A 144,179-nucleotide genomic window follows, 5' to 3' on the forward strand; every position below is an offset into this window, starting at 1 on the left:
CGTTAAGGCTCGAACTTCAGTTTGAGCCTTTGCTCCTTTGCTCTCCATGCTAGTGCACCCCGGGGCCTTAAGGCTCGAACTTCAGATTGAGCCTTCGTTCTCCATGCTAGTGCACCCCGGCCTTAAGGCTCGAACTTGAGTTTTGAGCCTTTGCTCTCTATGCTAGTGCACCCCGGCCTTAAGGCTCGAACTTGAGTTTGAGTCTTTGCTCTCCATGCTAGTGCACTCCGGTCTTAAGGCTCAAAATTGACTTTGAGCCTTTGCTCTCCATGCTAGTGCACCCCAGTCTTAAGGCTCGAACTTTAGACTGGCCCTTCGTTCTCCATGCTAGTGTACCCCGGGGGGGTCACTCACAGAAAAATGTGAATATCACGTGCGTTCAATAGAAGCATAATTTTAATTTATGAAACTTACAAAAATATATTTACATAAGGGTATGATTTAAAATTTTTTCAAAAAAATTTACAGATTCATAAAGAAAAGGGGATATTATATAGATTAAAAAAATCACAAATAAGGGATTTAAAATATAGGCCTTGAACGCACGCGATAGGGATATTTTACATATAGTGACCCCCCGAGGTCTTAAGGCTCGACCTAGATTGAGTCTTTGTTCTCCATGTTAGTGCACCCCGGCCTTAAGGCTCAAACTTGAGTTTGAGCCTTTGCTCTCCATGCTAGTGCTAGTGCACCCCGGCCTTAAGGCTCGAACTTCAGATTGAGACTTCGTTCTCCATGCTAGTGTACCTCGGCCTTAAGGCTCGACCTAGATTGAGTTTTTGTTCTCCATGTTAGTGCACCTCGGCCTTAAGGCTCGAACTTGAGTTTGAAACTTTGCTCTCCATGTTAGTGCACCCCGACCTTAAGGCTCGAACTTGAGTTTGAGCCTTTGCTCTCCCATGCTAGTGCACCCCGGCGTTAAGGCTCGAACTTGAGTTTGAGCCTTTGCTTCTTTGCTCTCCATGCTAGTGCACCCCAGTCTTAAGGCTTGAAGTTCAGATTGAGCCTTCATTTCTCCATGCTCGTGTACCCCGACCTTAAGGCTTGACCTAGATTGAGTTTTTGTTGTCATGTTGGTGCACCCCGGCGGCCTTAAGGCTCGAACTTGAGTTTGAGCCTTTGCTCTCCATGCTAGTGCACCCCGGCCTTAAGGCTCGAACTTCAGTTTGAGCCTTTGCTTCTTTGCTCTCCATACTAGTGCACCCCGGCCTGAACGCTCGAACTTCAGATTGAGCCTTCGTTCTCCATGCTAGTGCACCCTGGCCTTAAGGTTTGAACTTGAGTTTGAGCCTTTTCTCTCCATGCTAGTGCACCCTGGCCTTAAGGCTCGAACTTCAGATTGAGCCTTCATTCTCCATGCTAGTGTACCCTGGGGCCTTAAGGCTTGACCTAGATTGAGTCTTTGTTCTCCATGTTAGTGCACCCCGGCCTTAAGGCTCGAACTTGAGTTGAGCCTTTGCTCTCCATGCCTAGTGCAGCCCGGCCTTAAGACTCGAACTTGAGTTTGAGCCTTTGCTCCTTTGCTCTCCATGCTAGTGCACCCGGCCTTAATGCTCAAACTATAGATTGAGCCTTCGTTCTCCATGCTAGTGCGACCTTAAGGCTCGATCTTGAGTTTGAACCTTAGCTCTCCATGCTATTGCACCCCGGCCTTAAGGCTCGAACTTGAGTTTGAGCCTTTGCTCTCCATGCTAGTGCACCCCGGTCTTAAGGCTCGAAATTGAGTTTGAGCCTTTGCTGTCCATGCTAGTGTACCCCGGCCTTAAGGCTCAAACTTCAGATTGAGCCTTCGTTCTCCATGCTAGTGTACCTCGACCTTAAGGCTCGAATTTGAGTTAGAGCCTTTGCTCTCGCGATGCTTGTGTTAAGGCTCATTCTCCATGCTTAACTTTACATGGAACTTGGCCTTAAGGCTCCAACTTGAGTTGGGAGCCTTCCCTATCTTTGCTAGCGTATCCCTAGCATATGAGTGCACAACTTGGATCTAGGCTCCAGCTTAAGTTCGAGCCTCTCCTACATAAAACTTGGCCTAAAGGCTCGAACTTGAGCTTGAGCCTTGTCTCTATATGCTGGTGTATCCCTGTCATATGAGTGCACAACTTGGATCTAGGCTCTAGCTTAAGTTCGGATTTTCCCTATATGGAACTTGGCCTTAAGGCTCCAATATACTAGTGTACCCCTGGCATATGAGTGCACAACTTGTATCTAGACTTCCCAGCTTAATTTAAGCCTCCCATACATGGAACTTCGCCTTAAGGCTAAAACTTGAGTTTGAGCTTTGCCTCTCTATGCTAGCGTACCCCTAGCATATGAGTACACAACTTAGATCTAGGCTCCACGAGCTTCTATATGGATTAAGTAAATGCAAGTGAGGCCCCCGCTATTCAAGAAAACTAAGTGAAGCATCAATCGCCATGCCAGCCTCCCTCTCGCAAACCGCCCCCCTTCCTCTCGTCATCACCAGCGTCCCGCCCCCCCATTTGAAATTTGAATTTCAAATTTCCCCCCTCTCCATTTGTTCCACCAAATTCAAATTTGAATTTCAAATTTTCCCTTACTCGGCGCTCGTGCCACAATTTTGACCCTCTCCATTTGAAATTTGAACTTCAAATTTTCACCAAATTCAAATTTGGATTTCAAATTCTCTCCCGCTCGGCGCTCGCGTAATCATCTATGTTTCCTATCTGTGAAGTACTCGCTCAGCCCTGCGTTGGTTTCGACCTCTATTTCTTACAAAACCATCACGCCCACATGCCATCGGAGACTTCAAGCATCCGTCACGTCGACATCGGCGGAGACTTTCAAGCGCCTATCTACATTTCGTGTGTTCCCTTATCTAATTGAATACTTTACGCAACAAGTAAGTCCTTCTTTAATTGATTGTCTATATCAATATAAACGCTTACTTGATTACACGCTAAGTGTGCCATTTATCAATCGTTGCTCGTCATAGATTGTTTGCACTCCATGCTAGTGTACCCCGGCCTTAAGGCTCGAACTTGAGTTTGAGCCTTTGCTCTCCATGCTAGTGCACCCCGGCCTTAAGGCTCGAACTTGAGTTTGAGCCTTTGCTCTCCATGTTAGTGCACCCCGGCCTTAAGGCTCGAACTTGAGTTTGAGCCTTTGCTCTCCATGCTAGTGCACCCCGGCGTTAAGGCTCGAACTTGAGTTTGAGCCTTTGCTCCTTTGCTCTCCATGCTATTGCACCCTGGCCTTAAGGCTCAAACTTCAGATTAAGCCTTTGTTCTCCATGCTAGTGCACCCCGTGCACCCCAGCCTTAAGGCTCGAACTTGAGTTTAAGCATTTGCTCTCCATGCTAGTGCACCCCGGCCTTAAGGCTCGAACTTGAGTTTGAGCCTTTGCTCTCCATGCTAGTGCACCCCGGCATTAAGGCTCGAACTTGAGTTTGAGCCTTTGCTCCTTTGCTCTCCATGCTAGTGCACCCTGACCTTAAGGCTCGAACTTGAGTTTGAGCCTTTGCTCTCCATGCTAGTGCACCCCAGCGTTAAGGCTCGAACTTGAGTTTGAGCCTTTGCTCCTTTGCTCTCCATGCTAGTGCACCCTGACCTTAAGGCTCGAACTTGAGTTTGAGCCTTTGCTCTCCATGCTAGTGCACCCTGGCCTTAAGGCTCGAACTTGAGTTTGAGCCTTTGCTCTCCATGTTAGTACACCCCGGCTCGAACTTGAGTTTGAGCCTTTGCTCTCCATGCTAGTGCACCCCGGGCGGCCTTAAGGCTCGAACTTGAGTTTGAGCCTTTGCTCTCCATGCACCCCGGCCTTAAGGCTCGAACTTGAGTTTGAGCCTTTGCTCTCCATGTTAGTGCACCCCGGCGGCCTCAAGGCTCGAACTTGAGTTTGAGCCTTTGCTCTCCATGCTAGTGCACCCCGGCGTTAAGGCTCGAACTTGAGTTTCAGCCTTTGCTCCTTTGCTCTCCATGCTAGTGCACTCCGGCCTTAAGGCTCGAACTTGAGTTTGAGCCTTTGCTCTCCATGCTAGTGCACCCCGGCCTTAAGGCTCGAACATCAAATTGAGCCTTGGTTCTCCATGCTAGTGTACCCGGCCTTAAGACTCGAACTTGAGTTTGAGCCTTTGCTCTCCATGCTAGTGCACCCCGGCCTTAAGGCTCGAACTTTGAGTTTGAGCCTTTGCTCCTTTGCTCTCCATGCTAGTGCACCCTGACCTTAAGGCTCGAACTTGAGTTTGAGCCTTTGCTCTCCATGCTAGTGCACCTCGGCGTTAAGGCTGGAACTTGAGTTTGAGCCTTTGCTCCTTTGCTCTCATTGCTAGTGCACCCTGACCTTAAGGCTCGAACTTGACTTTGAGCCTTTGCTCTCCATGCTACCCCGGCCTTAAGGCTCGAACTTGAGTTTGAGCCTTTGCTCTCCATGCTAGTGCACCCCGGCCCTAAGGCTCGAACTTGAGTTTGAGCCTTTGCTCTCCATGCTAGTGCACCCCGGCGTTAAGGCTCGAACTTGAGTTTGAGCCTTTTCTCCTTTGCTCTCCATGCTAGTGCACCCCGGCCTTAAGGCTCGAACTTGAGTTTGAGCCTTTGCTCTCTAAGCTAGTGCACCCCGGCCTTAAGGCTCGAACTTCAGATTGAGCCTTCGTTCTCCATGCTAGTGTACCCCGGCCTTAAGGCTCAAACTTGAGTTTGAGCCTTTGCTCTCCATGCTAGCCTTAAGGCTCGAACTTGAGTTTGAGCCTTTGCTCTCCATGTTTAGTGCACCCCGGCCTTAAGGCTCGAACTTGAGCTTGAGCCTTTGCTCTCCATGCTAGTGCACCCCGGGCCCTAAGGCTCGAACTTGAGTTTGAACTTGAGTTTGAGCCTTTGCTCCTTTGCTCTCCATGCTAGTGCACCCTGACCTTAAGGCTCGAACTTGAGTTTGAGCCTTTGCTCTCCATGCTAGTGCACCCCGGTCTTAAGGCTCGAACTTGAGCTTGAGCCTTTGCTCTCCATGCTAGTGCACCCCGGCCTTAAGGCTCGAACTTGAGTTTGAGCCTTTGCTCTCCATGCTAGTGCACCCCGGTCTTAAGGCTCGAACTTGAGTTTGAGGCTTTGCTCTCCATGCTAGTGCACCCCCTCTCCCTCTCGTCTCCCATGCCAACCCCCCTCCCTTGCAGATCGCCATGCCAGCCTCCCTCTCGCAAACCGCCCCCTGCCCCCCCATTTGAAATTTGAATTTCAAATTTCCCCCCTCTCCATTTGTTCCACCAAATTCAAATTTGAATTTCAAATTTTCCCTTGCTCGGCGCTCGTGCCACAATTTCGACCCTCTCCATTCGAAATTTGAACTTCAAATTTTCACCAAATTCAAATTTGGATTTCAAATTCTCTCTCGCTCGGCGCTCGCGTAATCATCTATGTTTCCTGTCTGTAAAGTACTCGCTCAGCCCTGCGTTGGTTTCGACCTCTGTTTCTTACAAAACCATCACGCCCACACGCCATCGGAGACTTCAAGCATCCGTCACGTCTGTGCGACATCGGAGACTTTCGTGCGCCTATCTACATTTCGTGTGTTCCCTTATCTAATTGAATACTTTACGCAACAAGTAAGTCCTTCTTTAATTGATTGTCTATATCAATATAAACGCTTACTTGATTGCACGCTAAGTGTGCCATTTATCAATCCTTGCTCGTCGTAGATTGTTTGCACTCCATGCTAGTGTACCCCGGTCTTAAGGCTCGAACTTGAGTTTGAGCCTTTGCTCTCCATGCTAGTGCACCCCGGCCTTAAGGCTCGAACTTGAGTTTGAGCCTTTGCTCTCCATGTTAGTGCACCCCGGCCTTAAGGCTCGAACTTGAGTTTGAGCCTTTGCTCTCCATGCTAGTGCACCCCGGCGGCCTTAAGGCTCGAACTTGAGTTTAAGCCTTTGCTCTCCATGCTAGTGCACCCCGGCGGCGTTAAGGCTCGAACTTGAGTTTGAGCCTTTGCTCCTTTGCTCTCCATGCTAGTGCACCCCGGCCTTAAGGCTCGAACTTCAGATTGAGCCTTCGTTCTCCATGCTAGTGCATCCCGGCCTTAAGGCTCGAGCCTTTGCTCTCCATGCTAGTGCACCCGGGCCTTAAGGCTCGAACTTGAGTTTGAGCCTTTGCTCTCCATGCTAGTGCACCCCGGCGTTAAGGCTCGAACTTGAGTTTGAGCCTTTGCTCCTTTGCTCTCCATGCTAGTGCACCCTGACCTTAAAGCTCGAACTTGAGTTTGAGCCTTTGCTCTCCATGCTAGTGCACCCCGGCGTTAAGGCTCGAACTTGAGTTTGAGCCTTTGCTCCTTTGCTCTCCATGCTAGTGCACCCTGACCTTAAGGCTCGAACTTGAGTTTGAGCCTTTGCTCTCCATGCTAGTGCACCCCGGGCGGCCTTAAGGCTCGAACTTGAGTTTGAGCCTTTGCTCTCCATGTTCGGCCTTAAGGCTTGAACTTGAGTTTGAGCCTTTGCTCTCCATGCTAGTGCACCCTGACCTTAAGGCTCGAACTTGAGTTTGAGCCTTTGCTCTCCATGCTAGTGCACGGCCTTAAGGCTCGAACTTGAGTTTGAGCCTTTGCTCTCCATGCTAGTGCACCCCGGCCTTAAGGTGCGAACTTGAGTTTGAGCTTTTGCTCTCCATGCTAGTGCACCCTGGCGTTAAGGCTCGAACTTGAGTTTGAGCCTTTACTCCTTTGCTCTCCATGCTAGTGCACACCGGCCTTAAGGCTCGAACTTGAGTTTGAGCCTTTGCTCTCCATGCTAGTGCACCCCGGCCTTAAGGCTCGAACTTCAGATTGAGCCTTCGTTCTCCATGCTAGTGTACCCCGGCCTTAAGCCTCCAACTTGAGTTTGAGCCTTTGCTCTCCATGCTAGTGCACCCCGGCCTTAAGGCTCGAACTTGAGTTGGAGCCTTTGCTCTCCATGCTAGTGCACCCCGGCCTTAAGGCTCGAACTTGAATTTGAGCCTTTGCTCTCCATGCCTAGTGCACCCCGGCCTTAAGGCTCGAACTTCAGATTCAGCCTTCGTTCTCCATGCTAGTGTACCCCGGCCTTAGGGTTCAACTTGAGTTTGAGCCTTTGCTCTCCATGCTAGTGCACCCCGGCCTTAAGGCTCGAACTTGAGATTGAGCCTTTGCTTTCCATGTTAGTGCACCCCGGCCTTAAGGCTCGAACTTGAGTTTGAGCCTTTGCTCTTCATGCTAGTGCACCCCGGCGTTAAGGCTCGAACTTGAGTTTGAGCCTTTGCTCCTTTGCTCTCCATGCTAGTGCACCCCGGTCTTAAGGCTCGAACTTGAGCTTGAGCCTTTGCTCTCCATGCTAGTGCACCCCGGCCTTAAGGCTCGAACTTGAGTTTGAGCCTGTAACGTCCCTCCCAAGCCATGTATGTATGTGTCTCTTTTAATATAGATTTCAATAAGAAAAGAGAGTGTAATTAGAAAGAGTGAGTCAATAAGGCTAGAAACATTAGAAAAGTGTTAGAATAAAAATATTAGCTCCAAAAATCCTAAAAGAAATAAGAAGATAAGAAAGTTTTATTAAGAGATAAGTATTCTCAAAAGTAGAATTTCGAGTTTAGGTGATAAGAGGTCATATTTAGAGTACTTTTACACATTTAGAGTCCATGCATACTAAAAATGTGGAAAAATAACGCGTTTCTAAAGATGGTGCGTTTGTGGCTATATGTAGACGTTTTTGCCTATTCTGCCCGCGTTGGCTTGTAGACCAGATGCCTTCCCGTTCTTTTGACTGGTTATATGACCATATTCTGAGTTTTTATCAGAGAGTTATGGCCAAAACAATTTGCTGTTTCTGTCAGGGTCTTTATATAGAGAAAACTGTGAGAAGACAGCAAGTAGCCTCAAGGTAATCCTAGAGTTTGAGATGCATATATCCCTTCATTCTTATCTAATATCTCAGAAAAGAAGCTTAGATTGCTATAGTCTTTGGGAGGAAGAGACCAAAACTCCATAGCATTTCTTTTAGAGAAAGAATAGTATGCCGTAGCCCTGTAAGAAAAGGCTATTTTGCCATAGATCTTAGTATGCCGTAGCCCTGTAAGAGAAGGCTATTTTGCCATAGATCTTAGAAAGAGAGAAGAGTCACAGTATAAGTAAGAGGAGATAAAGCTTGGAGATGATTGGATGATTTCAATCATAAGAGAAGGTATTAGAAGACTCTATTTTCTAAAGCTCTTGTTAATACGAGCAAAGACAACGATAGACGACAAATTTCTATAAGGTATATACATATTTTGTTTTTCATTTACATATCATTCTTAGGGGTTGAGGTATGGCCCCGGCTTCTCTATTGATTGTTACAGTGATCTATTTGATTGATTTACCATTTAAAGTTTGTATTCTTTTAAGCAATAGCATATACCTTAATAAAGAATGACTTATCGCAATCTCAAGTTGAAATGCTAAAATTTGTGTGAGAAAAGGATTGTTTTATTAAGAAAGTAACATGGATTGTAGTCCTATGGTTTAGTGAGTAAATGGATTGTTATCTTGGTTAAATTAAGGTACAGGTACAACTTCTCCCTGCCTTGACGCTGCCCCGTTCTTGTGCTTGTATAGCCGGACGGTGGAGACGTTAGTAAGGCCCGGAGTTGGCCCATGGTATCCCTCATACCATTGGGAGAATGAGGTTTGCCGATTGAGGCAAGTGATTGTGATGATGCTGCCTAGTTCTGAGGGCCCAGGCTAGTGCGGTGAATTAGCCCACCCTAGTGTGCAGACATCCCTCTGAGGGGCGGGAGGATCGAGCGATGGAGCCTGAGAGGGCGACAGGCCGGCTTGAGTCCTCGCCAGCGGCCGACGATGAGGTGTATGGTCCCGTAGGGTTTTGCCCAGCATGTGGAGGCTGGAAGGCCGAATTCTAGATCATCGGCGGTATAAAGGAAAAGAATAAGAGAGCCAGTTTGGCTTATATGAAATTGATTCATGTTTAAACTTTGTTTTTATAAATCTTATCTTTGGCATTATTGTATTGTGGAAAAAGGCAAAGGCTGTTTTAATAAACCTTGTGAAAGGGCCTTAATTAAGGAACATGTTTGTTTATGTCAAACAGTGTGGTAGGATTAATTAGAAAACAAATTGATGCGTGAGTAGGGTGGAAAGTGGGAGGATGGAATGCCCTGACGGCACCATCCTATGGACGGGTGGACCCGATTAGTCGGGTAGCTTTCCAACAGATTAAGTGAAAGCCCTACGCTAGATAAATAGGTTCTCGGGCAACTCTATTCTAGAAGACTAGGCCAACGGCTGTGCCTTGCATGGATGAGGAAAAAAGCGTTGCCTCTAGAAATCAAGTCTTGTAGTTGCCCAATTTATGTGATCAATTGCCCTATGGGTGATTTGATGTTGAGGAAATCACGCTCCCCCTGCGGGATAGAGCTAGGTCATACCTATGAATCGTATCCTTGAATCTCTACAGGGTCAAGGTGTCGATGAATAGGAAATTTTTTCCAAAATAAGACTAAGTGGACTATCTTAAGCGTTTTCCCCCATTGTGGAAGGGGGGGAACCTTACAGAGCCTTTGCTCTCCATGCTAGTGCACCCCAGTCTTAAGGCTCGAAACTGAGTTTGAGCCTTTGCTCTCCATGCTAGTGCACCCCAGTCTTAAGGCTCGAACTTTAGATTGAGCCTTTGTTCTCCATGCTAGTGTACCCCGGCCTTAAGGCTCGACCTAGATTGAGTCTTTGTTCTCCATGTTAGTGCACCCTGGCCTTAAGGCTCGAACTTGAGTTTGAGCCTTTGCTCTCCATGTTAGTGCACCCCTGCCTTAAGGCTCGGACTTGACTTTGAGCCTTTGCTCTCCATGCTAGTGTACCCCGGCGTTAAGGCTCGAACTTAAGTTTGAGACTTTGCTCCTTTGCTCTCCATACTAGTGCACCCCGGCCTTAAGGCTCGAACTTGAGTTTGAGCCTTTGCTCTCCATGCTAGTGCACCCCGGCCTTAAGGCTCGAACTTGAGTTTGAGCCTTTGCTGTCCATGCTAGTGCACCACGGCCTTAAGGCTCAAACTTGAGTTTGAGCCTTTGCTCTCCATGCTAGTGCACCCCGATCTTAAGGCTCGAAATTGAGTTTGAGCCTTTGCTCTCCATGCTAGTGCACCCCGGCCTTAAGGCTCGAACTTCAGTTTGAGCCTTTGCTTCTTTGCTCTCCATACTAGTGCACCCCGGCCTGAACGCTCGAACTTCAGATTGAGCCTTCGTTCTCCATGCTAGTGCACCCTGGCCTTAAGGTTTGAACTTGAGTTTGAGCCTTTTCTCTCCATGCTAGTGCACCCTGGCCTTAAGGCTCGAACTTCAGATTGAGCCTTCATTCTCCATGCTAGTGTACCCTGGGGCCTTAAGGCTTGACCTAGATTGAGTCTTTGTTCTCCATGTTAGTGCACCCTGGCCTTAAGGCTCGAACTTGAGTTTGAGCCTTTGCTCTCCATGCTAGTGCAGCCCGGCCTTAAGACTCGAACTTGAGTTTGAGCCTTTGCTCCTTTGCTCTCCATGCTAGTGCACCCGGCCTTAATGCTCAAACTATAGATTGAGCCTTCGTTCTCCATGCTAGTGCGACCTTAAGGCTCGATCTTGAGTTTGAACCTTAGCTCTCCATGCTATTGCACCCCGGCCTTAAGGCTCGAACTTGAGTTTGAGCCTTTGCTCTCCATGCTAGTGCACCCCGGTCTTAAGGCTCGAAATTGAGTTTGAGCCTTTGCTGTCCATGCTAGTGTACCCCGGCCTTAAGGCTCAAACTTCAGATTGAGCCTTCGTTCTCCATGCTAGTGTACCTCGACCTTAAGGCTCGAATTTGAGTTAGAGCCTTTGCTCTCGCGATGCTTGTGTTAAGGCTCATTCTCCATGCTTAACTTTACATGGAACTTGGCCTTAAGGCTCCAACTTGAGTTGGGAGCCTTCCCTATCTTTGCTAGCGTATCCCTAGCATATGAGTGCACAACTTGGATCTAGGCTCCAGCTTAAGTTCGAGCCTCTCCTACATAAAACTTGGCCTAAAGGCTCGAACTTGAGCTTGAGCCTTGTCTCTATATGCTGGTGTATCCCTGTCATATGAGTGCACAACTTGGATCTAGGCTCTAGCTTAAGTTCGGATTTTCCCTATATGGAACTTGGCCTTAAGGCTCCAATATACTAGTGTACCCCTGGCATATGAGTGCACAACTTGTATCTAGACTTCCCAGCTTAATTTAAGCCTCCCATACATGGAACTTCGCCTTAAGGCTAAAACTTGAGTTTGAGCTTTGCCTCTCTATGCTAGCGTACCCCTAGCATATGAGTACACAACTTAGATCTAGGCTCCACGAGCTTCTATATGGATTAAGTAAATGCAAGTGAGGCCCCCGCTATTCAAGAAAACTAAGTGAAGCATCAATCGCCATGCCAGCCTCCCTCTCGCAAACCGCCCCCCTTCCTCTCGTCATCACCAGCGTCCCGCCCCCCCATTTGAAATTTGAATTTCAAATTTCCCCCCTCTCCATTTGTTCCACCAAATTCAAATTTGAATTTCAAATTTTCCCTTACTCGGCGCTCGTGCCACAATTTTGACCCTCTCCATTTGAAATTTGAACTTCAAATTTTCACCAAATTCAAATTTGGATTTCAAATTCTCTCCCGCTCGGCGCTCGCGTAATCATCTATGTTTCCTATCTGTGAAGTACTCGCTCAGCCCTGCGTTGGTTTCGACCTCTATTTCTTACAAAACCATCACGCCCACATGCCATCGGAGACTTCAAGCATCCGTCACGTCGACATCGGCGGAGACTTTCAAGCGCCTATCTACATTTCGTGTGTTCCCTTATCTAATTGAATACTTTACGCAACAAGTAAGTCCTTCTTTAATTGATTGTCTATATCAATATAAACGCTTACTTGATTGCACGCTAAGTGTGCCATTTATCAATCGTTGCTCGTCATAGATTGTTTGCACTCCATGCTAGTGTACCCCGGCCTTAAGGCTCGAACTTGAGTTTGAGCCTTTGCTCTCCATGCTAGTGCACCCCGGCCTTAAGGCTCGAACTTGAGTTTGAGCCTTTGCTCTCCATGTTAGTGCACCCCGGCCTTAAGGCTCGAACTTGAGTTTGAGCCTTTGCTCTCCATGCTAGTGCACCCCGGCGTTAAGGCTCGAACTTGAGTTTGAGCCTTTGCTCCTTTGCTCTCCATGCTATTGCACCCTGGCCTTAAGGCTCAAACTTCAGATTAAGCCTTTGTTCTCCATGCTAGTGCACCCCGTGCACCCCAGCCTTAAGGCTCGAACTTGAGTTTAAGCATTTGCTCTCCATGCTAGTGCACCCCGGCCTTAAGGCTCGAACTTGAGTTTGAGCCTTTGCTCTCCATGCTAGTGCACCCCGGCATTAAGGCTCGAACTTGAGTTTGAGCCTTTGCTCCTTTGCTCTCCATGCTAGTGCACCCTGACCTTAAGGCTCGAACTTGAGTTTGAGCCTTTGCTCTCCATGCTAGTGCACCCCAGCGTTAAGGCTCGAACTTGAGTTTGAGCCTTTGCTCCTTTGCTCTCCATGCTAGTGCACCCTGACCTTAAGGCTCGAACTTGAGTTTGAGCCTTTGCTCTCCATGCTAGTGCACCCTGGCCTTAAGGCTCGAACTTGAGTTTGAGCCTTTGCTCTCCATGTTAGTACACCCCGGCTCGAACTTGAGTTTGAGCCTTTGCTCTCCATGCTAGTGCACCCCGGGCGGCCTTAAGGCTCGAACTTGAGTTTGAGCCTTTGCTCTCCATGCACCCCGGCCTTAAGGCTCGAACTTGAGTTTGAGCCTTTGCTCTCCATGTTAGTGCACCCCGGCGGCCTCAAGGCTCAAACTTGAGTTTGAGCCTTTGCTCTCCATGCTAGTGCACCCCGGCGTTAAGGCTCGAACTTGAGTTTCAGCCTTTGCTCCTTTGCTCTCCATGCTAGTGCACTCCGGCCTTAAGGCTCGAACTTGAGTTTGAGCCTTTGCTCTCCATGCTAGTGCACCCCGGCCTTAAGGCTCGAACATCAAATTGAGCCTTGGTTCTCCATGCTAGTGTACCCGGCCTTAAGACTCGAACTTGAGTTTGAGCCTTTGCTCTCCATGCTAGTGCACCCCGGCCTTAAGGCTCGAACTTTGAGTTTGAGCCTTTGCTCCTTTGCTCTCCATGCTAGTGCACCCTGACCTTAAGGCTCGAACTTGAGTTTGAGCCTTTGCTCTCCATGCTAGTGCACCTCGGCGTTAAGGCTGGAACTTGAGTTTGAGCCTTTGCTCCTTTGCTCTCATTGCTAGTGCACCCTGACCTTAAGGCTCGAACTTGACTTTGAGCCTTTGCTCTCCATGCTACCCCGGCCTTAAGGCTCGAACTTGAGTTTGAGCCTTTGCTCTCCATGCTAGTGCACCCCGGCCCTAAGGCTCGAACTTGAGTTTGAGCCTTTGCTCTCCATGCTAGTGCACCCCGGCGTTAAGGCTCGAACTTGAGTTTGAGCCTTTTCTCCTTTGCTCTCCATGCTAGTGCACCCCGGCCTTAAGGCTCGAACTTGAGTTTGAGCCTTTGCTCTCTAAGCTAGTGCACCCCGGCCTTAAGGCTCGAACTTCAGATTGAGCCTTCGTTCTCCATGCTAGTGTACCCCGGCCTTAAGGCTCAAACTTGAGTTTGAGCCTTTGCTCTCCATGCTAGCCTTAAGGCTCGAACTTGAGTTTGAGCCTTTGCTCTCCATGTTTAGTGCACCCCGGCCTTAAGGCTCGAACTTGAGCTTGAGCCTTTGCTCTCCATGCTAGTGCACCCCGGGCCCTAAGGCTCGAACTTGAGTTTGAACTTGAGTTTGAGCCTTTGCTCCTTTGCTCTCCATGCTAGTGCACCCTGACCTTAAGGCTCGAACTTGAGTTTGAGCCTTTGCTCTCCATGCTAGTGCACCCCGGTCTTAAGGCTCGAACTTGAGCTTGAGCCTTTGCTCTCCATGCTAGTGCACCCCGGCCTTAAGGCTCGAACTTGAGTTTGAGCCTTTGCTCTCCATGCTAGTGCACCCCGGTCTTAAGGCTCGAACTTGAGTTTGAGGCTTTGCTCTCCATGCTAGTGCACCCCCTCTCCCTCTCGTCTCCCATGCCAACCCCCCTCCCTTGCAGATCGCCATGCCAGCCTCCCTCTCGCAAACCGCCCCCTGCCCCCCCATTTGAAATTTGAATTTCAAATTTCCCCCCTCTCCATTTGTTCCACCAAATTCAAATTTGAATTTCAAATTTTCCCTTGCTCGGCGCTCGTGCCACAATTTCGACCCTCTCCATTCGAAATTTGAACTTCAAATTTTCACCAAATTCAAATTTGGATTTCAAATTCTCTCTCGCTCGGCGCTCGCGTAATCATCTATGTTTCCTGTCTGTAAAGTACTCGCTCAGCCCTGCGTTGGTTTCGACCTCTGTTTCTTACAAAACCATCACGCCCACACGCCATCGGAGACTTCAAGCATCCGTCACGTCTGTGCGACATCGGAGACTTTCGTGCGCCTATCTACATTTCGTGTGTTCCCTTATCTAATTGAATACTTTACGCAACAAGTAAGTCCTTCTTTAATTGATTGTCTATATCAATATAAACGCTTACTTGATTGCACGCTAAGTGTGCCATTTATCAATCCTTGCTCGTCGTAGATTGTTTGCACTCCATGCTAGTGTACCCCGGTCTTAAGGCTCGAACTTGAGTTTGAGCCTTTGCTCTCCATGCTAGTGCACCCCGGCCTTAAGGCTCGAACTTGAGTTTGAGCCTTTGCTCTCCATGCTAGTGCACCCCGGCATTAAGGCTCGAACTTGAGTTTGAGCCTTTGCTCCTTTGCTCTCCATGCTAGTGCACCCTGACCTTAAGGCTCGAACTTGAGTTTGAGCCTTTGCTCTCCATGCTAGTGCACCCCAGCGTTAAGGCTCGAACTTGAGTTTGAGCCTTTGCTCCTTTGCTCTCCATGCTAGTGCACCCTGACCTTAAGGCTCGAACTTGAGTTTGAGCCTTTGCTCTCCATGCTAGTGCACCCTGGCCTTAAGGCTCGAACTTGAGTTTGAGCCTTTGCTCTCCATGTTAGTACACCCCGGCTCGAACTTGAGTTTGAGCCTTTGCTCTCCATGCTAGTGCACCCCGGGCGGCCTTAAGGCTCGAACTTGAGTTTGAGCCTTTGCTCTCCATGCACCCCGGCCTTAAGGCTCGAACTTGAGTTTGAGCCTTTGCTCTCCATGTTAGTGCACCCCGGCGGCCTCAAGGCTCGAACTTGAGTTTGAGCCTTTGCTCTCCATGCTAGTGCACCCCGGCGTTAAGGCTCGAACTTGAGTTTCAGCCTTTGCTCCTTTGCTCTCCATGCTAGTGCACTCCGGCCTTAAGGCTCGAACTTGAGTTTGAGCCTTTGCTCTCCATGCTAGTGCACCCCGGCCTTAAGGCTCGAACATCAAATTGAGCCTTGGTTCTCCATGCTAGTGTACCCGGCCTTAAGACTCGAACTTGAGTTTGAGCCTTTGCTCTCCATGCTAGTGCACCCCGGCCTTAAGGCTCGAACTTTGAGTTTGAGCCTTTGCTCCTTTGCTCTCCATGCTAGTGCACCCTGACCTTAAGGCTCGAACTTGAGTTTGAGCCTTTGCTCTCCATGCTAGTGCACCTCGGCGTTAAGGCTGGAACTTGAGTTTGAGCCTTTGCTCCTTTGCTCTCATTGCTAGTGCACCCTGACCTTAAGGCTCGAACTTGACTTTGAGCCTTTGCTCTCCATGCTACCCCGGCCTTAAGGCTCGAACTTGAGTTTGAGCCTTTGCTCTCCATGCTAGTGCACCCCGGCCCTAAGGCTCGAACTTGAGTTTGAGCCTTTGCTCTCCATGCTAGTGCACCCCGGCGTTAAGGCTCGAACTTGAGTTTGAGCCTTTTCTCCTTTGCTCTCCATGCTAGTGCACCCCGGCCTTAAGGCTCGAACTTGAGTTTGAGCCTTTGCTCTCTAAGCTAGTGCACCCCGGCCTTAAGGCTCGAACTTCAGATTGAGCCTTCGTTCTCCATGCTAGTGTACCCCGGCCTTAAGGCTCAAACTTGAGTTTGAGCCTTTGCTCTCCATGCTAGCCTTAAGGCTCGAACTTGAGTTTGAGCCTTTGCTCTCCATGTTTAGTGCACCCCGGCCTTAAGGCTCGAACTTGAGCTTGAGCCTTTGCTCTCCATGCTAGTGCACCCCGGGCCCTAAGGCTCGAACTTGAGTTTGAACTTGAGTTTGAGCCTTTGCTCCTTTGCTCTCCATGCTAGTGCACCCTGACCTTAAGGCTCGAACTTGAGTTTGAGCCTTTGCTCTCCATGCTAGTGCACCCCGGTCTTAAGGCTCGAACTTGAGCTTGAGCCTTTGCTCTCCATGCTAGTGCACCCCGGCCTTAAGGCTCGAACTTGAGTTTGAGCCTTTGCTCTCCATGCTAGTGCACCCCGGTCTTAAGGCTCGAACTTGAGTTTGAGGCTTTGCTCTCCATGCTAGTGCACCCCCTCTCCCTCTCGTCTCCCATGCCAACCCCCCTCCCTTGCAGATCGCCATGCCAGCCTCCCTCTCGCAAACCGCCCCCTGCCCCCCCATTTGAAATTTGAATTTCAAATTTCCCCCCTCTCCATTTGTTCCACCAAATTCAAATTTGAATTTCAAATTTTCCCTTGCTCGGCGCTCGTGCCACAATTTCGACCCTCTCCATTCGAAATTTGAACTTCAAATTTTCACCAAATTCAAATTTGGATTTCAAATTCTCTCTCGCTCGGCGCTCGCGTAATCATCTATGTTTCCTGTCTGTAAAGTACTCGCTCAGCCCTGCGTTGGTTTCGACCTCTGTTTCTTACAAAACCATCACGCCCACACGCCATCGGAGACTTCAAGCATCCGTCACGTCTGTGCGACATCGGAGACTTTCGTGCGCCTATCTACATTTCGTGTGTTCCCTTATCTAATTGAATACTTTACGCAACAAGTAAGTCCTTCTTTAATTGATTGTCTATATCAATATAAACGCTTACTTGATTGCACGCTAAGTGTGCCATTTATCAATCCTTGCTCGTCGTAGATTGTTTGCACTCCATGCTAGTGTACCCCGGTCTTAAGGCTCGAACTTGAGTTTGAGCCTTTGCTCTCCATGCTAGTGCACCCCGGCCTTAAGGCTCGAACTTGAGTTTGAGCCTTTGCTCTCCATGTTAGTGCACCCCGGCCTTAAGGCTCGAACTTGAGTTTGAGCCTTTGCTCTCCATGCTAGTGCACCCCGGCGGCCTTAAGGCTCGAACTTGAGTTTAAGCCTTTGCTCTCCATGCTAGTGCACCCCGGCGGCGTTAAGGCTCGAACTTGAGTTTGAGCCTTTGCTCCTTTGCTCTCCATGCTAGTGCACCCCGGCCTTAAGGCTCGAACTTCAGATTGAGCCTTCGTTCTCCATGCTAGTGCATCCCGGCCTTAAGGCTCGAGCCTTTGCTCTCCATGCTAGTGCACCCGGGCCTTAAGGCTCGAACTTGAGTTTGAGCCTTTGCTCTCCATGCTAGTGCACCCCGGCGTTAAGGCTCGAACTTGAGTTTGAGCCTTTGCTCCTTTGCTCTCCATGCTAGTGCACCCTGACCTTAAAGCTCGAACTTGAGTTTGAGCCTTTGCTCTCCATGCTAGTGCACCCCGGCGTTAAGGCTCGAACTTGAGTTTGAGCCTTTGCTCCTTTGCTCTCCATGCTAGTGCACCCTGACCTTAAGGCTCGAACTTGAGTTTGAGCCTTTGCTCTCCATGCTAGTGCACCCCGGGCGGCCTTAAGGCTCGAACTTGAGTTTGAGCCTTTGCTCTCCATGTTCGGCCTTAAGGCTTGAACTTGAGTTTGAGCCTTTGCTCTCCATGCTAGTGCACCCTGACCTTAAGGCTCGAACTTGAGTTTGAGCCTTTGCTCTCCATGCTAGTGCACGGCCTTAAGGCTCGAACTTGAGTTTGAGCCTTTGCTCTCCATGCTAGTGCACCCCGGCCTTAAGGTGCGAACTTGAGTTTGAGCTTTTGCTCTCCATGCTAGTGCACCCTGGCGTTAAGGCTCGAACTTGAGTTTGAGCCTTTACTCCTTTGCTCTCCATGCTAGTGCACACCGGCCTTAAGGCTCGAACTTGAGTTTGAGCCTTTGCTCTCCATGCTAGTGCACCCCGGCCTTAAGGCTCGAACTTCAGATTGAGCCTTCGTTCTCCATGCTAGTGTACCCCGGCCTTAAGCCTCCAACTTGAGTTTGAGCCTTTGCTCTCCATGCTAGTGCACCCCGGCCTTAAGGCTCGAACTTGAGTTGGAGCCTTTGCTCTCCATGCTAGTGCACCCCGGCCTTAAGGCTCGAACTTGAATTTGAGCCTTTGCTCTCCATGCCTAGTGCACCCCGGCCTTAAGGCTCGAACTTCAGATTCAGCCTTCGTTCTCCATGCTAGTGTACCCCGGCCTTAGGGTTCAACTTGAGTTTGAGCCTTTGCTCTCCATGCTAGTGCACCCCGGCCTTAAGGCTCGAACTTGAGATTGAGCCTTTGCTTTCCATGTTAGTGCACCCCGGCCTTAAGGCTCGAACTTGAGTTTGAGCCTTTGCTCTTCATGCTAGTGCACCCCGGCGTTAAGGCTCGAACTTGAGTTTGAGCCTTTGCTCCTTTGCTCTCCATGCTAGTGCACCCCGGTCTTAAGGCTCGAACTTGAGCTTGAGCCTTTGCTCTCCATGCTAGTGCACCCCGGCCTTAAGGCTCGAACTTGAGTTTGAGCCTGTAACGTCCCTCCCAAGCCATGTATGTATGTGTCTCTTTTAATATAGATTTCAATAAGAAAAGAGAGTGTAATTAGAAAGAGTGAGTCAATAAGGCTAGAAACATTAGAAAAGTGTTAGAATAAAAATATTAGCTCCAAAAATCCTAAAAGAAATAAGAAGATAAGAAAGTTTTATTAAGAGATAAGTATTCTCAAAAGTAGAATTTCGAGTTTAGGTGATAAGAGGTCATATTTAGAGTACTTTTACACATTTAGAGTCCATGCATACTAAAAATGTGGAAAAATAACGCGTTTCTAAAGATGGTGCGTTTGTGGCTATATGTAGACGTTTTTGCCTATTCTGCCCGCGTTGGCTTGTAGACCAGATGCCTTCCCGTTCTTTTGACTGGTTATATGACCATATTCTGAGTTTTTATCAGAGAGTTATGGCCAAAACAATTTGCTGTTTCTGTCAGGGTCTTTATATAGAGAAAACTGTGAGAAGACAGCAAGTAGCCTCAAGGTAATCCTAGAGTTTGAGATGCATATATCCCTTCATTCTTATCTAATATCTCAGAAAAGAAGCTTAGATTGCTATAGTCTTTGGGAGGAAGAGACCAAAACTCCATAGCATTTCTTTTAGAGAAAGAATAGTATGCCGTAGCCCTGTAAGAAAAGGCTATTTTGCCATAGATCTTAGTATGCCGTAGCCCTGTAAGAGAAGGCTATTTTGCCATAGATCTTAGAAAGAGAGAAGAGTCACAGTATAAGTAAGAGGAGATAAAGCTTGGAGATGATTGGATGATTTCAATCATAAGAGAAGGTATTAGAAGACTCTATTTTCTAAAGCTCTTGTTAATACGAGCAAAGACAACGATAGACGACAAATTTCTATAAGGTATATACATATTTTGTTTTTCATTTACATATCATTCTTAGGGGTTGAGGTATGGCCCCGGCTTCTCTATTGATTGTTACAGTGATCTATTTGATTGATTTACCATTTAAAGTTTGTATTCTTTTAAGCAATAGCATATACCTTAATAAAGAATGACTTATCGCAATCTCAAGTTGAAATGCTAAAATTTGTGTGAGAAAAGGATTGTTTTATTAAGAAAGTAACATGGATTGTAGTCCTATGGTTTAGTGAGTAAATGGATTGTTATCTTGGTTAAATTAAGGTACAGGTACAACTTCTCCCTGCCTTGACGCTGCCCCGTTCTTGTGCTTGTATAGCCGGACGGTGGAGACGTTAGTAAGGCCCGGAGTTGGCCCATGGTATCCCTCATACCATTGGGAGAATGAGGTTTGCCGATTGAGGCAAGTGATTGTGATGATGCTGCCTAGTTCTGAGGGCCCAGGCTAGTGCGGTGAATTAGCCCACCCTAGTGTGCAGACATCCCTCTGAGGGGCGGGAGGATCGAGCGATGGAGCCTGAGAGGGCGACAGGCCGGCTTGAGTCCTCGCCAGCGGCCGACGATGAGGTGTATGGTCCCGTAGGGTTTTGCCCAGCATGTGGAGGCTGGAAGGCCGAATTCTAGATCATCGGCGGTATAAAGGAAAAGAATAAGAGAGCCAGTTTGGCTTATATGAAATTGATTCATGTTTAAACTTTGTTTTTATAAATCTTATCTTTGGCATTATTGTATTGTGGAAAAAGGCAAAGGCTGTTTTAATAAACCTTGTGAAAGGGCCTTAATTAAGGAACATGTTTGTTTATGTCAAACAGTGTGGTAGGATTAATTAGAAAACAAATTGATGCGTGAGTAGGGTGGAAAGTGGGAGGATGGAATGCCCTGACGGCACCATCCTATGGACGGGTGGACCCGATTAGTCGGGTAGCTTTCCAACAGATTAAGTGAAAGCCCTACGCTAGATAAATAGGTTCTCGGGCAACTCTATTCTAGAAGACTAGGCCAACGGCTGTGCCTTGCATGGATGAGGAAAAAAGCGTTGCCTCTAGAAATCAAGTCTTGTAGTTGCCCAATTTATGTGATCAATTGCCCTATGGGTGATTTGATGTTGAGGAAATCACGCTCCCCCTGCGGGATAGAGCTAGGTCATACCTATGAATCGTATCCTTGAATCTCTACAGGGTCAAGGTGTCGATGAATAGGAAATTTTTTCCAAAATAAGACTTAGTGGACTATCTTAAGCGTTTTCCCCCATTGTGGAAGGGGGGGAACCTTACAAGTGGTATCAGAGCCGATCTTAGTTCCTAGGATTTGTTTTTCAAAGGTTAACTGTTAAGGGATTAAAACAAGTGATTGTTTATCATATGAGGACGAATCAATCATCTCTACTGGCCATAGAAGTGATTTGAATATCCTCACATGTTGAGACAGTCATCTTATGAAATTGTGCTTGTATCTTGGGGGTGCACACGCAAGATATTTGTACAATAAATTTGAGAAATAAGATTGGGGAGAAAACCTTTTGTGAGAAAAAACATAGGGTGATCAAATTAAGAAACTAGTGAGAGACTGAATGACTAGAAGGATAGACCGAAACTTGTTTAGAGAAATTTTCAGGATATATCTCATTAACTTGCATATTATAAATTATTAAGATTATAACTCCATTAAGATTTGAGTAGTTGACATGTGAATTCCATCCATTCGATACTTTACACTAGGACGATCATCCAAGATCTTTAATCCATCTCAGACAAACATGGGTCTAACTTTGGATGTGTAATTCCTGGAGAATCATGCTCTTAGATGTGTTAATCCCAAGATACTAGATGTGTAATTTTCAGAAAACTAATCATCTCAGACGTGTTAATCCTGATAATCTTTGGATGTGTCAATCCCAAGGCACCAGATGTGTAATTCTCAAAAAAATGAAGATCTCACATATATTCATCCAGAGTGCCTTTAGATGTGGTGCTATGATAAGTATTTGATAGTTTTGAACTTTTAATGGATATAATGAAAGAAGCAAGCTTACCCTTGCTTGCGTCTAAAAATCGTAAGAAATGCCAAATTAGTTGGAAGCATTGTTGTCAATCTAACCATTGGAGCTAGAAAGTTAGAAGCATTGTTGTCAATCTAACCACTGGAGCTAGAATTAGTTATGAGATGCCATGAAAGTACACCTTCGTGAAAGGTTTTGTTCTCCAGGATTTCGAGAGGATAAAATGAACGAATTTTTAGAGCTAACCCAAGAAAGAAAGACCCTAAAAGAATACCACAAAACTTTTGTTAGACTTCTCCGATTTGTTGTAGAGATAGATGAGGTAACTCCTCCCCATCGATTCATTTGGAAGCTTAATCTATCTTTGAATAACCTCATCAAGAATGTGAAACCATCCTCTATTTCAGAAGCCATAATTATAGCCAGAGACTATGATAAAGTTTTTTTTTGTATAGAAAGTGTCAAGAAGTCCTTCCATGTTAATCAAGAAGAGGTCTCCTAATTCAAGAGGAACGTCAAGCCCACCCCTGGCTACAAGGAATCATGAGCTAGAGCAAAAATTAGGTCAAGAAATAGGGATAGCAAGGTTAAAGATAATCGAATTCAACAAGTATTTCTATAAGTAAATAGAAGATGATTGGTGCAAGATTCATGTGAAGTAATGTGCATGTTGAATAGAGGTATTCTACAAGATGATTCTAAGATTATGAAATTACTATCATAGGTTAGATTGCGTAAAGAATTGATTCCCTTATATTTTTCTACCATGATAATTTGTTAAGTATCATATTACATGGGGGTATAGAATAAGGAATTCTAAGGTTCATATCATATGAGAAGTATATGGATGCAAAAAATTAGGATAATAAGGCCAATTAACTCTAGAATAATAAAGACCTTTTGGAGGTAAAATAAAACAAGCCAAACACATGAAATAAGGGACTCGGAACAATGTTTAGATAAAAGAAGATTTTTAACTAGTGGAAACACTGCTTTGAAAGAGACAGGAGGATTTACTTAGATACTACCCCAGCTCGCGAGATGAGGACATCTCGAATCTTTTAAGTGGGGGAGATTGTAACGTCCCTCCCAAGCCATGTATGTATGTGTCTCTTTTAATATAGATTTCAATAAGAAAAGAGAGTGTAATTAGAAAGAGTGAGTCAATAAGGCTAGAAACATTAGAAAAGTGTTAGAATAAAAATATTAGCTCCAAAAATCCTAAAAGAAATAAGAAGATAAGAAAGTTTTATTAAGAGATAAGTATTCTCAAAAGTAGAATTTCGAGTTTAGGTGATAAGAGGTCATATTTAGAGTACTTTTACACATTTAGAGTCCATGCATACTAAAAATGTGGAAAAATAACGCGTTTCTAAAGATGGTGCGTTTGTGGCTATATGTAGACGTTTTTGCCTATTCTGCCCGCGTTGGCTTGTAGACCAGATGCCTTCCCGTTCTTTTGACTGGTTATATGACCATATTCTGAGTTTTTATCAGAGAGTTATGGCCAAAACAATTTGCTGTTTCTGTCAGGGTCTTTATATAGAGAAAACTGTGAGAAGACAGCAAGTAGCCTCAAGGTAATCCTAGAGTTTGAGATGCATATATCCCTTCATTCTTATCTAATATCTCAGAAAAGAAGCTTAGATTGCTATAGTCTTTGGGAGGAAGAGACCAAAACTCCATAGCATTTCTTTTAGAGAAAGAATAGTATGCCGTAGCCCTGTAAGAAAAGGCTATTTTGCCATAGATCTTAGTATGCCGTAGCCCTGTAAGAGAAGGCTATTTTGCCATAGATCTTAGAAAGAGAGAAGAGTCACAGTATAAGTAAGAGGAGATAAAGCTTGGAGATGATTGGATGATTTCAATCATAAGAGAAGGTATTAGAAGACTCTATTTTCTAAAGCTCTTGTTAATACGAGCAAAGACAACGATAGACGACAAATTTCTATAAGGTATATACATATTTTGTTTTTCATTTACATATCATTCTTAGGGGTTGAGGTATGGCCCCGGCTTCTCTATTGATTGTTACAGTGATCTATTTGATTGATTTACCATTTAAAGTTTGTATTCTTTTAAGCAATAGCATATACCTTAATAAAGAATGACTTATCGCAATCTCAAGTTGAAATGCTAAAATTTGTGTGAGAAAAGGATTGTTTTATTAAGAAAGTAACATGGATTGTAGTCCTATGGTTTAGTGAGTAAATGGATTGTTATCTTGGTTAAATTAAGGTACAGGTACAACTTCTCCCTGCCTTGACGCTGCCCCGTTCTTGTGCTTGTATAGCCGGACGGTGGAGACGTTAGTAAGGCCCGGAGTTGGCCCATGGTATCCCTCATACCATTGGGAGAATGAGGTTTGCCGATTGAGGCAAGTGATTGTGATGATGCTGCCTAGTTCTGAGGGCCCAGGCTAGTGCGGTGAATTAGCCCACCCTAGTGTGCAGACATCCCTCTGAGGGGCGGGAGGATCGAGCGATGGAGCCTGAGAGGGCGACAGGCCGGCTTGAGTCCTCGCCAGCGGCCGACGATGAGGTGTATGGTCCCGTAGGGTTTTGCCCAGCATGTGGAGGCTGGAAGGCCGAATTCTAGATCATCGGCGGTATAAAGGAAAAGAATAAGAGAGCCAGTTTGGCTTATATGAAATTGATTCATGTTTAAACTTTGTTTTTATAAATCTTATCTTTGGCATTATTGTATTGTGGAAAAAGGCAAAGGCTGTTTTAATAAACCTTGTGAAAGGGCCTTAATTAAGGAACATGTTTGTTTATGTCAAACAGTGTGGTAGGATTAATTAGAAAACAAATTGATGCGTGAGTAGGGTGGAAAGTGGGAGGATGGAATGCCCTGACGGCACCATCCTATGGACGGGTGGACCCGATTAGTCGGGTAGCTTTCCAACAGATTAAGTGAAAGCCCTACGCTAGATAAATAGGTTCTCGGGCAACTCTATTCTAGAAGACTAGGCCAACGGCTGTGCCTTGCATGGATGAGGAAAAAAGCGTTGCCTCTAGAAATCAAGTCTTGTAGTTGCCCAATTTATGTGATCAATTGCCCTATGGGTGATTTGATGTTGAGGAAATCACGCTCCCCCTGCGGGATAGAGCTAGGTCATACCTATGAATCGTATCCTTGAATCTCTACAGGGTCAAGGTGTCGATGAATAGGAAATTTTTTCCAAAATAAGACTAAGTGGACTATCTTAAGCGTTTTCCCCCATTGTGGAAGGGGGGGAACCTTACAGAGCCTTTGCTCTCCATGCTAGTGCACCCCAGTCTTAAGGCTCGAAACTGAGTTTGAGCCTTTGCTCTCCATGCTAGTGCACCCCAGTCTTAAGGCTCGAACTTTAGATTGAGCCTTTGTTCTCCATGCTAGTGTACCCCGGCCTTAAGGCTCGACCTAGATTGAGTCTTTGTTCTCCATGTTAGTGCACCCTGGCCTTAAGGCTCGAACTTGAGTTTGAGCCTTTGCTCTCCATGTTAGTGCACCCCTGCCTTAAGGCTCGGACTTGACTTTGAGCCTTTGCTCTCCATGCTAGTGTACCCCGGCGTTAAGGCTCGAACTTAAGTTTGAGACTTTGCTCCTTTGCTCTCCATACTAGTGCACCCCGGCCTTAAGGCTCGAACTTGAGTTTGAGCCTTTGCTCTCCATGCTAGTGCACCCCGGCCTTAAGGCTCGAACTTGAGTTTGAGCCTTTGCTGTCCATGCTAGTGCACCACGGCCTTAAGGCTCAAACTTGAGTTTGAGCCTTTGCTCTCCATGCTAGTGCACCCCGATCTTAAGGCTCGAAATTGAGTTTGAGCCTTTGCTCTCCATGCTAGTGCACCCCAGTCTTAAGGCTCGAACTTCACATTGAGTCTTTGTTCTCCATGCTAGTGCACCCCGGTCTTAAGGCTCGAAATTGAGTTTGAGCCTTTGCTCTCCATGCTAGTGCACCCCAGTCTTAAGGCTCGAACTTCACATTGAGTCTTTGTTCTCCATGTTAGTGCACCCCGGCCTTAAGGCTCGAACTTGAGTTTGAGCCTTTGCTCTCCATGTTAGTGCACCCCGGCCTTAAGGCTCGAACTTGAGTTTGAGCCTTTGCTCTCCATGCTAGTGCACCCCACCGTTAAGGGTCGAACTTGAGTTTCAACCTTTGCTCCTTTGCTCTCTATGCTAGTGCACCCCGGCCTTAAGGCTCGAACTTGAGTTTGAGCCTTTGCTCTCCATGCTAGTGTACCCCGGCCTTAAGGCTCGAACTTGAGTTTGAGCCTTTGCTCTCCATGCTAGTGCACCTCGGCCTTAAGGCTCGAACTTGAGTTTAAGCCTTTGCTCTCCATGCTAGTGCACCCCGGTCTTAAGGCTCAAAATTGAGTTTAAGCCTTTGCTCTCCATGCTAGTGCACCCCAGTCTTAAGGCTCGAACGTTAGATTGAGCCTTCGTTCTCCATGCTAGTGTACCCTGGCCTTAAGGCTCGACCCAGATTGAGTCTTTGTTCTCCATGTTAGTTCACCCCGGCCTTAAGGCTCGAACTTGAGTTTGAGCCTTTGCTTTCCATGTTAGTGCACCCCGGCCTTAAGGCTCGAACTTGAGTTTGAGCCTTTGCTCTCCATGCTAGTGCACCCCGGCGTTAAGGCTCGAACTTCAGTTTGAGCCTTTGCTCCTTTTCTCTCCATGCTAGTGCACCCCGGCCTTAAGGCTCGAACTTCAAATTGAGCCTTCGTTCTCCATGCTAGTGCACCCCGGCCTTAAGGCTCGAACTTGAGTTTGAGCCTTTGCTCTCCATGCTAGTGCACCCCGGCCTTAAGGCTCGAACTTGAGTTTAAGTCTTTGCTCTCCATGCTAGTGCACCCCGGCCTTAAGGCTCGAACTTGAGTTTAAGTCTTTGCTCTCCATGCTAGTGCACTCCGGCCTAGTGCACTCCGGTCTTAAGGCTCAAAATTGAGTTTGAGCCTTTGCTCTCCATGCTAGTGCACCCCAGTCTTAAGGCTCGAACTTCAGAAAGACTGGCCCTTCGTTCTCCATGCTAGTGTACCCCGATCTTAAGGCTCGACCTAGATTGAGTCTTTGTTCTCCATGTTAGTGCACCCCGGCCTTAAGGCTCGAACTTGAGTTTGAGCCTTTGCTCTCCATGCTAGTGCTAGTGCACCCCGGCCTTAAGGCTCGAACTTCAGATTGAGACTTCGTTCTCCATGCTAGTGTACCCCGGCCTTAAGGCTCGACCTAGATTGAGTTTTTGTTCTCCATGTTAGTGCACCTCGGCCTTAAGGCTCGAACTTGAGTTTGAGCCTTTGCTCTCCATGTTAGTGCACCCCGGCCTTAAGGCTCAAACTTGAGTTTGAGCCTTTGCTCTCCACGCTAGTGCACCCTGGCGTTAAGGCTCGAACTTGAGTTTGAGCCTTTGCTCCTTTGCTCTCCATGCTAGTGCACCCCACTCTTAAGGCTTGAACTTCAGATTGAGCCTTCGTTCTCCATGCTAGTGTACCCCGACCTTAAGGCTTGACCTAGATTGAGTTTTGGTTGTCCATGTTGGTGCACCCCGGCGGCCTTAAGGCTCGAACTTGAGTTTGAGCCTTTGCTCTCCATGCTAGTGCACCGCGGCCTTAAGGCTCGAACTTCAGTTTGAGCCTTTGCTCCTTTGCTCTCCATACTAGTGCACCCCAGCCTGAACGCTCGAACTTCAGATTGAGCCTTCGTTCTCCATGCTAGTGCACCCCGGCCTTAAGGTTTGAACTTGAGTTTGAGCCTTTGCTCTCCATGCTAGTGCACCCTAGCCTTAAGGCTCGAACTTCACATTGAGCCTTCATTCTCCATGCTAGTGTACCCTGGGCCTTAAGGCTTGACCTAGATTGAGTCTTTGTTCTCCATGTTAGTGCACCCCGGCCTTAAGGCTCGAACTTGAGTTTGAGCCTTTGCTCTCCATGCTAGTGCAGCCCGGCCTTAAGACTCGAACTTGAGTTTGAGCCTTTGCTCCTTTGCTCTCCATGCTAGTGCACCCCGGCCTTAATGCTCGAACTGTAGATTGAGCCTTCGTTCTCCATGCTAGTGCACCCCGACCTTAAGGCTCGATCTTGAGTTTGAGCCTTAGCTCTCCATGCTATTGCACCCCGGCCTTAAGGCTCGAACTTGAGTTTGAGCCTTTGCTCTCCATGCTAGTGCACCCCGGTCTTAAGGCTCGAAATTGAGTTTGAGCCTTTGCTGTCCATGCTAGTGTACCCCGGCCTTAAGGCTCAAACTTCAGATTGAGCCTTCGTTCTCCATACTAGTGTACCCCGACCTTAAGGCTCGAATTTGAGTTAGAGCCTTTGCTCTCGATGCTAGTGTACACCAGTCTTAAGGCTCAAACTTTAGATTGAATCTCCCCTACATGGAACTTATGTGTTAAGGCTCATTCTCCATGCTTAACTTTACATGGAACTTGGCCTTAAGGCTCCAACTTGAGTTGGAGCCTTCCCTATCTATGCTAGCGTATCCCTAGCATATGAGTGCACAACTTGGATCTAGGCTCCAGCTTAAGTTCGAGCCTCTCCTACATAAAACTTGGCCTAAAGGCTCGAACTTGAGCTTGAGCCTTGTCTCTATATGCTGGTGTATCCCTGTCATATGAGTGCACAACTTGGATCTAGGCTCTAGCTTAAGTTCGAATTTTCCCTATATGGAACTTGGCCTTAAGGCTCCAATATACTAGTGTACCCCTGGCATATGAGTGCACAACTTGTATCTAGACTCCAGCTTAAGTTCAAGCCTCCCATACATGGAACTTTGCCTTAAGGCTAAAACTTGAGTTTGAGCTTTGCCTCTCTATGCTAGCGTACCCCTAGCATATGAGTACACAACTTAGATCTAGGCTCCAGCTTAAGTCGACAGCTTAAGTCGAGCTTCTATATGGATTAAGTAAATGCAAGTGAGGCCCCCGCTATTCAAGAAAACTAAGTGAAGCATCAATCGCCATGCCAGCCTCCCTCTCGCAAACCACCCCCCTTCCTCTCGTCATCACCAGCGTCCCGCCCCCCCATTTGAAATTTGAATTTCAAAATTTCCCCCTCTCCATTTGTTCCACCAAATTCAAATTTGAATTTCAAATTTTCCCTTGCTCGGCGCTCGTGCCACAATTTCGACCCTCTCTATTTGAAATTTGAACTTCAAATTTTCACCAAATTCAAATTTGGATTTCAAATTCTCTCCCGCTCGGCGCTCGTGTAATCATCTATGTTTCCTATCTGTGAAGTACTCGCTCAGCCCTGCGTTGGTTTCGACCTCTCTTTCTTACAAAACCATCATGCCCACACGCCATCGGAGACTTCAAGCATCCGTCACGTCTGTGCGACATCGGAGACTTTCAAGCGCCTATCTACATTTCGTGTGTTCCCTTATCTAATTGAATACTTTACGCAACAAGTAAGTCCTTCTTTAATTGATTGTCTATATCAATATAAACGCTTACTTGATTGCACGCTAAGTGTGCCATATATCAATCGTTGCTCGTCGTAGATTGTTTGCACTCCATGCTAGTGTACCCCGGCCTTAAGGCTCGAACTTGAGTTTGAGCCTTTGCTCTCCATGCTAGTGCACCCCGGCCTTAAGGCTCGAACTTGAGTTTGAGCCTTTGCTCTCCATGTTAGTGAACCCCGGCCTTAAGGCTCGAACTTGAGTTTGAGCCTTTGCTCTCCATGCTAGTGCACCCCGGCGTTAAGGCTCGAACTTGAGTTTGAGCCTTTGCTCCTTTGCTCTCCATGCTAGTGCACCCCGGCCTTAAGGCTCGAACTTCAGATTGAGCCTTCGTTCTCCATGCTAGTGCACCCCGGCCTTAAGGCTCGAACTTGAGTTTGAGCCTTTGCTCTCCATGCTAGTGCACCCCGGCCTTAAGGCTCGAACTTGAGTTTGAGCCTCTGCTCTCCATGCTAGTGCACCCCGGCGTTAAGGCTCGAACTTGAGTTTGAGCCTTTGCTCCTTTGCTCTCCATGCTAGTGCACCCTGACCTTAAGGCTCGAACTTGCGTTTGAGCCTTTGCTCTCCATGCCAGTGCACCCCGACGTTAAGGCTCGAACTTGAGTTTGAGCCTTTGCTCCTTTGCTCTCCATGCTAGTGCACCCTGACCTTAAGGCTCGAACTTGAGTTTGAGCCTTTGCTCTCCATGCTAGTGCACCCCGGCCTTAAGGCTCGAACTTGAGTTTGAGCCTTTGCTCTCCATGTTAGTACACCCCGACCTTAAGGCTCGAACTTGAGTTTGAGCCTTTGCTCTCCATGCTAGTGCACCCTGACCTTAAGGCTCGAACTTGAGTTTGAGCCTTTGCTCTCCATGCTAGTGCACCCCGGCCTTAAGGCTCGAACTTCAGTTTGAGCCTTTGCTCTCCATGTTAGTGCACCCCGGCGGCCTTAAGGCTCGAACTTGAGTTTGAGCATTTGCTCTCCATGCTAGTGCACCCCGGCGTTAAGGCTCGAACTTGAGTTTCAGCCTTTGCTCCTTTGCTCTCCATGCTAGTGCACCCCGGCCTTAAGGCTCGAACTTGAGTTTGAGCCTTTGCTCTCCATGCTAGTGCACCCCCCCCTTAAGGCTCGAACTTCAGATGGAGCCTTCGTTCTCCATGCTAGTGTACCCCGGCCTTAAGGCTCGAACTTGAGTTTGAGCCTTTGCTCTCCATGCTAGTGCACCTCGGCCTTAAGGCTCGAACTTTGAGTTTGAGCCTTTGCTCTCCATGTTAGTGCACCCTGGCCTTAAGGCTCGAACTTTGAGTTTGAGCCTTTGCTCTCCATGTTAGTGCACCCCGGCCTTAAGGCTCGAACTTGAGTTTGAGCCTTTGCTCTCCATGCTAGTGCACCCCGGCGTTAAGGCTCGAACTTGAGTTTGAGCCTTTGCTCCTTTGCTCTCCATGCTAGTGCACCCTGACCTTAAGGCTCGAACTTGAGTTTGAGCCTTTGCTCTCCATGCTACCCCGGCCTTAAGGCTCGAACTTGAGTTTGAGCCTTTGCTCTCCATGCTAGTGCACCCCGGCCCTAAGGCTCGAACTTGAGTTTGAGCCTTTGCTCTCCATGCTAGTGCACCCCGGCGTTAAGGCTCGAACTTGAGTTTGAGCCTTTGCTCCTTTGCTCTCCATGCTAGTGCACCCCGGCCTTAAGGCTCGAACTTGAGTTTGAGCCTTTGCTCTCTATGCTAGTGCACCCCGGCCTTAAGGCTCGAACTTCAGATTGAGCCTTCGTTCTCCATGCTAGTGTACCCCGGCCTTGAGGCTCGAACTTGAGTTTGAGCCTTTGCTCTCCATGCTAGTGTACCCCGGCCTTAAGGCTCGAACTTGAGTTTGAGCCTTTGCTCTCCATGCTAGCCTTAAGGCTCGAACTTGAGTTTGAGCCTTTGCTCTCCATGTTAGTGCACCCCGGCTTTAAGGCTCGAACTTGAGCTTGAGCCTTTGCTCTCCATGCTAGTGCACCCCGGCGTTAAGGCTCGAACTTGAGTTTGAGCCTTTGCTCCTTTGCTCTCCATGCTAGTGCACCCTGACCTTAAGGCTCGAACTTGAGTTTGAGCCTTTGCTCTCCATGCTAGTGCACCCCGGTCTTAAGGCTCGAACTTGAGCTTGAGCCTTTGCTCTCCATGCTAGTGCACCCCGGCCTTAAGGCTCGAACTTGAGCTTGAGCCTTTGCTCTCCATGCTAGTGCACCCCGGTCTTAAGGCTCGAACTTGAGTTTGAGCCTTTGCTCTCCATGCTAGTGCACCCCGGTCTTAAGGCTCGAAATTGAGTTTGAGCCTTTGCTCTCCATGCTAGTGCACCCCAGTCTTAAGGCTCTCCATGCTAGTGCACCCCAGTCTTAAGGCTCTCCATGCTAGTGCACCCCAGTCTTAAGGCTCGAACTTCAGATTGAGCCTTTGTTCTCCATGCTAGTGTACCCCGGCCTTAAGGCTCGACCTAGATTGAGTCTTTGTTCTCCATGTTAGTGATAGCCTCCGATTTCGTCACCAAAAAGGCTAAAGAGATGCAGGGTTTTTTCACATTGTCATTATCTTGTCCATGTTTTTGAGGCATCTATGCCTAGTTGTATCCTTGTTGTTATCATCTATGTAAATGCTTGGTAATTTAGCGGGTCCGCACAATTTCAAAGCCAATGCATGGAAACTCTCTCTATGATGTGTAAAAGCCAAAGCCATGTATTCACACAAATAGAAGATAGCCTAAGGTTGTACCCTTTTAATTTTTGGAATAAAGCAAAGAAAGGGGAAGTGTGTCGTGTGATTGGGAGGTTGGGAGGTTGGAAGTTAGTTACAACTTTCCCTCTTTATCTTTCTTTTGCACGTTCTTTTCTATCTCTCTTGGTTTGAGCACAACTTTTGCCTCTCTCTTGTCTCTTCCTTGTTCTTGAATATTTCCTAGCTATGGAGGAAGAAGAAGAAGATGGTGAGGATGATTGTCTTGTCTATTTTCTGTGTGCGCTACACTAGGTAGCTTTTCTTTATGTGTGCATGGCTGTAGCTTCTTAGAGAGAGAGAGAATGTGTATGTTATTGAGAGCTTTCTGCAGTTTTCATGGCTATGGGCTGAGCCCAATGCATATACTTTGCATGCTTGAGCCTGGATTTGTTGCAGATTTCGTGTGCTTGGAAGGCCAGTCATTTGGTGCGTTCGCCGGGAGGGGCTAGCCATGGAACTTGCAAGAAGCAGCTTCAAATGTGGAGTTTGAGGTTTTCTGTTGCTGCTGGCGATGGAGCCCATCATGAGTTGCTGCACACGAGAGGGGTCTTCACTCCATGAGCTCTTCATGGAAGAAGCAGCTGCAGAAACAGCAGCAGCAAGGGGTAAAAACTGGTGCTCCATGACCATCAACTTGCCGTTGCTAGAGCATGGCTTCTTGCTCAATGGCCACTCCATCATGATCTAATTGGCAGCAGCCAGATTTGCAGAAGAAAGAAAGAAGCGAAGGAAAGCTTGGGGTTGAGAAGCGTTTGCCAAAACAGAGTGCTCACAATCAAGAAGAAGGCAACGGCTGCACAACACAAAGACTAAAACGCAGAAATCTAGCCAATTATGATAATGAGGTCATGATCTCGAAGATTACTGTCAACAGAGAAATCAAAACCTACAATTAGCTGTGCAATTAGGAAAGCTTGAGAGGAAAGGCGATGATGGGTCGTGCAGGGGATCAATAGGCTTACAACCTGCCGGGAACAAGAGAGGAGAGGGGGCATGCTGCCCTATGACAAGCCAGCAAGTGAGCGCAGATCAGTGCAGAGGGTGGTGCACCATATCAGGAGGGGTGTTTCAACCGAATAGTGGGGATTTGATTGAGAAGAAGCATCCGAGCTTAGCCGGGCCTGGGCGGCAGGTTTGGGGGGGCATAATCAGGAGTAGATCCATGGCTGAAATCCAGCAGGCACTATGAGGGAAAGCAAGTCAAAGCAGGTCCCGAGAGGAGAGCAGAAGGAGACGAGCCTTGCACCAGGACCAAGACTCCAAGAGGAGGAAGAAGGGCATGCACTACTGCTACAGAGTGTGAAGGAAGTAGATTGAGCAGAAGATGAAGAAAGCACAGAAGAGGGCTGCCAGTCGCCTGCAGATAGGAGGAGAGCAGTAGCGTACGAGAGAGGAAAGAGCCATGCTCTCTACTGTGGGGCGCTAGAGCAGGAGGGAAGAGATCGAAGAGCAGGGGTCGCTCTGTTGGTCATACCGAACAGAGGAGAGAGAGCCCTTTTTCTGTGTGTCCATTCGAAGAAAGAAGCTACATTGCACGCGAGTAGATAATGCCTATGCAGGTTTCTACATTGCACGCGAGTAGATAATGCCTATGCAGGTTTCTCTTTTTCTTGCTAGATGTAAATATGAGCAGTATAAGGGTTCTTTCCCACCAACAGACATATAAACACACACACACACTTGATTTGAGATGCTATGAAAACCTTACGCCAGAGTTTTTTTATGCTGCAAGCACCTAGATTCGGGTGGAGAGCTTTACGCAGATTTCAGCAAGGGTGTGCTCTAGGTTAAACACTTTGTTGGGAGAACATTTCGGTGATGGGAGTTGGAAGTTGTGGTTTTTTCTTCCATAAAGTTTGTGGGTTATGTTGCGGGTGAGAGGTTGATGATGTGCTCCTTATCATATGTCTTATGAGAATAGTAATGAAGTTAGTGTAGGAGAGTTAGTAAGTTTTGAGAAGTGTGGAGTTGAGGAGTTTTTTTTTTTGAAGAAGGGTGTGAAGAGAAGTGATGATTGGGTTTATTAAGTATGCTGAATAGTGGAGTTCTTCATCAATTTGTTGTTCGCGGGAGCTCACAAGCTAAGTGGGGGAGGAATGATAGCCTCCGATTTCGTCACCAAAAAGGCTAAAGAGATGCAGGGTTTTTTCACATTGTCATTATCTTGTCCATGTTTTTGAGGCATCTATGCCTAGTTGTATCCTTGTTGTTATCATCTATGTAAATGCTTGGTAATTTAGCGGGTCCGCACAATTTCAAAGCCAATGCATGGAAACTCTCTCTATGATGTGTAAAAGCCAAAGCCATGTATTCACACAAATAGAAGATAGCCTAAGGTTGTACCCTTTTAATTTTTGGAATAAAGCAAAGAAAGGGGAAGTGTGTCGTGTGATTGGGAGGTTGGGAGGTTGGAAGTTAGTTACAACTTTCCCTCTTTATCTTTCTTTTGCACGTTCTTTTCTATCTCTCTTGGTTTGAGCACAACTTTTGCCTCTCTCTTGTCTCTTCCTTGTTCTTGAATATTTCCTAGCTATGGAGGAAGAAGAAGAAGATGGTGAGGATGATTGTCTTGTCTATTTTCTGTGTGCGCTACACTAGGTAGCTTTTCTTTATGTGTGCATGGCTGTAGCTTCTTAGAGAGAGAGAGAATGTGTATGTTATTGAGAGCTTTCTGCAGTTTTCATGGCTATGGGCTGAGCCCAATGCATATACTTTGCATGCTTGAGCCTGGATTTGTTGCAGATTTCGTGTGCTTGGAAGGCCAGTCAGTTAGTGCACCCTGGCCTTAAGGCTCGAACTTGAGTTTGAGGCTTTGCTCTCCATGTTAGTGCACCCTGGCCTTAAGGCTCGAACTTGAGTTTGAGGCTTTGCTCTCCATGTTAGTGCACCCCCGCCTTAAGGCTCGGACTTGAGTTTGAGCCTTTGCTCTCCATGCTAGTGTACCCCAGCGTTAAGGCTCGAACTTGAGTTTGAGCCTTTGCTCAAACTTGAGTTTGAGCCTTTGCTCCTTTGCTCTCCATACTAGTGCACCCCGGCCTTAAGGCTCGAACTTGAGTTTGAACCTTTGCTCTCCATGCTAGTGCACCCCGGCCTTAAGGCTCGAACTTGAGTTTGAGCCTTTGCTCTCCATGCTAGTGCACCACGGCCTTAAGGCTCGAACTTGAGTTTGAGCCTTTGCTCTCCATGCTAGTGCACCCCGGTCTTAAGGCTCGAAATTGAGTTTGAGCCTTTGCTCTCCATGCTAGTGCACCCCAGTCTTAAGGCTCGAACTTTACATTGAGTCTTTGTTCTCCATGTTAGTGCACCCCGGCCTTAAGGCTCGAACTTGAGTTTGAGCCTTTGCTCTCCATGTTAGTGCACCCCGGCAGCATTAAGGCTCGAACTTGAGTTTGAGCCTTTGCTCTCCATGTTAGTGCACCCCGGCCTTAAGGCTCGAACTTGAGTTTGAGCCTTTGCTCTCTATGTTAGTGCACCCCGGCCTTAAGGCTCGAACTTGCGTTTGAGCCTTTGCTCTCTATGCTAGTGCACCCCGGCGTTAAGGGTCGAAATTGAGTTTCAGCCTTTGCTCCTTTGCTCTCCATGCTAGTGCACCCCGGCCTTAAGGCTCGAACTTGAGTTTGAGCCTTTACTCTCCATGCTAGTGTACCCCGGCCTTAAGGCTCGAACTTGAGTTTGAGCCTTTGCTCTCCATGCTAGTGCACCTCGGCCTTAAGGCTCGAACTTGAGTTTAAGCCTTTGCTCTCCATGCTAGTGCACCCCGGTCTTAAGGCTCAAAATTGAGTTTAAGCCTTTGCTTTCCATGCTAGTGCACCCCAGTCTTAAGGCTCGAACTTCAGATTGAGCCTTCGTTCTCCATGCTAGTGTACCCCGGCCTTAAGGCGCGACCTAGATTGAGTCTTTGTTCTCCATGTTAGTGTACCCCGGTCTTAAGGCTCGAACTTGAGTTTGAGGCTTTGCTCTCCATGTTAGTGCACCCCGGCCTTAAGGCTCGAACTTGAGTTTGAGCCTTTGCTCTCCATGCTAGTGCATCCCGGCCTTAAGGCTCGAACTTGAGTTTGAGTCTTTGCTCTCCATGCTAGTGCACCCCGGTCTTAAGGCTCGAAATTGAGTTTGAGCCTTTGCTCTCCATGCTAGTGCACCCTAGTCTTAAGGCTCGAACTTCAGATTGAGCTTTCATTCTCCATGCTAGTGTACCCCGGCCTTAAGGCTCGACCTAGATTGAGTCTTTGTTCTCCATGTTAGTGCACCCCGGCCTTAAGGCTCGAACTTGAGTTTGAGCCTTTGCTCTCCATGTTAGTGCACCCCGACCTTAAGGCTTGAACTTGAGTTTGAGCCTTTTGCTTTCCATGCTAGTGCACCCCGGCGTTAAGGCTCGAACTTGAGTTTGAGCCTTTGCTCCTTTGCTCTCTATGCTAGTGCACCCCGGGGCCTTAAGGCTCGAACTTCAAATTGAGCCTTCCTTCTCCATGCTAGTGCACCTCGGTGGCCTTAAGGCTCGAACTTGAGTTTGAGCCTTTGCTCTCCATGCTAGTGCACCCCGGCCTTAAGGCTCGAACTTGAGTTTGAGCCTTTGCTCTCCATGCTAGTGCACCCTAATCTTAAGGTTCGAAATTGAGTTTGAGCCTTTGCTCTCCATGCTAGTGCACCCCAGTCTTAAGGCTCGAACTTTAGATTGAGCCTTCGTTCTCCATGCTAGTGTACCCCGGCCTTAAGGCTCGACCTAGATTGAGTCTTTGTTCTCCATGTTAGTTCACCCCGGCCTTAAGGCTCGAACTTGAGTTTGAGCCTTTGCTCTCCATGTTAGTGCACCCCGGCCTTAAGGCTAAAACTTGAGTTTCAGCCTTTGCTCTGCATGCTAGTGCACCCCGACGTTAAGGCTCGAACTTCAGTTTCAGCCTCCTTTGCTCTTTTGCTCTCCATGCTAGTGCACCCCGGCCTTAAAACTTGAACTTCAGATTGAGCCTTCGTTCTCCATGCTAGTGCACCCCGGCCTTAAGGCTCGAACTTGAGTTTGAGCCTTTGCTCTCCATGCTAGTGCACCCCGGCCTTAAGGCTCGAACTTAAGTTTGAGTCTTTGCTCTCCATGCAAGTGCACTCCGGTCTTAAGGCTCAAAATTGAGTTTGAGGCTTTGCTCTCCATGCTAGTGCACCCCAGTCTTAAGGCTCGAACTTCAGATTGGCCCTTCGTTCTCCATGCTAGTGTACCCCGGCCTTAAGGCTCGACCTAGATTGATTCTTTGTTCTCCATGTTAGTACACCCCGGCCTTAAGGCTCGAACTTGAGTTTGAGCCTTTGCTCTCCATGCTAGTGCACCCCGGGGCCTTAAGGCTCGAACTTCAGATTGAGACTTCGTTCTCCATGCTAGTGTACCCCGGCCTTAAGGCTCGACCTAGATTGAGTTTTTGTTCTCCATGTTAGTGCACCTCGGCCTTAAGGCTCGAACTTGAGTTTGAGCCTTTGTTCTCCATGTTAGTGCACCCCGGCCTTAAGGCTCGAACTTAAGTTTGAGCCTTTGCTCTCCACGCTAGTGCACCCCGGCGTTAAGGCTCGAACTTGAGTTTGAGCCTTTGCTCCTTTGCTTTCCATGCTAGTGCACCCCAGTCTTAAGGCTTGAACTTCTTATTGAGCCTTCGTTCTCCATGCTAGTGTACCCCAAGACCTTAAGGCTTGACCTAGATTGAGTTTTTGTTGTCCATGTTGGTGCACCCCGGCCTTAAGGCTCGAACTTGAGTTTGAGCCTTTACTCTCCATGCTAGTGCACCCCGGCCTTAAGGCTCGAACTTCAGTTTGAGCCTTTACTCCTTTGCTCTTCATACTAGTGCACCCCGGCCTGAACGCTCGAACTTCAGATTGAGCCTTCGTTCTCCATGCTAGTGCACCCCGGCCTTAAGGCTTGAACTTGAGTTTGAGCCTTTGCTCTCCATGCTAGTGCACCCCAGCCTTAAGGCTCGAACTTCAGATTGAGCCTTCATTCTCCATGCTAGTGTACCCCGGCCTTAAGACTCGACCTAGATTGAGTCTTTGTTCTCCATGTTAGTGCACCCCGGCCTTAAGGCTCGAACTTGAGTTTGAGCCTTTGCTCTCCATGCTAGTGCAGCCCGGCCTTAAGACTCGAACTTGAGTTTTAGCCTTTGCTCCTTTGCTCTCCATGCTAGTGCACCCCGGCCTTAATGCTCGAACTGTAGATTGAGCCTTCGTTCTCCATGCTAGTGCACCCCGACCTTAAGGCTCGATCTTGAGTTTGAGCCTTAGCTCTCCATGCTATTGCACCCCGGCCTTAAGGCTCGAACTTGAGTTGGAGCCTTTGCTCTCCATGCTAGTGCACCGCGGCGGTCTTAAGGCTCGAAATTGAGTTTGAGCCTTTGTTGTCCATGCTAGTGTACCCCGGCCTTAAGGCTCTAACTTTAGATTGAGCCTTCGTTCTCCATGCTAGTGTACCCCGACCTTAAGGCTCGAATTTGAGTTAGAGCCTTTGCTCTCGATGCTAGTGTACACCAGTCTTAAGGCTCAAACTTCAGATTGAATCTCCCCTACATGGAACTTATGTGTTAAGGCTCATTCTCCATGCTTAACTTTACATGGAACTTGGCCTTAAGGCTCCAACTTGAGTTGGAGCCTTCCCTATCTATGCTAGCGTATCCCTAGCATATGAGTGCACAACTTGGATCTAGGCTCCAGCTTAAGTTCGAGCCTCTCCTACATAAAACTTGGCCTAAAGGCTCGAGCTTGAGCTTGAGCCTTGTCTCTCTATGCTAGCGTACCCCTAGCATATGAGTGCACAACTTAGATCTAGGCTCTAGCTTAAGTCGAGCTTCTATATGGATTAAGTAAATGCAAGTGAGGCCCCCGCTATTCAAGAAAACTAAGGGAAGCATCAATAATTGTAGCATGCATTAAGTTTCTTAAGTTTGATAGGTTTTGATTTGATATGTAGCATTTAAATCCATTTTTTTCTAAGGTTTTGAAACTTTTTTGGTGCTTCACAGGAATGGAAGCTAGCAGAGCGCCCGCTACCTCGCAACCACATGGTGCACCAATCTTTACTCTGGATGCTCTTGAAACAACAACTCAGGGGGGTGGATAATGTGGAGGACCTGGTGAAAGCGGTGAGGCATGCAAAGAAGGCTTTGGATTCATGAAAAAAGTCCATACCTGAAAAGGAGACAACAACCATTCAAGTTAGGAAAATTGTGGAGAAAAAAGGCAGGGCCATAGTGAACAGTGCACTTGAAGCATCTAGAAATGCTGGTGCAACTTCTTCAAAACATAAAAAGGAGGGTGACAAAACAAAAGTCCTTGATGTAAGCACAATAGTAGCTGAAGACATGGCAGGCTCTCAGGTGCAAGAAGAGGAGCAAGCACTTACAAATAAGAGAAAGGCCAAGCACTCTACCATGCTCATAGCCCATCAAGCTCTCAACCAAAGAAAGGTAGAAAAGTGCATTGATAGTGCTTATGAATGTACAAGGACGAATGTGAAAGGAGCTTATCAACTACTAATATTAACATAGGTCTTGTTCAAAGTGTGGATTTGTTGAAATAATTATTAGGCTTTTGATTAATACATTGGCTTTTTTGGATTCACTTTTAACATTTTTCTATTAAAGTGAATATTTCTATTCTACTTATCCTTTATTTCATGCCAACGTCTGATACAAATGATGATGCACACTTACTATTAAGAAATTACTCCATATCCTCGTGTAGTAGCGAGGCTCAAACTTAAGAGGCTCAAAATTAAGTTTGAGCCTAATACAAATGATGATGCACACTTACTATTAAGAAATTACACTTACTCCATATCCTAGTGTAGTGGTGAGTCTCAAAATTAAGTTTGAGCCATACCTCCACTTATGTCCAACCTTGGGGATGTCTTCTAACGCAAGGCACAATCTCAAGTTGCAAACTTGAATGTAACAATCTCATTGAAATTTGATTGCTTCTGGTGTTTTTAAACACCACACTCTTTGGAGATCCATCAATTCTAAGGTTCCTTTTCCAAGTGTTCTGTGGCATTATTATTCCATGTTTTTACTTTAATGTCCCTCAAATTTGAGCATATATATCATAATTTATAATCTTGATATAGTGTCTAAGATGGGTTTTTATCTGTGGATCAATCGTAAACTTAGCACATTGTACTGTCATTGAGATTTACTTTTTGTTTTGTTGTTTCTAACACCATACCCTTTAGAGATCTCTCACTTCTAAGGTTCTTTTTAAGTGATATTTAGAATTCTTTTGGCAAATTAAATAAAGCCCATGTTTTTACTTCAATGTCTCAAAGTGGAGATAGTATTTAACAAGTGTTGTATAATCTCAATTAAGTTTAGTGTCATGTTTTCCTTGTCCTTCCAATATTGTTGCATTGATGTATGTACATTGACGTATGTATCTATACAACTACAAACAAATACGCCAAATAGTTGTGTCAAGATATAATCTAATGGCACAAAGAGTGCACCAACAAATAGATGTTAGCTCAAACTACACAAAAATACCGAGTTTCCAACCAATCCTATAAGAAATGGGACTCGAATAATTCCCAAAATTCCTAAATTTATCTTTAATTATCTAATATTGACTTTTATCAATCATCATCATCTACTAAAACGCCAATAGATGCAAGGGATTTCATAATACCCTTGATCTTCAATGCATAGTCATTCACAAACATACTCTTTTTCTCCACAGTATGAGGTTCATTCTTCAACTATATCTTTTGTGCCTTGGTATTCATTTCATAGAGTTTTACCAAGGTGTCCCATGCCTCCTTGGGGGACTTGGCATCCTGTATGTGCCCAATCATGGTGTCCTGTATACTGATATCAGAGAACCAATACATAACTTTTCTGGCTCCTTGGTTCCAATCCTTGAAGATATTCACATCTGTAGTAGCAGTCGGATTGATCTCCGATGCCTCTTCATTGCTCACCTTCTATAAGTAACCCTTTCCCCCCATCAGGAAATTTGTCAACCTGAACCTCCGAGCATGGAAGTTGTTCTTATCAAGCTTCTCAGCAACAATCTGGTTTATGCCATCATTTGACATCTTGCCAGACACACACAGATTTACCAGAAATAGCACTCTCGTTTGTCCTGCACAAACTATTGTATTTTCTGCACAGGGAACTGTATTACACTCAAATGTCACAACCCGTGACCTCAATGAGCATACATACACCCAATGGCAAATGTTGACCTCCTTGCAGCACACACAATGTCTGCACAACCAATTTGTCTTCCTGCAGTTCTGTAGAGAATCGATGACTTACCCGCAGTGCTCAAAATTGCCTCTGCTTTCCAAAAAACAGAGATCCTAATGCACCTGAAACGCGTTTTCGGCCCAAAAAATTATGTCCGATAGAACCGATAGGATAGAATAGTTACCCTATAGCTTTACTCCCACGAAGAAAGCTCCTCAATCAGAGATCGTTTGTTGGTGCCTCCCGTAGAGCTCCCGACAAGGGTGTAGTCGCCAACACAAATAGAGAAGAGTAGATGAAGCTCTTACCCTTGTACCGCTTCCTATGCTTCTCTTGCTTACAGCTCAGCCCTTAGCATGAACCAGGCTCTGATAACATGAAAAGATGCAGGGGAGAAGAGAGCTTGAGCTCTTGTGAACACACACACACTCACAAAACCCTAAAAGAGAACACACAAGGTGAGAGGTTGAAAATCTTCTTCTTCTTCACACCACTCAACACACCATATACAAAGATAAGAGTACACACAATATGAAAGGTACTCAACCAAATATATACTAGGGTTCTCTATAGTGTGAACCCAACTAAATGAGCTGGTGCTGAGAATATCATGCACAATTGTCGGAAAGACATCCTGCACACACCTGCTAAGATAATCATCTACTAGTAGAGACTAGACTTTGAAAGATACTTCCATTCAAGGCCCACATCTAAAGTGCAATAACTTTGTGGAGTGATACAACTTTCTGGAGCCAACATGTGCACTATTGTTGATGGTCATTTTGTCGTGTAGCCAAGGTGGAGAAATGCATCACAAACCACCAGTAATGCATGACGTGTGGTTGTGGTGAGACCCTCATGCCCACATGCATTGAACACACCTTTGAGCATCTTTCTTATCTATCAAATAACTCGTAATAAAATATACCTCCTCTCTCCTCACTCTTACATGACAAATAATCATCATGCATGTAAGAGATAATACTTCTCTTTACTCATAATAATCTACTTGATATGCAGATAGGAACTCAAAATCCAATTCCTCTACCTACTGGAGAGAGCGAGTGAGTTGCAATGGTAATTGTAGTAGGGAGGGTGGAAGGCCTTCTTTCCAGCTTGCTCAGTTTGTAAGTATTTGAATCCTTAACATTTTGTATTCAAAACTTTGGTTTCCAAAGAATAATAACTTATATAAATTGTTCTTTTTTAATGTGTATTTAACGTAGAAAAATGTGGTGGGTCGTTCTCCTTCATGTGACGAGTACGACTTTGCTTATCAAATGGTATCTCGGCCATGTTTGAATGGTTGCGACAATAGGGTTTTTCTTTGAACTATGAAGCTATGCCCACTATAAGTTACTTGTTTGAACAAGTTTTAAAAGTTTGAATTCCTTTTTGTGGAGCTTATACTGTGGGATATAGCGATGGTTATACCATGGGATATGGTGGTGCTTATAGCGTCAAAAAAATAGCGATTCTTATGCCCCGATAATTTTCTAGATTCTTTTATAAAAGCCATGCTATAAATGCCACTAGTCCCTCTTTTTCTTGTAGTGTTATTCCACATGCACACTTGTTTCAAAAATGCAGTTCAAGACTTTGTGTTGTACCTGATCTCTGGAAACGTGGTATGTTTCCACCCACCGTTGCATTGGAGAGAAAGCCATTGTTTGAGGCTATGCATATGAGGGCCGTGGACTCTTTTTCATTGCACTACATCCTTTCACCAACGAGTGAGTAGTCTACTACGTGTGGTGTGATCATTTATAGGAGGGGTTTTTTAACCAAGAGTTTGAGAAACATTTAAAGAAATCTACTTACATAAGGAGGTTTTAAATGGCATTTTGAAAAAAAAACCCGTATGTTTATAAAGAAAAAGGGGTCATTTTGTTAAGTCAAAATTCATAGAAAAGGCTATGTTTTAATACCCTTTGAACACGTGTTGTGTGTAGGTCTTCCTTAAACTACACTCCTGGAGCACATCTCCCGCTCTGAAGGCATTTCTTCATTCAAGGCAAGATCATGTGTTTTGCTTGATATGCGGATGATGGCATCATCAGTGGATATGTGGAGACATATTTGTTGAGATATCGAGCTCTAGTGAGGCGGTGGACACTGATGACCCGCCTAGGGGATAGGCCCCACACTGATGACCCGCCTGGGGGATAGGCCCCACACTTACACCACTGGCATGGTTGGTGAGATCTTGGGTGATATGCGGCCAGTGGGATGACAGGCTGTGTGACAGCCACTCTACAGACTGGCATAGTTATAGCGCCAGCTCATTTAGTCGGGTTCACACTATAGAGAACCCGTGTATGTATCTGGTTGAGTACCTTTCATATTGTGTGTACTCTTATTATTATATATGGTGTGTTGAGTGTTGAGTAGAGAAGAAGAAGATTTTCAGCCTCTCACCTTGTGTGTTCTCTATTAGGGTTTGTGAGTGTGTGTGTGTGCTTGCAAGAGCTCAAGCTCTCTTCTCCCCTGCATCTTTTCATGGTATCAGAGCCTGGCTCGTGCTAAGGGCTGAGCTGCAAGCAAGAGAACCACAGGAAGCGGTACGAGGGTAAGAGCTTCAACTACTCTTCCCTATTGTGTTGGTGACTACACCCTTGTCGGGAGCTCTACGGGAGGCACCGGCAAACGATCTCCGATTGAGGAGCTTTCTTCGCGGGAGTGAAGCTACAAGGCAACTATACAGTCCTTTGGACTGTCCTTTGGACTGAAAATTTCCGGGCCGAAAACGCGTATCGGGCGCGTCTGGACCTCCGTTTTTCAGAAAGCAGGCTATTTCGAGCACTGCGGGTAAGTCATCGATTCTCTGCAGAACTCTGTTTTAAGAACTGCAGGAAGACAGATTGACTGTGCAGACACCGTGGGTGCTGCAAAGAGGTCTACAGTTGCCATTGGGTGTATGTATGCACATTGAAGTCACTGGTTGTGACATTTGAGAGTACAACAGTACCGCTGTGCAGAAAATACAGCATTTGTGCAGGAAAAACCAGAGTGCAGTTCTGGTGAAATTGTGTGTTTGGCAAGATGTCTAATGATGGCATAACACAGATTGTGGCTGAGAAGCTGGATAAGAATAACTTCCATGCTTGGAGGTTCAGGTTGACAAATTTCCTGATGGGAAAAGGCTATTGGGACTACATAGAAGGTGAGCATGAAGAGGCACCGGAGATACCGGATATAAATCCAACTGCTGCAGATGTGAAAGAGTTTAAAGACTGGAACCAAGGAGCCAGGAAAGTAATGTATTGGCTTTCCATTAGTATACAGGACACCATGATTGGGCATATTCAGGATGCCAAGTCGCCCAAGGAGGCGTGGGACACCTTGGTAAAGCTTTATGAAACAAATACCAAGGCACGTAAGATACAGTTGAAGAATGAGCTTCATACTGTGGAGAAAAAGAGCATGTCTGTGAATGACTATGCATTGAAGATAAAGGGTATTGTGGAATCCCTTGCATCTATTGGTGTGTCAGTAGATGATGATGACAAAGTGGAAGTCTGTCTACGTGGTCTCGGGCCACAATACAAGGCGTTCAAGACGTCTATTCAGACTCGGGAAAACATTCCCAACTTTACAGATTTGGTGTCTATGCTGATTATCGAAGAGAAGAACTTGGGTGAAGACCAACAGTCTTCACAAAGCAAAAACAGTTCAGAGCAACAGGCCTTCTACACGAGTTCAGGAAGGGGACGAGGTAGAGGAGGCCGTGGACGCGGTCAAGGAGGTGGCCGAACAGGTAATCAGAATTATGGCCAGCAGCAGCAGCAACAACAACAGTCCCAGAATCAACAACAACAACAACACGCAGGTGGAAGAGGCAAATTCAGAGGCAGGGGGAGTCAAAGAGGCCGTGGAAATTGGCAAAGGCAGTACAATGATGCACGTGAATGCTATTATTGTGGTAAGCCTAGACATGTGCAGTCAGAATGTTATAAGAAGCAGGCTGACATGCAAAATGGGAAAGTGCAGCAAAACAACTATGCATCCTCAAGCAGAAATAATGAGGATAATGAAAGGTTGTTTGTTATGCAGCATGTTGTGAATGCCATGTCTGAAAATGTTGATGCAGCACAAAAAGATAATGTATGGTATGTGGATTCAGGCGCTTCGAACCACATGACGAGTCATGGGGAGTGGTTCAAGGAGATGAAAAACCCGGAAAGACCAGGTTTTGTGGAAACAGGGGATGACACTGCTCATCCTATTGCCCACGTTGGAGATGTGCCATTGTCTATGCAGGATGGCAAAGTGAAGTACCTTGCAGATGTACTTCATGTACTGAACATAACAAAGAATCTGGTTTCAGTTGGCCAGATGATTGAGCAGGGTTTGCAGGTTCGGTTTAACCCTGATGGGTGTTATGTTGAAGATTTCAAAGACAAGTGCAGGTTGGTTGCAAAAGGCAACAGAGTGGGCAGAATGTTTACGTTGGATGTAGACATGCCTGAAATGAGTGCTGCAATGTTTGCAAATGGTTCAGGAGTTGTTGCAGACACAGACATATGGCATAAAAGAATTGGACATGTAAATGTGCAGAGATTGAAGTCTATGCAGACAAAAGGAATTGTGACAGGGCTGCCAAAATTTAAAGTGGAAGGTATGCAGAAAATCTGTGAAGCATGCCAATTTGGGAAGCAAACAAAGCATGTGTTTCCACGTAACAGATATGTGAGCAGAAATGCACTAGATGTTGTGCATTCAGATGTATGGGGTCCTACGAAGACTGTGTCTATGGGAGGCTGCAGGTACTATGTCACTTTCATTGATGACCACACAAGAAAAGTGTGGGTATATTTCATGAAGGAGAAGAGTGAGGTGTTCACTCACTTTCAGAATTTCAGAGTTTTGGTTGAAAAGCAAACAGGAAAATATGTAAAGTGCCTCTGAATTCTTGAAGAAGAATGGTATTCGGAGACAGTTTACTTGCAGATACACTCCGCAGCAAAATGGAGTTGCTGAGCGGAAAAACAGGCACATTGCAGAGATTGCGCGAGCATTGATGGAAGAGAAGAATATGCCGCATTGCTATTGGGCTGAGGCTGTCTCTACAGCAGTATACATCATGAACAGGACTCCAACTGCAGCTGTAACTCCAGAGGAGAAGTTTACTGGCAGAAAACCAGATTTGTCTCATCTGAAAGTCTTTGGATGCATTGCATATGTGCATGTGCCAGATGAGCTGAGAACTAAGCTGGATCCAAAAGCAGAAAAATGTGTGTTTATTGGATATTCCCTTGAGCAAAAGGGATACAGGTGTTATAACCCTGCTACACGTGAGTTGAGGGTAAGCAGGGATGTTGTCTTTGATGAGATGAGCAGCTGGTATGCTGCTGGGAAAGAAGCTATTGGGGCTGATGTGAGTGGAAGTGTGGTTGCACAAAATGCAGGTCAGCAATCACAATCTTTGAGTGGACTAGGAGAGTCCTCATCTAGTGGGTCTGTTGATAGACCATGGAGTGGCAGGCTGCATCATAATACCAGTCCTGCAAATGTGATTACTACATCACGAAAAGGAAAAGAGAAAGTGGTTGAGCCCCTTGGTATGCCTGACATTTCTGCAGGGCATTCTCATGTTGATGGAGAGTCTAGTGGCTCAGATATGAGCCTTGATGAGGAGCTTGGGATCCCAGCTATGAGAACACCTGGTGTAAAGAAGGCTATGGAAGCCATGAATGAAAAGCTACGAAGATCAGGGAGAGTGAAGAACCCTGTGCAGAGATTTACATATGATGGTTATGTGGCACATCACTATGCATATATGGCAAAGGTTGTGCAGTCGTTGAGCCCACATGCATTGATGAGGCTGTTGGAAATGTGAATTGGGAGAAAGCTATGGATGAGGAGATGGATGCACTATATGGAAATGAAACTTGGGATTTAGTGCAATTGCCTGAAGGCAAGAGGGTGTACAAAGTTAAACATAACAGTGATGGAAGCATAAACAGGTACAAGGCTAGATTAGTAGCCAAAGGATATGCGCAGACATATGGGATTGATTATGAGGAAACTTTCAGCCCAGTTGCCAAGATGGCAACGGTGAGAGTTGTGATAGCAGTGGCTGCATCAAAGCAATGGTCTTTACATCAGATGGATGTAAAGAATGCATTCTTGCATGGGGATTTGCAAGAAGAGGTGTATATGTTGCAGCCACCTGGTTATGAGGATGTCGGTCACCCCGAGCATGTTTGCAGGTTGAAGAAAGCCTTGTATGGCTTAAAGCAAGCACCAAGAGCATGGTCTGACAAGATTTCTGAATATCTTGTCACTATTGGCTTTCATGTAGCCAATGCAGATTTCTCATTGTATGTGAGACATGGTGATAGAGGGGTTGTGCTTGTTGTCATCTATGTAGATGACTTGATCATTACGGGGGACCATGATGCAGAGATCTTTGATGTAAAGATCTTGCTTAGACAGAAGTTCGAGATGAAGGATCTGGGGGAGCTCAGATATTTCTTGGGCATTGAGGTGATTAGGTCACCACATGGCATTGGATTACTGCAGAGACAGTATGGCTTGGACATGTTGTCCAAGTATGGTATGAAAGGCTGTAAGCCTATTTCTGTGCCATTGGATCAGAATGGCAAATTGAGTGCAGACTCAGGAGAGATCTTGGAGGATCCTACTATGTATAGGAGCATAGTAGGAAGTTTGATCTACATGACGATCACTAGACCAGATTTGAGCTATGCTGTTGGGTTGGTGAGTCAGTTTATGCAGGTTCCACGGAAACCGCATTTGGATGCAGTGAGACGCATACTGAGGTATGTGAGGTCTACTTTGCATTGTGGACTATTCTATGAGACTGGGACAGAGATATGTGTACATGGGTACACAGATGCTGATTGGGCTGGTAGTATCTCAGATAGAAGATCTACCAGTGGATTCATGTTTTCTTTGGGGAGTGCTGCTGTGACTTGGAGCAGCAAGAAGCAACCTACGGTTGCTCTATCGAGTACAGAGGCCGAGTACAGAGGAGCTGCTATGGCAGCATGTGAGGTAGCTTGGTTGAGGAAGCTACTTGGAGATTTGGGTCTATCAGTGGATAGACAAGTTGTCATTTTCTGTGACAACATTAGTAGTATACAGTTGGCCAGGAACCCAGTCTTTCATGCTCGTACGAAGCACATAGAGGTCCACTACCACTTCGTGAGAGAGAAGGTCTTGGCAGGAGACCTTGACCTTGTTTATGTCAGCACAGAGGATCAGGTAGCTGACATCTTCACCAAAGCATTGGGTACAGAGAAGCTTCGCAGATTCAGGGCTTCGCTTGGTGTACATGAGATGGAGTTGAGCTCGAGGGGGAGTGTTGAGATATCGAGCTCTAGTGAGGCGGTGGACACTGATGACCCGCCTGGGGGATAGGCCCCACACTTACACCACTGGCATGGTTGGTGAGATCTTGGGTGATATGCGGCCAGTGGGATGTCGGGCTGTGTGACAGCCACTCTAGAGACTGGCATAGTTATAGCGCCAGCTCATTTAGTCGGGTTCACACTATAGAGAACCCGTGTATGTATCTGGTTGAGTACCTTTCATATTGTGTGTACTCTTATTATTATATATGGTGTGTTGAGTGTTGAGTAGAGAAGAAGAAGATTTTCAGCCTCTCACCTTGTGTGTTCTCTATTAGGGTTTGTGAGTGTGTGTGTGTGCTTGCAAGAGCTCAAGCTCTCTTCCCCCCTGCATCTTTTCAATATTAGAGCAGGTACACATGTGCATCCTCTTCTAAAAGGACAAGAGTAGATGAGCTCTTAGAGGAAGATATCGATTCTCGTCGTGTAGGGGTGAACCCATATGATGATTATTGAGCCATGCGATTCTCCCTTTGTCATCTTTTTTGGTTCATTTTCAAGAACTTACGTTTAGGATTATTATTCCTATTGACCTTTTTTGGCTTTGACTTTTTCATATGGAGTCTTTTTTGGTGATGTATTTGTGATGTAGGATGATGTTTTTTGGTGATGTGTTTTGGGCTTTGAGCTTATCCTTCATGGCACTAGGAGTTTAGATGATACTAGTTTGTTGCTCTGAATGAAGGGCTTCTTTGTTTGTATTACGCTCTTTGTAGTTGTTTTGTTAGCTTGCAATTTGATAGCATGATTACCTTTCATCAAGATTTATTATAGTTTGGGTTATTATTGGCATATTTGTCATGTGTAGTTGTGATCTTATTATAGTATATTGCCCACATATACAGAGGTTATAGCGTGACATTGCTGATGACAAGTATAAAAGGATGTCACAATTGCATCGCCGAGAGTATTGTTGTTCTATGTAGATGATGAGTATGAGAAAGATTAAGTGGTTAACGATTAACTGAATGAAATCTTGCTTAGTTAATGTCTTGTAGTAGCTTTGATCCGTGAGTCAAAACTCTAGAGAATCTATTCTTGCTTGGCAAATTTAAAAAACACACCACAATTGTTCTACAAGAAATATCCCACCTCCAAAAATCAACAAAACCAAATAGACATGCATAAAGGCCTTCTTTCCAGCTTGCTCAATTTGTAAGTATTTGAATCCTTAACATTTTGTATTCAAAACTTTGGTTTCCAAAGAATTAAAACTTATATAAATTGTTCTTTTTTAATGTGTATTTAATGTATGAAAATGTGGTGGGGCGTTCTCCTTCATGTGACAAGTACGACTTTGCTTATCAAATGGGATCTTGGCCACGGTTAAATGGTTGCGACATTAGGGTTTTGCTTTTTGAACTATGAAGTTATGCCCACTGTAAGCTACTTGTTTGAAAAAGTTTTAAAAGTTCAAATTCCTTTTTGTGGAGCTTATACCGTGGGATATAGTGATGGTTATACCATGGGATATGGCAGTGCTTATAGCGTCGAAAAAATAGCGATTCTTATGCCCCGATAATTTTCCAGATTCTTTTATAAAAGCCATGCTATAAATGCCGCTAGTCCCTCTTTTTCTTGTAGTATTATTCTACATGCACACTTGTTTCAAAAATGCAGTTCAAGACTCTTGTGTTGTACCTGCTCTCTACAAATGTGGTATGTTTCCACCCACCTTTGCATTGGAGAGAAAGCCATTGTTTGAGGCTATGCATACGAGGGCCGTGGACTCTTTTTCATTGCACTACATCCTTCCAACCACGAGTGAGCAGTCTACTACGTGTGATCATTTATAGGAGGGGTTTTTTAACCAAGAGTTTGACCTTTATAGAAATCTACTTACATAAGGAGGTTTAAAATGGCATTTTAAAAAAAAAACCCATATGTTCATAAAGAAAAACGGGTCATTTTATTAAGTCAAAATTCACAGAAAAGGCGATGTTTTAATACCCTTTGAACATGTGTTGTATGTAGGTCTTCCTTAAACTACACTCATGGAGCACATCTCCCGCTCATAAGGCATTTCTTCATTCATTTGGTGAGATCATGTGTTTTGCTTGATATGCAGATGATGGCATCATCTCTAGATATGTGGAGCCATATTTGAGCAGGTACACATGTGCATCCTCTTCTAAAAGGACAAGAGTAGATGAGCTCTTAGAGGAAGTCTAGATCGATTCTCATGTAGGGGTGAACCCATATGATGATTATTGAGCCATGCAATTCTCCCTTTGTCATCTTCTTTGGTTAATTTCAAGAACTTACGTTTAGGATTATCATTCCTATTGACCTTTTTTGGCTTTGACTTTTTCATATGGAGTCTTTTTTGGTGATGTATATGTGATGTCAGATGACCTTTTTTGGTGATGTGTTTTGGGCTTTGAGCCTATCCTTCATGGCAGTGCTAGGAGTTTAGATGATACTAGTTTGTTGCTCTGAATGAAGGGCTTCTTTGTTTGTAATACTCTCTTTGTAGTTGTTTTGTTAGCTTGCAATTTGATAGCATAATTACCCTTGATCAAGATTTATTATAGTTTCTATTATTATTTGCATATTTGTCATGTGTAGTTGTGATCTTATTATAGTATATTGCCCACATATAGAGAGGTTATAGCACATTGCTGATGACAAGTATAAAAGGATGTCACGACGATCGCATCACCCAAGAGTATTGTTGTTTTATGTAGATGATGAGTGTGAAGAAGATTAAGTGGTATGCAAAGGATTAACTGAATGAAATCTTGCTCAGTTGATGTCTTGAAGTAGCTTTGATCCATGAGAGCCAAGACTCCGGAGAATCTATTCTTGCTTGGCAAAATTTAAAAAAACACACATCACAATTGTTCTACAAGAAATATCCCACCTCCAAAAATCAACAAAACCAAATAGACATGCATAAACCGAAATTCACCTTGCTCGACTATTCCAATTAACATTCTTTACCATCAAATTTAGAAGGGAAAAAATTGCTTATATATGGTGTCTTTTTTCTTATATTTATGTACTGGTTTTCACAACCTATTATAAATGCGGCAGTACAATAACTAAGAGGTGAGATGATGGAACTCTTGTTTCCATCGGACAAGCGTTACAGTAGACGTAATTAGGCCTAACGATAATTAGGCCCAATGATCATTAATGCAGGGATGACAAGAATTAGGCACATAATTAGGTTCAACGATAATTAGGAATGCCTTTTACTAGCTCCAAACGTCACGTGCATGCGGAAGGGATTCATATACAAATGCATGCAGTCATGAATAGCATCCAGGTAAGGAGTTGTTAGCTTCCAAGGAAGGAACAGCTATTGACAAAGGGGCCGGGGTTCATCCAAACAAGATCTGCATTGCATGTTCTTGCTCATATTAAACATTAAACTGAGGGTTCAGATCTCTCAAGATTTGTAGGCTCTATCAATGGCTGCATGTTAGATCTGCCACATGGAACTACCGCACTCTCCTTGAGTCGCCTTGCCTGCTCCAGCAATAGATGAAGTAAGCATTAGAATCATAGGCAACCAATTATAAGGAGAATGAAAGAGCATAATTCAATTCAATTATCGAGCGAAAGATCGCTGCATGTCGATAGGTCCACCAACTTGGCAGGCTACTACATATGTAGTTGATCATTTGGAGAATATGGAAATCATAATGACAGACGTCGGCTTTAATTCAAAATCTCCCTCTGAGATGATCATCACCAGCGCATGAAGCTCGTGCTAATGATCATATGCAAAAGGAGCTCATGAGTAAAACACGAGAGAAAGAGAGAGAGAGAGAGAGAGAGAGGTCGTGATTAAATTGTAGGGCGTATAAGCGCAGCCACCAGCAATCAAGCGAGCGATGAGAAAGGTTTATAGAAATCTAGTTACATAAGGAGGTTTTCAATGGCATTTTGAAAAAAAAAACCCGTATGTTTATAAAGAAAAAGGGGGTCATTTTATTAAGTCAAAATTCACAGAAAAGGCTATGTTTTAATACCCTTTGAACACGTGTTGTATGTAGGTCTTCCTTAAACTACACTCCTGGAGCACATCTCCCGCTCTGAAGGCATTTCTTCATTCAAGGCGAGATCATGTGTTTTGCTTGATATGTGGATGATGGCATCATCTCTAGATATGTGGAGCCATATTTGAGCAGGTACACATGTGCATCTTCTTTTAAAAGGACAAGAGTAGATGAGCTCTTAGAGGAAGAGATCGATTCTCGTGTAGGGGTGAACCCATATGATGATTATTGAGCCATGCGATTCTCCCTTTGTCATCTTTTTTGGTTCATTTCCAAGAACTTACGTTTAGGATTATCATTCATATTGACCTTTTTTGGTTTTGACTTTTTCATATGGAGTCTTTTTTGGTGATGTATTTGTGATGTCGGATGACTTTTTTAGTGATGTGTTTTGGGCGTTGAGCCTATCCTTTATGGCACTAGGAGTTTAGATGATACTAGTTTGTTGCTCTGAATGAAGGGCTTCTTTGTTTGTATTACTCTCTTTGTAGTTGTTTTGTTAGCTTGCAATTTGATAGCATGATTACCTTTCATCAAGATTTATTATAGTTTCAGTTATTATTAGCATATTTGTCATGTGTAGTTGCGATCTTATTATAGTATATTGCCCACATATATAGAGGTTATAGCACATTGCTGATGACAAGTATAAAAGGATGTCACAATCGCGTCGTCGAGAGTATTGTTGTTTTATGTAGATGATGAGTGTGAGGAAGATTAAGTGGTGTGCAAACAATTAACTGAATGAAATCTTGCTCAGTTGATGTCTTGTAGTAGCTTTGATCCTTGAGTCAAGACTCGACGAGAGAATCTATTCTTGCTTGACAAAATTTAAAAAAACACACATCACAATTGTTCTACAAGAAATATCCCACCTCCAAAAATCAACAAAACCAAATAGACATGCATAAACCGAAATTCACCTTGCTCGACTATTCCGATTAACATTCTTTACTATCAAATTTAGAAGGGAAACAATTGCTTATATACGGTGTTTATTTTGCTTATATTTATGTACTGGTTTTCACAACTTATTATATACGAGTACAATAGCTAAGAGGTGAGATGGTGGAACTCTTGGTTCCATCGGACAGGCCCCACAGTAGACGTAATTAGGCCTAACGATAATTAGGCCTAACGATCATTAATGCAGGGATGACAAGAATTAGGCACATAATGAAGCCCAACGATAATTAGGAACGCCTTTTACTAGCTCCAAACGCCGCGTGCATGCAGAAGGGATTCATATACAAACGCATGGAGTCGTGAATAGCATCCAGGTAAGGAGCTGTTAGCTTCCAGTGAAGGAACAGCTAATGACAAAGGGGGCCGGGGTTCATCCAAACAAGATCTGCATTGCATGTTCTTGCTCATATTAAACATTAAACTGAGGGTTCAGATCTCTCAAGATTTGTGGGCTCTATCAATGGCTGCATGTTAGATCTGCCGCATGGAACTGCCGCAGTCTCCTTGAGTCGCCTTGCCTGCAGCAATAGATGAAGTAAGCATTAGAATCATAGGCAACCAACTATAAGGAGAATGAAAGAGCATTATTCAATTCAATTATCGAGAGCGAAAGATAGCATGTCGACAGGCCGCATGCAATTGATCATTTGGAGAATATGGACATCATAATGACGGACGTCTGCTTCAATTCAGAAGCTCCCTCTCAGATGATCATCACCAGCGCATGAAGCTCGTGCTGATGATCATCTGCAGAAGGAGCTCGTGAGTAAAACGCACGAGAGAGAGAGAGAGAGAGAGAGAGAGAGAGAGGTCGTGATTAAATTGTAGGGCGTATAAGCGCAGCCAGCGAGACGATCGAGCGAGCGATGAGTGGTGCTAGGCGTTTGACCAAGTCGTGGGTGGGGTCGCCTGCGTGTATGGGCCTTGATGTCCAACAAATATTGGTGGAGCCATATATATACGCTTCGACGTTTTAAGTCATCACGGGTCTACGAGCTAGAGATCTTGACAACCTTGACTTGTGATAACCGCAAATGCATGACCATTGTGAATCGGGCATCTTGACTCTTACGCCGGCAATTGTTTTCCCTTACGAATCTTTCTTTAACTATGAAATATATGACAAGTACCCTCCTCTACTCTCCTATGATGATTTACTTCATAAGTGCCGACGAAATATATGACAAGCACCCACTCATGAACATATGATGATATTTACTTCATAAGCGCCAATGCATGACCATTTAAATTTTGCAACTTGACTTTGTAGGCCCCATCATTTCTGTGAATCTTTCTTCCCTTACACGTGTGTGCACACCACCACTTCCTCGGGTAGAGAGAATATCATGCACAATTGTTGGAAAGACATCCTGCACACCTGCTAAGATAATCATCTACTAGTAGAGACTAGACTTCGAAAGATACTTCCATTCAAGGCCCACATCTAAAGTGCAATAACTTTGTGGAGTGATACAACTTTCTGGAGCTAACATGTGCACTATTGTTGATGGTCATTTTGTCGTGTAGCCAAGGTGGAGGAATGCATGCCCACAGGCATTGAACACACCTTTGAGCATCTTTCTTATCTATCAAATAATTCGTAAGTATACCTCCTCTCTCCTCACTCATTACACGACAAATAATCATCATGCATGTAAGAGATAATACTTATGTTTACTCATAATAATCTACTTGATATGCAGATAAGAAGTCAAAATCCAATTCCTCTACCTACTGGAGAGAGCGAGTGAGTTGCAATGGTAATTGTAGTAGGGAGGGTGGAAGGCCTTCTTTCCAGCTTGCTCAGTTTGTAAGTATTTGAATCCTTAACATTTTGCATTCAAAACTTTGGTTTCCAAAGAATTAAAACTTATATAAATTGTTCTTTTTATTTAATGTAGGAAAATGTGGTGGGTCCTTCTCCTTCATGTGACGAGTACGTCTTTGCTTATCAAATGGGATCTCGGCCACGTTTGAATGGTTGCGACAATAGGGTTTTGCTTTGAACTATGAAGCTATGCTGCCCACTGTAAGTTACTTGTTTGAAAAAGTTTAAAAGTTCAAATTCCTTTTTGTGGAGCTTATACCGTGGGATATAGTGATGGTTATACCATGGGATAAGGCGGTGCTTACAGCGTCAAAAAAATAGCGATTATTATGCCCCGACAATTTTCCAGATTTTTTTATAAAAGCCATGCTATAAACCCGCTAGTCCCTCTTTTTCTTGTAGTTTTATTCCACATGCACACTTGTTTAAAAAATGCAGTTCAAGACTTTTGTGTTGTACCTGATCTCTGCAAAGGTGGTATGTTTCCACCCACCTATGCATTGGAGAGAAAGCCATTGTTTAAGGCTATGCATATGAGAGCCGTGGACTCTTTTTCATTGCACTACATCCTTTCCAACAACGAGTGAGCAGTCTACTATGTGTGATCATTTATAGGAGTTTGAGAAACGTTTATAGAAATCTACTTACATAAGGAGGTTTTAAATGGCATTGTGAAAAAAAAACCCGTATGTTTATAAAGAAAAAGGGGTCATTTTATAAAGTCAAAATTCACAGAAAAGGCTATGTTTTAATACCCTTTGAACACGTGTTGTATGTAGGTCTTCCTTAAACTACACTCCTAGAGCACATTTCCCGCTCTGAAGGCATTTCTTCATTCAAGGCGAGATCATGTGTTTTGCTTGATATGCCGATGATGGCATCATCTCTGGATATGTGGAGCCATATTTGAGCAGGTACACATGTGCATCCTCTTCTAAACGGACAAGAGTAGATGAGCTCTTAGAGGAAGAGATCGTGTAGGGGTGAACCCATATGATGATTATTATTGAGCCATGCGATTCTCCCTTTGTCATCTTTTCTGGTTCATTTCCAAGAACTTACATTTAGGATTATCATTCCTATTGACCTTTTTTGGCTTGGACTTTTTCATAGGAGTCTTTTTTGGTGATGTATTTGTGATGTAGGATAACTTTTTTTGGTGGTGTTTTGGGCTTTGAGATTATCCTTCATGGCACTAGGAGTTTAGATGATACTAGTTTGTTGCTCTGAATGAAGGGCTTATTTGTTTGTATTACTCTCTTTGTAGTTGTTTTGTTAGCTTGCAATTTGATAGCATGATTACCTTTTATCAAGATTTATTATAGTTTCTGTTATTATTAGCATATCTGTCATGTGTAGTTATGATCTTATTATAGTATATTGCCCACATATACAGAGTTTATAGCACATTGCTAATGACAAGTATAAAAGGATGTCACGATCGCATCACTACGGAGAGTATTGTTGTTTTATGTAGATGATGAGTGTGAGGAAGATTAAGTGGTGTGCAAACGATTAACTGAATGAAATCTTGCTTAGTTGATGTCTTGCAGTACCTTTGATCCGTGAGTCAAGACTCCGGAGAATCTATTCTTGCTAGGCAAAATTTAAAAGAACACACATCACAATTGTTGTACAAGACATATCCCACCTCCAAAAATCAACAAAACCAAATAGACATGCAAAAAGGCCTTCTTTCCAGCTTCCTCAATTTGATAGTGTTTGAATCCTTAACATTCTGTATTCAAAACTTTGGTTTCCAAAGAAATAAAACTTATATAAATTGTTCTTTTTTAATGTGTATTCAATGTAGGAAAATGTGGTGGGTCATTCTCCTTCATGTTACGAGTACAACTTTGCTTATCAAATGGGATCTCGGCCACGTTTGAATGGTTGCGATAATAGGGTTTCGCTTTGAACTATGAAGCTATGCCCGCTGTAAGTTACTTGTTTGAACAAGTTTTAAAAGTTTGAATTCCTTTTTGTGGAGCTTATACCATGGGATATAGCGATGGTTATACCATAGGATATGGTATAACCATGGGATATAGCGATGGTTATACCATAGGATATGGCGGTGCTTATAGCGGGGAAAAACTAGTGATTCTTATGCCTCGACAATTTTCCAGATTCTTTTATAAAAGCCATGCTATAAACGCCGCTAGTCCCTCTTTTCCTTGTAGTGTTATTCCACATGAACACTTGTTTCAAAAATGCAATTCAAGACTTTTGTGTTGTACGTGATCTCTGCAAACGTGGTATGTTTCCACCCACCTTTGCATTGGAGAGAAAGCCATTGTTTGAGGCTATGCATATGAGGGCCGTGGATTCTTTTTCATTGCACTACATCCTTCAAAAAGGACTGAGCAGTCTACTGCGTGTGATCAATTATAGGAGGGGTTTTTTAACCAAGAGTTTGAGAAATGTTTATAGAAATCTACTTACATAAGGAGATTTGAGATGGCATTTTGAAAAAAAACCCATATGTTTATAAAGAAAAAGGGGTCATTTATTTAGTCAAAATTCACACAAAAGGCTATGTTTTCATACCCTTTGAACACGTGTTGTATTGAGGTCTTCCTTAAACTACACTCCTGGAGCACATCTCCCGCTCTGAAGGCATTTCTTATTCAAGGCAAGATCATGTGTTTTGCTTGATATGCGGATGATGGCATCATCTCTCTGGATATGTGGAGCCATATTTGAGTAGGTACACATGTGCATCCTCTTCTAAAAGGACAAGAGTAGATGAGCTCTTAGAGGAAGAGATCGATTCTTGTGTAGGGGTGAACCCATATGATGATTATTGAGCCATGCGAGTCTCCCTTTTTTTGTCATCTTTTTTGGTTCATTTCCAAGAACTTACGTTTAGGATTATCATTCCTATTGACCTTTTTTGGCTTTGACTTTTTCATATGGAGTCTTTTTTGGTGATGTATTTGTGATGTAGGATGACTTTTTTTGGTGATGTGTTTTGGGCTTTGAGCTTATCCTTCATGGCACTAGGAGTTTAGATGATACTAGTTTGTTGCTCTGAATGAAGGGCTTCTTTGTTTGTATTACTCTCTTTGTAGTTGTTTTGTTAGCTTGCAATTTGATAGCATGATTACCTTTCATCAAGATTTATTATAGTTTCTGTTATTATTAGCATATTTGTCATGTGTAGTTGTGATCTTATTATAGTATATTGCCCACATATATAGAGGTTATAGCACATTGCTGATGACAAATATAAAAGGATGTCACGATTGCATCATCGAGAGTATTGTTGTTTTATGTAGATGATGAGTGTGAGGAAGATTAAGTGATGTGAAAACGATTAATTGAATGAAATCTTGCTCAGTTGATGTCTTGCAGTAGCTTTGATCCGTGAGTCAAGACTCCGGAGATTCCATTCTTGCTTGGCAAAATTTAAAAAAACACATATCACAATTGTTCTACAAGAAATATCCCACCTCCAAAAATCAACAAAACCAAATAGATATGCATAAACCGAAATTCACCTTGCTCGACTATTTCGATTAACATTCTTTACTCATTTAGAAGGGAAAAAATTGCTTATATACGGTGTTTTTTTTGCTTATATTTATGTACTGGTTTTCACAACTTATTAAATACGCAGTACAATAACTAAGAGGTGAGATGGTGGAACTCTTTGTTCCATCGGACAGGTGCCACAGTAGACATAATTAGGCCTAACGATAATTAAGCCCAATGATCATTAATGCAGGGACGACAAGAATTAGGCACAACACAACACAAGAATGCAAAGAGAAACAAGACACTTGCACTACTATGAGAACATTGATACAAGCGGTAATTGTACCATGCACACTTAGCAGTGGTCACAGTGAGGAGAGAGATAAGGTGCAGCTTAGTTGAATACAAGTGACTGCAAAACAGGCTACAAGGTGGAATAAGGGGTGCAAAAGTTAGAGACGAGAGCACACATGAGCCAACATGTGCACAAACTTGGTCTTGTGCTAATATAGGCTTGCGACGGAATAGGTGGCATCTTCGCAATGCGGTGTAGTTGGGGTGTCAGTGTTATGTCACGTGGCACCTACTATATCTAGAAGATGCTCTTAGAGTGGAAGTATGATGATGGCTAGTGTTAGTGTAGCGGTAGTGCATCATTGCAGCTGCCTGGTTCTATTGAGTTGGCCCATTGTGGGCACCCTTAGTGGTGGGTACATGTTTCCCACCACTAGTTCTCATCATCCTCGGTGAGGAAAGAATTAGCTGCAAGGAACGCATGTTGGCACATGAACCGGTATGATTGGAGTCCGACCCAAAAGGAAGCGGTCGAATGCTATTGAAATCAGAAGCACTTGGCAAACAGAATTGGGAACTGGAAATCATCCTTGGGTATACGTGGCCAAGAAAGTAATGCGTAAAGTGAATGTGGGGGAGAGAGAGAGCTTGAGTTCCTGCAGGAGGAAAACACACACACACACACACATGCAGCAAAAGAGTGCAAGATGACACGAGAGATGGATGGCTACATTTTTCTCTATCCTCTTCTCTTTTCTACAACCATATATAACTAAAAGATCAAAGTACATACATAAAGGGAAATTACTCTCCTATAACAACATACAAAGTAGTTGGTCTATAGTGTGAACCCGACTATGTGAGAGCTAGCATTATAACTATTCCATAACTCTAGTACTCCAAAGTGGTTTGTCACATAGCTTGTTATCCATTAGCATCCATTGGCAACATATCAACCATAATCTCACCAACCATGCCAGTGACATAAGTGTGGAAGCTATCAACCAAGCAGGTCATCAATGTCCGTCTCGTAGCACTAGTTGAGCTCGATATCTCAACACTCCTCCTCAAGCTCAACTCTACACACTGCACTCTATGTAATCTCCGAAATTTGTTGAGCTTCTCTACACCCAATGCCTTCATGAAGATGTCAGCCACCTGATTCTCTGTGCTAGCATATAACAGATCTACATCACCTGCTAGAACCTTCTCCCTCACAAAGTGATAGTGCACCTCAATGTGCTTCATTTTAGCATGGTATAATGGGTTAGTGGCAAACTATATGCTACTCATGTTGTCATAATAATAAGTAGTTTTTAAAACCAAGCCGCCTCACCACAAGCTGCCATAGCAACACCCCTGTAGTCTGCCTCTATACTCAACAAGGCAATTGTTGGGTGCTTATTACTCCTCCAACTCATAGTAGCACTCCCAAATCAGAACATAAAACCACTTGTAGATATCCTGTGTGGAACACTACCAGCCCAATCAACATTTGTATACCATGTAGTTGTATCTCTATACCAGCCTCATAGAAAAGTCCATAATGGACTTTATGTTTCTGAGAATCCGTCTAGCCGCATCCAAGTGTGGCTTCCTAGGGGCCTACATAAATTGACTCACAAGTCCAACAACATAACTCATGGCCTAGTAATGGTCATGTAGATCAAGCTACCCACTATGCACCTATATGCAGTGAGCTCGTCCAAAAGCTCACCTGTATCTGTGGTGGAAAGCTTTGTGTTCTACTCCAATGACACTAAAATAGGCTTACAATATGTGATGCCATGCTTGGACAACATGTCCAAGCCATATTGCCTCTGCAACCAATAACAAAATGCCATGAGGTGATCTCACCACCTCTATGCCTGAAAAATTTCACAACTCACCCTTCATTTCAAACTTTTACTTCAAAAGCCTCGTGATATCAAGTATGTCAACATCACTATCACTAGTCAAGTCATCCACATAGATGACTAATAGCATGATCCCTCTATTTGCCTTTTTCATATGATGTGAAAAATCTGCACATTGAATATCTGAAATCCAATGGTAGCAAGATACTCCCCGATCTTTTTTGACCATGATTTGGGTGCCTGATTCAAGCCATACAAGGCCTTGCATAACTTGCACACAAAATCTGGGTATACATCACTCTCATAACCTAGTGGCTGCATCATGTAAACTTGTTCTTGCAAATCACCGTGTAAGAAGGGATTCTTTACATCCATCTGATGTAAAGACCAACCCTTTGCTGCAGCCATGGTAATGATAGCTCTCACAGTAAGTAATTTGCTTTGTAGAGACCATTACATTTCTATCAATAGGAAGCACTTCTAGAGACACTTCCCAATGTGTAGATATATCGATATCGAAAAGCATGCATAATAGGGAAATAGATCTATACATATATTGGGTAACAAATTAATAGATATAGGCTTCCCAAATCCACCTTACATCAAACCAAAATAATGTTACTACTGCTAAACACAGAAGAAACATTACTGCTGCTAAACACAAAAGAAACATCACACTTAAAAACATGAAAATACTTAGTAAAAAATTTGTCAAGCATTTGCAAGCTTTAGAAAGGGATACAAAACTTGCATTCAATGAGAGGCTACATACACTAATAAACACAATAGAGGATGACTACATGGAAGCATTACGATATTTAATCACAAAGCCAATAATAATTTTTAAAAGGAAACCAAAATATGTCTACACAAATGATTTCAACATTAAATTATCCATGCTATGGGACACAAATATAGACATCCAATTCATCCTAATTGAACATTGAGTAGCATCTTATTACACAACTTATATGATAAAAGTTGCCACTACAATAATAAAGGCAAATGAAGGAGGCATTTAATTATTAGATCTACAACAATGAAATGACTCTTGAATTCATGAGAAGAGTTGGCAATCCAATTATTAATACTCAAGAATTAAGCTCACAAACAAGCTGTCTACATTTTCGTGTCTCTTCCACTATTAAGTTATTTAAGAATATTCACATTTATCAATAGAAAAGCTCAAAATGAGGAAACGCTTTTGTTGAAAAGAAAGTCAACACTTCAACGTTTGGATGATGACGACACAAATACATTCTTTGAAGACATAACTCAAAATTATTGCAAGCGGCCATATCTTAAAGAGAGATTCCTTACATAATATGCAAGTGAAACACTAAATCCATGGAAGGCAAAAAAAGTGTAAAGAAACCATAAATCATATGTTTTGTGCGCTTTGTAATAAAAAAGATCTAGAGTCATTCTATTCTGAAACTATATACTTTACCTACCTTTCATAAAGTCTAAAACTACATCATTGGATGAAGGAAACTCATGGCATGAACAAAGAAAAGTGTAAAGAAATGGATGAACACAACTCTTAAGACTTACAATACGACATCAAAATTAACATTATCACATAAAACAGAATGAAATTCACAAAAAGATGATGACAGCAGATAAGCTCTATCTATGGAAACAACATCAACCTCTTTTAGAGATGTTCCATATTTCTATGATGTTGTTATGGATGTAGAACTTTCAAAACAAAATCCCCATCAAAAATGACATTCAATTCCCGACATCACTCCTAATGGACTATACCAAAAAAGGAGCATTCAACATAGGTGGAACAATATTAACAATATTCCTCAACATTACACCTACCACTACAACACGTTGGGGGCACAACAACATTTTCTAGAAGCATTTTAGCAGTGATTTTTTTGTCGAGATATCAAGGATTCCAATCCTTGCTCCACAGTGAAAGTACGCTACTGAACAGTGAAAATAGCAACAAAATTGTGCTGCTATTTTTGTTGCATGCAATTCCAGAGAGTTGTTGGATGCTGATTCTGAAAATACATGTCACATACATAGAAAATGATATATAGTTAAAAAAAACATCCATTAAAACCCTTGAGGCCATGTTTCGAGCAAAAAAAAAAGATAGGTAAAAACTTTTGAGAAGCGAAACAATGTCAAGATCATGAACTATCCCATCTTGTAATAAATCCATATGTGTTCCTTCATCAATGTCTATATCTAATGGAAGCTCAATGAAAAGATGGGGTTCCATATCAATATCAATATCAATATCACTGTCATGATCCAGTGAAGCATTGTCATGATTGATAGGTGACTCATCATCTTCTTTCAATTGATGTTTCTCATGCTCTTCATCGGCCCCATCCAAAATGTTTTCTTCATCGTCTTCTTCCAATGAGCTGATTTGAGGTAGTACTTGCACCTCATCTAGAGATTCGGCCTCCACATCTTGATCTTGACAGATATGTTTTGAATGAGGGGAAACTTGTATAACATACCACCACTTTGGATCAATTTGATCGGCGTGAACCACAACCTAATATCACAAAGCAAAGGGATTAAACTTTTATTATACTACATCAAGATCTAATTTGGGATTAGTTGGGTTACTAACCTATTGACAGTGTTGGGGTAGTACGAAGGTATCTTTTTCATCATTCCAAAACTTTGTAGAATCAATTTTAAAGAACCCATTTGGATGTTTCTTCACGGTTGCTTGAGCACCTCTATATATCACCTTGAACCATTTGACATCAAAGATGAATAGATTAAATGCTCTAAATCCAACCTCAAGAATATCCTGAATAGTTCCACAATACTCAAGATTGTCATCTATGACATTGGTAACATGTCCACTCACTCGACTTTCTTTCTCAAAAGTTACCATCACACCATAATCAAATGTATTTCTTTTAGAATCCACATGCTCTGTGCGGCGAAAGTGCCTTCCCTCTGACCATATTGCATTATATAGTTTGTACTAACATTAAACAAAAGCATGACACTTAGTATAGTGCATTAAACAAGGTATATACATGAGATAGAGATGAAGAGTGTACTTACTTGAGGGTCACATCCTCTTGCATGCTCATGCTCTTCTCTTGTGATTATCTCTCCATTTTGTGATGCCATCGATATTGCCATACAAAGACATTCTATATTGATCACATTTGGTAGAGGTTCCAAGCTAGGCAGGAATGACAAGCGTCTATTTGCTTTTCTAAAAGCTCTTCTCTCATCCTTTCGTCTATTGATTGCATCCTTGTATCTCCCAATCCCATTTTGGATTTCAAATTCTCTCCCGCTCGGCGCTCGCGTAATCATCTATGTTTCCTGTCTATGAAGTACTCGCTCAGCCCTGCGTTGGTTTCGACCTCTGTTTCTTACAAAACCATCACGCCCACACGCCATCGGAGACTTCAAGCATCCGTCACGTCTGTGCGACATCGGAGACTTTCGTGCGCCTATCTACATTTTGTGTGTTCCCTTATCTAATTGAATACTTTACGCAACAAGTAAGTCCTTCTTTAATTGATTGTCTATATCAATATAAACGCTTACTTGATTGCACGCTAAGTGTGCCATTTATCAATCGTTGCTCGTCGTAGATTGTTTGCACTCCATGCTAGTGTACCCCGGCCTTAAGGCTCGAACTTGAGTTTGAGCCTTTGCTCTCCATGCTAGTGCACCCCGGCCTCATCTTTAAACTCTGACCATTGATGCTCCACATGTTGCCACACTGGTGAATCGGCTATATGATCCTCATGATGCCATTGGTTGAGCGATGAGTAGCATGCCATGTCATGAGTTCTACAATCTCCTTACATTTAAACATTTGTTGGATGCAAAGAATGATAGGGAAGTGTCTCAAAACCTTTTGGGAAACTTTATCTCCTTGAAAATCATCCCTATAGTAGTAGCAGCTCTCCCCACATTGTAGACATCGTGTTGCATCTTTATTATCCCCTCTAAATAGCATGCAATCATTGGGACATGCATGTATTTTTGTGTAATCCATACCTAGCATAGAAATAATTTTATGACACCCATCTCGTGAGTTCAGTAATAGATTTTGAGGGGGAATAATCTTCTTGATAAGCCTACAACATAGGTAATAAATCATATGTCAAAATATTAGCAAGGAGAGTATATAGAATATGAAATATTTTCAATAAAATGAGGCGGTTTTATCGAAGAAGACTTGTGACACTTGCATCACTCCATCCATAAGTTGTTTACAAGTTCAAAGTGTGGAGTATGAACATCTCTCATACAAAGGTGTGCTTGCCTCTCTATGTAGGGTTTCCTCCTCTTGTGACATTGGAGCTTGCTCACTACTATCATCTATGACCTCTCCCGTCCAAAGAAGTCATTCACCATGTCGTCCATGATGAGATTCTCTTCCTCCTCATGTGGAAATGGTAGAGGCACCTCATTCATTGGTTGGGGAAGATGCGTCTCAACTATGCTTTCCATATGAAGCCTTGCCACCTTTCGCACCCTACCCGATGTCACCTTTCGCACTCTACCTCGCACTCTACCCGATGTCACCTTTCACACTCTACCCGATGTCACCAAATGGTGTGGCATGTTATGTTGAGGACATCATAGTCAAAGAGTGTATTTGTGAGTCTTTGTGTGAGAGAGTGCCACGTGTCACTTTGGGAGTTATCCCATAAGCATATGGTACTTGAGTGTGTGTGTTCACTCTATAAGAGTGATGTACTTTCTTGTGTGTCACATCAATCAAGTCAATCTATCTTGGTCTACATGTAAGTACTTGTTCATTGCTTTCATTTTCTTTCATTTCCATTTCATTATGTTTTCCATCTTTCCTTTCTACACCTAGAGGTAGCTTGCTCTCCTGTTCCTTCATGTGGTATCAGAGCCTTGCTTCTCCATGGGCAACGCTTGAGGGGGTGAAGGCCGACCCACAAATGGAAGTTGGTCTTCCTCCTTTGGTTTCCCACTCCCATGACAACCTCACTCATCGTCTGCCTCTCCCACAAGCTACCCACTGCCCACAACCACCATCTCGCCCTCATCTCCGTGATCTCGTCTGTCTTCATGTTGTGTGCGAATAGCCAGCTTGTGAGGTGCTTACCCATCTCCAAGCTAACTACAGCCTACAAAGCTACTGCACTAGAGATAAGAGCTGCTCCCATTTTAAGTACATGAGCATCATTGCTATCTCTCAGCTTCACCTATGCTCAGCAGCATCAAGCTCCTCGCATCATCAGCAGATTACTAGTCGTGGCCACCGTTAGCTTCAATTGCGACGAGTGACCTACCAATTGCGACGATGTGCTACTGGGCATGCGGGCCCGAGTGGATGCAGGAGACGGTGAACGTGGACTCCCTGTGGGTTGTCGGCACAACGGCTCAGTGCTGGGTAGTATAGAGAGACATCGTTGGGTGGTGAGCTAGGAGGACCCACAGAGCAAGCCATCCAATAGAGGAGCTTCGTCATCCCATGCGGCCGGGGAATCTCATTTAGTTAGCTTAGCCATGTGTTTGGGATAAGTTTCATCACACAACCCTTTTTTCTTGTCTTCACACTTCACCACAGATAGGGATGCTTTCACATGAAGCTAAAAGCTTCCTACCCATCTGCCGCACCATCAAGACCTTTGAGCTAAATTCCATTGCAAAAATAGTAAGTTTTCAGTTCAAATTTGAGTCATGACTTCGCTATCTTCTAGTACAATGTTCATGGATAAGTTCAAGGGGGAAGGCTTTCCCACATGGCAAACCAAGATGCTGCTACTTATGCATGAAGGAGTCTAGGACGTTGTTGAGAACGACACAATTCATGCACTTGATCAGCCCCACAAAGAAAAATTTGGAAGCAACAAAATGCAAAAGCCATTGCCCTTATTGGTCTCTACTTGTTGGCGGACTCTCTCATTCATCACGTTGACTTTACATCCACGGCTAACACTACAAGACACTGCTGCCATACACGCGTTTGATACACGCGATAAGTTACGGGCACGTGTATGGTCGCGTATGTATATGAGTAGTATCGAGCGCGTGTATATTGGCATCTAAATTTGCGTGTATTCTGGTTTTCAAAAACACGTTTACCAGCGCGTGTGTATATTTGCATCTAAATTCGCGTGTATACTGGTTTCATAAACGCGTGTATCAGTGCGTGTATACACGCTTTATTGCACGCGAGAACTTTATTAAAAAAAAACTCCATTCCTTTATAAAATTAAACCATCTCATAGTACATTACAGTATATATCATTACACAATCCCACTACATGCATTTACAACAATGTAATATATTCAAAAATAAATCATGAGATGATAATTAAAAGACAACATATACAATAGAAATGTCATCAATTTAGAACGATACAGTGATGGATTGGTTAGGATTCGATCTCATCTTCAATAAGATCTATCCTTGCCAAACGATCAACATAAATATCCATTTGATCAATTTGTAAGGCTACGATTAAATTTATTCCACTATCGATATTCTGTCCATTGATAATGGTATCGATGCCCTGATCATCCTCAATGGTAGGGTCATCCTCATGATCATGAGAAATGGCACGCTCATCCTCATTATCATGATCATCTCTTATTTCTTGATCATCGATCACAACATCTTCATTGGCATGTTCAACATCATCTTCATTGCGGCTTGCTACATCCTCCATATTCTCCATATCAGCGAATGTATTATACATCGCTTTAGAACGTGATGCAATAGGGATGACGTACCACCATTTAATGTCATGCACCATTGGCAGATAGATAACCTACTCAAATACACATACTGCAGTAATTAATTAGCATATCAAAAGTCAAGGGGTACGTGAGCTTAGATATATATATACATGAAACACATTAGTAAAAAAATGCATACCTGCTCACATCATTGTTGTGTACGAGCCTATCTTTTTTTGTTTGCCAAAACTTTGTAGAGTCAATAGTTACATAGCCACTTGCATGGCGTTTTATCGTTGCATTAGGCCCTTTTTCCACCACGTTCATTTGCCATTTGACATCCAAAATAAACACAAAGAAGCAACAAAATTCAAGCCTAAATATGTCTTGGATTGTGCCACAATAATCATCCATTTTTCCATTGGCTCCCTCAAAGCTACTAATGACACCGCAATCTTGTGTATTCCTCTTTTCATCAATTCTTTGTGTTCAAAAATGCTTGCCTTCACACCATATAGCATTGAACATAGTGCACTGGACCAAAATAGAAGCAATATTTGTGTAAGCAATGTTGTGAATAAATATTAAAAGCAAATCACTTACAACTAATGCAAAACATTAGTTCTATGTACCTTTAATATGCATCTCGTGCATACTCCCATTCTTCCGCTGTGATATGCAGCCCCTCGCTGCTCTCTGCTCTCTCCATTTTCTCATGCAACCAATCAACATGGATATCATTCGGAAGTGTTGCTAGATGCTTAGGGTACGCCTTACGAGAGCCATGTTGCCTCCAAAAGAGAGCTCTTTCTGCTTGCCTTTTTGTCTTTGCATCCTCATATCTTGTAACCCATCTGCTCATCACATCACTATTAAGGATGCAAGTGAAATTGAGATCATCAATCAATGTTCTGTCAATTACTTTACTCTGTCCTTTTCCTTGAGGCACAATAGAGGTCATCCTCAAGTCCTCTTCATTGCTCCATAGTCGCGGCAAAGAGTTGTCCACCTGACCAAGAAATTCTGAAATATATACAAGAGACTCTTGTATCAACCAACCCTCGGCCATGCTTCCTTCGGGCCTTACACTTTGCCTCACAAAGTCTTTTAAGGTCTTCATGAAGCGCTCTAGGAAGAATATCCAACGTGCATGCACAGTGCCACATAAAGCAACTTCGTCCACTAAATGCACAATGAGATGTATTTGACTTGTGAGAATGGTTCGCGGAAAAGTCTCCTCTACCAAACAAACCACCTCCACTGCCATAACACATGCATCATCCAACGTGGCTGGATCAATTGCTTTGGAACTAACATATCTGAAAACTAAATGAATAGTACATTATACCTCATGCACGTTCATTTTGCAAGGTATAATGAACGTTGATCTGACATGGGTTTTACATACCTCACAAGCTCGCCCATCTTATAAATACATTTTTTCAAACTCTTGTTTGCACAATGGTCGATGCTAGTAGATAGTATGAACTGCGCACATAAGAGCACAATGGTCGATGCTAGTAGATAGTATGAACTGCGCACATAAGAGCACATGTATGTGTGGTTTATGGCATTACAAAATTTAATTTCAACGTACAAGACTTGAAAAACACTTACTTGGAGCATCTTGTGCCAATCGTGGGACTTCAACCCATATAGTTGCTCAACGCCTCTTTTCTTAGTGGTTGTAAAGGCTCCCTTCAATGATCTCATGCATCCAGTGGGATTAGAGTAGGGAGATAATTAGAATTCTTACCAGAACAATCGCTGTATCCTGGAAAGTCATGCATTGTCCACATCAACACTGCTTTTAAGTCGAAGTGTCGAGAGGAGGGAGGCCTACTAATTTCCACCAATGATCTCATGCATCCAGTGGGATTAGAGTAGGGAGGCAATCAGAATTCTTACTAGAACAATCGCTATATCCTGGAAAGTCATGCATTGTCCACATCAACACTGCTTTTAAGTCAAAGTGTCGAGAGGAGGGAGGCCTACTAATTTCCACCACCGCAACACCTCTCCATAGTTCCTCCAACTCATCAATCAACGGTTCGAGATAAACATCCATATGCTTGACTTTATGTTTCCCTGGAATTAGAAGGATAATATAAGATGTCCCTTCTTGATCACCATTGATGGTGGAAGGTTGTAATTCACTAACACAACTAGCCACATGCTATATGCGGTGCTTTTGAAACCAAATGGATTCACTCCATCCATACCTAGGCCAAGTCTCAAGTTTCTGGGCTCTGTTTTAAAGCTGGGCCACTCATCTTGGGCCAAGCAGGAGTGTCTGGGGAATTCTCCACATGCCATCATCCGATCGATGTGAGGAATTCCATGACATGAGCTCTGCTATGGATTTGCACTTGAGCATGTGTTTGATGTGAGGAATTATAGGAAAGTGTCGCAAGACTTTATGAGGTACATCAAAACTCTTCACATCTGTTCTATACCTTGCTTCACCACGTGGGACAATGTTGAGCCTCCTTATACGTCCCACGAAAGTGAATGCAATCATTAACGCATGCATGTATGCGATCATAATCCAATCCTCCAAGAGATGTCACATAGCACCTCGCTATGTCTCTTGAGGTGGGTAGTCTATTCCCCTTTGGAAGCATGTTTGATAATAGCCTGAATCCAATATCATCAATTAGCCCTAAACCCCAAACCCTTAACCACTAATTCAAATTTGCAAGTTAGAATGCTTACTTTAATAATGCGTCAAGACTTGCATTGCTCCATCCATAAACTGTTTGTATATTGAGTAGTTCAAGTGAAGCACGTAAAATAGAGAATGTGCACCCTTCAAAAACCGATGTCGATGAAGCCTTGTAAAGATGCTCTTGTTCCATATCATCGTCGTCCATACCTTTGGGATCATCCCTAAAAAGATACCGCACCATATCATCAAACACTTCCTCTTCCACAACTTCATGGGGTGCAGGGCTATTGTCATCCCTTTCCCACTCATCTCTGACAATAGATCCCTTTCCCACTCATCTCTGACAATAGATCCCAAAGCTCAAGCATCATCTTGTCGACGCTTTTCCTGGTCTCGCCGTGCGTGGGGCACCATGTTAGGATGTGGTACTGCATCCTGCTTCAATTAGAGTATATATATTACAGCTCCATTAATTTGGACACCATGAGTCATTTGAATACTATCAATTTACATGTACTCACCTCTAAACCTGTTTGATTCCATTCTCCATACATGGAGATGTGATTCAAGGTAATTCGACGCGCTCATACAATGCATCCTTGACATCGATTACACATACACTTGATCCTTTGTCCCAACCACACATCGCGATTACGATGACGCATTGTCTCATCCTCACCAGAACTGCTTGAGGAGGTTGATGAAATCCTATGTACAAAAGAGCAAACACATAATCATAATCAGTTTTTAATGAAAGTATAAAAAGTTTCTATATCCTGTATTGATCGCATGTAATAGCATGTCTCACTATTTTAAATCGCGTGTAACAACGCATCTAGATCTATAAAATCGCGTGTATAAACACGGTTGTTTAATTATACATGCGAATATACACGCACTCCTACACGCGACCACCTGTCTATACCTAAAATAACCAGCCGTCTTCTCCAAAAAACCATTTTCAAACTCATCTTTCTTCTCCTTCGTCGCTGCCAAATCTTTCCTCTTCTAACAGAGCACTAACGCCAAGTGCAAGGAGACGACACGGGTGCAAGGAGCAGACACAGGTGAAGGAAACCAGCCAAAAAGAAGACTCACTTTTCCAGAGGTGAGTTAGTTTGTCCTTTGTCCTATCTCTTTCCTTCCATTTGTTTATGCGATTGTCTCTTTTCCTTATGCGATTGTCTCTGTCCTTCTCTGGTCGTGCCTGCTTCAGTACTTTTGTGAACGATAGTGACAGTCTGGGCTTTCTTTATAAGCTTGATTTGTCGGTGGTGGTTGGTCGTTTTTGAAATTTTTTTTGCACAGGCCACTTGTACAAGCACGTGTATGTCTGCGTGTACCCTGTTTGCATAGATTGCTCATGCGCAGATACACCCATCTTTTGTTTACACACGACTGTGTTTGTTCACCCATGCTTGCGTGTCTTGCTTGTCGATCCAGCTCAAGAGAGAGATGATCCCATCTGCATATGGCTTGCATGTTGTCATCATGGGGAATCATCAATCATGTATAGGAACAACCTTGATCAAGATGCTGCATAAAGTTTGTGCTTTCAATCTTCGTCTTTTGTGCTTTGATACATAGAGTGATTCCCTTCATGGATCCTTCGTGTATATACTTTCATGGATCCTTCATGTATATACTTTTATTTTTACAGATTCTTCATGGATCCAGGTTCTTCATCCGATCCATTTGTGTACGGCACTTGGATGATGGAGATGCTAAATCATTTTGGGTGCCATTGTAAGATTCCTCCCCCAACCCCCCTTTTTGATGTCTAGTATCTTCCCCTGTAATCAATCCCTCTTCAGAAATATAAAAGACTTGTTTCTAACTGTTTTAACCTAGAGAGAGAAAATATTCTAGAGAGAGAATATTCAGATTTTGAATATTTTTGGATAGAAAAATATCTCTTCTAATTCAGATGAGTTCCCCTGAAACAGAAATTCAAAAAGAATTTTCAATGTGCAATTGGAATTAATTGAAAATAGCTATAAAGAACCTTAGCCTAAGGGTCTAGATTTTCAGAAATCTTTAGACTATGGTCCAATTAAGGTTCCTATGGACCAATAGCATCAATCCATGTGTAGGGAGGAGATAAATCCAACTTGTAAAAAGAAAATACCCAAAAATGAGTAAATGCTCACATGAGGTGAAGAGTTGAAAATGTACAAGGTTTATTAGTAAAAAAACTATGTGCAATATTAAAAATATGAGATATTTTGGGTATAATGATTTTATTATGACACATATGTAAGGAAGGGGAGTCCCTTAAATGCTCACATAAGATGAAGAGTTGAAAATGTACAAGGATTATTAGTAAAAAACTATGAGCAATATTAAAAATATGACATATGTAAGGAAGGGGAATTCTTTAAAGGAGGTGCATATTTCACATAAGATGAAGAGTTGAAAATGTACAAGGTTTATTAGTAAAAAACTATGAGCAATATTAAAATGATTCCATTATGACACATATGTAAGGAAGGGGAATTCTTTAAAGGAGGTGCATATTTCACATAAGATGAAGAGTTGAAAATGTACAAGGTTTATTAGTAAAAAAAACTATGAGCAATATTAAAATGATTCCATTATGACACATATGTAAGGAAGGGGAGTTCTTTAAAGGAGGTGCATATTTCACATGCTTGAATGAGTTTTAAACTCATAAAAATTGAGATATTTCATCTCTCCTCTCTCCTCATTCAAGTCTAGTTCCAAAAAGTTAGCTCAACTGACCTAAAAATGGTCAAATATTGACCAAACTGATTTAGAAAATTCTAGAATCAGTTTGTTTGGTTAGGAGCTCAATTTTTCCTATAAATAGAAGCCTCCCCCTTGTTGAAAAATATATAGTGTTTATGCATCGTTACTCTACTCCACCTAAGCCAAGAACTATGAATTCATTTAATAATTCACTAGTTTTTGGAGCTTCCCTCTTTCTTCAATCCCCATTAGTGGCTCCATCAACATACTTAACCAATTGATTGGTTGGGGGCCTCTACCGTGAACAAAGAATCAAGCAATTGTAAGGTAATTAGTGAATATTGATCTTTCTATAATTTCTCAATGTTTCTCTCTTCTCAACCCCTCTCAAGCTTGAGAAGTTTAATTAGTATGGTTTTTTTTTAATGCTATTGAAGTTTGAATAGTAGTGAAGAGTTACATAATGCTATTGAAGTTAATTTTCATTTATGTTTAAATTCTAATGATTTTTATGTAAATTCTCTCTCTCACTCAAGAAATGGTCATACTCATGAACCGTTCTCAATCCAAATCAAGCTTTTCATAAAGCTTTTCCTTAACCCAAGATTAAGCTATGCTTGAGGCCAAACTAATGGCTTTTTTCTATGCTTTTAGTTTATGTATATTAATGATTCAATCCATTATGGATTGATAATCCAATTAGAGATTATTTTAATTATTTTCTTAATGATAAGCATTATCCCTTAGAAAAATTGAGATTTATCAGTCATAGCAGCGGAGCTATGGCAAAATTTTTATAAAAATTATGCATAAAATAATTTCATTCAAAGCATAAAAAGAGGACTTCCTACCATATTCTAGGAATTATCATCCTAGATTAATTGAAAGAATTTCATTATAATCATGGAGAAATTAAATTTGAATATCATGCATAAAGGATAAGTTTTTATATCAAAAGTGTTATTTTTACCATTTTTATTTCATGCATAGAAGTATGCATAATGGATAAATTTTTATATCAAAAGTGTTATTTTTACCATTTTTATTTCATGCATAGAAGTATGCATAATGGATAAATTTTTATATCAAAAGTGTTATTTTTATCATTTTTAATTTTCATGCATAGAAGTATGTATAAAGGAAAATTTTTATATCAAAAGTGTTACTTTTATCATTTTTAATTTTCATGCATAGAAGTATGCATAAAGGAAAAATTTTTATATCAAAAGTGTTACTTTTATCATTTTTAATTTTCATGCATAGAAGTATGCATAAAAGAAATTTTTTTATATCAAAAGTGTTATTTTTATCATTTTTAATTTTCATGCATAGAAGTATGTATAAAGGAAAATTTTTATATCAAAAGTGTTACTTTTATCATTTTTAATTTTCATGCATAGAAGTATGCATAAAGGAAAAATTTTTATATCAAAAGTGTTACTTTTATCATTTTTAATTTTCATGCATAGAAGTATGCATAAAAGAAATTTTTTTATATCAAAAGTGTTACTTTTATCATTTTTAATTTTCATGCATAGAAGTATGCATAAAAGTTGATTATTTTATTATAAAAGTGTGACTTTTATCATATTGGATTTCATGCATATAGGTATGCATAAAAGATATTCTTTTTATACTAAAAGTGTGATTTTCCTCATAAATGGATTTTATGCATAAATTACATGCATAAGAGAAATTCTTTTATTCTAAAAGTGTAATTCCTACCAAATTGAATTTATGCATAAGAAGATGTATAAAAGATTGATTCAAAAGTGTCATTCTCATCTAAATTGAATTTATGCATAGGAAGATGCATAAAAGATTGAATTTTAATTCAAAAGTATCATTTTCATTTAAAATGAATTTATGCATAGGAAGATGCAAAAAAAGATTGATTTTTACTTCGAAAGTATTAATCTCCTTAAATGGAATTTATGCATAAATAAATGTGTAAAGAAATCTTATATCAATCATAAGAGTTCTCTTGTATTCTATAAATAGATATGAGATGTGATAGGATGTGATAAGAGGTGTATAAGATGTGATAAGAGGTAATAAGATGAATTAAGATGTGATAAGATGTGTATGAGATGAGGTAAGAAGTGTATGTGATAGGATAAGATGTATATGGGTTGTGATGATAGGGCAAGAATGGATGTGATGTAAAAGATTAGATGTGAAGGCATATGGGGTTATATGAATGGGAATGTGGAAATGGATGTATGTATGTGGATGTGTGGATGTGGAGATGGGAGTGTGGATGTATGAATGTGAAAATGGATGTATGCATGAAGATGTATATGCATAGATGTGAATGTGGATGTAGATGTGGTTGTATAGATGTGAATGTGGAATGTGGATATGGATGTATGTATGTATGTGGATGTAGAGGTGGATGTATAGATGTGAATGAAAATGTGGATGTGGATGTATGTGAATGTGGATGTAGATGTGGATGTATAGATGTGAATGTGGAAAGTGGATGTGGATGTATGTATGTATGTGGATGTGGATGTGGATGTATGTATGTATGTGGATGTAGATGTGGATGTATAGATGTGAATGGAAATGTGGATGTGGATGTATGTGAATGTGGATGTAGATGTGGATGTGGATGTATGTGAATGTGGATGTAGATGTGGATGTATAGATGTGGAAAGTGGATGTGGATGTATGTATGTATGTGGATGTGGATGTGGATGTATGTATGTATGTGGATGTAGATGTGGATGTATAGATGTGAATGGAAATGTGGATGTGGATGTATGTGAATGTGGATGTATGTGAATGTGGATGTAGATGTGGATGTGGATGTATGTGAATGTGGATGTAGATGTGGATGTATAGATGTGAATGTGGAATGTGGATGTGGATGTATGTATGTATGTGGATGTAGATGTGGATGTATAGATGTGAATGAGAATGTGGATGTGGATGTATGTATAGATGTGAATGAGAATGTGGATGTGGATGTGGATGTATGTATGTATATGGATGTGGATGTGGATGTATGAATGAGGACGTGATAGTGGATGTATGCATGTGGATGTGGATATGGATGTGTATGTATGAATGTGGATATGGGATGTGGATGTATAAATGAGGATGTGAAAATGGAGGTAAGCATGTAGATGTGAATGTGGATGTGGATGTGGATGTATAGATGTGGATATGGATGTGAATATATGATATGTGATGTGAAGGAATCTGAAGTGAAGAGATGAAAAATGATGTGATTGGATGAGTACACATATAAATGGAATGTGGAATAAGTAATGTGGATTAATGAGGGATAATGTGGAAAAATGAGAGTTAATATAGAAATTGTATTTGTAAACTGTTTGTAAATGCTGTTTGTAAATGGCTGTTTTATGTCAAGAATGCTGGGGAAGCATTTTGACCGTCTTGTGTTTAAGGTCGTGGAGACCTAACTGATAAAGTTGCAACTGCTGGACGGAGAGTCAATGGAGGACGTCTCGCGTAGCAAGGTCGACCGAGGTCTTGACCAGCCTCGGTTCGATTTAAATGGTGAGCTTCCGGTACGGTGGATGAGGGACCAAGGAAGCGGCCTATGAGTGAAGCGCTAGGTCACCTGCGAAGGATCCTAGAGGGTGCTGACCATACGGTGCTCGGGCTCTGGGTCGCCGAAGATACCCACGTGCGTCGTGGAAGATATTGGAACAAGGAGTAAGAGTTGTTTTGTGAAACCGGGCATGGATCTGGTTGATTGACCTTGCTGGTCTTCAATGGATGAGTCCATGGCTCTTTATATGGATCTGTTGGTTGATCTTGCTGATCTTCAACGAGAGTCCATCTTGATTTTTATAAGTGATTATATTGCCGAGTATTATGGGCTAGGAACTATTGAAAAGGCCCCTGTGTGGACAGGTGGTGAGCGTTCTAGTTGCCAATGATGCCATAGATACTCTGATGAAGGAATGATGGGAAATTATGAATTAACTGGATAAATTGGAAGATTGTGATCAGTGGTACTATGGTTTCCTTAAAGGATTGTTTTAAAGTTAGCTGATGCTAAGAAAAAGGCAATTTCATATTGGGTGTGTAAGTGGTGTGGCTAGTTTTATGTTTGCATGAACTTCCGGCTAGGGGGCCTTTTGGAACTCTTTTCCTTGGTACCCGGGACAAAACCTAACCAAATTCCAAATTGGATCCCATCACTACAGTGGTTGGGCGGTTGGCTAACCCATGGGATCGGATGGGGTTAGGCTGGACTGATGGATCCGTAAATCGAGATTTAAATTCTATTATTACGATAGATGAAGTAAATCCCGGATAGAAATTGTTCTATGGATAGGAATCAACGGCTGTGCCTCTTGATGGGGAAAAAAGCGTTGATCCCAATGATCCAAGTGCAAGTTCTTCCTTGATTTGACCAAGTACCGTTAAAGGTGCAGTCAGATCAGTTTGATCAGTAATGATCTTGACTACGTTAGAGTAAAGAGTTATCCTGGTGGAATCGCCCGTGCTTTCCGGGTAAAGGAAGTTTTTCCGGTTTCGGTTTTGGACAAACCGACGGATTAGTCTCTTGTCCGGATATCCGTGGGCGAGGCCCCGAGTGTGGGACCCCTGTCCCGCGCGAGAAGTGCTACTTCCGCTGCTAGTACCCCGAATCCGTTGCTCGGTGGGAACAGGGATCTCACAGCCATCCTAGTCCAGTTGAGCTTACAGAGTACATGTATGCCCATCCCTCTCCTGGATTGCCTGGTATCTATACCCCGCCCCCGAGTATCCATGTCACTCCACTGCCGTCTATGCCTGCGAGTCTGGAGAGACGGCATGCAGCTTCTCCTCTTCCACGCTCACCGAGGAGACATACCCCGTCCCCCAGACACACTCACGCCGCACACCCTCCGAGGCACCGTCACGTCAGGGCTCACAGCCACCATTAGGTACTCCCTCACAGCCATAGTCACGTAGACAATCTCTGAGTCGTGACTCCACCTGCAGTACAGAGGAGAGCAAACGCCACAGTAGGAAGAGTGGGAGTGAAGGATGCAGCGGGTGCTTTGGTGGGGGAGGTAGTAGGGCACGCGGTGAGAGAGGAGATAGAGGGAGAAGAGTTAGAGGAGACAGTGAGGATGAGGAGGAGGTGAGAGAGGTGGAGGGAGTGATCTACTATGATGTGACGGATAGGGGCGGCGGGGTAGTGATGGATGCGAGGGGGAAAGAGGTAATGGAGTACATGCGTGGGGTAGTTTCAAACTTGTACAAAAATTGTTTTATTAAATTTAAAGATCAAAATAGCCGATTAGTTGGGGAGGTGATAGATGCTGTACATAGTCGGTACCCCAATCCCCAACATTCGACATTCTTGGATGTATGGGAAAGGACGCGAATAAGGAAGATCTTAAGTAATAAAAGATCTCACCTTAAGAAACTCGCGTACGATGATGGGCTAAATGTAGTTGTCGGTAACTATCCTGCCGAGAAACCTGTCATCACCACTACGCACAAATGCGAGTGGAAGGAGGCAAAGAAATGAGCAGAGGGTGGCGTGAAGAGCAGGCAGCATGTGGAGGCATGACGGATCTAGATGGACTTCGCATTTTGGATCTGGTGGCGTCGAGTCATGGGAGGCAAGTATCTTGCCACTTGATTTGATTGTTTACTTAATTCATTGATTCTATGATTGTTTTAATCTTACAAATTGTGTTGATTATGATACAGCGACGTGTTATGGGCAGGAAGCCCACAGCCCACGATACTGGGTATGCTCGCCGGCATAGCAGACATGACACGTGGGCCCTCTTTAGAGCCAAGGGACGTATTACGGACGCGCAGTCTGAGATGGCCACCATGAGACCATACGATTGACAGGTACTGAAAACTCTAAAGGAATTATTTTAGTTTATTGAATTACATATATATATACTTATATGTGATATATTACTTGAACAGGCACAAGCTGCTGCACCTACTGATGCTCCTGCCTCCACTGATGATCCACCCACCGCCACTGCGCCTGCTAGACGTGAGCACTACTCATCGGACATGTATACCGATGTGAGCTCATCTGATCATGGAGGGAGCAGCGGGTCATCATCTGGGTCTAAGTAGTACTCAGACTTATAGTATCACATTCCATATTGAGGATGTGGTTGTATATATTTGTTTATAATTGAAGCCATGGACTACTTCGACATATGGACTCCCTTGTATATATGTGTACACATAAAATTTTGATAGTAATATTGAATCGTGAATTGATAGTATTGCATTCATGTCTGTCTTGAATCGTGTATTGACAATGTATGCATTCATGTCGTTCCTAAATCGTTTAATGGCAATGCACCCAAAAAAAAAATCCAAAGAGTGCTATTGGGTGCTGGAATGCTGGAACAGCATATTCAGGTACCAAATAGCACTCTTCTTTGGATTTTTTTTTTGCTCTCTATTTGCATGTATAGACGCATCAACTCTGGAAAAGTTGCGTGTATATATGCGGATACTCTGTGAAATGCACGTGTATAAGCGCAACTAAACTGACAAAACGCGTGTATAAGCCCTCGTATCAGCGTTTCTGACTGCAACTATACACACACTTTTACACGCATGTCTCTGGCCGCGATGATACACGCTGTCGTCGTGACGTGTGTGGAATAGCCAGGAAAGTACGAGACTTCTAGCTGTGAGAGTTGGTACCAAACCTAACAAGGAAACTCACATTCAAAATTTCCCAAAAGCATAGGACAAATCCATTCTTGAATTCGTGTTCCAATTGCTTGTCCCTTTCCAAGCATAGATTCACTGGCTTCTTTTTCCAAAGCTTTCTAGCTAATCACATGTAGGCATAACATAACCTTTAAGTGTTTCCAACATACATGTGACCCTTTTCATTCCATACATCCACTGTCACCATACCCAACATCTCATAATATTCTTTATCACCTGAAAATCTGACTTAAAATTCCAACAACTCACAAACACAAAATGGTATATGGCATAACTTTAACATATTCACATAATTTTAAAAGAAATCCATGGCCTGCATTTAGTTCCACTAAGATAGAATCAAAGTCAATTTTCACTAGAGTCCTTGCTGTATTTTTGACTCTTTGATTCCATGTCCCTTGATGCAATATCCTCACATCTCTTCATATCAAACCACCTCAAAACCTTTGAAGGTTTATTGGCACCATGTATTTACAAACGTGGTAGGTAGGAAAATAAATGAAATTTTATCAAGTTTTTACTTATCTGAAGGCGGGGATAAGCGATTTCTTTCGATTTTCTTTGAAAAATAATCTTCCCACACTTCGCTGCAGACGGTGCACAGCCGACGCATAGCTAGTTTTTGTGAATTTGAAGAAGGCATATCAATAGATAGTAGTAATTTTGCTCTCTAATTCAAGCCCCAACACGCCATCGACAGTCACTGATTGCATGAAATGAATCTCTCTGGTTAAACACGACTCTGTCCCTCCTTTTTTTCTGCAGACCCCTTCTGACCTACCTCGCCTGCCAAATCTCTGGTTTTTTCTCTTCTTTCCCGCGAGGAAGTCGGCGCCCATACCACCTTTTGCAGCTAAAATCGCGCTTTTCCCATTTTAAATTTCCTCACTGCACCTACCATTCCACGCGTATATTTTTCAAGTAATATTCATTAAAATCAACTTTCTCACACCATAGCCTTGCTAAGGTTTCCCACACCACATCAAGGTAGGCTTCATTCAGTATCCTTATTGCATATACGACCTTGCCATCTAAAGCATACGATCAAGACCCCAACCATTATGTACCATAAAGTCCTCTGTCTCAGTGCTAATATCAACTCAACCATGATAGGCACAGCTTATGAGCAATTCACCATCTCATGGAATCAATAAAGCAGTCGAACCACAAGCATAATCCAATCCTATCAAGGCACAAGGTCTCTGCTAGCTCCAAAATTCTCCATAAGCATATAAAAAAAAGTCCTCCACAATTCACACCACACTGTCAAAGGCTTCGAGACCTGGCTCATCCTCAGCTCATCTTATTGAACCTTATCTACAATATGAACATATATACTCAGGCATCATATAATGACTCATCATGGCACTTAACCCTATGCATCTGGATTTGTATTTGATGGCGTCACATGCATGGTTTCACGCCATAGACGTGCCATGGCACGACATCCACCCCCTCTAAACCTGCACATCCTCTGGTATGTGCCAAATCATCATCAAGGTCCACATATAACTGGATGTCATCTTCATCTTCTGCAGTTCCAGGAAGATCATCCTCTTCCTCTTCAACCATATCCATACTACCACTGTCAAGCCTCTCATCCTGAGTCTCTTGTGAATCAAAAGGATCACTATCATGCCTTCTTTTAAATATCTTGATTCTTTTGCCAGCCATAGAGTATACGTGGCATTTCCATGCACATGCTTGACAATGTAAGGGCCAAACCATCTTTTTGCAAATTTTCTTTGAACAGTGAATTGGTTGTCAAGGCTACTATCATACATTAGAACCCAATCACCTTCTTCAATAGGTTTTGGCCGGAGTCTGTGTCTACTATTAAATCTTTCTTTATTTTTCAGCCTTGCATCTTTCAAGCGAGCTTTAGCAAGCTCTACATCTTCAGGCCTCCTCTCCAACTGTCTTATTCGCAATGCAAGGAGGTTATCTCTGCTCAATCCTTCCACCCAGGGCAATACATTCCAAGTTAGAACTACTTCTTCAACTGGCATCACTGGCTTCTGACCATACATTAATTCTGCAGGCATGTATCCTGTCACTGAGCTATGAGTTGTACGGTCAGCCCACAAGGCATATGGTAGCAGCTTTGGCCACTCTCGCATTCTTTCTCTGCATGCCTTAGCCAGAGCTTTAATGATTGGAGGATGTCCTCACTCACTTTTCCCATTGCCCTCAGGATTGTAAGCACATGTTAGGGACAGTTTGATACCAATTCTAGAGAAGAATTCCCTTGCTTCTTCAACATCTAGCTCACCCCTATCAACTGTTATTTTCCCAACACAACCATACCGATAGATCACATCTTCCAAGAGAAATTTGCATACTGTTTCTGTACTCTTTGTTCTAAGAGCACGCCCTTCTACCTGATTTGTCAAATCTTCTCTTGCAAGTGCTATACATCGCATCTGCCAAATTCCCAAAGGCATTGTAACTAGATCCACTACCCATTTGTAGTGCATGGCAGGTGGGTAGGTTGGTTGCAAACCATCACGATGTCGCACATTTGAGTACATTTGGCATACCATGCATGTTTCCACATATTGGGAAATATCTTTGTACATTCCTTTCCACCAATATTTTTCCTTTATTTTGGTAAAGGTGGCCCACACACTTCTATGTCCAGCTCAGAGACTCTCATGGAATTCTTTCACAAGCTTTCCTTGAGTCTCTTTATCACATATGACTCTCTGTGGCATAGCATTCCTCTGCTTAGGATGCTTCCAGAGATACCCATCCTTTAGGAAATAACCATATGCTTTTCTGTGGATCCTCTTAAATTCTGAGTCAGACCAATTTTCTTGCCTTGTCAGAGTACTCAAATATTGACCAATAAGCAACCAATCTCCTTCATATATTTCCTCAATAAAAGACTCAAGTGCATTTGATAGGCAAATATGATCCCCCTTTGCATATGCTGTAGTATAGAACTTTGTACCCACATCATCAATGTCACTAATCATCTCTTTCTCATCTTCATACCTGGCTCTTGATAGCATATCTGCAACTGGATTATCTTTTCCCGCAATATGCTCAAACTCAGGATTTAGTGACTTGATATAAGCAATCCACCTAAGCATAGCAATATCTGGAGTGGTACAACTTGCTATCATCCCAAGAAGTGGCAAGCAATCAGTTTCCACAAGCACTGGTGCCCCAATAAGATATTCTTTTTCACATTTTAGAGCAGTGACTATCCCCCATAACTCTCTCTTGATCTGTGGATACTTTCGTTGCCGAAAGCTTAATACCTTTGCTCCAAATCTAATTACATACCTATGATCATCCTCATCATCTTGCCCTACTGCTCATCCTATCCCAGTAGGACTAGTATCAACTGTAACAATCACATGCCTGCCACACTCATAATCTACCTTTCTCAAAATGGGTGATGATTGGAGCAAATATTTCAGCTTCCGCATAGCTTTAATATGTACTGCACTCCACAAAAATTTTTGATTTTTCCTCAAAAGTTGATAAAGAGGATCTGCTACATGTGCATAATGTGGGATCCAAATAACATAAAAGACACATGCTCCAAGAAATCTCCTCAGCTCTGTAACATTAATGCATGTCTCTTTTATTCTTTGTATGGCATCTATTTTGGCTGGACAAGGTCGGCGTCCACTAGTACTACAAAGATGTCCCACTATTAGCACTTCACCAACTCCAAACACTGATTTCAGCCCAGATAAAGTAAGATTCACTTCTTCAAGCCTGGATAGAATCATGTCACAATCCTTTATGTGATTTGCCACAAACTTGCGGCACCCCTTTGAATCCAAATCCTCATCTTTGTCTTTCTCATCACAGCCCTTTATTGGCACATCATCCAAAAATGGCATCGTTTTTTGTGGTATGAAGTCTCGTAAGACTTTATTCATTCCATTCATCATATGTGCCACTGAGTTGGTGGCTCCCTGTGGTAAGGTACACATCCTTACTAATCCCAAAGGAGTTCTCATTGTGGTCAAGTCCCTGCTTTGTATATCCAGCTGGAACTGATCATATCCCGAATACAGATCACCCATAGAGTATATAGCTTTCCCTGCAAATGCTTCTGCAAACTCATCCACAATTGGACCTGCTCCCACATTCCTGATTGTGACTTTGTTTACAGGTTGCATGTCTTGAATAAAGCGCAATGTCCCATTTTTCTTTGGTACAGTAAACCATCTGTTGGAATATGGGGCACATGAAGGCTCCAAGATTCCAATCCTGATCTTTTCCTTTAGTAATTCCATCAACTTCGGCAAGAGAGCCTTTGGTACTGGAATTGGCCCGCAGGTTCCAGGGCACATGTGGAACAGTAAAGATCACCATTGGTGCTGTTACACTTGGATCAACACAGCCTATCTCATGCGGCTGAAAAGCAAAGGTTTTCCCATGTTTTACAAGCATCTCCTCAAAGCATTTCCTTTCAACTGGCACAGAAAATCCTTCTCACCAATCTTCAGCTCTTTTAGAGTTTCTTGAGTAAATTTATGCCCAATTTTCTTCGGATCTCTAAGATTTGGTTGCATAGAAGCTTCATCTATCTTCTCCTTGCTTCCTGGTGGCAAGGGTAAGGCAACTGGTTTCACCTTCTTTGCAACCGTTTTGTACTTTGTATCAACATGAGCATCCATCTCACAATTCATGTTTTTACATTCCACCCCCTCAAATTCCTGGATTATATCATACATCTCCACAGATGACACCTCTATCATTTCATTTCCACCCTGTAAGCATGCTCTTCCCATATCAAAAAGCACATCCATAGTATCTACAAATGACACCTCATCAAGCACCCCTGAAATAAACTCATTCTTCCCCAAAAGACCACACTGCTCAAAACTTTTTTGTTCATTTTATATATGTTTTCGCATGCCACGCTTCAAATCCTTGCTTTTTTACAAAAACCAGTGACCCATAGCTGGAGAATCCCTAAAAATTTGCTGAAAAACTATTTACATTGATTAAGTCCTGCGAGAACTCATTTTTCCTTGTACCATTGGAATCCCGCCTTACAATGGCACCTGGCCAAAATCCCTCATCTCCCTGTAATTCATGAATTCTCTATTTATCTTTGGAAGTGACTGTGCCCGAAGAGACTCACGATTCCTTTCATGGTTAATACAAACTGTCAAAAACTGAACAGCTTTTTTGCCATCTTTACTCCTTATTCTTGCATATGCTGAACCATCATCCAAAACCTTTGTTTCCATCCTTACAGCTGTAATGTAGGGTTGCCCAAGGATAAGGGGATACGATGACATCTCCTGAACAAAGAAATTCTGATCATCCTTCACATCCCCTATAGTTACCCTTACATTTGGACATGCTGCATAAAGCTCTCCAAATGAGTTATTAGCTGCTTTAATCATCCACCCATGATCCACATCCATTGGCCACTTACATTTGTTGTAGAGATTTTTAGCCATAAGATTTATTTCAGACCCATGATCAATTAGAGCGACATATGGCTCTTCCAAATCACCTATCTTGACAAGGGTTTCAGTGGTTGCTCTTGCCCAATGGCTCCTGGAGTAATGACTCTTTGTAAGAACTTTTTCATCATCCTCTTCCACAAAGCGCACTTGTCGTGCCCCATCAGCAGAGTGATTACATTCCACCACACTTTCTCTCTCTTCCTTTTTCTGTACCTGTACTCCATGAGTCTTGGAAGTGCTTGCCTCCCCTTGTGATGGAATAGATTCAATTATAGACTGCCTTTTTCTTCGTATAATATCAATTATCTCATCATGAAATTCTTTCTTTGCAATCCCCAAGACTTCCCCTAGTGTGAATTCCACCCTGCTGTTTAGAATTCTCTCTTCAAGCACCTTTTTGAGATCTGTTGCAACTTCAATATCAGATTGAAGCTTGTAGAGTGGACTTTTCCCTTTACCCTTCTCCTTCATTTTTGCTGGCACTTCTTCCATTGAAACATCATGTGGAGGTCTGCTATGCTGTGGAGGCATATGTGATGGCCCAGGATCCTTCTTTTCACTTCCACGTGTGACTCTTTTTGATGGCCCTCCTTCCTCATTTTCCCTTTTACGTTTCTCCTCTACCTGTGCCTCATTATTTTGGCATTTGGCAATATAGGCATGAATAGATAAAGAATCCACAGGCTCCAAGTCTCAAGACGTATACAATCACCTGCCTCATGCAAAGCTTGCTTTGACACTTTCTTTGACGCAATTCCATTGTTGATGGCCAAAAATCCTCATTCTCATAATCCTCATCATTCTCAAATCCCTGATTTAATTGACCAACCTTTAATCCATAGGTTGCTGCCTCAACCATAGAAATGGCATGACTAGCAGCCATATCCTCTACCAGCTTTTTCATCCCTCCTTTCCCAAAGTTTGTGCTCAATGGAAGACCAGTCTCTGTAAGATGGATTTTCCCATCTTTGAAAAACACAAGTTGATTTTTAAGAACTTCTTTATAGCTAGCACAATCCTTCTTTGCATGTTTAGGGTCATCACACCATATGCATCTATATGTAAACCCTTCTTTGCTTTGAGGCCTTTGCATAGAAGCCTGCCCCAATGGTAAACCTTTTTCTTCAATCCTAGACATCTTCAATTTTAAGTCACGCATACCCTTGATAAGCTCATCCATTGGCCCATCTACCTTTGGAATTGTAGCAGCTGGTTTGGGTAGATTCTCAGGGGTAATAGCAGCTATGGGGGTTGCAGAGCCCATCACCATTTTATCCCTCCTCCGCTGCCGCTTTGCTAACATAGTAACTGCATCTTCAACATCATTCCAATCACTCTTTAATCCCTGCTCTGTATCCTTATCCTCAAGGAGGATTTCCAATTCTCCTGGAGATCTTTCCCAGCTGCTTGTAAGAAGAGCTCTGTTTTTTCTCTGTCCAAAGTTGCACGCTCTATCCTTGACAACTGGGCATAATGCTTCTCAAACTCTCTTAGCAATTCTGTGGCAGAAATTCCCATTTTAGATTTTGTGACCCATTCCAAGAAAGTTCGTTTGGTCACTCGCTCAGAATCCTCCATAAAATATTCATCCTTTAAAGCAAGCTTGAACTCTTCCCAATTTCTGCCACCATGTGCTGTCTGCAATCCTCTTATGCGCTCTCTTATTTCAGGAACACATACCAGCTCGAAACTTCGAACCATGTCCTCCTCAGTCACCCTGTTTAGCTCCATCTCCTTTATATAATTGCGCAGGTACTTTGTAATGTCCTTCCCATCAAATTGATCCATCTTTTTCACAATTGATTGTAATGCTTTGGTCGTGGAAATTTGCCCTCTTTCAGCAGCTTGTTGTTGTTGCATGTACATGGTAAACATCTGAAACATCTGCATAACTCCGGGGTCAAAATGAATCCCCTGACCCTCAGAATTCTCAGCCATAGCTTCCCTATATATTTCACCACACTCTCACCCCAGCAGTTTCACGTCGGGTTCACCAAAAAGCTATCCTCGTGACGTGTGTGGAATAGCCAGGAAAGTACGAGACTTCTAGCTGTGAGAGTTGGTACCAAACCTAACAAGGAAACTCACATTCAAAATTTCCCAAAAGCATAGGACAAATCCATTCTTGAATTCGTGTTCCAATTGCTTGTCCCTTTCCAAGCATAGATTCACTGGCTTCTTTTTCCAAAGCTTTCTAGCTAATCACATGTAGGCATAACATAACCTTTAAGTGTTTCCAACATACATGTGACCCTTTTCATTCCATACATCCACACTGTCACCATACCCAACATCTCATAATATTCTTTATCACCTGAAAATCTGACTTAAAATTCCAACAACTCACAAACACAAAATGGTATATGGCATAACTTTAACATATTCACATAATTTTAAAAGAAATCCATGGCCTGCATTTAGTTCCACTAAGATAGAATCAAAGTCAATTTTCGCTAGAGTCCTTGCTGTATTTTTGACTCTTTGATTCCATGTCCCTTGATGCAATATCCTCACATCTCTTCATATCAAACCACCTCAAAACCTTTGAAGGTTTATTGGCACCATGTATTTACAAACGTGGTAGGTAGGAAAATAAATGAAATTTTATCAAGTTTTTACTTATCTGAAGGCGGGGATAAGCGATTTCTTTCGATTTTCTTTGAAAAATAATCTTCCCACACTTCGCTGCAGACGGCGCACAGCCCCGACGCATAGCTGGTTTTTGTGAATTTGAAGAAGGCATATCAATAGATAGTAGTAATTTTGCTCTCTAATTCAAGCCCCAACACGCCATCGACAGTCACTGATTGCATGAAATGAATCTCTCTGGTTAAACACGACTCTGTCCCTCCTTTTTTTTCTGCAGACCCCTTCTGACCTACCTCGCCTGCCAAATCTCTGGTTTTTTCTCTTCTTTCCCGCGAGGAAGTCGGCGCCCATACCACCTTTTGCAGCTAAAATCGCGCTTTTCCCATTTTAAATTTCCTCACTGCGCCTACCATTCCACGCGTATATTTTTCAAGTAATATTCATTAAAATCAACTTTCTCACACCATAGCCTTGCTAAGGTTTCCCACACCACATCAAGGTAGGCTTCATTCGGTATCCTTATTGCATATACGACCTTGCCATCTAAAGCATACGATCAAGACCCCAACCATTACGTACCATAAAGTCCTGTGTCTCAGTGCTAATATCAACTCAACCATGATAGGCACAGCTTATGAGCAATTCACCATCTCATGGAATCAATAAAGCAGTCGAACCACAAGCATAATCCAATCCTATCAAGGCACAAGGTCTCTGCTAGCTCCAAAATTCTCCATAAGCATATAAAAAAAAGTCCTCCACAATTCACACCACACTGTCAAAGGCTTCGAGACCTGGCTCAGCCTCAGCTCATCTTATTGAACCTTATCTACAATATGAACATATATACTCAGGCATCATATAATGACTCATCATGGCACTTAACCCTATGCATCTGGATTTGTATTTGATGGTGTCACATGCATGGTTTCACGCCATAGACGTGCCATGGCACGACAACGCGCCGATACACGGGCCCGCTACTTTTTTTCCACAAGTCATTTTCCGCGGCTAGGAGCACGGGTATGAGCACGATCCCTTGTAGTGTAAGGAGATCTGGCATCGATTGGAGAGAATCTTTGGTAGCAACGTCACTAATTTCAAAGTTTTTCTGAAATTGAAGTTTTATGAGCTGAAAATGCAAGACGATGAAGAGCTAAGTGATCATCTCTCCAAATTTAATTCTCTTGTTCAACAATTATCAAGTTTGAAGTGTTTTCTAGATGATGAGTACAAGATGGCAGCACTAATCAAAAGCATGCAAGGCATTTCTCACTTTGAGCAGACCATTGAAGTATTACGCCTGGTTGCTACTACGTATGATGACTTGGTTGCTCTTCTCATTGAGAAAGACCGCCGGAACAAGGAAACCACTTCTACATCCTTGACCTCAAGCACTGAAGAGGTGCTTATCTCCGCTAGTAGTAGATGGAAAGCCAACAAGAACATCATATGTAGATATTGTAAGCGAAAAGGACATATTGAAGCCAATTGCTTCAAGAAGAAGGAGAAATAACAAGAACAACACCAGCTGTTTGCTGATCCACTAGACGAGATTCCCACCTTAGTACCCATATCACCCTCATGAGGATGACAAAGATTATTGTTTCTGATTTCTTCGATGTGTGTATGGGTGCTCTGTCCTTGCATTATGCATAAAATGAATAAAATAAATAGTGTGCTGTGTGATGGTCAATAAGGGTCCTCTGCCTTGCATTGTCCCCCAAAAATGTGTATTGGTTTTATTTTGATATGATGATATGATGTATTAACACCCAGTTCAAAGTAAGGGGGGTGACAAGTGATGGTTCTGCCGATCGCAAGCTAACTCAGAAGTCACTATCACATGGGAGGTATTTGATAGTTGGACTTGCTCTTTGCAGTATTTCAGTGAAGGGGGGATCGGTCTACTCCTTGCATGTTGGGTCTCACACTCTTTGCTTTGAGGGGGGATGTTGAGGAAATCATAGTCAAAGAGTGTGTATTTGTGAGTCTTTGTGTGAGAGAGTGCCACGTGTCACTTTGAGAGTTATCCCATATAAGCATATGGTACTTGAGTGTGTGTGTTCACTCTATAAGAGTGATGTACTTTCTTGTGTGTCACATCAATCAAGTCAAGCTATCTTGGTATACATGTAAGTACTTCTTCATTGCTTTCATTTCCTTTCATTTCCATTTCATTATGTTTGCCATCTTTCCTTTCTACACCTAGAGTTAGCTTGCTCTTCTATTCCCTCATGTTATCTAAACTCTCATATGGTTCTCCTTCATGTCATCATCCACACTTGGTCGTGCCACTGCCTCATGAAGACCATATGTTCAGACATGCTTAATTGTTATACGACATTGTTGTATATACTAGCCCTTGCACCGATCACACACACATTGAATTTTTTCTTTCAACCATGCCTCGGATCCAACTTTCAGTCCTTGATGATCATTGTGTTAGACATCTTTCACTTGGCCAAAACCAATTTAGGGTTTATACAAAACACACAACAACATCCAATACTTCAAATAGAAAATTGCCTAGGTTTGTGCTACTGCTAAAACAACGATCATAGCAGCGAAAATACGCTGCCCACAGCAAAATTTCACTGCTCACCAATGAAGCTAGCAGCGAAATTTCGCTACTCATCAACAGCGACCTGTGAAACTGTGAATCCTACCTAAATTGCTGCCGATAGGTGTCAATATCTACCTACTTCCCTTATCCTGCACATGCATAGCCTACGCCTACAACCCGAGTTTTCCTCCGACCTCAACTCATCTCTCAAGGGTTTTGGATCAATCAAGTCTCCCTCTCCAAGGTAAGCACTTTCTTGCTTTCTTCATGGTTTCATGGTTTCATGTCTTCTTCCAAGCTTTCATGGAAAGCTTGGACATAGTTTTACTCTTCCTTCCCTTTTTTCTCCCTTCCCCTCCTTTCCTCTCCCTTTCCTTAACCCTAGCCTAATGTATAGAGCTATAATAGAGAGATTTGATGGAGAGCTCTCCATCAAAGCTTTCTTATTAAGCATTCTATGCATTATGCTAGGATTTAGGCTTAACATAAACTACTGCATTAAGAGTAGGGTTTAGGGTACTCACCTCTTTTTTCTCTTTTTCTTCTTGCTTACTAATTTGTTAATGAGGACTAACTTTTTTTATTTATTATGTTTCTTTTTTGTAGGATTATTCAAGTGAGCAAGGTTTTGGGCATAGCCTCTCATACGGTAAGCCTTCTTCAGTTGTGCTTCTTGTTTTTGTGTTTTTGCACTCTTGAGTGTCGGGGATTAGGGTTAGGTCAATAGGCAATAGGCTTCTTTATACATAGCCCTCTTATGCATAGGTCTATACATAGGGCTTATGCATAGGGTATGCATAAGCCCTATGCATAGCCCTCTTATGCAATAGGGCATATGCTTAGGCCTTATGCATAGCCTTATGCATAGGCCTTATGCATACCCTTATGCATAGGGCTTATGCATACCTTTATGTATAGGCCCTATGCATAGCCCTCTCATGCAATGGGCCCTATGCATAGCCCTCTTATGAAATAGGGCTATACATAAGCCGTAAGCATAGGGCTTATGCATAGGCCGTAAGCATAGGACTTATGCATAGGCCCTATGCATAGCCCTCTTATGCATAGGCCGTATGTATAGGCCTTATGAACTAATGAACTAATGTTTTGATTTACTATGATATCTTTTATAGATCTATTCAAGTGAACAACCACCAAGGGCATAGGCCACACAACGTTTCATAAGGATTCGGCTAGTCAAGGTAAGACCTCTTTGTTTATGCTTCTTCTCTTTGTGTTTTTGCACCCTTGGGTGTCGGGGATTAGGTTTAGGACAAGAGCCTATAGGCCTTATGCATAGCATATGCATAGGCCGTATGCATAGGCCTTATGCAATAGGGCTTATGCATAGGCCGTATGCATAGGCCTCATACATACGGCCTATGCATCTGAACTATGCATAAGCCCTATGCATAAGGCCTATGCATATGGCCTATGCATAAGCTGAAAAGATGCAAGGGAGAAGAGAGCTTGAGCTCTTGCAAGCACACACACACTCACAAAACCCTAATAGAGAACACACAAGGTGAGAGGCTGAAAATCTTCTTATACTTCACTCAACACTCAACACACCATATACAAGATAAGAGCACAATATGAAAGGTACTCAACCAAATACATACAAGGGTTCTCTATAGTGTGAACCCAACTAATAAGCTGGCACTATAACTATGCCAGTCTCTAGAATGGCTGTCACACAGCCTGTCGTCCCACTGGCCGCATATCACCCAAGATTTCACCAACCATGCCAGTTGTGTAAGTGTGGGGCCTATCCCCCAGGTGGGTCATCAGTGTCCACCGCCTCACTAGACGAGCTCGATATCTCAACATAAGCCCTATGCATACAGCCTATGCATACAGCCCTATGCATACAGCCTATGCATAAGGCCTATGAATAAGGCCTATGCATACAGCCCTATGCATACAGCCTATGCATAAGGCCTATGAATAAGGCCTATGCATAAGGCCTATGCATACGGCCTATGCATATGGCATACAACCTGTGCATAAGCCCTATGCATACGGCCTATGCATACGGCCTATGCATAAGCCCTATGCATAAGGCCTATGCATATGGCCTATGCATAAGCCCTATGCATAAGCCCTATACATACAGGCTATGCATATGACATATGGCCATGTTATATGGGGGCATTGTTATATGCCATCTAGAATGCTGCTTATGTAAGGTTAGGAGTGGTTATCCATGAGTAGGTGGCTATAGTGGAGGGGGAGCCCTTCATCTTCTCACTATATTTCTCTTGTAAAAGAGAAGGTGCCTTTAGATTTAATAGTGGGGATCATGTGGAAAGTCCTCAGAAGCTATCAATCGGGGGAACTCTCCACCTTACTTGTCTAAGCAGTATTGTAGAGGAGGTCATAACAATGTCTAAGTAGTATTGTAGAGGAGGTCGTAACAATGTCCTAATATCAAAGGTTGTATTTTTTATCTAATCTTGTGTTGTTTTCTCTTGGTAAGCTTGACATTGTTGAGGTAAGTGGCCTTTGTTTGGGGCATCATAGCATAGCGGAGGCTACACTCCAACCCACACACTTGTCAATCCGTGAATGCAACCCGGTTAGCGCATAGAGGCTATCCCGAATGGGAGAAGATGAGTTAACCACATACTAATGACTTCTAGTCCTACTCAATCCTTCTTCAACACTCAAGCAATCAATCTTACACAATCAACACATCAATCTAACATAATCAAAGCATCAAGATTAGGCTACACTTAAGCACACAAATGCAACTTATGCAAGGAACCTAATATGCAAAGAGCTATCACACAAGCCTCAACTACACATTATTTCATGCACAAGCTTCATCACATGCACTCTACAACTCACAAATCAAAACATCATTAAGAAATCTAGATTAGCAAGTGTATAGACCAAAACCTCATATCATTGAAAATGTAGAGAATAGAGAGTACAAGATTGAAGCATGAATGGAGATGGAGAGCCTTGGGAGAGCACTTGAGAAGGAGCTATGGAGTAAGCTCTCTCTATGAGCCTCTCAACCAAATGACCAAAAAGTCCTTAGCTCTCAAATGGGCCACCTTTTATACAAAAATTCTAGAACTCCCAAAAGTTCCCATGTGGGATTATTGTCAAGCCCTCTCCCACATTCATCTACAACTTGGAACTCTTTTCAAGAGCCCTAAGTGTCTTTTTTGTTGCATCCTTGTATTGATCTTCATTCGTCATGCAAAACTCCCACCTTCCTATTTTGCGCACGTCCTCGAGCGCGGTAGTAGCAAGAGCTGCAACAAAAAAAACAATGGATACAAGTAAAGTCTCTTATTGAAAAAAAAGAAAAGAAAAGAAAAACCAGCAATGATAATTTCACACGTGAGCATACAAGCGCAAGGCTGATTAAAGTTTTAATGAGTACTAGAATAGGTGAGTAAAGACTAGTCAAAGTGAGACTTAAGTGGTAGATAGTGCTATGCAAAGGCAAGTGTGCTTTGTACACCGCCAGTTATGACCGCAGTCTCAATGTCCTACAAGTATGTAAGTTATTCCTAAGTGGCAAACCTACTCCTAAATATGAGCAAAGGTGATTGGAACTCATTTTTTTTTTCTTTTTCTTTTTGATGTGTGTGTAGAAGGTGATAAAGATTAAGGTTCCATCCCAAAGAGACCCAAGCAATGGCCAAGAGACTTCCGCCAAGAGAATCTAAAGACCGCTAAGTATCTCAAGGGTGACAGACCCTTTTTCTTTCTTTATGACCTAAGGAGTACCCCATGAAGATGAGGGCATCGGTCTCGAGGGCCCATAGTGTACCCCAGAGTCCTACCAACATCCATCAAGGCGATAGATTCCTCAAAGGTCTTTTTCTGAAGCTTTTCGACATCAGTGTTCACCCCATAGAAACCAAGGCATCGGCCCCAAGGTGCTAAGACAACCCCAGGTCCTACCAAGCATTTCTCATGGCTGTAAACACGTCATGTCTCAATTTACTTTGGACATATTTTTTTTTTAGAGTATAATATTTTTTAAAAAAATTTTTATTACTCCTAGCACCTAGCTCATACTAAGAGGTAGGTACCACTAGGGATAACTAATATACCTTGAAAGCATAAGAACTTGGCATATTCCCTTGGTATATATCCTACACTGTCTTTAGATAGAAATATCTTTTACTAAGTCTTCTAAGAGTCTAGAATTCACTCACTATATTTTAACAACTAATCAAAAACTTAAACCAGCGAACATTGTGTGAACATGCAAACCATATATTCGAAAGATAAGAGCACATAAAGAAATAAAGATTAAGATTTGAATACACCTGTTGTAGTGCCCTGTTGATGTTGTTCATTTGCATTGATGCATTGCTGATTTTGTGCAGATTGCTCCTCCTTGATCTTTGTTGGCGTAGCATGTCGCGTGTTTGATGCTCTTGTTTTAGCGAAGATCTCTGCAAAATTTTTATTAACAAACAAGAAAAAAAACAAAGGAATAAAATTTGTTAGTGGTGCCTGTTGAAATATCAAGCTCGTATACAGTTGGAAGATAGCACATGGGTGCTGACAGAGTGACAGTATGGTAGATAGATATCGTGTGGTGTGTTTATGACCGCGTCTAGCTGGTCATGTGTGGTGTGGACATTACATTAGGTTTACTTTGTAGTGTGGACATAACACTATGTTGTGTTCCCCTTTGTGTGTGTGAGAGAGATGGTGACTATGGCTTCTCTCCTTCTTTATGGTTGATGGATATGGATTAGGGTTTGCTTCTCTTGTGTGTGTGTTACATCCTGCTTCTGTTTTTTATCAGTGCCAATCACCGAATATAGCCAAGGGGAAAAACCCAGTGGGATAAAAGTGCCCGGCTTGTCGATCTTATTGTGGAGTCGATGAGCTTACCCTTGCCCTGGTAGTGGAGATCATCTCAAAAAGAACATAATCCTCTAAAGGCATAAGGAACCACACTATTCAAACATTGATCTACCAAAGAGCTTCATTTGTAGTGTTAATGCCTTATCTTTGGTTTTAGGTATGTCCTTCTTGGGTGGGAATTTTATCAATTGTCTTGGAATTTGAGCAAGATAAGATGATTTAGGCATTGAAATGCTAGAATCTATGCTCAAATGAGACTCATGTGAAGTTGGATGTATCTTAGGTACACCAGTTGATGGTTGAATTGTGTAACAAGGAGAAATCGGGACAACCGGTGTTTCAATACATGATTTAGGAAGATCAACACAAGTAGTTTTGTAGGTGCTATCACAGCCACCTTTCCTTTCTTGAAGAGTTTGTGTTGATTTCTTTTGCACCCACTGATATGGAAAATCAAGTGTGGCTTTTGAAATCTTTCTGAAACACTCTTTTACCCCTAGCAAAGCATGGCATTTTGGAAGCCAAATTGCTGTTGCACCCTCATAATAGCCTTGTGCTTTAAGAACATGTTTTGGGACCCATCGATTAACAATCCGAGGTTTAGGCTTGGAAATGATGTGCTTCTTAGCAACTGGACTAGATGGTACAAGTTTGTACGCATCTTTGGGTAGCCACATTGATAATTCCCTCTTGCCTGGCCTTCTTTGAGCAGCAACTAGAGTAGTTGGAACATGCCAGCCATGGCCCTCACTTGAGTACTCATCAATTATCCACATCATTTGTTTTGGAGCTTCAAGAGCAGATTTTGAAAGTGCTTTGTGTAAGGTAGAAACACCACCCCTTTTTACATGATAAAGCTCGTGGAGTAGCAGAGACCTCCTCTACTTGCAGTGCTGTTGTTGATGTATCCCTATAGTACAAATCATCTAGAAGGGCACGTGGTTGTACCATTCGTATAGGAATAATGTCATATCCATCTGAGTCACAAAATTGAATTGGCTTCGGTAAAGCACATGTCGATAATGTTGCAAGGACATGACTCCATTCTAGTGGATCAATTAAATGCTCAGGGAAGGGTTGTGGAATGTATGCCTCGTCTGATACACTTCGATTTCCCTTAAGTCTCTCAGTGTTGAAATCCCTACATGAGGCTCCACACATCCACAGATCTTCTCGCCTATCTGACAATGTAGCTCTCTTGAGCCCTCAGATGAAGCAGAATCAAACTCATCTATTGGAGACCTTGTTACATCACGATATGATTGATTCCTTAGGTTGACTCTTGTGATGACAGAATCATGTCGGAGGTACAAATAATTGTATCCCCAATCTTGAATCATTTGGAATTGTCGCATGAATGGTCTACCCAATATCACTTCATAGTTTGGATGTTTTCCAAAATCCACTACTGCAAAGGTGTGCTCATATTCAATCCCACATGTGGTGACCAATATATTCTCAATCAGCCCAAGGAGATGTTCTAATCTTCCATATGCTAGCTGCAAGCGCATCCTTGTACTCCTAATAGCTGGTTTGCCCCACTTTTCCCAAATGGACCTTGTCACAATGCCCACTCCTGCACTACTATCAAGTATTGCAGTTGAAGATACTTTTCGCACTTCTAATGGGAGGGTAGCATTTCCCTGATCGTCTTCACAAAATTTTCCTACTTTGTTGATAGGAACTGGCATTACATGCTTTGTCTCAGGGTGTATAGTACACTCATGGTGACCCTTTTGTAGCAATACCTGCTCTGACAAACATGTGGCAATATCATTCCACAACTCAGGTCGAATTTTTATCAAATCAAGCAAAGGTAAGGTACAAGCCACTAGTGCTGACAAAATAGCTTGCACCATACTCATATCTTTCTCCTTTGTCAACCTTTTATGCATGGAGGGTATCCTCAAGGTTTGAGAACAGTTCTCATATTCTCCCAGATATGATGGTAAGGTTTTCATTGTATGCTTACTTCTAGGAGAAACAATTGTTTGAACTTCCTCCTGGATGCTTGGGCATCTAAATTTGTTTTCCGTGCCCCTGGTAAAATCCACCTCAGAGAATGGAGGCGAACTAATAGAAGACATGTTCTCATGAACTTTCTCGTGAACTGCGGCCCACATCTCATTTGCCATGTCCTCATTAGCATCAATAACTTCATCATTGCATGGGTGGACAAGGCTAGGTGGTGGCAGATTACCTCCTTTCAATTGGTTGTCAATGGGTGCAGACCTTTCACTATATGAGCTTGTGAAATGAGTTCACTTTTCATTTCCCGACTTGATGACACTTCTGGTATGGTTTCTAATGTTGGCTTAAGAGAGGTTGGGCCCCGAGGAATAGGTGGTGGTGGTCCCTCAAGTATTGACTGAGCCTCAAGTATTGACTGAGCCTCCCTAATGAGTTGCTGATGTACAGCTAGATTGATCTTCTCCTCACAAGGGTTTGGGTATTCTTGAAGCTTCTTGGGTAGCTCAGATAAAGCTACAATGCGACTTCTATGAGCATCAATGATGGCCTTTAGAGTCTCATTCACTTTATCCACAAAAACAGAACCCCCAGAACTATCCTCAGTCGTACTAGCCTCATTTTGTTTAACACTAGGCCCAGGTTGAGGTTGATGTTCCTCATGCACTTCTTGGGATGTAAAAGTTTTATCCCCCATGTTTTGTTTAGAGGCTTCTTGAGAACTAGTGGATGTACTTTTAGTTTGTTTGTTTCGGTTCTTCTTCCGCCGAGTGGTCTTTTTTCTATTGGACTGTAGGGTCTTGTCCACTAGATTTGTCTTTGCATCCCTAGTTCGAGGTGTCTCATCAGTCTGTATTTTGGCATTTCGTGTCTGTGATCTAGTCATGACTCTAAGTGGCACGACATCCTCATTCTCAGATGAAGGTGGTGATGGAACTGTGCCTACAAGGTTGAGTGAGACCTTTGGTTGAGAGGTGCCTTCCTCAAGTGGTTTCAGCAGACAGTCTTTTGGGAAGTGTTCTACACAGCACCCTAGACAATATCTTTCAATTGGTGGAAACTGTTGTACTGTTGTATTGGACCGAGATGCTTGCCTTGAGCGATGTGGACAATCACGAGCCCAATGGGGTTCTCCGCACTCATAACAGGGGCCCATTGGTTTGGCCTCTACTTTCCTTGGCTGCCATTGACCTGAGGGGCCTGGAGTCCTAGGTTAGTAGCCGCCTAGTAACATTAAAGAGTTTTGTTCCCCTGGTTGAACGTCCACCAGTGCTGGGCTTGGGTATGCGGGACTTTCAAAGAGATTTTCCTTGGATGAATATGATACATATTCCTCCTCCACATAGCCTGGGTTTACCAATTCTCTACACATATTTGAATTGTCGTAGTCAACAACCCTCACAGGAGCAGTCCCTGGAGCAGGAGGTTGAGCACCAAGAACAGGTCGTGCTTGCTCTTGTGCCATCGGTGGCTTACGTTCAAAATTAGTATATTGTTGATACATTTGTGGAGCCACTCCACTCCTTGGCTGCTCCCGTTCCTGTCTCATTCTCGCAATGCGAGTACATTCCTGTGTGGTGTGGGTAAAGTTCCAAGCACAGGCTTGGCACCACTTTTTTGTGGGTTGGTTTGTGACTAGAGGAGAAAAGGTATTACAATCCTCTGTTTTATGGTTATCGCCACATGCTCCACAAAGATGAGGACCTGTAGGAAGTACACTCCTCATTCTCTGCTGCTGCTATTGTTGTGGCTGCATGGGTGGACGATAGGTCTGTCCCAATCTCCGTAGTACTAGGTTAGCTATCTGGTCTGGATTTACTAGCGCGCTAGACCCTGAACTTTGGTCATCTCCCCACTGATCTCTAGGTTTCACCTCTGGGCCAGAACCATCTTGGAATTTGAAGTTATCGGTGAAATCCATAGCATCATGGCAACACTCATTGAAATTTGTATGCTTCTTCGCATAGAGATGTGTATGCAGAGTCGAATTTTTGAGTCCTTTTAAGAAGAGAGAAATTAATCGACTTTGGGCGGCGGGCTTCTCATCTTCAGGGCAACGATTAATGTACTGTTTCATTCTATTTACACAGTCTCTAACACTCTCATTCTCACCTTGTTTGAAAGAGTAGATGTGTGCTACCGTGTCATGTTGAATTCCCATCAAGGAAAAAGCAGCAATGAATCTCTCTTCCAAAACTCGTAAAGAAGATTTGTCTGAAGCCTCTAATGCCTGAAACCAAGCCAGGGCTTTTCCCTCAAGAGTGAGTCCAAATCCTTAAATTTGAGTATGCTTATCAGCCACTTGCTCAGCTCGAACTGCTTGCCTAAATGCTGCTACATGATCGTATGGATCTCCCGACCCTTCATACTTCTTTACCAGTTTCTGAAGAGTTAATGGCATTACTTGTTTTGAATACTCATCATAGGGCCTACGGTCTCTCACTCTCAGTGGGAATTGTTCCTCTCTTTGGAAAGATGGTCCACATGTTTCCAAAATTGGTGTGGGTACCCTATTACCAGCCTCACCAAACCCCTCCAAAGATTTTATCACCTGCATTTCAGGAGGTGCATTAATGGGAGGCCGAGTTGGCTCCCCTACCCTCCGATTGTTATAATGAGAAAGATGTTGGTGTGGTGTGACCTGTGGTGGTCGCACATTTGGTGTAGGACGATATCTTGGTGCTAGAGTTGGGCTACTAGCAGTGGTCCACTTGGATGTTGAGGGTCCCTCTCTAGTGAACTCTCGTAGGGGAGGAGCAACAGTTTCTCCAAGAAAGGCTGTCTCTCCTGGTTTGGCTGTATTTGTTGAGAACACTTCCATGAATAATGCTTGTCCTTTCCACGTGAGTTCCCGAATCTCTTTCCAATCTAAGGTTCGGTATTCATTGGCCCATTTATCAATTATTCTGTTCATGTGTCCTGCAAGCTTCTCAACTACCACCACATGAGCTAGAGGAAGATCCAGCTGTGGCAATCTAGTTGTGGCATAATATCCCTCTAACGAGTCCTTATAGACCTCTTGAAGTGGGTCATCCTGTAAGACCTTTGTCACTGGAATTTGTCGTACAAACTCCCATTGGCTTTCAGCCCCCTGATCCATTTTACACTTGCCTTTCCTATCCCTTTCCAAATTTAGATCTACAAGAAGTAAATCATCTATGGATGGTTTTGAGGACTGGGCATTGGAGGGTCCAGGCATGTCCGGCTCAATGAGCCAATCATCTCTAGACTCCCTTGCTCTTGAAAGTTCTGATAAGTCTAAGAACTCGGTTTTAGAGAGCTCCCCTAATTTGTCTACCTTTTCTGGATGGTAGGTGACTTCGTAGCGAACACCATCTCCACCCATGTACATGTTACCCTGGTCATTGACTAGAGGTGCTCTATCAAGTTCTGAGAAAATGTCTACGATCTTAACAAGATATCGTTGTTGTGGATCCCTAAAGATCTCAGCTCCTTGAGCATTTGTGTAGACATATTGGAGTCTCAAATTGAGTGTTAACCCCATGGTGTCGGCTTCAAATGGATTAAAGGATCTTGTGGGTGTTCTATTTGGGGCTATGGGATGACTATTTGTCGGCCCTAGATTGTCCATGGACAATGAACTAGTTGTTCTAGAGGAAATGGTATCGGATTGGGATTCAGAAAGGGTTTCAGCAATATCTGCCAAATTTTCTACCAATTGGGTCCCACTTTCTTACGTAGGTACTCTAGAAGGTGCCCTAGGCCCTATGGCAGAATCTACAAGACGTCCCGACCACAAGTGCATAAGGTCAATTTTTTTTGGTTTTTTATGTAATTTTGTTTTGTTTTGTTTTGTTTTTTTGTTTTTTTTAAAATAATATATATATATATATATATATATATATATATATATTTAACCTACCTAATCACTAAATGCACTAAAAGGAGTATGTGCGGTATAACTATCTATCCTATTTTTTTATTTTATTTAATTATGATTTTTTTTAAATGATTTTATGTTTTTTATGTTTTTATTTTTTTAAATTTACATAAAAATTATGAATCACACTAAAAAAAATACTAATTATACACAAAGTTACAAAAACTAAAAAATGCAGGTTACACTAATTATGCAAAAAATTAAAAATGAAGAATTGCAAAAAAATAGACTCCTAAAAAACACTTAATTTATAGAATTTTTTTTTAAAATTTTCTTTTGTTTTCTTTTGTTTTTTTTTTCTTTTGTTGTTTTTTTTTAAAGACCAATAAATTTCATGCCAAATATAAAAAATATGAATTTACTAATGATGCATCAATTACAAAAATTCTAAAAAAATAAAAAATAAAATAAAAAATGCAAGCTACTTTAATTATGCAAAAATTTAAATAAGGAACAATGGATTCAAAAAAAATTTCTTTTTTTTTCTTTTTTTTTATATTTCTTTTTCTAAATTTAATTGTTTTTTCTTTCTTTTTCTTTTTTCTTCTTTTTTCTTTTTTTTAAATCTCTTTTTCTCTTTTTGTTTTTTTTTTAAATATTTTTTTGTTTTTTTATATTTATTATTTTTTTTATTTAAAAATACAAAAAACATGAAAAAAATACAAAAACATATAAAAATATATAAAAAATTAAAATTTGCACCTACCTTATCTTCCGCCTCCCGGCTCGCCGCTCGCCGCTCGCCGGATTTAGCGCTAGCACACCCACTCGCCCTCTTCAATGCACCAGCTCACCGCTCACCGGATTCCAGCTGCCTTTTGGCCTTCTCTCTCTTCGGTCGCTTCTCTGCGTTCTTGCCGCCGACGGCCACCACCAACGGATGCAGCCGACCCAGTGGGGTCGCCTTCCCCTTATACTCCTTGCTGCTACCCGCCTTCTTCTGCTGTCTGCGCTTCGCTTCCTCTTCCAGACGCCGTTTGCTGCTTCGCCTACTACAGATGTCGTCTGCTTCAGTTGCTGCGCCTCCCGCCTACGCCAACGTTTCCTTCTTGCATACGTGCTCCACCAGAAGCACTCGATTCCTTCGCTTCCTACTGCAGGCGCACAATGCTCCCACCTACGCCGCCGGCCGGCCGCCTCTCGCCTACTCCTCTGCTCCTCGTCGCCTCCACTTCACGGCTGGCCTTCGATGCGCTTCTACAAGCCTACGCCAATCGTAAAAAATGATTATATATATATATATATATATAATTGTTTTTTTTTAAAAGCCGTCTGCTGCTGCTGCATGCTTTTTTCAGCCGCCTTTCCACAATGCAGCCCTCACATCACTGCAAATATATATATATATATATATATAGATTTATAATTTTCTTTTTTCAGCTGGCCGCCTCCCTGCACATATATATATACATATATATATGTATATAATTTTCTTTTTTCAGCTGGCCGCCTCCCTGCACATATATATATACATATATATATATATAGATATATATATATATGTATATCTATTTGTCTTTGCTTCTAATGATGGAGATGTCTCCCAACAAAACAACAAAACCATAAAGGAAAAGCCGCCGTCAACACTTCCTATCTAACCCTCGCCAACCCCGTCAAAGATGCAAAAACAGAGAGTGCATAAATCTGATTAATGGCGGGATTTCTCTACCGCATTGGGGTTTTGATTAATTTTGTTTTTTTTTGCTTCTAATAAAAAAAACGAAAGCACACAAGGCGCCCTTGAGATCACACACTCAATGCCCTTGCAAACTCTACTCTAATCTATCCTAATCCACGATTTTGCAATCAATGGAGCACTTAGTAAGAAGTAATGGTTAACACCCTTCACTAACTTAGGTGTGCGTTCCCCGGCAGCGGCGCCATTGTTTGGGGCATCATAGCATAGCGGAGGCTACACTCCAACCCACACACTTGTCAATCCGTGAATGCAACCCGGTTAGCGCATAGAGGCTATCCCGAATGGGAGAAGATGAGTTAACCACATACTAATGACTTCTAGTCCTACTCAATCCTTCTTCAACACTCAAGCAATCAATCTTACACAATCAACACATCAATCTAACATAATCAAAGCATCAATATTAGGCTACACTTAAGCACACAAATGCAACTTATGCAAGGAACCTAATATGCAAAGAGCTATCACACAAGCCTCAACTACACATTATTTCATGCACAAGCTTCATCACATGCACTATACAACTCACAAATCAAAACATCATTAAGAAATCTAGATTAGCAAGTGTATAGACCAAAACCTCATATCATTGAAAATGTAGAGAATAGAGAGTACAAGATTGAAGCATGAATGGAGATGGAGAGCCTTGGGAGAGCACTTGAGAAGGAGCTATGGAGTAAGCTCTCTCTATGAGCCTCTCAACCAAATGACCAAAAAGTCCTTAGCTCTCAAATGGGCCACCTTTTATACAAAAATTCTAGAACTCCCAAAAGTTCCCATGTGGGATTATTGTCAAGCCCTCTCCCACATTCATCTACAACTTGAAACTCTTTTCAAGAGCCCTAAGTGTCTTTTTTGTTGCATCCTTGTATTGATCTTCATTCGTCATGCAACAGCCTTATTCATTCAAACTCATGTTTATCGCACCCTTGGGTGTAGGAACTAGCATAAGATGCTTTATCTCAGGGTGTATAGTACATTGATGGTGACCCTTTTGTAGCAATACCTGCTCTGACAAACATGTGGCAATATCATTCCACAACTTTAGTCGAAGTTTTATCAAATCAAGCAAAGGTAAGGTACAAGCCACTGGTGCTGACAAAATAGCTTGCACGATACCCATATCCATCTCCTTTGTCAACCTTCTATGCATGGAGGGTATCCTCAAGGTTCGAGAACAGTTCTCATATTCTCCCAAATAAGATGGTAAGGTTTTCATTTTATGCTTCCTTCTAGGAGAAACAATTGTTTGAACTTCCTCCTATGGATGCTTGGGCATCTTAAGTTGTTTTCTGTGCCCCCAGTAAAATCCACTTTAGAGAATGGAGGTGAAATAATAGAGGACATATTCTCATTAAATTTCTCATGAACTGCTGCCCACATCTCATTTGCCATGTCCTCTCGTTACTTCATCATTGCATGGGAAGGCAAGACTAGGTGGTGGCAGAATGCCTTCTTTCAATGGGGGGTGTCAATTGGTGCAGACTTCTCGCTATGTGAGATCGGCTCACTTTTCATTTCCCAACTTGATGACACTTCTGGTATGGTTTCTAATGTTGGCTTAAGAGAAGTGGGGCCCCGAGGGATAGGTGGAGGTGGGCCCTCAAGTATTGATTGAGCTTCCCTAATGAGTTGCTGATGTACATCTAGATTGATCTTCTCCTCGAGGGTTTGGGTATTCTTGAAGCTTCTTGGGTAGCTCAGATAAAGCTGCAATGCGACTTCTATGAGCATCAATGATGGCATCTAGAGTCTCGTTCACCTTATCCACAAAAACAGAACCCCCTGAGGTTGTGGTAGCCTCATCTTGTTTAGCGCTAGGCCCAGGTTGAGGTTGATGCTCCTCATGCACTTCTTGGGATGTAAAAGCTTGATCCTTCATGTTTTGTTTAGAGACTTCTTGAGAACTAATGGATGCACTCTTAGTTTGCTTGTTGCGTTTCTTTTTCCTCCTAGTGGTCCTTTTTCTATTGAAATGTAGGGTCTTGTCCACTAAATTTGCCTTTGCATCCCTAGTTCGAGGTGTCTCATCAATCTGCATTTCGGCATTTCGTGTCTGTGATCTAGTCATGACTCTAAGTGGCACGACATCCTCATTCTCTAATGAAGGTGGCGATGCAACTGTCTCTACAAAGTTAAGTGAGACCTTTGGTTGAGAGGTGCCTTCCTCATGTGGTTTCAGCAAACAATCCTTTGGAAAGTGTTCTACACAACACCCTAGACAATATCTTTCAATTGGTGGAAATTGTGGTACTATTGTATTGGATCGAGCTGCTTGCCTTTGGCGATGTGGACAATCTCAAGCCCAATGGGCTTCTCCGCACTCATAACAGGGGCCCATTAGTTTGGCTTCTACTTTCCTTTGCTGCCATTGACCTGAGGGGCCTGGAGTCCTAGGTTGGTAGCTGCCTAGCAACATCAAAGAATTTTGTTCCCCGAGTTGAGACTCCAGTGCTTGGCTTGGATATGCGGGACTTTCAAAGAGATTTTCCTTGGATGAATATGATGCATATTCCTCCTCCACATAGCTTGGGTTTACCAAGTCTCTACACATATTTGAATTGTCGTAGTCAACAGGAGCAGTCCCAGGAGCAGGAGGTTGAGCTCCAAGTACAGGTCGTGCTTGCTCTTGTGCCATCGGTGGCTTACGTTCAAAATTAGTATACTGTTGATGCATTTGTGGAGCCACTGCCCCCCTTTGCTGCTCACGCTCTTGTCTCACTTGCAATGCAAGTACATTCTTGTGTGGTGTGGGTATAATTCCAAGCACAGGCATGGCACCACTTCTTTGTGGGTTGGTTTGTGACTAGAGGAGAAAAGGGATTACATTCTTTGGTTTTATGGTTACTGCCACATGCTCCACAAAAATGAGGACCTGTATAGGTAGTACACTCCTCATTCGCTGTTGTTGTTGTGGCTGCATGGGTGGGCGATAGGTTTGTCCCAACCTCCTTAGTACTAGGTTAGCTATCTAGTCTGGATTTACTAGTGCGCTAGACCCTGAACTTTGGTCATCATCTCTAGGTTGCACCTCAGGGGGGCCAGTACCATCTTGGAATTTGAAGTTATCTGTGAAATCCATAGCATCATGGCAACACTCATTGAAATTTGTATGCTTCTTTGCATAGAGATGTGTGTGAAGTGTTGAATTTTTGAGTCCTTTTAAGAAGAGAGAAATTAATCGACTCTGGGTGGGCTTCTCATCTTCTGGGCAATAATTAATGTACTGCTTCATCCTATTTACACAGTCTCTAACACTCTCAGTCTTGCCTTGCTTGAAAGAGTAGATGTTTGCTCTACTGTGTCATGCTGAATCCCCATCAAGGAAAAAGCAGCAATGAATCTCTCTTCCAAAACTCGTAAAGAAGATTTGTCTGAAGCCTCTAGTGCTTGAAACCAAGCAAGGGCCTTTCCCTCAAGAGTGAGCCCAAATCCTTCAATTTGCGTATGCTTGTCAGTCACTTGCTCAGCTCGAACTGCTTGCCTAAATGCTGCTACATGGTCATATGGATCTCCCGACCACCCCGTTCGTACTTCTTTACCAGTTTCTAAAGAGTTGATGGCCTTACTCGTCTTGAATACTCATCATCGGGCCTACGGCCTCTCACTCTCAGTGGTGGGAACTGTTCCTCTCTTTGGTAAGATGGTCCACATGCATCCCAAATTGGTGTGGGTCCCGTATTACCTACCTCACCAACCCCCTCCAAAGATCTTGTTATCCGCATTTCAAGAGGTGCATTTATGGGAGGCCGAGTTGGCTCCCCTACCCTCCGATTGTCATAGTGAGAGAAACATTGTTGTGGTGTGATCTGTGGTCGCACTTTTGGTGTAGGATAATATCTTGGTGCTAGAGTTGGGCTACTTGCAGTGGTCCACTTTGATGTTGAGGGTCCCTCTCTAGTGAACTCTCGTAGGGGAGGAGCAACAGTTTCTCCAAGAAAGGTTCTCTCTCCTGGTTTAGCTGTATTAGTTGAGAACACTTCCATGAATAATGGTTGTCCTCTCCACTTGAGCTCAGGAATCTCCTTCCAATCTAAGGTTCGTTATTCATTGGCCCATTTATCAACGATTCGGTTCTTGTATCCTGCAAGCTTCTCGACTACCACTACAAGTGCTAGAGGAAGATCTAGCTCTGGCAATCTAGTTGTGGCATAATATCCTTCTAAAGAGTCCTTATAGACCTCTTGAAGTGGGTCATCTCTTGAAAGACCTTTGTCACTGGAATTTGTCGTACAAACTCCCATTGGTTCTCAGCCCCCTGATCCATTTTGCTCTTGCCTTTCCTATCCCTTTCCAAATTTAGATCTACAAAAAGTAAATCATCTATGGATGGCTTTGAGGACTGGGCATTGGATGGTCCAGGCATATCCGGCTCAATGAGCCAATCATCTCTAGACTCCCTTGCACTGGAAGGCTTTGATAAGTCTAGGAACTCACTCTTAGAGAGCCCCCCTAATTTGTCTACATTCTCTGGATGATAGGTGACTTCGTAGCGAACACCATCTCCACCCATGTACATGTTTCCCTGGTCATTGACTAGAGGTGCTCTATCAAGCTCTGAGAAAAAGTCCGCAATCTTAACGAGATACCGTTGTTGTGGATAAAAAATTACCTAAAATTTACCAGTTTTCCATACTAAACTCACTATGGGAAAATGGTTCCAAGACCGAAATTTCGACGATGGGTGTTTTCTAACTCCTCTCGAAAAGTTAGATAACCTCCCAATTTTTTGCGGCAGAAAATGTTTTTTTTGCACCCCTTTATCTATCCGGTGCGGTGGTGGTCTTTATGGTGCGGTGTGCGCGGTGCGCTGTTCATGCACAGCCGCCTTCTTTTATTATTATTTTTTTTTCTTTTTTGAAGTGCGTGTGCAGTGAACTCAATGCGTGTGCAGCTGTGAGATTTGCAGCAGCAAATTCAATGCGTGTGCAGGGAACTCAATGCGTGTGCAGATTTTAGTTTCTCTACAGGTGCAGGTTTAACAGAGAACTAAAATGCACAAAATTAAAGATGCAAAAAACTAAACTAAGCTAAGAACAGAAAATAAAACAAACATGCAAAAAATTAAAACTATAAAAATTAACCTCAAACAGCAAAAATTATCCTCAAACAGAATGACAAAAACGCAAAACAGGCCTCTCTCTTTCGCACACAAATTGAAATTAGCAGGTTTAGTGGCTACCTCCAATCCTTCCCGTATGTTGAATCCTTGTCCTGACCTCAAGGGAGAGGCGTAGCTAGCCAATCGCACTCAAATTGCAAGACAATAAAGAGAATTTAACAACAGATTAGTCTTAAATGGGTGGTTGCAAGATCAGGGTGCCCAGTTTTGTCCACGCAGTCACCCTGTAAACAGTAAAAAAATAGGCATTTGTTTACCTTTAGTGGCTAATCTCTCCTAGTAAATGAAGGAATTTCGTTTCAAGTTTTTTTGTTGGAACATCATATTCAAAGTTGGAAATATAGTTGCATAATTTGATTAAGCATTAGATAGTCAAACGTTCTCATTTTCTTAGGTACAAAGTCAATGTATACACCCTATCCCAAATTTGAACTAATTCCATAACATGCTAATATCATTTGCATATAAACTCATATGAGATTCCCACTTTGTACCTTAGATCTTCACATAATATGGAGCTTAACTTGATTTTTTGAGAAAATTTTAAGATATTTGTCTATTTTCTTTAAATATTTCAAGGTCTTTAAAGTATTATAATATATGCCACTTTTTGTACCCACAATCGCTACCACTTAAAATCCTCAATCTTGTAGATCAAAAGAGTGGGTAGATACTGAGACATTATTAGAATGTGGTGGTTAGTAAAAATTACAAATCCAATGGTTGGATTTTAATGATCTCTTTTTCAAAATTCTTCCAAACTATTAGAAGGCCTGCAAATATTAATAATCTAATTAGTAAAATTACATTTTTGATGTGAATCATCTAAAACCTATAGGGGCTAGTGTACTTGTAATGGTGCATCTATGGAAAAATACATTGGATCACTCTAAGTATGGAAAGATCATTTGTTTATCGTTTCATCATATTTTTTATTAATTTTGATTAATTAAACTAATTTATATTAATTTAAGTTATATTGGGTTAATTTAAGGGCAAGCGTATTTTCTATTATTTGCTTGATCTCATTTTAAGTACCTTGCCCCCCAAAATTTGCTCTCCAAGCATCGTCCCAGTCCAGCATAAACTGGACACCCTGATCTTGCAACAACCCAAATAAGTACCAAAATTAGTCCCAAGCCTGCTCTCCTATCCAACGGTTTGGCAACTAATTGGAGCTTAACAAGGAGTGGTAGTATGTGTATGGTGCTCAACTAATGTAGGCACTTGCTCCCCGACAGCGGCGCCATTGTAGAGCGGTTCTCTCTACCATGCAATATAGTGCTCATCATAGAGAACTACCGATCAACAAATGTGTTGAGAAACACAATGTCAATCCGAGGACTCGACCCGATTAGTGCATGAAGGCTTATCCCTTTTACGAGAGAGCTCACATACACGAACCACCACTTGACGATTCAACCATTCAACACTTCAATCAATCTCTCAATCTCTTAAACCCACTACACTAATCAAGAGAACAAGCAATGCATGGCAATCTCTTAATCCCATTCAAACATTGATTAAATCTTAGCTTTCCCTTATGCCAGCAAATCCATAAGCGTGCATCTACTAACCCACAAGCTTAAGCAAGCATAGAATGTAACATTCACAAACCCACAAGCTCATAGAGAGAGTCTATCCATGAATAACTCATTGCCCAATGAAGTGGGCAAGAGCTTGCATCAATGGAGACGACACACACACACACTACAAGCATGCAGCATACACAAGAGAAAGAAAGAAGCATTCAACTAATCATAGATTAATCTACTTCAATGATGCTAAAACAGATTAAGAGAAAGAAGTGGATCTATACTCATTGGAGCTTGATGCTCATTAGAGTACAATAGAGAGAGAGTTAGACAATTGCCATAGCTTGAGAGCTCAAGAGCTTCACTCAAGAGCTTATGAGAATGGCCAAAAAACGTCCGCTTTCTGTAAGGTTCCCCCCTTTCACAAATGGGGGAAACGCTTAAGATAGTCCGCTAAGTCTTATCTTAGAGAAAATTTCCTACTCATCGACACCTTGACCATACAGAGATTCAAGGATACGATTCATAGGTAAGACCTAGCTCTATCCCGCAGGGGGAGCGTGGTCTTCTAAAATCAAATCACCCATAGGGCAATTGATCATAAATTGGGTAACTACTAGTCTTGATTCCTAGAGACAACGCTTTTTTCCTCATCCATGCAAGGCACAGCCGTTGGCCTAGTCTTCTAGAATAGAATTGCTCGAGAACCTATTTATCTAACGTAGGGCTTTCACTTAATATGTTGGAAAGCTACCCGACTAATCGGGTCCACCCGTCCGTAGGATGGTGCCGTCGGGGCATTCCATCCTCCCACTTTCCACCCTACTCACGCGTCAATTTGTTTTCTAATTAATCCTACCACACTGTTTGACATAAACAAACATGTTCCTTAATTAAGACCCTTTTCACAAGGTTTGTTAAAACAGCCTTTGCCTTTTTCCACAATACAATAATGCCAAAGATAAGATTTATAAAAACAAAGTTTAAACATGAATCAATTTCATACAAGCCAAACTGGCTCTCTTATTCTTTTCCTTTATACCGCCGATGATCTAGAATTCGGCCTTCCAGCCTCCACATGCTGGGCAAAACCCTACGGGACCATATACCTCATCGTCGGCCGCTGGCGAGGACTCAAGCCGGCCTGTCGCCCTCTCAGGCTCCATCGCTCGATCCTCCCGCCCCTCAGAGGGATGTCTGCGCACTAGGGTGGGCTAATTCACCGCACTAGCCTGGGCCCTCAGAACTAGGCAGCATCATCACAATCACTTGCCTCAATCGGCAAACCTCATTCTCCCAATGGTATGAGGGATACCATGGGCCAACTCCGGGCCTTACTAACGTCTCCGCCGTCCGGCTACACAAGCACAAGAACGGGGCAGCGTCAAGGCAGGGAGAAGTTGTACCTGTACCTTAATTTAACCAAGATAACAATCCATTTACTCACTAAACCATATGACTAGGATCCATGTCACCTTTTTTAAGAAAACAATCTTTTTCACAAAGATTTTAGCATTTCAACTTGAGATTGTGATAAGACATTCTTTATTAAGGCATATGCTATTGCTTAAAACTTTAAATGGTAAATCAATCAAATAGATCACTGTAACAATCAATAGAGAAGCCGGGGCCATACCTCAACCCCTAAGAATGATATATAATTGAAAAACAAAATATGTGTATACCTTATAGAAATTTGTCGTTTATTGTTGCCTTTGCTTGTTAACAAGAGCTTTAGAACTTGACATATGAGAATAGAGTCTTCTAATACCTTGTCTTATGATTGAAATCATCCAATTATCTCCAAGCTTTATCTCCTCTTACTCATACTGTGACTCTTCTCTCTTTCTAAGATCTATGGCAAAATAGCCTTCTCTTACAGGGCTATGGCATACTATTCTTTCTCTAAAAGAAAAGCTATGGAGTTTTGGTCTCTTCCTCCAAAAGACTATAGAAATCTAAGCTTCTTTTCTGAGATATTAGATAAGAATGAAGGGATATATGCATCTCAAACTCTAGGATTACCTTGAGACTACTTGCTGTCTTCTCACAGTTTTCTCTATGTAGAGACCCTGACAGAAACAGCAAACTGTTTCGGCCATAACTCTCTGATAAAAACTCAGAATAAGGTCATGTAACCAGTCAAAAGAACGGGAAGGCATGTGGTCTACAAGCGAACGCGGGCAGAATAGGCAAAAACGTCTGTATATAGCCGCAAACGCACCATCTTTAGAAACGCGTTGTTTTTCCACATTTTTAGTATGCATGGACTCTAAATGTATAAAAGTACTCTAAATATGACCTCTTATCACCTAAAATCGAAATTCTATTTTTGGGGATACTTATCTCTTATTAATAGAACTATTCTTATGTTCTTATTTCTTTTAGGATTTTTGGAGCTAATATTTTTATTCTAACACTTTTCTAATGTTTCTAGCCTTATTGTCTCACTCTTTCTAATTACACTCTCTTTTCTTATTGAAATCTATATTAAAAGAGACACATACATACATGGCTTGGGAGGGACGTTACAATCTCCCCCACTTAAAAGATTCGAGATGTCCTCATCTCGCGAGCTGGGGTAGTATCTAAGTAAATCCTCTTGTCTCTTTCAAATTGGTTTCCCCACCACTAGGTAAAAATCTTCTTTTATCTAAACATTGTTCTTAAAGAGTCTTTTATTTCATGTGTTTGTCTTGTTTTGTTGTGCCTCCAAAATGTCTATCATTCTAAAGTTAATAGGCCTTATTATCCTAAATTCATGCATCCATATACCTCTCATATGATATGAACCTTCGAAATCCTTATTCTATACCTCCATGTAATATGGTACTTAATAAATTGTCATGGAAAAATATAAGAGAATCAATCCTTTACGTAATCTAATCTATGATAGCAATCTCATAATCTTAGTATCGTCTTGTAGAATACCTCTATTCATCATGCACATTACTTCACATGAATCTTGCACCAATCCTCTTCTATTTACTCACAGAAATACTTGTTGAATTCGGTTAACTTTAACCCTACTATCCCTATTTCTTGACCTAATTTTTGCTCTAGCTCATGATTCCTTGTAGCCAAGGGTGGGCTTGACGTTCCTCTTGAATTAGGGGACCTCTTCTTTATTAACATGGAAGGACTCATGTTCTTCTCGACACTTTCTATATATATATATATATAACTTTATCACAGTCTCTGGCTATAATTATGGCTTCTGAAATAGAGGATGGTTTTACATTCTTGATGAGGTTATTCGAAGGTAGATTAAGCTTCCAAATGAATCAATGGAGAAGAGCTACCTCATCCATCTCTGGGGCAAATCGGAGAAGTTTAGGTGGTATTCTTTTAGGGTCTTCCTTTCTTGGGTTAGCTCTAAAAATTCGTTCATTTTATCCTCTCGAAATCCTAGAGGACAAAACCTTTCACGAAGGTGTACTTTCATGGCATCTCATAACTGATTCTAGCTCTAGTGGTTAGATTGACAACAATGCTTCTAACTTTTTAGCTCCAATGGTTAGATTGACAACAATGCTTCCAACTAATTTGGCATTTCTTATGATTTTTAGACGCGAGCAAGGGTGAGCTTGCTTCTTTCATTATATCCATTAAAAGTTTAAAACTATCAAATACTTATCATAGCACCACATTTGAAGGTAGTCAGGACTGAGATCTTCATTTTTCTGAGAATTACACATCTGGTGCCTTGGGATTGACACATCCAAAGATTATCAGGATTGACATATCTGAGATGATTAGTTTTCTAAAAATTACACATCTAGTATCTAGGGATTAACACATCTAAGAGCATGATCCTTTGGGAATTACACATCTGAGATTCGTGTTGTCTCAGATGGGTTCTAGATCTTGGATGATTGTCCTAGTCTAAAGCATCCAATGGATGGCATTCACATGTCAACTATTCAAATCTTAATGGAGTTATAATCTTAATAATTTATAATATACAAATTAATGCGATATCCTAAAAATTTCTCTAAATAAAGTTTCGGTCTATCCTTCTAGTCATTCAGTCTCTCACTAGTTTCTTAATTTGATCACCCTATGTTTTCCTCACAAAAGGTTTTCTCCCCAATCTAATTTCTCAAATTTTTTTGTACAAATATCTTGCGTGTGCACCCCCAAGATACAAGCACAATTTCATAAGATGATTGTCTCAACATGTGAGGATATTCAAATCACTTCTATGGCCAGTAGAGATGATTGATTCGTCCTCATATGATAACCAATCACTTGTTTTAATCCCTTGATAGTTAACCTTTGAAAAACAAATCCTAGGAACTAAGATCGGCTCTGATACCACTTGTAAGGTTCCCCCCTTTCACAAATGGGGGAAACGCTTAAGATAGTCCGCTAAGTCTTATCTTAGAGAAAATTTCCTACTCATCGACACCTTGACCATACAGAGATTCAAGGATACGATTCATAGGTAAGACCTAGCTCTATCCCGCAGGGGGAGCGTGGTCTTCTAAAATCAAATCACCCATAGGGCAATTGATCATAAATTGGGTAACTACTAGTCTTGATTCCTAGAGACAACGCTTTTTTCCTCATCCATGCAAGGCACAGCCGTTGGCCTAGTCTTCTAGAATAGAATTGCTCGAGAACCTATTTATCTAACGTAGGGCTTTCACTTAATATGTTGGAAAGCTACCCGACTAATCGGGTCCACCCGTCCGTAGGATGGTGCCGTCGGGGCATTCCATCCTCCCACTTTCCACCCTACTCACGCGTCAATTTGTTTTCTAATTAATCCTACCACACTGTTTGACATAAACAAACATGTTCCTTAATTAAGACCCTTTTCACAAGGTTTGTTAAAACAGCCTTTGCCTTTTTCCACAATACAATAATGCCAAAGATAAGATTTATAAAAACAAAGTTTAAACATGAATCAATTTCATACAAGCCAAACTGGCTCTCTTATTCTTTTCCTTTATACCGCCGATGATCTAGAATTCGGCCTTCCAGCCTCCACATGCTGGGCAAAACCCTACGGGACCATATACCTCATCGTCGGCCGCTGGCGAGGACTCAAGCCGGCCTGTCGCCCTCTCAGGCTCCATCGCTCGATCCTCCCGCCCCTCAGAGGGATGTCTGCGCACTAGGGTGGGCTAATTCACCGCACTAGCCTGGGCCCTCAGAACTAGGCAGCATCATCACAATCACTTGCCTCAATCGGCAAACCTCATTCTCCCAATGGTATGAGGGATACCATGGGCCAACTCCGGGCCTTACTAACGTCTCCGCCGTCCGGCTACACAAGCACAAGAACGGGGCAGCGTCAAGGCAGGGAGAAGTTGTACCTGTACCTTAATTTAACCAAGATAACAATCCATTTACTCACTAAACCATATGACTAGGATCCATGTCACCTTTTTTAAGAAAACAATCTTTTTCACAAAGATTTTAGCATTTCAACTTGAGATTGTGATAAGACATTCTTTATTAAGGCATATGCTATTGCTTAAAACTTTAAATGGTAAATCAATCAAATAGATCACTGTAACAATCAATAGAGAAGCCGGGGCCATACCTCAACCCCTAAGAATGATATATAATTGAAAAACAAAATATGTGTATACCTTATAGAAATTTGTCGTTTATTGTTGCCTTTGCTTGTTAACAAGAGCTTTAGAACTTGACATATGAGAATAGAGTCTTCTAATACCTTGTCTTATGATTGAAATCATCCAATTATCTCCAAGCTTTATCTCCTCTTACTCATACTGTGACTCTTCTCTCTTTCTAAGATCTATGGCAAAATAGCCTTCTCTTACAGGGCTATGGCATACTATTCTTTCTCTAAAAGAAAAGCTATGGAGTTTTGGTCTCTTCCTCCAAAAGACTATAGAAATCTAAGCTTCTTTTCTGAGATATTAGATAAGAATGAAGGGATATATGCATCTCAAACTCTAGGATTACCTTGAGACTACTTGCTGTCTTCTCACAGTTTTCTCTATGTAGAGACCCTGACAGAAACAGCAAACTGTTTCGGCCATAACTCTCTGATAAAAACTCAGAATAAGGTCATGTAACCAGTCAAAAGAACGGGAAGGCATGTGGTCTACAAGCGAACGCGGGCAGAATAGGCAAAAACGTCTGTATATAGCCGCAAACGCACCATCTTTAGAAACGCGTTGTTTTTCTACATTTTTAGTATGCATGGACTCTAAATGTATAAAAGTACTCTAAATATGACCTCTTATCACCTAAAATCGAAATTCTATTTTTGGGGATACTTATCTCTTATTAATAGAACTATTCTTATGTTCTTATTTCTTTTAGGATTTTTGGAGCTAATATTTTTATTCTAACACTTTTCTAATGTTTCTAGCCTTATTGTCTCACTCTTTCTAATTACACTCTCTTTTCTTATTGAAATCTATATTAAAAGAGACACATACATACATGGCTTGGGAGGGACGTTACACTTTCTTTAGCTAACATCACTTTTATAAAGATGTCACTAACCCTAACCCTAGGCCTCTTTCATACATGGGCGAACAACCCATAAGTGAGCCTTGCTCAATACACTTAGAACTCTCATTTGGAACTCACATTGACCAAAAATGATTTACATTGCACTTCGGCACAAAAATATGAAAAAATTATGTGCGTCTTTATGTTCCCATGGCTACAATCCCGCTCTCTCGCATTAATTGCTTCCGGCCTCATTCCATAATCCGTGTTCCCATGGAACAAGTATGGTAGCTAATTTACCTACATTTTTAGAATTGCAGGAACCATGTGAATCTTGTATGATGGGCAAACAACAACGTAAGGCATTTCCATAGGAAAGCAACAATCGGGAAAAGACTCCTCTAGAGCTGGTACTGTTGAGATTCAAGCTCGATGTCAGTGTGAGCCAGCTATGCTATGTGCTGGCATGTTAGGTAGGAACATGTGTGAGACATAAATGACCGCATGTCCAATTGGTCATAATGTGTGGACATTAGCTAGGATTAGATGAGTGTGGACATTAGCTAGGATTAGATGAGTGTGGACATTAGCTAGGGTTAGATGAGTGTGGACACAACTCATAGTGTGTTGTGTGTATTATGGATTATGGCATTATGCTTTGTGTGAGAAGGGAGATGGCTTCCCTCTATGGTTAGGGTTTGCAATATACATTAGGGTTTGCTCCTGTGTGTGTGTCTCCTCCCCCTCTACCATTCTTTCAACATGGTATCAGGGAGCCTTGTGCTGTTTATTAGGGTTTATGAGTGAGTGAAGAGAAGAGGGAGAAGAAGCGATGAAGAGAAGCTATGAAGCTTGCCATTGGAGCTGTGAAGCCTGGAGCACACCGATTCTTATCAGATCTAAGAGCTTGGCCTACCGGGTAAGGTCTTCTAAACATCCTTGAGCGGATTGCAGGTGATTCAGGCAAAAACAAAGCAATTTAGAGCAACTCAAAGCAAAGCAAATTTAGAGCAACTCAAAGCAACTCAAAGCAAAGCAAATTTCTGGTTTTTGAAAGCTTTCCATTAAAGCTTGGAAGCATTGATGTATGGTGGAAATACATGCAAATCTGGCAAAACAAACATGTATCTGACAAGGAGGGATGTATTGGCAACTCCTATGCAAGCCTTAAACTAATTTTGGAGCAATTTGGAAGCATTTGAATGTGTGAAAAACTCTGGTTTTTGAGCTCTCACAAAACAGAGAAAAGCAAGTCAAAAATTGATGCATTTGGAGTGTGTTTTTGGCAAAAATCCAACCATTGACTGGTTGCACACATACTTAGGTGTGTTGGGGACTTGAATACCTTATCAAATAACATTATAATCACTCCCAAATCACTGTAGAGCAGGCGACGTAGCCAGCACAGAGAAACAGGGCAGAAACTTGATCATTTTGAAGCAAGGAGATCAATTACAACTTATGTGCTTGATTACTTTCACAATTGCTTTAGCAATTGGTTGCTATACACATTGGAGAAGAGGGCTACATGGTTGGTTTAATCAATTATGCCTAATTGAGCTGGGAATGAGCTGATTAAAAAGCCTGTCCACCATTGGTTGTGCAAAGAAACAGAGTAATTTTAATTGAGCAATTAATCTTTGGTCTTAAACAATTGGACAAATTCCTCTTACATGGAGTTGATGGACACTATTGATAAGCTAATAAATGCCTAGTTGCTCAATTTGGACAAATATTGAAGAAATTAGAGCCATTTTACTAGTGGTTTTTTTGGTTTTTCTAGTTTTTCCCAAAACAGAGAAAGGGGTTTTCAAAAATTGATATGTACACATGTCAGATGGTGTTGATACTCAACATTGAGGTTGTTTAGGTATCAATGCAAGTTGTCCATACTTGATTGCACCACTACATTGTGATTTGGAGCCTTGGAAGGCACATCAAAACAGGGTATCTCGGACTACATGAGTCAGTTCATTTTGGATGCATGCAGGTTGATTTTCTACATCAAATTTGAAGATTAGTGGTTACTTTGGAGTATCTGGAACACTCATTGGAGTGTGGTTGAGCTGAGGAAGGCTCATTTACACATTTGGAATTGTGCGGAAGGTGTTTCGCATAGAGCAAACCTGTCGGATAATCCAGTACAGATTGTTGGTGAAAAGCTGGATAGGAAGAACTTCCAGGCATGGAAGTACAGGATCAAAAGTTTCTTGAAAGGAAAAGGTTTTTGGTATCTCATTTTTACAGGTGTTGAGCTAGAGCTAGAGCTACCTCGACAACCTACACAGTAGTAGGTTATTGCTCATAAACAATGGTCAGAAAGAGCATTCAAAGTGCTGCATTATCTGTCTATATGTATTTCTGATGCTATGCTCATACACATACAGGATGCTAAGAATCCCAAAGATGCATGGGATACTTTGGTAAAGATGTTTGATACAGACACGAGTGCTCGTCTCGCAAGTCTCAGTTGCGACAGCAGATACATAATGTGAAGCAGAATAAAAGGAGCATCCATGATTATGTGCAAGAAATAAAAAAGTTTGCAGATGCATTGGCAACAATAAATGCACCCATGTCTGATGATGATTTGGTGGATATTACCTTGCGTGGTCTTGGTGGCAAGGAATATAAATCTTTTGATACATCTATCTTAGTGAGGAGTACAGGTTTACCAGACTTTGATGAGTTGGTTTCCCTCTTGCTTGTTGAAGAAATCAAACTCAGTGATTCATTTCTGGATGCATCTACTAGCCATGATGACAATGGCAGAAATAAGGCTTTCTATTCTCAGAGAGGCTTTAGAGGCAGGGGGAGATTTGCATCACGTGGTCATGGTGGTAATGGTTGTGGATGGCAGGATAGGTCATCACAACAGAATTTTCAACCTTCATATGGTGCTCCAGGTGGTCGTGGATATACACCTCAGAGAGGCAGAGGTATCCCCCATGGTAGAGGACGTTGGCAAGGCCAACAGACATCTATGCAAGATGTGGAATGCCATTATTGTGGGAAATATGGTCATATGGCGAGAGATTGTTTCCGCAAACAGAATTATTTGAGAGGGGGTACGTGGTGGTCATTATGGTGGAAATTATGCACAACATGGTGGTGGAAATTATGCATCAAGCAGTAATGATGGCACTGCAAATCATTTGTTTGCCATGAAACATGTTGTTGGATCGATGATGACAAATGCTGAGAATGATAATACTTGGTATATGGATTCTGGAGCATCAAACCATATGACGTGTCATGGTGAATGGTTTGAGCATATGAAGCCTATGGAAGTGAAAGGCTATGTGGAAACAGGAGATGATACTCAGCATGCCATTACACATGTTGGAAGTGTACCATTGGTCATGCACAATGGTCAAACAAAGTCTGTCTGATGTATTGTATATGTCTTCTATCACAAAGAGCTTGGCCTCAGTTGGTCAAATGGTGGAACAGGGATTACAGGTTCGTTTCAACGAGCATGGTTGCTTCGTTGAGGATTTCAAACATGGGTGTAGAGTCATTGCTAAAGGCAAGAAAGAAGGCAGATTGTTTAAGCTGGATGCTAGAATTCCTGAGTTAAAATCAGCCATATTTTCTAAGAGTAGGAATGTGGTACAGGACATTGATATGTGGCATAAGAGGATTGGACATGTCAATATAGAGAGATTAAAGAACATGCAAACAAGAGGCATTGTCAGTGGATTGCCTAGATTCAAGTATAATGGGCAGTTTGGAAAGCATGCAAGGTTGAGGTTTCCTAGAGAAGGAAATATGAGTAGCAGGCCACTTGAGATAGTACATAGTGAGGTATGGGGTCCTGCACAAAACCCATCTATCAACAAAGGCAGTTTATACTATGTGACATTCATAGATGATTTCAGTAGGATGACATGGATATACTTTCTCAGGGAGAAGAGTGAAGTGTTGGAAAAGTTCATGGATTTTAAAGCTTTTGTAGAAAAGCAATATGGCTGTTGGATTAAATGTTTAAGGACAGGGAGGTGGTGAATACACCTCAAAGGCTTTTGAGCATTTCTTGAGGAAGCATGGTATAAGAAGACAATTGACTTGTAGGTATACACCTCAACAGAATGGTGTGGCTGAGAGAAAGAATAGAGTCATATGTGAAGTGGCAAGGGCAATGCTCAATGAAAAGAGCATGCCAAATTACTACTGGGTAGAAGCATGTGCTACTGTAGTGTATATACTGAACAAAACACCTACAGCAGCCATTCATGGAAGTACGCTAGAGATGCGGCTTACAGGTTATAGGCCAGACATTGGAAACCTCAAAGTTTTTGGATGCACAGCTTATGTACATGTGCCTGATGAAAGAAGAAGGAAGTTGGATCCGAAGGCAGAAAAGTGTGTATTTGTTGGATATGCACAGGATCGAAAGGCATACAAATGTTACAATCCACAAACTAGACAAGTGGTCATCTCATGAGATGTGGTATTTGATGAGCTTGCGTACAAAGCAAAAGATGAGGGTGTCATTGAGTCACTTGAGGCTGATGTGCCTGTGAACTTGCCACAAGCAAGTTCTACTTCTACTTCTATGTCTGGGCCAGCAGACAGCAGAAGCTGAGAGTAGTACTGTACGTCCATGGTCAGGACGTTTGAGGCATGAGAGTGTGAGCACTGGGAGTAGTGCTATGGATATAGGAAAGAAGAAGGTTGAAGGAATTGGAATTACAGGTTATGAGTCATCTAGTTCAGAGAGTTTGGATGAGGAGCTTGGCATACCTATTTTACGCACACCTGTGCTAGGCAGGACAGATATGTGCCATCACATGCTAGAGTTACAGGTGTACAGAGTGACCCGCAAGCATTGCGGAGATCTCAGAGAGTCAGATATCTAGTTGACAGATTGACATATCGAGATTTTGCTATGCACTATGCATATATGACATCTATGGTGAAGCATGTGGAACCTACATGCTATACAGAAGCTATTGGAGAGCATGTATGGGAGAAAGCAATGGATGTTGAGATGGACGCATTGGTCCATAATGATACATGGGATTTGGTTGCACTACCAAAGGACAAAAATGTTATTGGATGTAAATGGGTTTACAAAGTGAAGTGCAAATCTGCTGATGGTTCTATTGAGAGACATAAAGCAAGATTGGTAGCTAAGGGTTATGCATAAATCCAAGGTTTGGACTATGATGAAACCTTTAGTCCAGTGGCTAAGATGGACACAGTGAGAGCAGTCATTGCTATGGCTGCAGCTAATGGCTGGGAAATGCATCAGATGGATGTCAAAAATGCATTTCTAAATGGTGTCCACACTCAGTGGGGAGGAAGGAGGTCCATCCATGTAAGGTTCCTCCCTTCCAAGATGAGAGAAACACTTAAGATAGTCCGCTAAGTCTTATCTTGGGAAAAATTTCCTATTCATCGACACCTTGGCCCTGCAGAGATTCAAGGATACGATTTATAGGTATGACCTAGCTCTATCCCGCAGGGAGAGCGTGATTTTCAAAACATCAAATCACCCATAGGGTAATCGATCATAAATTGGGCAACTACTAGAGTTGATTTCTAGGGGCAACGCTTTTTTCCTCATCTTATGCAAGGCACAGCCCCCGCTGACCTAGTCTTCTAGAATAGAGTTGCCCAGGAACCTAACTATCTAGCGTAGGCTTTCACTTAATCTGTTGGAAAGCTACCCGACTAATCGGGTCCACCCGTCCGTATAGGATGGTGCCGTCAGGGCATTCCATCCTCCCACTTTCCACCCTACTCACGCATCAATTTATTTTCTAATTAATCCTACCATACTGTTTGACATAAATAAACATATTCCTTAATTAAGGCCCTTTTTCACAAGGTTCGTTAAAACAGCCTTCTTACACAATACAATCATACCAAAGACAAGATGTAATTATATAAAAAGTTTATACATGAACCAATTCCATACAAGCCAAACTGGCTCTCTTATTCTTATTCTGTCGATGATCTAGAATTCGGCCTTCCAGCCTCTACATGCTGGTGGGAAAAACCCTACGAGACCATACACCTCATCGTCGACGGCCGCCGCTGGCGAAGAGGACTCAAGCCGGCCTGTCGCCCTCTCAGGCTCCATCGCTCGATCCTCCCGCTCCTCAGAGGGATGTCTGCACACTAGGGTGGGCTTATTTACTGCACTAGCCTGGGCCCTCAGAACTAGGCAGCCTCATAATCTCCCGCCTCAATCGGCAAACCTCATTCTCCCAATGGTATGAGGGATACCATGGGCCAACTCCGGGCCTTACTAACGTCTCTACCGTTCGGCTATACAAAGCACAAGAACGGGGCAGCGTCAAGGCAGGGAGAGTTATAGGTCAAGCAATTTGTAGGGTAAAGTGTGAATTTTGATCTTTTTCCATAATTTCTCAATGTTTCTCTCTTCTCAACCCCTCTCAAGCTTGAGAAGCTTAATTGGAATGGCTTTTTAATGCTATTGAAGTTAATTGATGAATGGCTTTTTAATGCTATTGAAGTTAATTGAATGGCACTAAGGAAATACAATAATTTCCATTTCTACTTAATTTTAAATGGGCTTTATGTAATTTTCTCTCTCTCACTCAAACAATGGTCATTCCCATGACCTGTTCTAAATCCAAATGAAGCTTCTCATGAAGCTTTTTCCTAATCCAAGAATAAATTCTATGCTTGTTTAATTAGAGGCCGAATTAATGGCTTTTTTATGCTTTTAAGTTAGTTATTTCATGAAAATTTATGATTCAATCCATGATGGGTTAATGATCCCATTAGGGATCATTCTAATCATATCCATAATGTTAAAGTTCATTCTTCTAGAATAAATTGAGATTTATCAGTAATAGTAGCGGAGCTATGGTGAAATTTCTGTAAAAATTACTCATAAAACATTTTCATTCAAAGTATGAAAAGAGGACTTCCTACCATATTCTAGGAATTACCATCCTAGATTAATTGAAAGATTTTCATTGTAATCATGGAGAGATTAATTTTTATGTTTATGCATAATTATTGAATTAAGAAAAAGAGAAATTTCTAGTAATTAAATTTTATGTTAAAAGAGTAATCCCCATGACCTTGGGAATCCATGTATTCCATTGATTTAGAGAAAAGAATTGGAATGCTAAGATTATGTATAATTTATGTAAAAAATTTAAAGAAAGATTTAGTTAAATTTATCTTTTTGTATAGATAAATTTTTATAATGAAAGAGGAATTCCCACCATATTGTAATTCAAATATTTAAATAAGGAAAGTGCAATTCCTAGTGCAAAGGAATTAATGGAGGTTTTATTTAAATTTTAAGAGAATAATTTCATTAAATTTATCTTTTGCTTAGATAAGTTTAAATGATAAAAGAGGAATTCCCATCACAATTGGAATTCCATGATTGATGAGAAAAGAGAATTTCTTATCATTTTGGAATTATGAGATAATTCATTTAATTTCAATGATGAAATTTTTAGATAAATTTATTTATCTATGAGAAATAATTAAATGTTAAAAGAGGAATTCCCATTACATTTGGAATTCCATGATTGGATGAGAAAAGAGAATTTTTGATCATTTTGGAATTATGAGATAATTCATTTAATTTCAATGATAAAAATTTTAGATAAATTTATTTATCTATGAGAAATATTTAAATGTCAAAAGAGGAATTCTTACGACAATTGGAATTCCCTCATTTAGTTGGGCAAAGAGAAATTTCTAACATATTGAAATAATGAATATTTTAATTTAGATGAATTTATTATATGAGAAATACTTGAGTAGAAAAAGAGGAATTCCCAAGACATTGGAATGTAATTAATTAAATGCAAAAAGAGGAATTCCCATGGTAATTGCAATCCTAGAAATTAAATGGAAAGAAGAGGAAATTTTAGTATAAATTCGATTTATGGTTATTTTTACCAAATGAAGAAATATGGGTAGAATTGATTTCTATAAATCCCATGAATTCTTTTATTAAAAACAAGAATATGAAATAAAATTCAATTGAGGAATTGAGAAGCAATATGGAAAAGAATCTTTAATTTAAACCAAGCAAGTGGTTGAAGTTTAGAAAAAGTCCTAGTATCGATATCAATCTAGAAAAAAGCTATTAAATAGTAATAACATGTAAAAAATGATGTGATAAGATGTGTAAGGCATACCCTAAGCATCTATAGCGACACTTCCGAATGATATCCATGTTGATTGTTGGTTGCATGAGAAAATGGAGAGAGCAGAGAGTGGCGAGGGGCTGCATATCACGGTGAAAGAATGGGAGTATGCACGAGGATGCATGTTAAAGGTACATAGAACTAATGTTTTGCATTAGTTTGTAAGTGATTTGCTTTTAATATTTATTCACATTGCTTACACAAATATTGCTTCTATTTTGGTCCAGTGCACTATGTTCAATGCTATATGGTGTGAAGGCAAGCATTTCCGAACACAAAGAATTGATGAAAAGAGGAATACACAAGATTGCGGTGTCATTAGTAGCTTTGAGGGAGCTAATGGAAAAATGGATGATTATTGTGGCACAATCCAAGACATATTTAGGCTTGACTTTCGTCGCTTCTTTGTGTATGTTTTGGATAGCAAATGAATGTGGTGGAAAAAGGGCCTAATGCAATGATAAAACGCCATGCAAGTGGCTATTATGTAACAATTGACTCTACAAAGTTTTGGCAAACAAAGAAAGATAGGCTTGTATTGCCACAACAATGTGAGCAGGTATGCATTTTTTTACTAATGTGTTTCATGTACATATATATCTAAGGTCGCGTACCCCTTGACTTTTGATATGCTAATTAATTACTGCAGTATGTGTATTTGAGTAGGTTATCTATCTGCCATGGTGCATGACATTAAATGGTGGTACGTCATCCCTATTGCACCACGTTCCAAAGTGATGTATAATACATTCACTGATATGGAGCATATGGAGGATGTAACAAGCCGCAATGAAGATGATGTCGAACATGCCAATGAAGATGTTGTGATCGATGATCAAGAAATAAGAGATGATCATGATAATGAGGATCAGCGTGCCGTTTCTCATGATCATGAGAATGACCCTACCATTGAGGATGATGGTGATGTTGATGAGGATGATCAGGGCATCGATACCATTATCAATGGACAGAATATCGATAGTGGAATAAATTTAATCATAGCCTTACAAATTGATCAAATGGATATTGATGTTGATCGTTTGGCAAGGATGGATCTTATTGAAGATGAGATCGAACCCTAACCAATCCTTTCTATTGTATATGTTGTCTTTTAATTATCATCTCATGATTTATTTTTGAATATATTTCATTGTTGTAAATGCATGTAGTGGGATTGTGTAATGATATATACTGTAATGTACTATGAGATGGTTTAAAGAAAATAGTTTTTAATTTTGTAAAGGAATGGAGTTTTTCTTAATAAAAATCTCGCGTGTAATAATGCGTGTATAATTTCATGTATATACACGCGCTGATACACGCATTTCTGAAACTAGTATATACGTGAATTTAGATATGCCAATATACACGCGTTGGTGTACGCGTTTCTGAAACTTCAATACATGCAAATTTAGATGCCAATATACACACGCCCGATACTACTCATATACATGCACAACCATACACGTGCCCGTAACTTATTGCGTGTATTGAACGCGTGTATGGCAGCAATGTCTTGTAGTGATGAAAGAAATATGCCAAGGGTGAACCTCTTTATCACAAGGTATTTATTAAATATCTTAAAACCTTAGAGAAAATAACCCTTTAAAAAAAAGCATAAAGATAACTTTTGAAAGACTTTCCCTCCTATAATGAAGGAGAAAAAGAGAGAAAATGGTGGAGGATGGATTTCTCCCTAGATTAATCAAGCTCGAATTGATGCGTATGTTGCGCCACACCATCCTGGCCTTTCAATTTGTTGATTAACACCACATTATGCTTCAATTAATTGCTTGATCAACCACTGGTCTGGTTGCTCTTCTAAGGTTCTGTTGTTACTATTGTTGCGCACACTATATTGCAGCAAGTGGAGAGGTTATGAGCTAGAGAAGGGATACAAAATCCCCACAAAGACTCTACAAATGCTTGGCTCAATTAGGCAAATTACAGCCTCCAATTAACCTCTCTTCTCAGTTTCTCAAAAACTCTAGGACCCCTACTTGGTAATCTCACTATAGACGATGGAATGCATGTGATTTCTGCAGGCCATGATTGACACCTTCATCTAGGCTTCTAAATCCCTCACACAATGCATGCACTCACACAAAAGTGGGAATGAGGCCTCCAATTTGTGCTTATTTCCACTCTATTTTGCACACATAAAAGATATATTTGATACCTTCTTTATGTCTATGCTTTTAATCATCAATGTTATCCACCATTTGAGATTGATGATTTCTCAAAGTATTCCACCATACTTCTTCTTCATGGTGTCCTTGAAAATAGTCTCCAAACTCAGCTCCAAGATTGCCTCTCTCCTTCTCTCTTAATGATTTAATATTTGGCCCTCTCTCACATAGAATGCTTCTTGCTTATCACTCTCTTGTGTACCCAAGATAAAGATGAAGCATTGATCTTCCCTCCCTCACTCTTATGCATGCCACTTACAAAAGCATAGGGAAACAAGTACACCACAAAAAGCAATGCTCACAAAGATGATGCTCACTAAGAGGTTAAGGATGTTGGCCTTCTTGGTGCTTCCAAGTTCCACTCTAAGAAGCAAGAATCAACACTCAAATGTAAGAAAAAAATGCAACATAACTCTCTCACCAAGTTGTCACTTAATGATAAGATAAATGGTTGTGAACAAATCACTCATATGAACCTACACACTTCTCACATAGAGAAAGCTCCTAGGAAGGAAAGATTTGATAGCAAGTTAGCAAATAGATGTGATTGCAATAATAATGATGTTAATCATTTAGATTGAGTAAAATCTTAAGCATAATCAACCCTAGACTTGATCATACACAATGCTAATTACCTGGAGTGAAATAGCTAATGCAATAAGCATGTAAATGATCAAGCAATAAACATCATAAATGGAATTGATAAGCACCATGATTGCCTTATTGCGATAGACAAAATAAATGGAAATGATAAGCACCATGATTGCCTTATTGTTGCAATAGAGGAAATCCTTTTTCCCATAAAGGAACTACAAAGTATACTATAACCAAATGGTGTGTACCACAAAGCTATATCATAGTCTCCTCTCTTACTCACAAATGAGTGTAGAGAACACACTTATATAGATGTTCAAGAGGGAGGCACCTAGAATCCCTAAATCACCTCCATCTCCCCCAGATTATCTCACTTAACTCACCTAAAAGTGACTCCTAGATTACCTGGGGAAGTACCCACCATGCCTACCGAGGGTAACTATGGTAATTGGAGAGTTTATAATCTTAGGACCTCTATCCCTAAGGTGCACATAACATTATCCACTAGGTTTTAATGTTAATGAATGCTAGATCATTAAAATCGCAACAACAAGGTGGAGCATGTAAGGCATGAATGCTTTACTTCATTTGGATATGGCTAATATGATTGGGATTTTTTTCCTCTTTTTTTGAACCTCACAAGAAGAGAGGAACAGCCACTTAGAAAACATAGTGAGGTCTAGCCATGTTTTAGTAAATAAGTAGTGCATATCTCCTAATAATTTTGGATTTTGAAAGCCTTGGAAAAAGATTGTAATAATTTATTTTAGGTCTAAACTTTTAGGGGAACAAAGCACCTTTTTTATAGAGGAAATCATGTTCAAAGGAGCCTTTTTTTATCCCACATGCCCTTTGTTTTGAGAAGCATGGAGCCTTTATATGCTACTTTTTCCCTCCTCTTTCTCAAGAGGGACATGGCCTTGTTGCTTTTTGATCTTGTGTCTTGGGCTTGTGGCTCTTGAGTGCAAACGCTCGGGTGCCTTCACCACTGTGGATTGGTTGCACCCTTTTCAGTGGTCTTGGCTATGACCCTCTGTTGCATGTGGTCTTCCTCTCGTGAACTGCCTACCGCCATCGACTCTCCATGCAAAGATAAACCGCCACGCCCCATTTTCAGGGAAAAAATGAAAAAGGACAGGCCTCCGTTTGTGATATTAAAAAAAAGAGTCTTTTTTCCAAAAAAAATAAGTAATATTTTTTACAAAAGAAGGACACATTTTTGAAAAGGATAGCACGATTCAGTACAACACCATTCTTTTGTTTAGCATAAAGGAGAGAAGGATAGAGCCCTTGGATACCTTTATAAACAACCATGTATGTAACAATGGGAATAGTGAAGGTAGAGCTCAAGATCATGTGTAAGAGAGGAGCCCAACTACCTGTGTCGGTGGTGCATTACTTGAAAAGTTCAAGTCTTCTTCACTCGGGAGAATTTATATCCCGATGAGGATGAAATTTTGGTGCTAGTTGAATCTTTGTAGCCATTGCAAGTGTCCTGTTGCACCTATTCATCACGGGTGGTGAAAGTCCATCTTTGTATCTATTGCATGGTTGATAATAGTGAAGAAGGGGAGGAATCCTCCTAGTTTCTTTTATTCAAAAGAAATCATTTTGTATCTCTTCTTTCATAGAAGATATATTCCTTATCATTTTCTCATATACATTCTTCTAAAATAAAAATATTTTATTCAAGAGAAAGAGTGTGAGAGAGTTCTTTTTGTGTTTCATGTTGGGTTTCTTCTTTTCTAAAAGCCTAAGTGTGTGGATCATGCAAGGTGTGTGTTTATGAAATCCTTCACATTAAGAGAATTTTTTAGACTCTTTGCTTGTTTTCGTAATGAAGACAAAACTATGAATTCTTCAACCAAGCGTAAGGGGAAACAAAACAACCAGCATGTAGAAAAAGTAATCGAGGTTTCATGAAGGATCTGTTGGCAATCAAATGATGATTATTCATAGAGCTTTTAAGGATGAAATCTCTCCATGATTGAGAAGTGTGAAGAAGAGAGAGAGAGAGAGAAGAAATAGAGCTCAAGTATGAGAGAGAGATTGCACAACTTGAATGGTACTCATTCTGTGTAGAAGGAAGGACCCAAGTACATGCTTTTATAGGCACCAAGGCCTTATCGTGTGACCTAGACGTAAAAAGGGGGCATTCAAACCACTAAGGGAACTTGACTAACTCTAAAATATCTGACAAAAACCCCTTCCACAAGTGATGGTGTATTGCATGCAATAGTCCCATATACCAACACAAGCAAATACATAAGATGTGTTTCCCTCTTTAGACCAGATGCCAATAAGCATGTCTCAGAGGCTAGTGAGAATGGCACAAAAGTCTCAGAGGCTCAACAAGCATGGCTCAAAGGATTAACAAGCATGGTCTTCGTAAAAGACTCAAAAGTGAGGACCTAGCTGGGGGACACAGACAGCTTACATTGATATACCAAAACAACCCCACTTCCTTAAAGAAAGGTAAAAAAGGGTATGATGGAGAGGACCCTTTTATATGGAAACAAGGCGTTCTAGAATCAAAACGATCCAAAATATATGTCCACGTGAGCATCGAGAGGATCCACATAAGCAGCTTGCCACCTCAGCTTGCCACCTCCACCCTCCATGTCAACATGGTCAACCTAGTTGACTCCCCACCTCATCATCCTAGTCATCATTAATGCCACATCATCTTGCCACCTTTGCATGCCACCTTGCACATGGTGACATGGCATGCCACATCATGGAATTGCCACATCAACCATAATAGTGCCACATGTCAAGAGAATGCCACGTGTCATGCACGCTTGTGACACGTGGCATCTCCTTCCCACATCCCCTCTTTTTTCAAAAACATATTTTTGGAAAAGTTAATTTAGTAATTTAGAGAAATAGAATATAGAAATTTAAATAATAAAATATATATAACTTATTAAATAAAAGAATTTAAAATCACTAATTTAAAAGGATTATATTTTGGGATTAGATCAATAAAAATATTATTAAAGATCATATTATTAATTTTAAAAAAAATAAATTTTTTATTTTTATATTTCTTGAAAATTTTTTATGTAGAATAAACCTTTGAATAAAATATGAAAAAAATACTTTATTTAAAAAAAGCAGTTATATAATTATAAAATAAAAGATTTCTTTAAAGATATATTTATATATCTGGTAATGATAAATATTTAGACTTGTTAATAAATATTATAAATAATATTAATTTTTAAGTGGATAATAGTTTATCTTTAAATATCTTTATGTTTATCTTAGTTATCCAATCAATCTTAGATAGGAAATCCAGTGAGATTTGAAGTGGATAACCTATTTTTCCTATATAATCACACATCTCTAGTACTATCCCACACTTATCTGTAGTACTATCCCATCATTGAGCCTTTATAATATTTTCTCTCTTAGCTTCCTTGAGAATGGGTTCTCAAAGTCGTAGGAGTCGGAAACGTGATAGGACTAGACTCCCCCCCATCCACCAAGTTCAAGAGGAGGAGAGGAGAAGGGTAGCTCGTGAGAGAAAGAGAGAGTAGAGAGCACGTCAACGAGCAACACCTTCCGTTTTGGCGATGATCCAAGCCTTGCTCCTCCTCTTCCACTTCCTCTCCCTTCGCCCTCTTCCCCCCCACTACCCCTTAGTTTAGATAATCCACATGAACCCGCCCTTCTTGAGTCCTCTCTTCTACAAGAACCCACCCCCCTCCTTTGGGCGCCCTTCGTGTGGATAGGAAAGAACTATCAAAGTCAGAGGGGCACATCGTCGTGCCCATGCAATCTTCCAATCCTATTTCAAAGACCTCACGTCTTCATCACAGGCATGTGTGCTTGATGCTTTGATTGATCTGCCCAACATGGCCAACTGCAGGGCGCTTTCCGACATTGGAGGTCGAAGAGAGAGGAGAGCTGGCATGGCGGTGCTACAAAGTGTTCGTCATTCCTATATAGTTAACAAGAAGAGGAACTCTGCGGACGCTTTGGCTGCTCGACGGGCTATTGTGGCAGCCATAAGTAGCTCCCAAATGAAGGGTAAGGTTAGTGCCACATCTCGCATCCTTTCCATAGCACCACACGCACTTAGAGTTGGGTCTATTAGGCGACAAAGTTTAGATGCCAATGAGGTTGGTGCTATGTGGGCGAGTAGTGGTCGTGTAGCTAGGCATGATCGCCTACTAGATGAAACCACTAGAACCTTGATAGAAAGTTTTTGGGAGGAGAATTGTCGTGCATCGCCAGTTTTCAAGAAAGCTTTGCGTAAGAGAGTGACAAGAGGAGTGTTCATTGAGCACGGTGCTTGCTTTCTTGAAATGTCCCAAACTGAGTTGTATTCTCAGTTTGTGGCTTCGTATCCAGAGCTTAAAATTGGGCAAAGGTCATTTGAGGGGTGTAAGCCTTGGTTTGTGAGGTACTCACGTCAGCGTGACACATGTTGTTGTCGCTACCATGTTGAGTTCAATCTTTTTTATGATGTGTTCCGTTCTCTTAGTGGGCATAGAGAGTTGCCTCGTAGTCCACGTGATTTCATCCACTCTCTTTTGTGTGCACGCACGGAGGATGCCCAGTTCCATAGGATGCCTTGTGTGGAGAGCAATTGCACATCATGTGGTTCACTTGCACATCTGCAGATGGTAGATCTTGATGCAAGTGACCAAGAGATAGTGGCATGGCAACATTATGAGTATGTGACACACCAGCTCCAGAGTGGTGGACAGTCCAGGAAGTTGCAGCTCGTGGACAAACATACACCATGTTGTCACTTCACAGCCACATTTAGGGAGCAGATCTACCCCTACATACGGCACAGTCATTGTGCCAAGTGGCAGGATCGTCAGTTCCGAGCATGCCTAGCAGAGTTTCCTATTGGTGTGGTCGTCTCTGTGATTGATTTTGCAGAGAACTACACTTTCACACCTTTTCAGGAGATACAATCTGAGTATTACTTCTCAGAGCAGGTAATGGTTATATTTTGTAATATTTGTTTTATGTTTGAGCTACATTACTTAATTGATTTTTTGTGTCCTAAACGTATGTATTGCTTCCCTCACCAGGTTGCTATTTTGGTCCACATTAGCTATCGACATGCAGAGGCTCATGTAGATGGGATAGCCCGTGTCATTATTCGAGAGTATCATTTCTATATCAGTGATGATCGTTCACATGATGCACATTTTGTGCAACACTGTTTTCGTCTCCATGACGATTTTTTAGGAGATTGTGGGATCAGACATGTCCAGCGATGGGTTTGGTCGGATGGTTGTGGCGCACAGTTCAAGTCATCACGTCAATTCTATTGGCTCTACAGGTTGTACTTATGGCTTTCTTACATTTACAATTAAACTAAATTCACTAGAACATCTTAAAGAAAACAATAACTAAGACTATCTTTTATGGATTTATAGGTGGCATGTGCAGTCTAGTATCCCAGTGATTTGGTCATTCTTTGAGACTGGTCACGGGAAGGGTGAGCATGATGGTGCAGGCGCGTGTGTGAAATGTGCCTTGAGGCGTCATCAGCTGCGACAGGATGCTCAGCGGTTCAGAGATGCGGGCCACGTAGTCGAGTGGTGCTCCCAACATTTGTGTGGGAGTGCAGCATCATCGTACCCCAGACGTGATGCTCGGATTGTCATGAGATTTTTTTGGCATGTGGATGGTGGCACGATTGACCGCAGAGCCTCCCATGATTGTGACACAGTACGTGGCACCTTGGGCTTACATTCCATCAGGAGCACGTGCATGGCGGCCCCCACGATTTACACACGACGGTTTGCATGCTTCTGTGGAGCATGTATGGATGGCGATTGGTCACATTGTGCCTCGAGAGGATGGGCAGATGCATGGATACAGACATTCCTCTCCCCCGAGCATCCTTCACATCCAGTGGTGTCTGATGAGCACACAGGTCCTACGTTCATGGTCAGTTATGATGACCTGACAGATTTGCTACAGGAGGGTGATGTATTTGCTATTATTGCCAGTGAGGGAAATAGCGAGGGAGTAGACTACTATCTGATGAGTTGCACTAGGCCAAAGTGCATGCTTGACCAGGATACAGTGGATAATCATGGGTTTTCTTATGACGCCCATAGCATGATTGTGGCAGGCCGGTTCTACCAGCAGATTCGACTTCATCGGGGGAGGAGTTGCAGCAGTGGAAGTGGGAGTTAGAGGCATTTCAGTTCTCTCATCTAGTGGTTGCTACCAGGCTCACTCTTGTTCGAGTACAGAGCCGAAAACACAGTTCTCACCCTCGTTTTCGGCTTCGAGTGGATGACCATGAGAGCATTCTAGAGCAGTTGAGAGCTAGAGAGGGTGCTACTGACTAGATCTCTATCTTGATAGTGACTAAACTCAGACTAGCTGGGTTAGCTCACTTACATTGTACTTAGATTTTTGGGCAGTGACTAACCTCAGACTAGCTGGGGTAGCTCATTTTCATTCTGATGTACTTATTTGATGTTTATATCATTATGAGTTTTCTCATTATTGAGTATCATTACATTTTAGTTGATGTTCTTGATTTTATTATATTTTTTAACACTTTGGCTATCATATTGTTTATTGAAAATCTCCATGCCATCGTACCCAAACATGCTCTGATGGTGACCAAACTTTGCAAGCATGGGGAGGGGACCCACCCCCACATGCTTGCAAAGTTTGGTCACAATCAGAGCATGTTTGGATTGGCAATTAGCGCCCAGTGCGGGTTTTTCAAGTCTCTTGGTGCTTAAGAGGCCATGGAAAATACGGGCCTTCCCCATACCATCGTACCCAAACATGCTCCGATGGGGACCAAACTTTGCAAGCATGTGGGGGTTGGTCCCCCCCACATGCTTGCAAAGTTTGGTCCCCATCAGAGCATGTTTGGATTGGCAATTGGCGCCCAGTGCGGGTTTTTCAAGTCTCTTGGTGCTTAAGAGGCCATGGAAAATCCGGGCCTTCCCCATACCATCGTACCCAAACATGCTCCGATGGGGACCAAACTTTGCAAGCATGTGGGGGTGGGTCCCCCCCACATGCTTGCAAAGTTTGGTCACAATCAGAGCATGTTTGGATTGGCAATTAGCGCCTAGTGCGGGTTTTTCAAGTCTCTTGGTGCTTAAGAGGCCATGGAAAATCCGGGCCTTCCCCATACCATCGTACCCAAACATGCTTCGATGGGGACCAAACTTTGCAAGCATGTGGGGGTGGGTCCCTCCCACATGCTTGCAAAGTTTGGTCCCCATCAGAGCATGTTTGGATTGGCAATTGGCGCCCAGTGCGGGTTTTTCAAGTCTCTTGGTGCTTAAGAGGCCATGGAAATCCGGGCCTTCCCCATACCATCGTACCCAAACATGCTCCGATGGGGACCAAACTTTGCAAGCATGTGGGGGTGGGTCCCTCCCACATGCTTGCAAAGCTTGGTCACAATCAGAACATGTTTGGATTGGCAATTGGCGCCCAGTGCGGGTTTTTCAAGTCTCTTGGTGCTTAAGAGGCCATGGAAAGTCCGGGCCTTCCCCATACCATCGTACCCAAACATGCTCCGATGGGGACCAAACTTTGCAAGCATGTGGGGGTGGGTCCCCCCCACATGCTTGCAAAGTTTGGTCACAATCAAAGCATGTTTGGATTGGCAATTGGCGCCCAGTGCGGGTTTTTCAAGTCTCTTGGTGCTTAAGGGCCATGGAAAATCCGGGCCTTCCCCATACCATCGTACCCAAACATGCTCCGATGGGGACCAAACTTTGCAAGCATGTGGGGGTGGGTCCCTCCCACATGCTTGCAAAGTTTGGTCCCCATTAGAGCATGTTTGGATTGGCAATTGGCGCCCAGTGCGGGTTTTTCAAGTCTCTTGGTGCTTAAGAGGCCATGGAAAATCCGGGCCTTCCCCATACCATCGTACCCAAACATGCTCCGATGGGGACCAAACTTTGCAAGCATGTGGGGGTGGGTCCCCCCCACATGCTTGCAAAGTTTGATCCCCCATCAGAGCATGTTTCGATTGGCAATTGGCGCCCAATACGGGTTTTTCAAGTCTCTTGGTGCTTAAGAGGCCAAGGAAAATCCGGGCCTTCCCCATACCATCGTACCCAAACATGCTCCGATGGGGTCAAAACTTTGCAAGCATGTGGGGGTGGGTCCCCCCCACAGGCTTGCAAAGTTTGGTCCCCATCAGAGCATGTTTGGATTTGCAATTGGTGCCCAGTGCGGGTTTTTCAAGTCTCTTGGTGCTTAAGAGGCCATGGAAAATCCGGGCCTTCCCTATACCATCGTACCCAAACATGCTCCGATGGGGACCAAACTTTGCAAGCATGTGGGGGTGGGTCCCCCCCCACATGCTTGCAAAGTTTGGTCACAATCAGAACATGTTTGGATTGGAAATTGGCGCCCAGTGCGGGTTTTTCAAGTCTCTTGGTGCTTAAGAGGCCATGGAAAATCCGGGCCTTCCCCATACCATCGTAACCAAACATGCTCCGATGGGGACCAAACTTTGCAAGCATGTGGGGGTGGGTCCCCCCCACATGCTTGCAAAGTTTGGTCCCCATCAGAGCATGTTTGGATTGGCAATTGGCGCCCAGTGCGGGTTTTTCAAGTCTCTTGGTGCTTAAGAGGCCATGGAAAATCCGGGCCTTCCCCATACCATCGTACCCAAACATGCTCCGATGGGGACCAAACTTTGCAAGCATGTGGGGGTGGGTCCCCTCGACATGCTTGCAAAGTTTGGTCACAATCAGAGCATGTTTGGGTTGGCAATTGGCGCCTAGTGCGGGTTTTTCAAGTCTCTTGGTACTTAAGAGGCCATGGAAAATCCGGGCCTTCCTCATACCATCGTACCCAAACCAATGGGGACCAAACTTTGCAAGCATGTGGGGGTGGGTCCCCCCCACATGCTTGCAAAGTTTGGTCCCCATCAGAGCATGTTTGGATTGGCAATTGGCGCCCAGTGCGGGTTTTTCAAGTCTCTTGGTGCTTAAGAGGCCATGGAAAATCCGGGCCTTCCCCATACCATCGTACCCAAACATGCTCCGATGGGGACCAAACTTTGCAAGCATGTGGGGGTGGTCCCCCCCACATGCTTGCAAAGTTTGGTCCCCATCAGAGCATGTTTGGATTGGCAATTGGCGTCCAGTGCGGGTTTTTCAAGTCTCTTGGTGCTTAAGAGGCCATGGAAAATCCGGGCCTTCCCCATACCATCGTACCCAGACTTGAAAAACCCGCACTGGACGCCAATTGGATAAGCTTTTGTGCACCGGTACGGGTTGAATCCCTAGCTCCGAAAGGGATGCAAATCCCATTGGATTGAGCTAAGTGTGGATCATACTACTCTTGCTACAAGTGAGAGAGTTATTCCGTCTCTCCATTGGCGCCGCTGCCGGGGAGAAGACTCAAATCCGGTTGAGAGTGTGTGGAAACCACCACTATTTCCTCTTTTGGTTGCAAAACCATTGAGTGATTAGGTTAAGTTTGGGTGTGTGATCCCAGTGTGAGTGGATAAGGTTAACCATTGAGCGGTTGAGGTTTCTCCCGCATTGTTTTTTTTATGTTTCATTGCTTTTATGCTTTTTCAAGTACCGTTCATTATGCTTACATTCATTGTTTTCTTTTGCCATTTCATGCTTTCATGCTTTTCGCTAAACATGTAATTAGTGAAAAATAAAAAAATAAAAAAAATAAAAGAAGTGCGTTGCTAAGCTCTTCCATAGCTTATGCAAGCTCCATGGACTCCCAAGCGTGAAGCCCGCTTAAGAAAGAGAGGAGAGAGGGAAAGAGAAGGGAGAAAGGAAGAGAGGAGAGGTTGAAAATTTGTTTTTTATTTTTTATTTTTTTTGAGAATTTTGCATTGATCTTCACTCTGGCCGCACGTCACTCAAGGCGCAGCAAAAAGAATTAAAGAAGAAATGCTAGCTTGGAGAGGCGGCCTTAAAAAAAATATACATCTACATCTATATATATATATATAGATTTATATTTCTATTTTCTGCAGCTGACGAGCATCGTGGAAGGCGCCAAGCTGTAGGAGAGCAGCAAAGAAAACTATATATATATATATATATATATATATATATATATATATATATAGTTTCGCTAAGGCTTTGGAGGCCGGCAGTGGAGGTGGCCGAAGGCGGTAGCTTCGTCTGCAAGCAGGTGGTGGCCGTCGGCTGCTGTGGGCGAAGGGCGCAAGCTGACGGTGAAGGAAGCGAGAGGGCGGTTGTTGGCGGGCACGAAGGAGGCAGCTACGAGGAGGGAAGGATCTCAGTCGGCTGACAGAAGAAGGCTAAAGAAATAAATATATATATATTTATTCGTTGAAGCGTGGCAGCAGGCAGAGCTCTGTGGGGAGACGTCTTCATCGAGTGCTGAAGCTGAGGGAGAGCAGCCTTCAGGTCGTGCGCTGCAGCTGACGTGGCGGCTGGCAGAAGCGTGGAGGCGGAAGAGGTGGAGTGGAGAGGCGCTGTGGGGGGGGCGTTTTCATCGGCAGCAGCAGCAGCAGAGGCGTGGGCGAAGCTGGTGTAGGCGGGTAGGTGAGCAGACGAGAGGCGGCAAATCTGGCGAAGGCTAGCTTGAAGGCTGCTGTGCAGCCAGGGCAAGGAGCGCAACCAGAGCAGAGCAAAGAAGGCGGTGGGGTGAAGACGAGCAGCTGGCACAGCTGGCGCGTTGAAGACGACCACATGCGCCAGCGGCGGCAAATCCGGCGAACGGCGAGCGAAAGATAAGGTTGGTGGGATTTTTTATTTTTTTTGTTTTTTTAAATTTTTTTTAATTTTTCATGATTTTTGTATTTTTTAAAAAAAATAATAAAAAAATAAAACAATAAAACAATAAATATATATATATATATATATTTTAAAAAGAATTAAAAAAAAAAGAGGAAAAAAGAAAACAATTAAATATTTTTTTTAAAAAAAAAGAATAAAAAAAAGGGAGAAAAAAGAAAACAATTAAATATTTTTTAAAAATAGAGAGAAGAAAGAAAAAAAAATTAAAAAAATAAAAAAAATTATTATTTTTTTTAGGAGTCCATATTATTTGCATAATTTTTATTTTTTTATTTCTGTAATTTTTAGCATAATTAGAGTGATTTGCATTGTTTTAACTTTTTGTTATTGAAACCATTGTTCATCATTTAAATTTTTGCATAATTAAGGTAGCTTGCATTTTTTATTTTATTTTTTTAGAAGTATGTAAATGATGCATAATTAGTAAACTCATATTTTTTGGCACGAAATTTAATTTTAAAAAAATAAAAATAAAATAAAAATAAAAACAAACAAACAAACAAACAATAAAAACCAAAACAAAAGGAGAAAAAAAAAACAAAAGAAAACTAAAGAAAATTAAAAAAAAAAGAAGATAAAATTGAGTGTTTTTTAGGAGTCTACTTTTTTGCATAATTTGTAATTCTTTATTTTTTAATTTTTTGCATAATTAGTGTAACCTGCATTTTTTTAATTTTTGTAACTTTGTGCATAATTAGTAATTTTTAGTGTGATTCATAATTTTTGTGTTAAAAAAAAGTAAAAATCATAAAATCAAAAAATCAAAAAAAAAACATTTAAAAAAAATAAATAACAAAAATATAGGGTAGATAGTACACTACACATATTATTTTTAGTTGCCTTTAGTGATTAGGTAGGTTAAATAATATATATATATATATATATTACACAAAAAACAAAAACAAAACAAAACAAAAACACATAACAAAACCAAAACAAAATTTTGACCTTATGCACTTGCGGTCGGGACGTCGTGTAGATTCTGCCATAGGACCTAGGGCACCTTCTAGAGTACCTACGCAAGAAAGTGGGACCCAATCGGTAGGCAATTTGGCAGATATTGCTGAAACCCTTTCGGAATCCCAATCCGATACCCATTCCTCTAGAACAACTAGTTCATTGTCCATGGACAATCTATTGCCGACAAATAGTCATCCTGTAGCCCCAAATAGAACACCCTCAAGATCCTTTAATCCATTTGAAGCTGACACCATGGGGTTAACACTCAATGTGAGACTCCAATATGTCTACACAAATGCTCAAGGAGCTGAGATCTTTAGGGACCCACAACAACGGTATCTTGTTAAGATAGCCGACATATTCTCAGAACTTGATAGAGCACCTCTAGTCAATGACCAGGGTAACATGTACATGGGTGGAGATGGTGTTCGCTACGAAGTCACCTACCATCCAGAAAAGGTAGACAAATTAGGGGAGCTCTCTAAAACCGAGTTCTTAGACTTATCAAAACTTTCCAGAGCAAGGGAGTTTAGAGATGACTGGCTCATTGAGCCGGACATACCTGGACCATCCAATGCCCAGTCCTCAAAGCCATCCATAGATGATTTACTTCTTGTAGATCTAAATTTGGAAAGGGATAGGAAAGGCAAGAGCAAACTGGAGCAGGGGGCTGAATGCCGATGGGAGTTTGTACGACAAATTCCTGTGACTAAGGTCTTACAGGATGACCCACTTCAAGAGGTCTATAAGGACTCGTTAGAGGGATATTATGCCACGACTAAATTGCCACAGCTAGATCTTCCTCTAGCTCATGTGGTGGTAGTTGAGAAGCTCGCAGGACACATGAACAGAATAGTTGATAAATGGGCCAATGAATACCGAACCTTAGATTGGAGGGAGATTCGGGAACTCACGTGGAAAGGACAACCATTATTTATGGAAGTGTTATCAACAAATACAGTCAAACCAGGAGAGACAGCCTTTCTTGGAGAAACTGTTGCTCCTCCCCTACGAGAGTTCACTAGAGAGGGACCTTCAACATCTAAGTGGACCACTGCTAGTAGCCCAACTCTAGCACCAAGATATCGTCCTACACCAAATGTGCGACCTCAGGTCACACCACACCAACATCTTTCTCACTATGACAATCGGAGGATAGGGGAGCCAACTCGGCCTCCTATAAATGCACCTCCTGAAATGAGGGTGACAAGATCTTTGGAAGGGTTTGGTGAGGCTGGTAATAGGGTACCCACACCAATTTTGGAAACATGTGTACCATCTTTTCAAAGAGAGGAACAATTTCCACTGAGAGTGAGAGGCCGTAGGCCCTATGATGAGTATTCACGACAAGTAAGGCCATCAACTCTTCAGAAATTGGTTAAGAAGTATGAAGGGTCGGGAGATCCATATGATCATGTAGCAGCTTTTAGGCAAGCAGTTCGAGCTGAGCAAGTTGCTGATAAGCATACTCAAATAGAAGGGTTTGGACTCACCCTTGAAGGAAAAGCCCTTGCTTGGTTTCAGGCATTAGAAGCTTCAGACAAAACTTCTTTACGAGTTTTGGAAGAGAGATTCATTGCTGCTTTTTCCTTGATGGGAATTCAACATGACACTGTAGCACACATCTACTCTTTCAAACAAGGCAAGAATGAGAGTGTTAGAGACTGTGTAAATAGAATGAAGCAGTACATTAATCGTTGCCCAGAAGATGAGAAGCCCGCCCAAAGTCGATTAATTTCTCTCTTCTTAAAAGGCCTTAAAAATTCGACACTGCATACACATCTCTATGCGAAGAAGCATACAAGTTTCAATGAGTGTTGCCATGATGCTATGGATTTCACCGATAACTTCAAGTTCCAAGATGGTTCTGGCCCGGAGGTGAAACCTAGAAATCAATGGGGTGATGACCAAAGTTCAGGGTTGAGCGCGCTAGTAAATCCAGACCAGATAGCTAACCTAGTACTACGGAGATTGGGACAGACCTATCGTCCACCCATGCAGCCACAACAACAGCAGCAGAGAATGAGGAGTGTACTTCCTACAGGCCCTCATCTTTGTGGAGCATGTGGCGGTGACCATAAAACAGAGGACTGTAATACCTTTTCTCCTCTAGTCACAAACCAACCCACAAAGAAGTGGTGCCAAGCCTGTGCTTGGAACTTTACTCACACCACACAGGATTGTACTCGCATTGCGAGAATGAGACAGGAACGTGAGCAGCCGACGGGTGGAGTGGCTCCACAAATGTATCAACAGTATACTAGTTTTGAACGTAAGCCACCAATGACACAAGAACAAGCACGACCTGTTCTTGGTGCTCAACCTCCTGCTCCAGGGACTGCTCCTGTGAGGGTTGTCGACTACGACAATTCAAATGTGTGTAGAGACTTGGTAAACCCAGGCTATGTGGAGGAAGAATATGTATCATATTCATCCAAAGAAAATATTTTTGAAAGTCCCGTATACCCAAGCCCAGCACTGGACGTTCAACCAGGGGAACAAAACTCTTTAATGTTGCTAGGCGGCTACCAACCTAGGACTCCAGGCCCCTCAGGTCAATGGCAGCCAAGGAAAGTAGAGGCCAAACCAATGGGCCCCTGTTATGAGTGCGGAGAACCCCATTGGGCTCGTGATTGTCCACATCGCTCAAGGCAAGCATCTCGGTCAAATACAACAGTACAACAGTTTCCACCGATTGAAAGATATTGTCTAGGGTGTTGTGTAGAACACTTCCCAAAAGACTGTCTGTGCTGAAACCACATGAGGAAGGCACCTCTCAACCAAAGGTTTCACTCAACCTTGTAGGTACAGTTCCATCGCCACCTTCATCTGAGAATGATGATGTCGTGCCACTTAGAGTCATGACTAGATCACAGACACGAAATGCAGAAATGCAAACTGATGAGACACCTCGAACTAGGGATGCAAAGACAAATCTAGTGGACAAGACCCTACAGTCCAATAGAAAAAAGACCACTAGGAGGAAGAAGAACCGAAATAAACAAACTAAAAGTACATCCACTAGTTCTCAGGAGACCTCTAAACAAAACATAAAGGATAAAACTTTTACATCCCAAGAAGTGCATGAGGAACATCAACCTCAACCTGGGCCTAGTGCTAAACAAGATGAGGCTAGTACGACTGAGGATAGTTCTGGGGGTTCTATTTTTGTGGATAAAGTGAATGAGACTCTAGAGGCCATCATTGATGCTCATAGAAGTCGCATTGCAGCTTTATCTGAGCTACCCAAAAAGCTTCAAGAATACCCTAACCCTCGTGAGGAGAAGATCAATTTAGCTGTACACCAGCAACTCATTAGGGAAGCTCAGTCAATACTTGAGGGACCACCACCACCTATTCCTCGTGGCCCAGCCTCTCTTAAGCCAACATTAGAAACTATACCAGAAGTGTCGTCAAGTCGGGAAATGAAAAGTGAGTTCATTTCACAAGCGCAGAGCGAAAGGTCTGCACCAATTGACACTCCATTGAAAGATGACATTCTGCCATCACCTAGCCTTGTCTTCCCATACAATGATGAAGTTATTGATGCTAATGAAGACATGGCAAATGACATGTGGGCTGCAGTTCATGAGAAAGTTCATGAGAACATGTCTTCTGTTAGTTCGCCTCCATTCTCTGAGGTGGATTTTACCAGAGACTCGGAAAACAACTTTGGACGCCCAAGCATTCAGGAGGAAGTTCAAACAATTGTTTCTCCTAGAAGTAAGCATACAATGAAAACCTTACCATCATATCTGGGAGAATATGAGAATTGTTCTCAAACCTTGAGGATACCCTCCATGCATAAAAGGTTGACAAAGGAGAAAGATATGAGTATGGTGCAGGCTATTTTGTCAGCACCAGCAGTGGCTTGTACCTTACCTTTGCTTGACTTGATAAAAAGTCGACCTGAGTTGTGGAATGATATTGCCACATGTTTGTCAGAGCAGGTATTGCTACAAAAGGGTCACCAAGAGTGTACTATACACCCTGAGACAAAGCATGTAATGCCAGTTCCTATCAACAAAGTAGGAAAATTTTGTGAAGACGATCAGGGAAATGCTACCCTCCCATTAGAAGTGCGAAAAGTATCTTCAACTGCAATACTTGATAGTGGAGCAGGAGTGGGCATTGTGACAAGGTCCATTTGGGAAAAGTGGGGCAAACCAGCTATTAGGAGTACCAGGATGCGCTTGCAGCTAGCAGATGGAAGCTTAGAACATCCCCTTGGGCTGCTCGAGAATGTATTGGTCACCACATGTGGGATTGAATATGAGCACACCTTTGTAGTAGTGGATTTTGGAAAACATCCAAACTACAAAGTGATATTGGGTAGACCATTCATGCGACAATTTCAAATGATTCAAGATTGGGGATACAATTATTTGTACCTCCGACATGATTCTGTCATCACAAGGGTCAACCTAAGGAATCACTCATATCGTGATGTAACAAGGTCTCCAATTGATGAGTTTGATTCTGCTTCATCTCAGGGCTCAAGAGTTACATTATCAGAGGGGCAAGAAGATCTATGGATGTGCGGAGCCTCATGTAGGGATTTCAACACTGAGAGACTTAAGGGTAATCGAAGTGTATCAGATGAGGCATACATTCCACAACCCTTCCCTGAGCATTTAATTGATCCATTAGAATGGAGTCATGTCCTTGCAACATTATCGACATGTGCTTTACCGAAGCCAATTCAATTTTGTGACTCAGATGGATATGATATTATTCCTATACGAATGGTACAAACACGTGCTCTTCTAGATGATTTGTACTATAGGGATACATCCACAACAGCTATGCATGTCGAGGAAGTCTCAGTAGAGGATTTGACACTCGAATCTGCTAATGATGCTGATAAGGAAGATGGCTGGGACTCTGATTTTGATAATGAAGATACAACCCCTGAGGAAGAGTTAGGAAAGGCACGCCTACTCTTGAGAGGAAGGGAGGTTCAAGTAGAGATCCCTAGAGGCCGACCTAAACGAAAATGCTGTAAGAGCCATAAAAAAATCCGTTAGACAAGATGAGCGTGAACAACGTGAGAGACTGCAGAAAGAAAAGGAGGAGTCTGAGAGTGAAAACTCTCGACCACCACCTCACTTCTCAGGAAAGAACGGATATCTATACTATGTCCATGCACAAGACAGTATCAAAGACCAAGTCAAACGATCAGATGGATTCCAAGCAGGGGAAAAGCTAACAACGGTTAGCAAAAATCGTAAAAAGAAGAAACAAAAACCAAAACTCAAGTCTAAAACCGATTCAAAAAAGAGTGTGGGAAGTGCAAAGACAACGGTTGCACAAAAAAATCCGATGCAAGATAGCAAAGGAGAGCTCAAAACCGCATGGTCTTCAATGAGTGAAGACTCAAGTGGACAAGAACAAGGTCTAAATGTTCCTCCCAATTTCACACAGTACACTCTTCAAGATCGGAAGATTGTTCTTCAACAGCCCATGCGACAAAAACCAAGCGTGCCAGGGGTTTCATACGATGGTCCAGAGGATGCAAAAAAGATTGATATTGCTAAGCCAGGAGAAGAGCCTCGCTATGTGTGGATTGCCACAGACTTGTCCTTAGATGAGGAGAAGTTATTAATACAAACAATAAAGGAGTATCGTGATGTTTTTGCTTGGAGTTATAAAGACCTCAAAGGAGTTGATCCAAGCATATGTCAACATACAATACCATTGCGAGAGGATGCAAAACCCTCCAAGCAATGTCCTTATATCTACAATGAAAATTTTGCACGGAAGATAAAGGAAGAAATAGACAAGCTATTAGAGGCTGAATTTATCTATGAGATTGAACACACTGAATGGGTCTCCCCTATTGTAGTGGTGCCCAAGAAAAATGGAAAACTTCGAGTATGTGTCAACCTCAAGAAGGTAAATGCAGCTACTGTGCGTGATCA

Source organism: Cibotium barometz, chromosome 16 (assembly GCF_041138505.1).
Source record: "Cibotium barometz isolate CiBa-2024 chromosome 16, ASM4113850v1, whole genome shotgun sequence".
NCBI lineage: Eukaryota > Viridiplantae > Streptophyta > Polypodiopsida > Cyatheales > Cibotiaceae > Cibotium > Cibotium barometz.